Source organism: Convolutriloba macropyga, chromosome 7, assembly GCF_964194025.1.
Source record: "Convolutriloba macropyga chromosome 7, txConMacr16.3, whole genome shotgun sequence".
Classification (NCBI taxonomy): domain Eukaryota; kingdom Metazoa; phylum Xenacoelomorpha; order Acoela; family Convolutidae; genus Convolutriloba; species Convolutriloba macropyga.
The window spans coordinates 21,502,739-21,646,917 of NC_134474.1; the positions used below are offsets into that span (position 1 = coordinate 21,502,739).

At 35.1% G+C, this 144,179-nt stretch overlaps 7 protein-coding genes across 8 annotated transcripts in view; 5 read left to right on the forward strand and 2 right to left on the reverse strand.

The window, feature by feature from the left end:
* The window catches only part of LOC142342692 (germ cell-less protein-like 1), a 295,739-nt gene extending 260,014 nt beyond the window's left edge, over positions 1-35,725 (forward strand). The window contains exons 8-10 of the mRNA XM_075394185.1: positions 13,032-13,606; positions 16,261-16,457; positions 35,105-35,725. Of these exons, the coding sequence (XP_075250300.1) occupies positions 13,032-13,606; positions 16,261-16,457; positions 35,105-35,334 (1,002 nt within the window). The 3' untranslated portion in view covers positions 35,335-35,725. The remainder of the gene's footprint in view (positions 1-13,031; positions 13,607-16,260; positions 16,458-35,104) is intronic.
* Positions 35,726-47,113: 11,388 nt separating this feature from the next.
* Positions 47,114-66,669, forward strand: LOC142342158 (uncharacterized). Its single transcript, XM_075393361.1, has 3 exons — positions 47,114-47,611; positions 56,823-57,303; positions 65,852-66,669. The coding sequence occupies exons 1-3, from the start codon at positions 47,313-47,315 to the stop codon at positions 66,314-66,316; spliced, it is 1,245 nt and encodes a 414-aa protein (XP_075249476.1). The 5' UTR covers positions 47,114-47,312; the 3' UTR covers positions 66,317-66,669.
* A 13,933-nt stretch (positions 66,670-80,602) lies between these two features.
* On the reverse strand, positions 80,603-84,220 carry LOC142342980 (uncharacterized). Its single transcript, XM_075394662.1, has one exon. It carries the CDS (start codon positions 84,218-84,220, stop codon positions 80,603-80,605), a length of 3,618 nt encoding a protein of 1,205 aa, XP_075250777.1.
* A 186-nt stretch (positions 84,221-84,406) lies between these two features.
* LOC142342981 (uncharacterized) lies at positions 84,407-86,872 on the reverse strand. The gene has a single exon (XM_075394663.1). The coding sequence runs from the start codon at positions 86,870-86,872 to the stop codon at positions 84,407-84,409; it is 2,466 nt and encodes an 821-aa protein (XP_075250778.1).
* Positions 86,873-87,909: 1,037 nt separating this feature from the next.
* Positions 87,910-94,829, forward strand: LOC142342698 (EH domain-containing protein 3-like). The gene is made up of 2 exons (XM_075394197.1): positions 87,910-88,059; positions 92,915-94,829. The coding sequence occupies exon 2, from the start codon at positions 92,928-92,930 to the stop codon at positions 94,572-94,574; it is 1,647 nt and encodes a 548-aa protein (XP_075250312.1). The 5' UTR covers positions 87,910-88,059; positions 92,915-92,927; the 3' UTR covers positions 94,575-94,829.
* Positions 94,830-97,157: 2,328 nt separating this feature from the next.
* Positions 97,158-114,590, forward strand: LOC142342699 (uncharacterized). 2 transcript variants are annotated; one of them, XM_075394199.1, is made up of 4 exons: positions 97,158-99,635; positions 108,100-108,354; positions 108,716-108,807; positions 114,179-114,317. In XM_075394199.1, exons 1-3 carry the CDS (start codon positions 97,301-97,303, stop codon positions 108,793-108,795), a joined length of 2,670 nt encoding a protein of 889 aa, XP_075250314.1. In that variant the 5' UTR covers positions 97,158-97,300; the 3' UTR covers positions 108,796-108,807; positions 114,179-114,317. The 2 variants fall into 2 exon arrangements, with proteins under 2 accessions (XP_075250314.1, XP_075250313.1); XM_075394198.1 differs by lacking the exon at positions 108,716-108,807 and having other exon boundaries at positions 97,162-99,635; positions 114,179-114,590.
* A 9,901-nt stretch (positions 114,591-124,491) lies between these two features.
* Positions 124,492-130,431, forward strand: LOC142342700 (poly [ADP-ribose] polymerase 1-like). Its single transcript, XM_075394200.1, has 2 exons — positions 124,492-125,798; positions 128,785-130,431. Exons 1-2 carry the CDS (start codon positions 124,499-124,501, stop codon positions 130,122-130,124), a joined length of 2,640 nt encoding a protein of 879 aa, XP_075250315.1. The 5' UTR covers positions 124,492-124,498; the 3' UTR covers positions 130,125-130,431.
* Positions 130,432-144,179: the final 13,748 nt, after the last annotated feature.

The following is a 144,179-nucleotide window of genomic DNA, read 5'->3' on the forward strand; positions in this document are numbered from 1 at the left end:
AGTCTTCATCTAAAACAGAAAAAGGTATATTAATATTTGATTACTGATTAACACTTTGAAAAAACCTTCTAAAAAGACTCGTCCACGGATCATAAATTGTAACTTTTGCCATACAAGGAATTTAATCACTTAACTTATTCACTTAAGATTCCTAAGAAATACTATCTATGAAATCAATGATCTTGACCTTGTATAAGCTTTTGTGGTTTTTGAATTTTGTGAGCTCACAAGACCTGATTGAAATTCACTAACACAATTAATCTTGGAAACAATAAGTGTACACTTGATTTTAAAAATTCCGAAAAAAAATGAGCCAGTTTTTTTTAGAGATGAAAAGGAAAAGCGAATATATTTAGACGTTTCGCTTGGTATTTTTCTATATTTAAACTGCTGTTGAAAAATTTAGTGAGAAAAATAGAAACTTACACTTCTAATTTGTTTGAAATATTTTGCAAAAAATTAATTTGGAAAACAATTTGCTTGACTCCAATCAAAGCGACTGGTTTGCAGTTGTTGAATGCTTTAAAATGATTTATCTAGCTAAATAACTTGCTTTTATAGTTTTCGTTTGCTTTCTAATTTTTTCCATTAAATATTTACATGTATCAAAATTTTTTGTTACGCGTAAACCTCTTCAATGAAGGGGAAACTTTACCGTTTGAAAACTTTTTCATAGTTTTTTACAGGTGACCCTAAATTCTGGCAAATATTAGTTGGGAATGCAGTTTTGTATGGCAAAAAAAATTACCTTCAAAATACTGGGCTTATACTGATGAGACAATTGGAGATTGAACCACAAAAACATGGTAGTCCTCCGTTTTGTTTTCCGAGGTGGTTTGTTTTAGTTTATGATTTAAGTCGGAAACTCACTATATTGCAACCACTTGCAACAACCAGATTCAAGTATATTATAAGATCAAGCTTACTTCCCTAAGATTTTTTGTTGTTAAGTTTTTTAAAAATCAGTACTAATTCATTGAGAAAAAAAAAGAACGACCGATCTGTAGTTGTTGAAAGCTTCGAAATGAATATTTTTTAAGCAAGGAAAGTTTTTATTGTACTCTTGTCTCTGTAAAATCTGTTTGAATTTTTGTGTGTTGAATTGATTTTTTTGCGTGGACACAGAGAACACTGGATAAAATTAAGATGAAGCCCGAATGTTTTTGACTGACTTGCAACTTGTTTTACTATTAATGAGTTTTATATCTGATTAGAAATTCGGTCTACAGTTGCTTAAAATTTCCAACTGACTTTTTGTTGATGTTTTTTGGGTTCCTTTTAAAACTGTCACACAAATCTTTTATAGACAAATATGTTATCAATAAAGTGTGACAGAATCAAATCGTTGGTAATTTGTGTTGCTTTTTAATGCTTTTGAAGTTCAATAAACAATTTGATAAAAGCAATCTCTAGATGCAATATGACAGAAAAAATGGACTGAATTTTCAAAATTGACGATTGTGACCTCGGTGTTCGAATTTTCTCACAAGTCAACTGAGAACATTTTTGTGGTTGACGAACACAATTAATTCAACAGTCAACCAAAAGTTAAGACTGATGAGCAAATCAAGTTTTACATTGTCTCATTGCACACTAATTTATTATCGTACTTTGCAGGATCACGAATTTTAGCTAAAGTTGACGAACACATTAAGAAAGCGTCGAAATCCATATAGTTGTCTCAATTTATTTTCCAAGAAACCAAATGTTTTGCTTCATTTGGTAAGTTTATCATAAATTTCGAGTAGATTGTAAAAGAGCTGTATAGTTTCCTGAAGGAGAAAGGATTTCTGGATTGTAGTTTTGTGATTTTTCATCGCCGCTTTTTATAGCATGGGAAAAAACTGGCTTTTTTGGTAACGCATAGCATAGTTTACCATGCTTATCTTTGTAATACCAATCAACATTCTGTTTCTGTTCTTTTTGTCAGTTTAACAAAAATTTAGATCCTTGCAGATCCTTGTACTCAGAATGATATAAAGTAAAACAGATGCGCAAATTTTCCGTTGATTACGAAATATGCAACTATTATCTCACTGAATTTCTTTTGGTTCTGTAAATTGGTTGAAAATAATGTTACTACAGATACATATGTAGTACATATCGTTCAAAGTTCATACTGTAATTTTGACAAAATTCATGTTGTTGAATTTCTGTTTTGGTGCTGCCAAACAAATCAGCAAAATAAATGCTTCTTCAACAAAATGGTCTGAACGTTTTTATTTTAGTTTTTCATTCAAACACAAAGTTAAAGAAACTATGTCTTAGTTTATGACATCTAATAAGAACTAGTTTGCTTCTACGGACTGCTGGAAACGTTTATTAACTGCTTAAGGATGGTTTTGAAGAACAACCTCAACAAAGAATCATGAGTAGTTATTTATTGATGAGAAACTTTTGGTTATGTTCACAAATTTTCATCTCAAATTTTCTTTGATCTTAAAATTTAAATAGATGAACTCTTTGGTATGTTTTTGTTCTCATATAAATTTCACAAATGTACAGCCTCTAGGAAGAAGTTTAGTTTTGTTTAAATATAAGTGAAAGTCTCTAGAAAAGCGCATAGCGGTTTTACTGAACTTTGAAAATTTCTGTTAAAATCCTTTGTTGATTAATTAAAAAAAATTACCTACAAGAAATGTTTTTTGGGCTTGAAATTTTGGTTGCAATTAATGTTTGTAAACGGCCAACGATAAATAAATAAGACTATATTAGTGCCAATAGTGCTTTTTGGGACCGTTATTTTAATCAAGTATAATGACAATTAGCCCGCATTTAGCCTGAATACAATGACATTTAGCCTAAATAAGTTTGCCATGGACATTTAGCCTAAATAAGTTTAAGCGAGAAATCTTTGCTATGGTTGAAAAACTTTGATTGAATGACAGGTTTATTTCAATATTTGCTTTATATATCTCAAGTAGGAAAGTTTTGATGTCATTTTTTTTCACAGATTTGAAGTGAGAGAAAATTGAACAAAAGTGCTCTTGGAGAATTTTTTTGGCGAGTTAATTTTTCAACCTAATTTTCAAAACTGCATAATTTTTTACCTAAGGAAAATTCCAATAAATAACCTGTTTTGTATTTCTCGTACACACAATAAAAATGTTCAGTTGACTTTTGATTACTCATATACAATTTGTAAAGACAACATATCTTTTAAAGTAATTTTGCTTCCCTATTGTGATAACTTTTAATTTAGAAATTTTTCTCTAGGACTTGTACATTAAGAGGAAAAAAATGATGTACAATTGACCTTTGATGAGTCATACATATGTTATATGAGCAAAAGTGATGTTTTTTAAAGTATTTTTGTGTTAGTTTTCACTAATGGAACAACTTTTCCTTAAATTTTTCTCTAGGACTTGTACATTAATAGGAAAAAAATGATGTACAATTGACCTTTGATGACTCATACATATGTTATATGAGCAAAAGTGATGTTTTTAAAAGTATATTTGTGTTAGCTTTTACTAATGGAACAACTTTTCCTTAAGAATTTTTCCTCAGGACTTGTACATTAAGAGGAAAAAAATGATGTACAATTGACCTTTGATGACTCATACATATGTTATGTGAGCAAAATTGATATTTTTTAAAGTAGTTTTGTGTTAGTTTTCACTAATGGAACAACTTTTCCTTAAGAAATTTTTCTCTAGGACATGTACATTAATAGGAAAAAATGATGTACAATTGACCTTTGATGACTCAAACATATGTTATGTGAGCAAAATTGATGTTTTTCAAAGTAGTTTTGTGTTAGTTTTCACTAATGCAACAACTTTTCCTTAAGAATTTTTTCTCTAGGACTTGTACATTAAGAGGAAAAAAATGATGTACAATTGACCTTTGATGACTCATACATATGTTATAAAAGCAAAATTGATGTTTTTTAAAGTATTTTTGTGTTAGTTTTCACTAATGGAACAACTTTTCCTTAAGAATTTTTCCTCTAGGACTTGTACATTAAGAGGAAAAAATGATGTACAATTGACCTTTGATGACTCATACATATGTTATGTGAGCAAAATTGATGTTTTTCAAAGTAGTTTTGTGTTAGTTTTCACTAATGGAACAACTTTTCCTTAAGAAATTTTTCTCTAGGACTTGTACATTAAGAGGAAAAAAGTGATATACAATTGACCTTTGATGAGTCATACATATGTTATATGAGCAAAAGTGATGTTTTTTAAAGTATTTTTGTGTTAGTTTTCACTAATGGGACAACTTTTCCTGAAGAATTTTTCCTCTAAGACTTGTACATTAAGAGGAAAAAAATGATATACAATTGACCTTTGATGACTCATACATATGTTATGTAAGCAAAATTGATGTTTTTTAAAGTAATTTTGTGTTAGTTTTCACTAATGGAACAACTTTTCCTTAAGAAGTTTATCTCTAGGACTTGTACAATGAGAGGAAAAAAATGATGTACAATTGACCTTTGATGACTCATACATATGTTATATGACCAAAATTGATGTTTTTTAAAGCATATTTGTGTTAGTTTTCACTAATGGAACAACTTTTCCTTAAGAAATTTTTCTTTAGGACTTGTACATTAAGAGGAAAAAAATGATGTACTATTGACCTTTGATGACTCATACATATGTCATGTGAGCAAAATTGATGTTTTTTAAAGTATATTTGTGTTAGTTTTCAGTGATGGAACAACTTTTCCTTAATAAATTTTTCTCTAGGACTTGTACATTAAGAGGAAAAAAATGATGTACAATTGACTTTTGATGACTCATACATATGTTATGTGAGCAAAATTGATGTTTTTTGAAGCATATTTGTGTTAGTTTTCACTAATGGGACAACTTTTCCTTAAGAAATTTTTCTCTAGGACTTGTACAATGAGAGGAAAAAAATGATGTACAATTGACTTTTGATGACTCATACATATGTTATATGAGCAAAATTGATGTTTTTTAAAGTATATTTGTGTTAGTTTCTACTAATGGGACAACTTTTCCTTAAGAAATTTTTCTCTAGGAATTGTACATTAAGAGGAAAAAAATGATGTACAATTGACTTTTGATGACTCATACATATGTTATATGAGCAAAATTGATGTTTTTTAAAGTACATTTGTGTTAGTTTTCACTAATGGGACAACTTTTCCTTAAGAAATTTTTCTCTAGGAATTGTACATTAAGAGGAAAAAAATGATGTACAATTGACCTTTGATGACTCATACATATGTTATGTGAGCAAAATTGATGTTTTTTAAAGTATATTTGTGTTAGTTTTCACTAATGGGACAACTTTTCCTTAATAAATTTTTCTCTAGGACTTGTACATTAAGAGGAAAAAAATGATGTACAATTGACCTTTGATGACTCATACATATTTTATGTGAGCAAAATTGATGTTTTTTGAAGTATATTTGTGTTAGTTTTCACTAATGGAACAACTTTTCCTTAAGAAATTTTTCTCTAGGACTTGTACAATAAGAGGAAAAAAATGATGTACAATTGACCTTTGATGACTCATACATATGTTATGTGAGCAAAATTGATGTTTTTTAAAGTATATTTGTGTTAGTTTTCACTAATGGAACAACTTTTCCTTAAGAAATTTTTCTCTAGGACTTGTACATTAAGAGGAAAAAAATGATGTACAATTGACTTTTGATGACTCATACATATGTTATGTGAGCAAAATTGATGTTTTTTAAAACATATTTGTGTTAGTTTTCACTAATGGAACAACTTTTCCCTAAGAAATTTTTCTCTAGGACTTGTACAATGAGAGGAAAAAAATGATGTACAATTGACCTTTGATGACTCATACATATGTTATATGACCAAAATTGATGTTTTTTAAAGCATATTTGTGTTAGTTTTCACTAATGGAACAACTTTTCCTTAAGAAATTTTTCTTTAGGACTTGTACATTAAGAGGAAAAAAAATGATGTACTATTGACCTTTGATGACTCATACATATGTTATGTGAGCAAAATTGATGTTTTTTAAAGTATATTTGTGTTAGTTTTCACTAATGGAACAACTTTTCCTTAATAAATTTTTCTCTAAAACTTGTACATTAAGAGGAAAAAAAATGATGTACAATTGACCTTTGATGACTCATACATATGTTATATGAGCAAAATTGATATTTTTTAAAGTATATTTTTGTTAGTTTTCACTAATGGGACAACTTTTCCTTAAGAAATTTTTCTCTAGGACTTGTACATTAAGAGGAAAAAAATGATGTACAATTGACTTTTGATGACTCATACATATGTTATGTGAGCAAAATTGATGTTTTTTAAAGCATATTTGTGTTAGTTTTCACTAATGGGACAACTTTTCCTTAAGAAATTTTTCTCTATGACTTGTACATTAAGAGGAAAAAAAATGATGTACAATTGACCTTTGATGACTCATGCATATGTTATGTGAGCAAAATTGATGTTTTCCGACTACCTTGTTTTGATCCGTGGATGAGTTATATAGGTTGAAATGATGGAGGAGCTACATGAAGACAAAAGAAGTTTTTTAACTTACTTTGCACAAATTTTCTGTTTTGAACCACTCCTCTTGCTTAGGGATTCTTGATGCGCTCTGATGATAGACAAACAAAATGCTGTTCCTCTGGTTTCCAGATGTTCTTTTTTTGCTTCCTGATGCCAATTTGTTTTTGAAGCGCTCGGAATTCAAATAAGGTTTTTTCCGGTCTTTTGTGTCTTTGTATTCTCTGCAACCAAAGTGACAAGATGTTGTTACACCCAACTGTTCTTCTTGACACTACTCGTTTTTCTGATAGATCCTTCAAAACTAAAAAACAAGATGTTCCTATACTTTTCGGATTCCTCAAGGACCTAACTTCTTAGTATAACTTCAAACGATGATTTCTTTTCAAATGATGAATTAACCTGATTTAAATTGCAGAAAGTTACTCTCAACTTGTGTTCTTTCTAATCGAAGATTGTCTTCCCTGTCAATTGGTCTTTGCTGGACAAAACAACAGTTGATGAGGTCAAAGTATCAGTAAATTATTATCTTTCAGAATGCTTTTTGGTTCCTTTTATATATAAATTCTATTGAAGAATCAATTACTTCCTTTTATCGTGTTCGAACTTGTTGTTTTCGGATACGAATTTCGTCAAAACGTAATACTTCTGAATCATATGGCTTATTGTCTAATAAATGAAAGGGAAGTCTATTAACAGTCTGAGCCAGACGAGTTCGAGTTCGAGTTTGAGTTTGTGTTCTAAAAATAGCCCTTAGGTAATAATTTCATCAGAAAGTTGAACGCTTCCTACCCAGACGTTTCACATGTAGTCACATTGTAATTCGCATGTGCAATACCAATATATAGCAATATATAGTTTATTCACATTAGAAGCCCAGATATTTCTACGCAAAAGTTTTTACTGGATTTAAAGCCCTCAGACATTTGTATACAAACAATATTCTCCACAGTGTAAACGCTTGATTATAAACCTATAAATCTGTGTTCTTCAAAATTGCGTAAGCAGGAATTAAGCCTGCATTCGCAATACCAATATATAGTTTATTCACATTAGACGCCCAGATTTCTGCGCAAAAGTGTTCTTGACAAATTTAGACTGGTTTTATAGCCCTTAGGCATTTGTCGGATATACAAATAGTATTCTGCACAGTGTGTTAATTTTCCGTATAAACTTCTACACTGCCACATTCAATTGGATTTCAGGTAAGTGTTTGAAATTCTCAGGCAACAATCCTAAACTAAAAGGGAATAATTGCCAAGAACTTTTCATCCGCGCGCATGATCGAACATGTTTGGGGAAAATCAGCCAAAAAGTGGCCTAGGGTGTATAGGTTTGTTAATACTAATGTTAACATTTTTCATAGTCTTTTTGACTTTAGGTATCCAGTCTATTAGTTTACAAGCCTAAATTTCGGTTTATGGATATTTTTTAATGACTGAGGTAATTTTTTGATGATATTAACATCACAAATTTAAGCAACATTTGAATAATTTTCGCTAATTTTTTTTCAATTCTTTATTGAAACTTTTTATTTTTCTTCAAGCTGTTGTAGTTTAATGGGCAATGGAACTTTTTGAAAGCTAAAGCTACGTCAATGAATAGATGTTAGCATTACAGAAGCTTTTTCGAAAGTTTAAGATTTTTAGAACATTTTGTGCTTGGATTATTTTTCTGTATCGATTAGTTTCTGCCCTCTTTGGCTCGTATATAACCCGATCTTCTTTTTGTACCAGTAGGTTTCCAATTTTGTATTTCTCGGCAAGAAATTGCTGGTTTTGATTTGGTCAATGTAACTAGTAATAATTTTTTTTGAAATTTTAAGGTATTTTTTTGTTTGTTTTTTGGCAGATTTTCAACGTGTTTTCTGTGAAAACTGCCAGTTATACAATGGCCTATCTTGCTGCTGGGTTCTTGAATCTTTTTTAACACAAAAATATTTTGGAGATTAATGACATTTATAGGATTAAAAGATTTTTTTGCTTTACCTAAGTTCACAGCTTGTTCAACATTTTGCATAAAATCTTTTTGAATTCTGTAGTCTAGTTTCATTCTTCGTTAATTCTAGTCAAAGTATTTTTAAACTGCACATGCGCAGCAAAGCTATCTAAATTGAACAGAATTGGTATCGAAAGTCGAAATCAAAATAGAAATGGCATAAACCCATAAAGCTCAATTTTAGATGACCGCTACTTGAACTTTCTTGTAAGTCTTAGCTAACATTTCTAATGCTTTTTAATAGCCGCCCTCATCTTCTCATCCGGCTATTATAGCGCTCCTTTTTTTAAATTTGTCGAATTTTTTCGCTTTACCCATTTTGCCGCTTTTGACATTTTGCGTGAAATCTTTTTGACTTCCCTTGGCTAGTTTCACTCTTCTGTCATTCTGCTCGAAGTCCTTTTAAACAGAAGCTGCTCAATAAAGCAATTCAAAATGAAGAGAGTCAGTATAAAAAATCAAAGTCGGGAAATAGAAATAGACAGAAATAGAAACGGGATAAACCAATAAAGCCCATTTTTAGATGCCCGGTACTTGAACTTTGTTCTCATAAGTTTTAGTTACTATCTATAATGCTTATTGGTATTGATACTAGACCCTGTAGCCTATCACTGAGAGACAGAAGTATGTTCAATTACGAAGTGACATCAAATTAAATCGCACTTTAAAATGTTTTTATACAAAAATATTCAGTTTTTTTTGATATTTTCTTTTCTTTCAATCCCTATAGAGTTATGGGAATCAACGGCGTCTATTTTCCGGCAATCTGCCGGGTATGTTTGGTATTGATACTAAACCCTGCTCTCTTTAAGGAACAGGAGCATGCATAACTGCGAAATTCAATCAAAAGAGTTCACACCTTTTTAAAATATTTTTACAACAATAAATTTTTATCATTGTTGTACTGTTCTTCAATCCCAATCGGTGTTATGGGAATCAGTAGCAGCTATTTTCCGGCAATCTGCCGGGTATGTTTTTTTGAGGAAAATGAGAAATTAGAGCTGAAGCCGTAAAAATTTTTGAGCTAGAAGTATAGGAAGTTTTTGTTATTTTTAATTGGTCTTAAACGAAGTTCATAGCAATTATTGTAAACGTGTGTCTTTTGTTGTGCAAAATTTTTGCTTGACAAGTTTGACTTTTCTAGTGACTTTTACGTCCTTGACTTTTTGCGTTTCACGTGATCTAAAATTCTCTCTCAATCACAATTTCAAGCAGCTGAACCTAATTGGCGGCAATTTAATACTAAAAGTCAAACAAAAAATGCGCCGAAAATATTGCCATTTTCACTTTAAATCTAAATAGTTGTACATGTTAACCTCTAATGTGGTAGTTTGAGGCCCACTATTGATTTTCTTCCATTTACGCTCCCCCTCCCTCCCCCCTCCCCCGACTGAAGCAGGCTGCAATTGATTAGGGCTCCCACTAGTCGTTCGAGAGCAATTCTTCGACGTTTAGTCGGTTATGTTTTTTATTTGTTTCTTTGTTGACAGCTTTTTTGGTCATTCGTGTCGTATATTTTTGGAGCGCACATATAAAAGTGACTTCTACTCTCACACAATAAAATAGTTTCTGTACTCATTATTGATTAAAACTAAATTGAGATTGTAAACTCAATTCAGGGACTTCGACTAAGATATAAGTTAAATTTCATTTGAAAGTAAAGATTGACTTTTAAAATCAGAATTTAGTTTCTGAACTGCACTTTTGTCTTTGTTCTTGGAGGTCTTCCGCAACACTGTCTTTGTTCTGGCAATCGGCTGGCTATGTTTCGTTTTTGATCAGATAGCAAACAGCTAGTGTGATCAGTTCAGACTTATCAAATTTTTGAATCTGTACTGTCTTTTTAAAAAATTTTTGAATTGTATTTAAGCACCGTATCTGTGAACGAAAATTTGAGAAAGTGAAAGATGGCGTCATAGAAAACGATGTGAATCTAATGAAGCATTGCGTATAATGACAAATTAGCACCTTTTCGATTTGTTTTCGACAGAGAATGCGTGAAGATATTGAAAAATTGTATGCAATTGCTGTTCGAAGATCCGAACTCTGTGACTGTTCCAGAAAACCCAGGTTGTTTGCGTTGATTTTTCTTGTTTGGTCGTATTTAATTTCCAAATTTTCTGGAGTTGATAAGACACGATGATTAATATTTGTTTTTGCTTTTGCATGTTTCGTAACAATTTTCACTTAAAAACAACGGAAGAAACCTGACAGGCTGTCCAAATTTTCGAATTCATTCGAAATGAAACAAGGGAAAAGTAACCGATGAAGCGCAGTTGATAACATATAACGATCTGGAGACTTACTAATCAGTTAAAAAGATTATTGCATATCCATAGTCTTATAAGCACTTTTGAGACTTCTGAAACCTCTCGATTTCTTCGATTCCTCAAAACATATGGAGCCATAAATTTTGTTTTATTATAGCTGAGCGGAGCTATATTGCCGTGCTCTTGGTTTTTTACAATTCAAAGAATTCGAATTGTATTGGGGCGCTGTCTTTTTTTAAGATCTGTTCACACATTTTCATGATTTTTGAAGTCAAATTGTTGTAGTGATTTTGGTCACGCGGAAACAGGAAGTCGAGCGAAAAAGCGAGTGGCTCTGTGGCGTGAATTTTGCTCTAATTTTAAAGTAGAGTGAGAAAACGGCGTTTGAACAAAAATTCGATTTCTCGCTTGTGGTTTTTTGTTCACATGCGGCAATTTCACTTTAATTTTTACTGTTTTTCGATTTTTTTAATCGATTTTTTCGTTAATTGCTCTTGAACGAAATTCATAGCAGTTATTGTAAACGTGTGCGTCTTTTGTTGTGCAAAATTTTTGCTTGACGGTTTTGACTTTTCGATTGACTTTCACGCCCTTGACTCTTTGTTTCACCTGATCTAAAATTCTCTCTCAATCACAATTTCAAGCAGCTGAACTCCATTGGCGGCAATTTAATACTAAAAGTCAAACAAAAAAGCGCCGAAAATGTTGCCATTTTTCTTTTTAAATCTTAATAGTTGTATATGTTAACGTCTGTGGTTATTTGAGGCCAACTTTTGATTTTCTTAGCCCCATTTAGACTCCCCCGACTGAAGCAGGCTGCAATTGATTAGATCTCCCACTAGTTGTTCGAGAGCAATTCTTGCGACGTTTAGTCGGTTATGTTTCTAAATGGTTTTCCCAATCCATTCATAGTTCTAGCCCTTGTTTTTGTTTGAACCAAATTTCCATTTCTCTCGCTAGTGGTTTTTTGTTCACATGCGGCATTTTGACATTGATTTCCTATTTTTTTTTTATTTAATCTGATTTTTATTTTTCGGATCGGTTCTTTGTTAAATGTTCTTGAACGAATTTCATAGCAATTATTGTAAACTTGTGTGTCTTTTTTGTGCAAAATTTTTGCTTGACGATTTTGAATTTTCAAGTGACTTCGCCCTTGACTTTTTGCGTTTCACGTGATCTAAATTTCTCTCTCAATCACAATTTCAAGCAGCTGAACTCAATTGGCGGCAATTGAATACTAAAAGTCAAATGAAAAATGCGCCAAAACTGTTGCCATTTTTCACTTTAAATCTAAATAGTTGTACATGTTAACCTCTAATATGGTAATTTGAGGCCCTGTTTTGATTTTCTTGGTCCCATTTAGACTCCCCCGACTGAAGCAGGCTGAAGTTGATTAGATCTCCCTCTAGTCGTTCGAGAGCAATTCTTCCGACGTTTAGTCGGTTATGTTTCTGAATGGTTTTCCCAATCTATTCATAGTTTTAAATCTATTTTTTTAAAAACCAACTTTCCCTTTCTCGCTAGTGGTTTATTTGTTCACATGCGGCATTTTGACATTGAATATCTGTTTTTTTCTATTTTCTGATATTTTTAGAAATGTTTTTCCCAATTCACTCATATTCCGTTCTAGATCTTGTTTGTTGTTTAGTCTATGAAAATTCTTTGAATTGTACGTCATGACTTGTCCTGCTATGTTTTTTGTTTTGGTTTTGCCATCTGACGCTCTTTTTCGTTTTACATTTGTTCAAACCTCAAAGTCTATAAAGCCAATTTTTCTGAATGACTTCTTCCTCTCACTGACTGCTTTTGCCCACGTGACGTCATTTCTCACTCTTTCTGGCAAAAGTTTTTTTTGCGTGATTGGATTTTGATCATAAGTGACTTACCTCACTCAATGAAATGACATTTGCACTTTAAAATTTAAGTTTATTTTGAATTAGTTTAAGGTCAAAGGAGCTCATTTGTGTAATAAGGGTCGCTAATGAAAAGGCTTCTGCGCAATGATTTTTAACAAGCATTATTTAATCGTTTATTTTTTTACATAGCTATTTGAGCGGCGTCGATAACTTTTTCAACTTATATCTGTTTCTGTCTCTATCATACGGCACGCAAGTCTTTTCTTTCGCAGCTATTCCGGCAATCTGCGGGCTATGTTTTTTTTGTGAACAGCAAGACAATTTAATGTGTTTGTGTACAGCAAGACAATATATGAATGGAATAGAACTGAACGAAAATATTTTATTTTAGCTTATTTTGCTTTGACTGTAAATTGAGTTTTTAGGTAGAGCAGGACAACATCATCCCAAAACAGTGGCTGAGAGACATCTGCTGGCTGCAGTGGAAGACCATGTTGGAGTCTGAACATGCATCTCTCTCCAGTAGCCAAGCTGCAGCGTCATCAAATGCAACTCAAAACAACGCGAACAGCCAACTAAGTGGTTCTAATGGTAATGGTGCATCCCTATCGGCTCCAATGACCTCACACGGAATGATAAACGCAACCAACTCTAGTTCCAATCAAACCTTGCATAGCTCATCAATCAATACGTCATCAAGTGGCAGTAGAGGTCTGAATCCGTTGCTGAGCAACCACTTCAGTCATCAGAATACAAACAGTAGCAATAATGGGATCAGTGGTGGTAATGGTAGTACTACTAAACATTGTAATGCGCCCAGTGTCGCACCGGCAATTTTCAACAGGTATTCGATGCGATGTGGAAGAATTTTAGACATCCCAAACAACGATTACTGCTGGCGATGGACTGGGTTCAACTACGGAGTGGATTTGCTAATGCTCTTTTCTAATAATCAACTGATGATTAAGAGAAATGTTAATACTCATCCTACTACACAAAGGTGTGTTTACTGTTCGGCATTAAATATTTTCGGTCAGAGGCTGTCAGAATTTAGAAATCGTCGTACATATCTCAATGCATTGCAGCTTGAAATTGTTAAGATATAGCGTACTCATGAATGATTTTATGCAGTTGGGGTAAGCAGTAAAAAATAATGCTAGTTTTGAACATGAACCAAAGCGTCTGCTCATAAAGAAAGTTGCATTAAAGTTATTAATAGCCGCCCTCATCTTCTCAGCCGGCTATTATTGCGCTCCTATTTTTTTTTACATTTCAAATAATTTGAATTGTATTGGGGCGCTGTCTTTTTTTTAAGATCTGTTCACACATTTTCATGATTTTTGAAGTCAAGTCAAATTGGAGTGGTGATTTTGGTCACGCCGAAACAGGAAATGGAGCGAAAAAGCGAGTGGTTTTGCGGCGTGAATTTTTTTCGCTCTAATTTTAAAGTAGAGAGAAAACGGTGTTTGAACAAAAATTCGGTTTCTCGGTAGTGGTTTTTTGTTCACATGCGGCAATTTCACTTTGATTTTTACTGTTTTTTCGATTTTTTGGATCGGATTTTTTTCTAAATAGTTTTCCCAATCCATTCACAGCTCATTCTGGACCTAGTTTTTTGTTAGAATCAAAATTACATATCTCACTAGTGGTTTTTTGTTTTCCCTAGCAGCATTTTGACATTGATTTTCTGTTTTTTTTTCGTCTGATTTTTTTAAAATGGTTTTCCCAATTCACTCATTGTCCGTTCTAGGTCTGGTTGTTTGTTAAGTCAATGAAAATTCTTTGAATTGTTCGTCAGGACTTGTCCTGCTATGTTTTACTTCGTCGAACTTTTTTTCTCTTTACCATTTTGCCGCTTTTTCGACATTTTGCGTGAAATCTTTTTGACTTCTGTAGGCTAGTTTCTCTCTTCTCTCATTCTGCTAAAAGTGAATTTGAACATCAGTTGCTCAGCAAAGCAATTCAAAATGAACAGAGTCAGTATAGAAAATTGAAGTCAGAAATAGAAACGGGATAAACCCATAAAGCCCAATTTTAGATGCCCGCTATTTGAACGTCGTTCCTATAAGTCTTAGTTACCATATCTGATGCTTATTGGCGTTGATTGTAGCCCCTGTAGCCTCTCTCTAAGAAACAGAAGTATGTTCAACTAAGAAATGCCATCAAAATAAATCGGACTTGACAATTTTTTTTGTACAAAAATCTTTTCAATATATTCTATTCGTTCAATCCCAATCATGCTTTTTGGAATCAACGGCGGCTATTTTCCGGCAATCTGCCGGTTATGTTTGACATTTTTTTCATTATGCACGTCTTTCCAGACGCAGTGGCCAGAAAATGTCCTTAAAGTTCGATAATAATTTACAGAAAAAATTTTATTTGCCATGGAATAGATTTCAGTTTTATAATATGACAATTTTCAGCGATTTTTTTAATATAATTTTGCATTTTTCCAAGTTTTTTGAAAATTTTGTCGGTTTTTAGGTTTCTCCAGCCTCAAGAGCCGAGGAACCTTCCCTAGGGTTTGACAATAGGGCATTGTATAGTTTCTATATTAATGGAATGTTTTTCAAGATTTCAACGCCACGAATTTTAGCATTTTTTTTATAGAACTTGCAATTTTTTTCAATTTTTTTGACATTTATTGTTATTATTCAGGTTTTTCAGCCTAGCAGAAAATCTCCGTTAGAGTTTGATAATAAGTTACTAGAAAATGTTCTTTGGCCATGGATTAGTTTTCAACTTTTATTATAACAAATTTTAGCAGTTTATTATGCAACTTTTCCAAGTTTTTTGTATTTTTTTGTCAATTTTTAGGTTTCTCCAGCCTCAAGAGCCACATAACTTCCTCTAGGGTCTAGTTATAGCTTACTGCACAGCTTGTAGATGTAATGAAATGTTATAATATTAGCAATATTTAAGAATGTTTGCAATGCAATTTTTCAAGTTGAATCTTATTGAATTTTTTCGGGCACCATGGTCCGAGGGATCTCCTCCAAGGTTGTATGATAAGCTGTCGCATAGTTTCTATAGTTAATGGAGCGGTTATCAATATATCAATCACTCCAGCTTTTGCAATTTTTTATACAATATATATTTTTTTCAAATTTTTGAAAAATTATTGTTCGAAGTTTATGGATCTTTATGAGTCAGTGAACTTGTTTATGGCCTGAAATATGGATACTGGATAATCTCTTGAGATAATGAAATGTTTTCAAAGATATTAATATCACAATTTTTAGCAAGTTTTTGTTAATATTTGCGATTGTTTTCAAAATTTTTGCATATTTTTGCCGTTTTCTGAGTTTAACGATCATTGCTGGCCAACGAAGCTTTTCAAGTCTTGCAGATGGGTTACTTTACATAACACCAGAGACAAAAAATAGTTTTTAACATTTTCACTGCGAAATCTGAAACCTTTTCTTTTAATTTTTCAATGTTTTGCAAGTTTTGAAAATATCAGGTTTTCATTTGACTAAAATTTGCGGAGTCGAATCAAGCTAAAGCTAGCCTCAATAAAACGTGGCTAGCTACTGAGGAAGCCAACCGCTCGCCGGTCGGTTGAGAGCAATTCGCCCGACTTTAATTATGTTTGGTTCACTAAAAATTGCATCAGTGCTTGTCTTCAATTCAACTCTATACTAACTGTTTCAGCCTGAGCATGCAAGAGAAACGAGAAATAATGCTGCGAGTGAGTGCCCTGAGTTTCGATGAGAATTACAATGCCGTCTACTTCAAAACGAGTGGAATAGTGTCAAAAGAACTGGGAAAGGACGAGGAGCTGCTAATCATGGATATCGATAGATACGCAATATGTCCCATCTACCTCTCGTTTAACGTCCTAACTACAGGTTAGCAAAGTCACGTATTGCGCTAGTGAAAGTGGCAGACGTACCAGTAGATTTTTCCAGCCAATCAGATGTCAAATATATAGTTCTTCTTAGCAGCCGAAAAGCGATAGCTGTGGCTATTGGCCTTATCGTGGTTTTTGCTATTCAAAGAATATAAATTGTATTGGTGGGCTGCCATTTTATAGCTGCGAAACTAAACTGAGCTTAGCTTTATTGTGGCGATCTTGGTTTTTAATTGCTCTCAAACAAAATTTGTGGCAATTATATTAGTCCTGTGGTCTTTTTAATAGCCGCACAGCGATAGCTGAGGCTATTATTGGCCTTCTCTTGGTTTTTTACAATTCAAAGAATTTGAATTGTATTGGGGCGCTGTGTTTTTTACGACTCGAAGAGGAGTATTGGAGAAGTCCTTTTTTTTTAATCAATTTTATTGGAGTGAATTTTGAAGCGGGAAATGAAACGCGTGAAAAAATTTGGAGTGATTTGGTTGCTGAACAAAAGTGAAGAGCGGAGCGAAAAGAGAGTGGTTTTTTGTTCATACAGCTGTTTTTGAGAGAGCGAGAAATTGATGTGTGAAAAAATTTTCTCTGAGCGAGAGAAATTTTTTTGTTCACGTGCGGCTTTTAAAAGCAGTTTTTTGCAATTTTTCTTGTCTATGAGGTTTGATTATGATATTGTATTGGATTTGGGCTCGTTCTGATAGGAATTGAAGGTTTCAAGTAGTAAATTTGAGTTTTATGCAAATTTGGAGGTTTTTGATCAGTTTTGCTGATTTTTCGACGAAATTTAATGTAGTTTGGTCTTTTGTTTTGTTTTACTGCTTTAAGTGCAATTTGCATAGAAGCTCGTTACTCAAGGGTAACCAGGGATACAAATTGATTACAATTTTGTTGTTATAAAACGTTTTTTCTGAAGAAAAATGGCAGAAAAATTAGGAGTTTTTTAACCACTTTTTTAAAATTTTTGGCTTTTTTCGTTTTTTTTTCATTGGTAGACAATTTCTTTAGCTGATTATGACTTGCCCTTTTTTTGCGAGCATTTCATTGCTCTATTTGCTCAAAGTAACTTTATTTGGCTGTATTTTTTCTTGTAAAATTTAAAAAACACCTTACTTTTTCTCGTTTTTTATTTGTTCAATTTGGTTTTAAATGTCGTTTCTGTTCTTCCTCAACCTTTGATAGCATTTGGGGAGTTTTCTAGTAGAAGTCAAATGTTGTGGCTCTTTTGGATGTCTCTCATTCTGATTGATATTAGTTTCGAGTTGTTTTTGTTAAAGAAAATCGAGTAAATCAGAGCAAATTTTGGCCACTTTTTTTCTTTTTTCTAAGTTTATTGCCTATTTCTTTCATTTTAGTGTTTTTTGTTGGTAATTTTTTCTCAATAAAGAGCATTTTTGTAAGTGTCGATACTATGAATTTGCACTTGAAGGCTTAGCAGGGCAGTTTTCATTTAAACAAATTATACAACTCTCTAATTCGTTAAAGAGTTTTTCTTAGTCTTTTTTTTAGTTTGTTGTTTAACGTTTCTCTGCAAGTACTAGGTGGGCGATTGATCTAGCCAATTATATAACTAATTGATTTCTATAAGTTATGGATGGGAAGCTGCATGTTATCTTTTTGTAGAGAATTTTGTTTGGATTTTTAGAGAATATTATTTTTTGATTCGGTCCTTTGTCAAGTTTCCAGTACTCCAGTCTTTTCTTTGTGAATTGGTTACACTGCCTGTCGATTGATAATATGCTGGTGATGCATCTGATTAGTGAGAATAGTCAGATTTCTACTTCGAGTCGTTTCCGGAATTCTTCCGGCTATGTTTTTTTTAAGATGTGTTCACACATTTTTCAATGACTTTGATCTTTCAAAACGGGATAAACAGGTAAAGCCCAGCGGGCATTAAGTTTCATTAGAGGCCCAAAGTGGACGTTAGTAGTTCTTCAAGTGCTTAGAGTGTTGCAGCTGCTGGGATGGCCTCAATTGAAGGTTAAAAGATCATTTTTAGGAGTTTTTGGGCCCAAAATGGTGCAATTTTTCATGTTTTTTGTGATTTTTTAAAAGTTTTTCGCTTGATTAGTCTTAGGTTGAAGTTTTTAAAAGTTGATGAAGGCCTTTTGCGAGAAAAAGGTACTTGTTATGACCAGTTTATGAGCTCTATGTTCTGGTACTACAAACACAAACACACAAAATGATACTAGTTTTTGCAATTTTTTTCAAGTTTTTTGAAAATTTTTGTTATTTTTTCCGTTTTTCCAGCTTCAGGGGCCAGGGAAACTCCTTTAAGGTTTGATAATAGGGCACTGTATATTTTTTGCGCAACAATGGAGGGGTTTTCAACATTTTAATGTCTCGAATTTTTGCGTTTTTATTTATAAAACCTGCAATTTTTTTGAGGTTTCTTAAAGTTTTTGTCAATTTTTGATATTTGTCCATTCTCAAGTGCCAGAAAACCTATTCCACGGTCTCAAAACGGTTACTGCATAGTTGTTAGTTTTAATGGATTTGTTTTCAACAATTTAACCTTTCGAATTTTGAAAATTTTTTGATAAAACTTTTTTTTAAGTTTTTTTTCAAGACATTTGTCTTTTATTCAGTTTTTCTTGCCTGAGTAGCCAGATAACTTCATACAGGGTTTGATAGTATGTTATTAAATATTTGCTAGGGGTTAATTGGATGGTTTTCAACATTTTAATAGAACGAATTTCTGTTTTTTGAAATATGAAATTTTTAAAAATTATTGCCTATCGATCTTTGAACCAATTATTTTTTAAGACTTGGAATTGGTTTACAGGATAGCCTCTAGAGACACTAGAATCTTTTTTCAAGAAATGATTCTTAAGATATTAATGTCACGATTTTCAGCAAAATTTCATTAAAATTTCCATTGATATTTTTAGTTTTTGAAAATTTTCGAGTTAATCGACCTTCAAGGGCCAATGAATTTTTTCAGACCTTGCAGATATAATACTGCGCCATTTTCAGAAAGAAATTTTGGTTTTTAACTTTTTTTGAAATAGGTATATTTAAAGGGGTTAAATTTTGCCTTGGGGTAAAAGCTTCCAAGTTTTATCAAGGATTATAAATATTTGTTTAGTTTGTTTGATTGTTTGTTTCTTAATTTTTTAAGATGATTTTGTTTGAGTTTTGGCTGGCATCGTTGAATTGATCTGCTATTCAAGTAGAGTAAATCTAAGTTTTTCATTCAATTCTTTGAATTGTATTTCAGGACTTGTCCTGCTATGTTTTTTTATTTCGTCGTCATGATTTTTGTTACGACCATATGACGTCACAGCGACTTTTTGTTCATTCGTTCATGCAATTTCAACTGAATTGCATGTGTGACGTCATTTTTCGCTCTTAGTGGAGCGAGTTTTTTTGTTCATGCGCGTGATTAAATTTTTGGTCACACTTGACTTACCTCACTCTCAAAAATGACTTCCTCACTTTGAAATTGATTTTTATTTACTTTAATTCAAAGAGATAAGGTCAAATGGGTGTGTGTCACTCTAAATGAAGGTTATTTCAGATCAGCTAATAGAGGCAGCAATAACTTATACAGATTTTTAATTAAAATATAGCAGATCAGCCTTCAATGAAAAGACGAATTTTTTTGGTCTTTCTTTTTTACTGCTTTTTTTAAACGGCCGATCTACGAATCTATTGCGGCTATTTTCTGGCAATCTGCCAGCTATGTTTTATTAATAGCCTCCGTCAGCCTCTCAAATGGCTATTATTTAGGCGTTCTCCCTTTTTACAATTCAAAGAATTTGAATTGTATTGGGGCACTGTCTTTTTTTAAGATCTGGCGAGTGGTTTTGCGGCGTGAAATTTTTTCGCTCTAATTTTAAAGTAGAGTGAAAAAACGGTGTTTGAACGAAAATTCGCTTTCTCTCTAGTGGTTTTTTTGGCCACACACGGCAATTTCACTTTGATTTTTACTGCTTTTGCGATTCTTTGGATAGGTTTTTTTTTTTTTCAAAATGGTTTTCCCAATCCATTCATAGTTCATTCTAGGTCTAGTTTTTTGTTTGAACCAAATTTATATATCTCGGTAATGGTTTTTTCTTTTTCTGTTTTTGTGGTTTTTGTTCTTTTTCTATCTCTTTTTTTCTTTTACTGTTTCAATCCCGATGTGCGTCTAGCGCGTCAACGGCGGCTATTTTCCGGCAATCTGTTGGCTATTTTACGGTTTTTCGCCTGACAGATTAGCCGTCTGACCCGTTTGACTTTCCGTCCCCAAGTGGCTCAAAATTTGACCCCATCAGTTGCCCCACACCCACCGCCATCAGCCTCGCATTATCCCCCAACTCTTCCATTGTACACCCTCATCCACCTGTCGATCTGAACCCCCCTCTCGTCTAGCCTTCGCAACTCTACACCCATCGCTTGAAACCACGCCCAACCCCCCCCCCCCCCCCACACACACACACACCGGTCACCCCCACTTGTGCTAGAATCCCTAAGCCCCAGTTGGCAAATACTGAAACCAACCGCTCGCTGGCCGTTTGAATTTCGCCCGCCGTTAGTCGGTTATAATTGTTTTTGTTTCGTCGTCTGACGCTCTTTTTCGTTTCTTTTTTTCACGCTACAAACTTCATCAGATCAATTTTGTCAATATATCACTGGTCTTTTCGTACTTTTATGTGCGTGACATCTTTTCTTAAACTAATTGGAGGTGAATGTTAACCTGATTTGTGTGATGTATTTTAAATCATGCCTGACTTACCTCGCTCTCCAAATTTTATTACGATTGCTGGAGATGACTCTAACTGCTTTAAAGATCAATAGCGGACCCTTTTATAATGATCAATGTTTATTATAAAACATGGCGACTAAATTAAAATAACGAATTTGGAATTTGAATTTTAAAAAAAAAGTTCTTGAAAGTTTTTAGTCTTTAAAAATATTGGCAATTTCATCAAATCAATTCTGTATCTGTTGCTATCTATGATATACATCATGTGAATCTATTTCGCAGCTACTTCGACGAGCTGTCGGCTATGTTTTTAAAGGTCCGCTAAATCTTTTACACTTTTTGTTGTCAATAAGATGTCAAATTAGGGTAGTGATTTTAATTTAGTCAGGCCGGAGAAAGGGAGCGAAAAAGCGAGTATAATAAGATGTTTTTTTTTCAAACTGCTCTTGAGAAAGGAGTAAAAGATAGGTATGAACAGCTTGTCGGTTTTTTTTTCAAACTGCTCTTGAAAAAGGAGTAAAAGATAGGTATGAACAGCTTGTCGGTTTTTGAAAGCGAATTTTTAATTGCTCTCAAAGTTTGTATCAATTATGTTAGACCTGTGGTTTTTATGCGATTTTTCACTTTACCAATTTTTGTCTGATCCTTTTAACTTTACCTCCTCAAAAGTGCTCTTAGAGCGTTGCGCCTTACTATTCTCTAAGTATGCGATTTACCGAAACTGTTTGAGGAGACAATTTAATTGTGTGAAGGGCGGTTCTTAATCTTATGACCCCCTAGTAATCGCCTTACCCCCCCCCCCCCCCCCCGCCAACACTCCAGCCTCCTGTGCACGTGGAGATTTGGATTTGGACCCCCTTCTCGATCAGTCCTCCCAATCCCCCTCAATGCTTGACACACACCCTCCCCTTATCGCTTGACCCCTGCTCCGCTCAACCTTTTTAATGCTGCCATCCTTAAGCCTCAGCTGGCTACCACTGGAGCAAATTTCTCGCAAGTCGTTTGAGTGATTCGCCTGATATTAGTGGGTTGTTTTTTCACGGAAGGCAATTTGGCGTCTATTTTCACTGGTTTTTGTCCTGATTTTCTAACCTAATGGTTTCAACAAGTCATACCTGTGTTTAATTGCTCTTGAACGAAGTTCATAGCAATTATTGTAAACGTGTTGGTATTTTTTATGCAAATTTTTTGCTTGACCATTTTGCGCTTTTCTTCTAAAATATTATTTGACTTCTCTCACGCTTTCGTTCTTTATTTTTGAGTGATCTCTATTGCTCTCACTCTGTAGTTGCTAATATAAATTGGTTGCAGCATAAAAAAGAAGTGTCTGATGACCCAGCGGGCAGTGCATTTGGTTTGGGATCGGGAGGGCAATGGTTCAAATACCGGCATGGTCAAAAAATTTTCTACCCGTCCGTCGTGCGATAGCATTTCTCCGACATTCGTGGGTTTATGGTCTAATTTTTTTTGCAAATATTATTGTGAAATCACCAAAGTACAATTAATGATTTTTATAACTACAAACGTGGGTTTTTATGAAGTGTTATTTATTTTGCATTTTTCAAATTTTGATCTATTTCTTAGTCTCATTAATGGCAGGTCGCACTGGCTCTCTAATGAAATTTAATTGAAGCTTTATAACAGTTCAATTCATATCAAACGTTGTTGCGATATTGAGATATTCATTCTACTTCTTTTCAAAACAATATAGTAATTTGATAGTTTTCTTTTGCCCGGTTTGTTCTATTTGTTGTCTCTTAGTCTTGTTAACGACAGAATTTCCTGTCTCCGAAATGAAGCTTAATCAGAGTTATTTGATAAATTCAATGATATCTAATTGTTTTAATTAATCACTCTGTAACATCTAGTTTTAAGAAATATTAGTGATTTTTTATTCAGTTTGTTGTTGATTGCTCTCAAACGAAGTTTTTAGCAATTTTATTAGTCCTGTCGGTCTTTTTAATGCAATTTTTGCTTGACCGATTTTTCGTCTGACGCTTTTGAGTTTTCGTCCTCAGAAACGGGATAAACAAGTAGCGCCCAGCGGGAATAAAGTGCTCTTAGAGCCTTTCAGCTCTTTCAGCTCAAACTGTTTTGGATACTTATACTTATGGTGTGAATGGCGGTTCTTAGAGGTTGAAGACACCCCCACTGTTGAACGCGCCGCGCTGTTGCCCCCACCCCACTGTTGCCTCCTCCCTTCCCTTTCCATCAGCCCCCCGTGCACCCCCGCGGCTACGTTGGAACAATCGATCGCTAAAAACACGCAATTTTATACAAATTTTCACAATTTTTTTCAAGCGTTTTGAAAATTTTTGTCATTTTTTGTTCATTTAGCCCTAGGTGTCAAGAAACCTTTTCGTGGGTGTTATAATAGGTTACTGCATAGTTTCTAGTGCTAATGGAATGGTTTCATCATTTTAACATCACGAATTTTAGCCTTTTTTTTGACAAAACGTGCATTTTTTAACATTACTTTCATTATCCACGTCTTTCCAGACGCAGGGGACAGAACACGTCCTTAAGGGTTTGATAATAGGTTACTGAAAAAACTTTATTTGCCATGGAATAGCTTTCATTTTTTAATTTTACAAATGTTTGTAATTTTTTTTGAGGAAACTTGCATTTTTTAAAATTGTTTTGAAAATGTTTGTCGTTTTTTTTAGGTTTCTCCAGCCTGAAGAGCCAGGGAACCCTCTCTAGTGTTTGATAGTTGGTTACTGTATAAGTTCTAGATGTAATGTAATGTTTTTCGAGATTAACATTTTGACAAAACTTGGAATTTTTTGATATATATTGTCAATATTTTATAGACCACTGGACAAATTTACAAACTGTGTAATTTCAGATCAAATTGAGCTAGGGACTTAAACAAAGCATATCCGCCGGTTCCAGCATTGGTTCCACAGGATTATATTCCAAAGACCCGTCGTTCCTAGCTTGACGGGCACTTTCTGTTGCTGTTTATTCCCAGATGCGACTTTTGCCGTCGGTGCCAGTATTGGTTCCACAGGCTACTTATTAAATAAAATCATTTGTTAAGCTTGCCGTCGGTGCCAGCATTGTTTCCATAGGCTCTTTAACTCTTGGTTTTTATTTTCCATCACCTCCTTTCCTTTCTTTGTCGTCGGTGCCAGTATTGGTTCCGTAGACTTTCATCTACTTGCAGTGGTTCAGTGACATTTTGTTTCATTAATTAAGTTGCACTGTTACAGTGGTGTTGTGTGTTTATTAGACCTAGGATTAGTTTTTGTTTTGAGAATGCCAACGAGAGGTCAGCTGTCGCTCCATGGAGAAAGATTGCTCCATGGAGAAAGAAATTGCATGTAGTACTGAAGCATGTCCCGTTCTAACTAAAGTTATTCTACCGAAAAAATTCGACTGCATAAAGACTTTCATTTGTGGTTTCTGCTCCAGTAGGCAGCAGAAGGAGCCAAAAAGTTATTCAAGTGTGCTCTTAGACAACCTAACAAAAGAAAACAAGGCGCGGTCATGCATTGCGAGAGAAATACGCCAAGAACAGCATGAACAAGAAAGCAAAAAATCAAACTTAATTATCAAAGGAACTACTCCTATCAGCTCAATCAATGATCATGAAGTTGTTACTAAAATTGCCCGATCTGTCGATGTTGATATTCAGAGCAATCAAATTGAAACGAAGAGAATCGGCAAAGCCAGTAAAATCAATGGTCGGCAGCTTCTCCTGGTCAAATTTAAGTGCCTATTGAAACGAAAAGAATTTCTTCGTAATTCGGCCAAACTGAAAGATACCAGTGACTATTCAACATTATTTGTCGATCTTGATCTTACAAAATCGGAACGTGAAGCTCAATATCAGCTCAGACTTGAGAAACGCTCACTTGAAAATAAATACTCTGACAAAGCTTTCGTAATAAGAAAATGGCGAGTAATTGAAAAACTGGTTTGACTACCGCGTTATCTGACACAGCCTGTCAAAAATATCCTGAAGTGTTTACTTTTCAACGTGCAAAGCATCCTAAGTTTAGAACGACGTCTCAATTTATATCAACTGCTCTCACAAGAATGCCCAGACTTAGTCTGCCTCGTTGAAACGTGGATAGATGATTCAATACCAGATTCAGTCGTATTTTGTGGAATGCCTTACACCGCTGTTACTAGAAGTGATCGAAACCAAGGAAAACACGGAGGTATTTTGCTTGCCGCGCATGATTCTTTTTTGGAGCTCTTCAGAATTACGGGTTTGAAAATTGGTGATTTTTTTCGTTAGCGGCGTGTTTAGTAATTTTTCAAATTGGCCTAGTCCTCGTGTACCTACCCCCTAGGGGTTCAAAGTATTTTACAACATCTTTTGCAGAAAATTGTATTCTCGATCTGTACAATAATTTTAAAGAGACGGTTGCATCGTCTCAAGAGTCGAAATTTGTGGTTATGGTTGATTTTAATCTGCCTAATGTAAATTGGGAAAGTAACACCACCGCGATCTCTGTTGATCAGTCTTTACTTGACTCGATGACACAGGAGTTGCTTTTAGAACAGATTATTAGATCTACGCACAAGAGGGGTAATATACTAGATCTGGTTTTCGTATCTCAACCTGATGCTTTTGACTATGAAGTGCTGCCGTCATCTTTTTCAGATCACTATCCCCTCATTATTAGTTACGATTATTTACCATGCTACGTGGCTCCGTTCTCCTCCCAATTCTCAGCGAGTGGCTTCAACCAAAATATGTTAGAAAGCAAGATCGATTTAATTGACTTTGAGGCAGTATCTAGTCTGCAAAATACTAGTGAGTTCTTATTGAAAACATTAGTAGATGTAATCTCTTCATGTCTTGTTCGAAAACGCAAAAAGCGCAAATTGTTTCCTTTTTATTACAGTTCACTGACGATGCACTCTATTAATAAACTAGAGACCGCTAAACGACAATTGAGTTCGAAGCAGAAATTAGATAAGCTGAAAAAAGAGGTGATGGATTTTGTTGAGCTCGATAAATTGTCTTTTCTTCAGTCAACAAAAACATTCAGCACGAACGATGCTTTTAAAATGTTGAAAAGTCTAAGTGGACGCAGCTCTTTTCCTAACGAAATGATTTATCAGGATCGGCTTGCTGGATCTGATAATGAAAAAGCCAATCTATTCAATCTTTTCTTCCATTCGGTGTATAAGAAATCCTCTCTTTCTCTCTCTCTCTCTCTCTCTCTGTAGCTTCCATCGATACCCCAAGTGCCAATATTCACCTCGGTGATTTAGTTTTTACCATCTTGGAGACCGTCAAACTACTTGAAACATTGCCTATGAGCTCAAATGCCGTAGCGGATAGAATTCCGCCCTTTGTACTGAAGTACTGCTCTGCTTCTCTTGGGCCCTTAATTCACTCATTGTTTTCCCGTTTAATTCTTACCTGCAAATGGCCTCGGCTCTGGAAATGTGCATTTGTGACGCCGATTCATAAAAAAGAGTCCCGAAACAATATCGAAATCTACAGTCCAATATCGTTGTTACCCCGATTATCCCTGGTGTTGGAAAAAGCTTATTTTTGATTTTCTTTACTCGCGACTACGATACAAAGTGAACAGTTGTCAACATGGATTCTGAAGAGGGCATTCAACAATAACTCAATTGATTATGTACTAGGACGAGCTGTATTCCAATTTTGACGATAACGTCGAGCAATTCCTAATTTACCTGGACTTTGCTAAGGCTTTTGACACCGTTAACCATGCTATTTTGCTTGATAAGTTAGCTTTATATGGCCTTGATAACAATTTTTTAAAACTTATTTTTTCCTACTTAAGTGATAGATCGCAACGGTAAGTGTCAATGGGACTTTATCAGATGAAATCGTGGTTTTTAGTGGAGTTCCTCAAGGCAGTGTCTTAGGACCGTTGCTGTTTCTTGTGTATACTGACGACATGCTGTCCGTACCGGAATTCTCAAGCTGTTTCTGCTTTGCAGACGACACAAAGTTGGCATGTGCGGGAGAAGACATGTTTAACAAATGCCAGAAAGAGCTCGATAAGCTATTTACTTGGGCTGCCGATAATGATCTTACCTTCAACGTTGACAAATGTGTGTATCTTCAAGTATCTGAAAAGTGCGATAGTGGTTTGAGTATTGGGTCCAATTTGATACGAAAAGTTGACAAAACAAGTGACTTAGGCATAGAAATCTCAAGTAACTTAAAGTGGAGTATTCATGTTAGGACCAAGCTAGCGAAAGCTCAGAGAAGTTTTAATTATCTTCGACATAATATGCCTTACAGCTAACCGAACAGCGTCAAGTATAATTTATATTCTGCCTGTGTTCTGTCAATTCTGCTTTATGGTTCTCAAGCGTGGTTTGCTGATATCAGCCATCTTAGATTATTAGAAAATTTTTAATTGAAGGCTTTACGCTGGTGCTATGGAAGGAATGACTACAACACACTTCTTCGTGCGTCAAATAATACTCCGATATGCTATCAACTGATTGAACGCGATCTTCGCTTCTTTATTTCCATTGTTTTGGGCAATACGTGCATAAAATTCGAGGACTTTTTCTCTATCAAGACATATTCTAAAATGCTTTGAACTAACTCTCATGATCATATTGTAGTGAGCCCCACGAAAAAGCAGCTGGCAGCTAAATCATTTTTTAAGCGGGTACAAATTTATGTGAATGATTTCAGCGACACTGGTAACTTCAACATCCTGAGGCCACCAGCCAACTACAAAATTTTACTGAAAACTTTTTTCTGCACACTGCGTGACTCAGAGTTTAATCCGGAGGGGACCTGTTGTTGGTCCATTAAATGCCGTTGTGCGTTTTGCCGTTCTTAATTTTTGTAATTAATTTTTTTCCCTAGTTGTAATAGCTATAGATAAATTTTCTTGTTTGTACAATATGCATAGATCTTTCTGATGTGTTGTATTAAAATCCATAAATTGGTCAATTGAAGTCTTTGACTACTACTACTACTACTACTACTACTACTACTACTACTACTACTACTACTACTACTACTAAGTGTAATGAAATGTTTTTCAATGTTTCAACACCACGAATTTTAGCATTTTTTCTTTCAAAACTTTGTTTTTTTTCAATTTTTTTGACATTTATTGTCATTTTTCAGGGTTTTCAGCCTTATTGAAAGTCTCCGATAGGATTAGATAATAAGTTGTTGGAAAAATTTTTTGCCATGGATTAGTTTTAACTTTTTTTATCACAAATTTTGCCATTTTCAAGTTTTTTGTAATTTTTTTGTCATTTTTTTAGGTTTCTCTAGCCCCAAGAGACACTTAACCTCCTGTAGGGTTTGATTATAGATTACTTCGTAGCTTCTAGATGTAAAGGATTGGTTTTCAAGATTTTAATATCAGCGATTTTTAAAAAATATTTGCAATTTTGATGAATTGCAAGTTTTTTCAATCTTTTTGATTTTTGTAATCATTTTTTCCACCACAAGGGTCCTAGAGACCTCCTCCGAGGTTTGATGATAAGCTGTTGCGTAGTTCCTAGAGTTGATGGAATGGTTATCAATACTTTAAAGACTCCAGCTTTAGCAACTTTTTGATAAAATTCAAATTGTTTTTCAAATTTTCGGAAAATTATTACCGTGTTCCAAGTTTATGGATCTTTATGAGCCAGTGAAACTACTTAAAGCTTGAAATAGGGATGCTGGATAGTCTCTTGAGACAATGAAATGGTTTTGATGATTTTTATATCTGAATTTCAGCAAGATTTTGTTAAAATTTGCAAATGTTTTCAAAATTTTTGAATGTTTTTGTCCTTTTCTGAGTTTAACGATCATTACTGGCCAACGAAGCTTTTCAAGGCTTGCCGATGGGTAACTTGACATAACTCCATAGACAAATATTAGTTTTTAACTTTTTCACGGCGAAATCTGGAAGCTTTTCTTCTAAATTTTCCAATATGCAAATTTTTAAAATATCAGTTTTTTATTTGATTTATTTACAAGGCTACAAAACTAAAAGTGGCAGAGTCGAATCAAGCTAAAGCTAGCCTCTCTAAACGAAGCGAACCGCTCGTTAGTCGTTTAAGAGGAATTCGCCCGACGTTAGTCGGTTATGTTTGTTTTTGTTGTTCTGTCACTAAGTCTCATTATCAGGTCTCAATTCTGTCTTTTGAGGTATAATTGAAGCAATTTTTAGTTTGAGTTTACATCCTGCCTTTCAAGATTTCCAGGTTGTTTTGTGTTTTGCCAATATTTATACTTGTTCTGCTGTCCTCTTAGTCTCTTCAATGAAAGATCTTCGCTCTATATTCAGGCGTAGTTCATTCTAGTTAATTTTTTTTTCATCTCAAGTAACAGTTAGTCACTTAGACATAATTTTATTCAAAAGAAAGTGGTTATGTGGTTTAGTTTTGTATGCTTGTTGGTTTCGTTGTACCATTCAATCTCAGTAATGACATGTGCCAAAGACTTTCTGAATTACAAAAAAAACAGAAACAAAACAACGAGCAATTCATGTTTTAAGCTAGTAGCTCATCCATGACAGATCTCACTTTTTCCTTGAGTTCCTTGAGTTGTTTTTTAAACTTTTTGCTGTGAGTTACTATTGTTGATTTATCTCTTGATTTAACATCTGAAACTTTTTGAGCTTTCCAATAAACAGTTACGGTGGCCTAAAGATTGCGTTACGTCATTTTCCACTCATTGTGGAGCGAGTTTTTTGTTCAATTGCGTGGTTAAGTTTTTGGTCCTACGTGAGTTATCTCACTCTTAAAAATGACTTCCTGACTCTGAAATTGACGTTGACTTTTATTTACTTCAATTAGTGATATAAAGTCAGTGAATGGCTTTCTAACCGAGGATTATTTTAGAGCATTTAATATAAGCAGCAATAACTTGTACGGATTCTTAATCAGAATATAACATCTCGACATTTAATAAAAAGAAGTTTCTTCTTTGATCTTTCTTTTTCCATCGTTTTGAGACTTCAGATCTACGAAGCTATTGCGGATTTTTTTCTGGTAATTTGCCAGCTATATTTTGTTTTCTATGAGTGTGGCGTCCGCCGTGTAAAATATTGTCAATTAAGACCTTGCTTGAATTCTTTTAACAGTTTGAAACACTTAATCAACAGTTTTCAAAAAGTTTAAAGCCGTTTGTTTAAATTTTTAAAATTCACTTCAAATTTGCTTTATGTTCATCCAGTCATGCAATTTCAGCTGAATTTCGACACGCTGAATTGCGTATCGTCATTTTTTGCTTTTACTTCTTTCATTTTTTTTGGTTCATTCCCATTTTTTATTCGTGTTGATTATGTCCTTTGTCATACATGACTTGCCTGACTCTCAACAGTGACTTTTGTCACTTTAAAACGGTTTTCACTTATTTTAATTCAAGGAAATAAGGTAAGTCGAGAATGTCTCTCTTATTGAAGGATATTCGAGAGAAGCTAATAAAATTAGCATTTAGTTGAAATGATTCTTAATAAAAATTAAACCTCTCTTAATCAAAATAGAACAAGACATTTCTCTTTTCCAGGTTGTTTTGTATAATATTTATGAGACGGCAGTTCTTTTAAGCTCTAGCCGCATTTTTGGCAATCTTCCAGCTAATTTTTTTTGGTTGGCTAAGCATTGCACACTTCGCACACAACAATATCCATCTTCTAAGATACGATGATCAAGTTACCTCAGTTATGATTAAAAATCACCAAGCCGAAAAGACATAGTTTTTCTTTACTAATAGGACATTGGGCATGAGCAGAAATACCACTTTAGGTTCTGATAAATTGGTATCAAGTGCCATGGGCGCTGCTGATTCGTGATCGTTTAGAGGAGCATGACTCTAAAAGTTCTTAAAAAAGTACCACTGTGTTGAATGTCGGTTAAATGAGCAGACCAAATTGCAAGACTGCTCTTTTTTAATTTAAAAATGAGAAATTCGGTCCGACCCGACTTAGTTGGCGAGGGGAACTATATGCTCTACTGTTTTGTTCAGTCACTTTTGGCTACTTGATCGCAGAGCGTTGTGAGTGGTGTCACAGGAAAGCCCGCCAAGCCTCGAATATTAGTTTAAATTTTTTTAAAGTAGTTTTCGCGATTTAAAGTTTTAGTGAGCATTGACTGATTTTCACTTTTTTGAAATTTCTTGCACAAGTTTTGTTTCATTTTGGTAAATTGAAGTAGATTGTGCTCAATGGCAAAAATGTTTTTGTTTCCTGAAGATGAAACAGGTTTGCTTCATGCTTTAAGTGTGATCTTGTTTTGAAGATTTTGCTGATAATTCTAATGATTTGCCTGCATTTTTCATTAAATCCACCACCAAATCAATTTTTTGAAGTTAAAACTGATAATCTGTCCTCAAACTTACTCAGGAAATATTCATAGATAAGGGCTGTCTAGCGAAACTATTGCAAGCAGAAATTTTGCTTTTCGCTGATATCTACCATCCTAAGGGTTTGGATTATATTTGGCGTTGTCGTTTTCAAGATCTGTTCACATTATTCGACATTTTGATGTCAATTAGAATCAAATTTCGGTCGGGATTTTAATTAGTCTAGATATTTAATTAGTAGCATTAAAGTGAGTACTCCTCAGGCGCAAATTTGTCGAGGTCTTTTGAAATAAAGGCATAATTTGGTGCTTTTTCTCTTGAAGATTTATGTGTCCTAATGTTGCATATTTGCTATTGTTAGAAAATTATTGCTCAGCTTTTGATTTTTTGGTTGACACGTGTTCTCATAAAATATTTCTGAATGTGAGTTTTTCCCGTATTTTTGTTTTTTGATGTCCTTTCATACAGTCTCATCATATAATGGACTGTGGTTTTGGGCTATGTTATTGTGTGTTATGTTTTGTTTTGTGTTGTATCACTTGCGTTTTTGTAGCTTCACTTTTTTTCTTATTGTTGACAGTCTCTTATAGTCTACTATCACAGCCTCATGTTTTTCATGGATTTTTTAAGGAGGCATAAGTTATTGCATACAATGCTCTCAGTTGATAGTTTAAGGTTCTTATGGATGATTGTTTCAAATTTAATGAAATTTTGTGTTTTGCCCCTATTTGTTGTTGTTGTCGACTTTTGTCTTGGCCGAATTGATTACAGGTCCTACAGGCCTTCTCACGAAACGAGATTTGATATGTTCGGTGGTTTCAGTTTTTTTTTACTTTGGTACTTTTGCTTCCCGAAAATCGTTCAAACTTTTGGAATTTTTTTGGTGTCTCATTAAAACAGGTTAGTGAATTGATAATACAATATCCCATCGGTGCCATGATGTGGCAATGTCGCATATTAAATTGATCTAGCACTTTCTGTTTGTAACAAATTTTATTTACTGAGAAATCATTTATTTTCGACTAGTTTCAGAAATTGCCTTCGTTTGTCATTCATTTTTTTGCAATGCTTTTAGTCATTTCGTCGCACAGTGTAATTACGGTGGTTGGTTGCTTTCCTACAGTAAATTTTAATTGATTTTAATATATCGTTTCTTTTTCTATTAAATTTAAGGCCGTTAATTTTCAAAGACACTTGAGTTTTGCAAAATGTCTAATTTTTGTCGTTTTCAATGCTTTGTTCTCAATGTTTTTTTAGGAAGCTTGTATATTGATTTTTGAATGTTACTTGTATTTTGAACTCTGTCAGCGAGATGTTATGTCATTTAATAATCGCCTCAATACTAGTTTTTCTGCCTTTTGCGTCTATGTTGGGGTCATATGCTTTGTTGGCAATCGAAAGCTGTTGTCACTGTGACCGTTTTGCTAGTCAAATTATTAATTTTTGTCACATTTCTGGGTTTCAGTTATGTACCCCTCAAGTTCTTTTATGTATTCTTTATACGTCTTATATGTCGATATATCTTAAAATGAGAGAGCCACTTTTTGATGATTTCTATCTCTCAGCAGATGAATGTTTATTATAGCTGCGAAGCTGTAAGCTGAGCGTAGCTATATTGAGGTGCTCTTGGTTTTTTACAATTCAAAGAATTTGAATTGTATTGGGGCGCTTTTTTTTAAAGATCTGTTCACACATTTTCATGAATTTTGAAGTCAAATTGGAGTAGTGATTTTGGTCACGCCGAAACAGGAAATGGAGCGAAAAAGCGAGTGGATTTGGGGCGTGAAATTTTTCGCTCTAAATTTAAAGTAGAGTGAGAAAACGGTGTTCGAACAAAAATTCGCTGTCTCGCTAGTGTTTTTTTTGTTCACGTGCGGCAATTTCACTTCGATTTTTACTGTTTTTTCGATTTTTTGGATTGGGTTTTTTTCTAAATGGTTTTCCCAATCGATTCATAGTCCGTTCTAGGTATAGTTTTTTTGTTTAGTCAATGAAAATTATTTGACTTGTACGTCAGGATTTTTCCCGCTACGTTTTTTACTTCGTCTTACAGATTTTTGTTTCGTTTTAGCGTGACGTCATTTCTGCTTTTAGGTCAATTGTGTCACTTACCTCACAAAAAAAATAATTTTTGAACTCACTTATGGAACTTTTATTTTTATGGAGCTTTACTAGTTAAAGTTCAATAGTGTGCTTCTAAGTGGTGCCAAAGTTTTATGTCCTAATTCTTGAGTATTAGTCTTGAGTTTTTGATTGATCACTCATGGTCAATTCTAGGTCGAGTTTTTCTGTTTAGTAAATGAAAGTGCTTTGAATTGTGCATCAGGACTTGTCCTGCTATGTTTTTTTGTTTCGTCGTCTGACGCTCTTTTTTCGTTTTACATTTGTTCACACAGCAAAGCTGAAAAAGTCAAATTTTCTAAATGACTTCTTCCTCTCACTTACGGCATTTGCGCGCGTGACGTCATTTCTCACTCGTTTTAGCAAAAGTTTTTAGGTTATTTGCGTGGTTAGATTTTGATCATACGTGACTTACCTCACTCAATAAAATGACTTTTGCACTTTAAAACTTAAGTTTGATTTGAATTAGTTTAAGGTGAAAGGAACTCATATGTTCAGTAAAGGTCCCTAATAAAAGGCTTCTGCGGAATGAATTTCAACTAGCTTAATTAATTTATCGCTGAATGTTTTTTACCTAGTTTTTTGAGCGGCGTCGATTTTTTTTCAATTTAGATCTCTATCTGTTTCTATCTCTATTATATGGCACGCTGGTCTATTCTTTCGCAGCTATTCCGGCAATCTGCCGGCTATGTTGTGAGACGTCAGTTGTTACTCTATTAACATATCGATTTTTGATAGATTTTGCGATGAATTTTTTTGAGCTTTCATGAGTTACTTCTCGCATTGAAATTACTTCTGCACAAAATTTTTAGATCTAAGGTGAGAATGTAACCTTTTGTCAACTTGCAATTTAGTCTGATTAATGGCAAATCTCTTCGTCGTTCTAGCAAACAAATTGAACAGTCTTAGTTTTTTGTGTAACGGTTTTTTGACCACCACAATGTTTGTTACTGAAAGTAGTGATTTTCCAGTATCTCCTTTATTGTTAATTTTTTTTCCTCGATAGATTATTTTGAAGTTTGAAAAATGACAGACCTCATCGGGCCTCTGGTTTTTCATCAGTTCAAATTGTGATTTCAAATGACAGCTAATGTCGATTACAGCGAGAGTGTTTGTTTTCGAACATTTTGTGATTTTTCGGAGTTTGCCCTTTCTTGTTTTCATATGCCTCTGTTTTTTGTTGTTTTTTGTCATTTAGTTGCTTATTGGATCAAAAACGTTGTTTGATGTTTCTCAAAAATGAATGGTATGAAGTGGTCTACGATTTTTGATATATGGTTGTCTTTTTTGAAACGCCACTAATTTTCAAACATATTTTTTGCAGTTGTCCGTTTTGGTAATTTCCCTTGCCTTTTGGCAGTTTTGCGTCGCAAAGTTTGCGTTTAGTGTTCTGAGAAAGCATGTTTTGCTTTTCATTAACAGATTGGTCACTGGTATATACGTCTGCCCAAATTAGAGATTCCATCTAGCATCTAGTAGAATCCATTATTCTGTATTATATTAAAAGATTCCTAATCCTCCCAGTAATTAGCATAAGTGTTTATGATACTTTTGTGTTGTGTTTCAGTTCCTGACATTAGTCTGTACCAGCAGCTCTGCAAGTCGCTGACAATGAACAGTGTTACAAACACGCCTGCAGTTGTGGGATCTGCAAATGAAGACAACAACTCTTCGAATCCTCTAGACCTCGACGAAGACAGCTCTGCGGCAGTAACTTCTACTGCCCCCTCAAATACAATTAATAATGTAGCCGAGACTCAAAACCAGACTTCTGATGCTTCAGATGTAGTTAACTGAATGACGTTCGTACTACCGTCAAAAAGAATCTATCGAGTGTGGTAAACGATTTATGCGAATAGCACGATTATACGATTATGACTTATTGGAACATTAATGATCATTTGATGATGCTAAATAGTTAATTTAATTGTGAAGTGTAGATTGTGGAGCCTAAGAATCTACTTCAAATGAAAGAAACAGATTTACATTCTCGAAGAAATTAAAAACCCTTGTTTGTGTTCGACTGATAACGTGAAAGTAGATGAAAACTTTAGATTTTTTATTAGACATGTATGAACGGATTGATAATGGGAAAAAATCTATTAAATATTATTTCAGTTTGTTGTATGTTTATTGTTAGTTGCTCATGTAGTTTATATGGTCTTTAAAAATTGTTCTCCTGGTGAAAGTATTAGTTTTAGGAGCCGTGTGGATCCTTCCGAAGACGCCGTTTCAATAAGCCCATCTACGTTCAAAATAGGGGCGGGCAATTGATTGCTTTGAAGCGTACCGTGAAGCCAAATATTGTTCTGTTTGAATTTACTTTTTAAAGGGCCGCGAAACAAATTCGATCGGAGTGCTTATTGGTCATGACACAGGAGAGGTAGTGGACGTGGATAAGAAACGAAATTACAGCTTTGAAAGTCCCTCAACCTTTCCTGCCTTTTCTTCCAAATCACATAGAAATCGTTTTTTTTTACTGATATCTCAGAAACCATAGATCGGATGATCATTTTTTCTCTCAAAGGGAAATATTTTACAAAAAGTTTTTATAGCTGTAAGCTGAGCGGAGCTATGTTGTGGTGTTCGTGGTTTTTACAATTCAAACTCTTTGACTGCTCACTTTTTTTGACATTTTTTTCTTGTCATTGAGAAGTCAAATTGGTGTATTGATTTCACTCACGCTGGAGTATTAAGAGGAGCGACAATTGAGTAGTTAAAAGGAGTGACTTTTTCAAAGTTCTTTTTAAAGTGAATTGAGAGAATTGTGTTTAAATAGATTTGCGGTTTTTGAGAGCAAATTTTTTTTTCACCTGCTGCAATTTGACTGCTGTTTTTCCTCCATTTTTATTACGAATGTTTAATGGCCGCCGTCAGCCTCTCAAATGGCTATTATTTAGGGGCTCTCATTTTTTTTTAATTCGCTTTACCTTTTGATCACGTTTTACATAAGTCACGATTTTCACTTTTGACTTCTGACTTACTTCTTTCACTGTTTCAACTGAATGGATTCTAAGTTCTTTCACGCAATGTAGTGTATACGGTCACTGTCAAAAAGCAAAATGAAGAGAAACGGGATAAAGCCCGGTCATTAAGTCAAAGTGCATTAGGTTATCAAATTTCATTAGAGCGATTGCTAGCTGTTATTAGTATTAAACTCAATACCCTTCAGTTTAGAAGCTGAAATAAGTGTAGGTTTAGAAGCTGAAATAAGTATAGGTTTAGAATCTAACTGAAACTGCACACTGAATTAGAACAATTTTTGAAACTCAGGAAAAAATGTTGTGAATTTCAAGCATTTCTTTAAGCAACCGGTATGTTGCAATAATGTATAGTGGCACTTAGTTAAACCCCTCAAAAGGCAATTAATGGTTTTCGAAGTCTCTGACGCTATTTGTCTTCATGAAATAATGATTTTTTTGAATTTTGCCGGTTTGCTTTTATTTTTGTTGTTTTGTTAATTAGTCTTATCGTTGGTAGGTCGCAATGACCGTATTTACGCATGTTTAAACTGTTTTTTTTTTATTTGAAGTTAATGGTTTTAACGAAATAGACATTCGTTGAGATTTTTTGGGGTTTCCCATCTTTCATCGTTTTTGGTTCCGTCGTTTAGCCTTTTTATGAACAGCTCTGAGAAGCTCTCTCAAGGTCGCAATTTTATTAATTTAAAGATTTGGGATCTTTTCCGTTTGTGCCCCCCCAGTACTTTATGCGCCCCCAGTTACAGAGCACGTGCCATTACATAGTTAATCATCGTAGTGAAAATATAGCACGTGCGTCTGGGGGTTGCAAATAATATGCGCCCACTAAGCTGGGGGGCACAAACGGAAAAGATCCAAGATTTGTTTTAAATCAAACAGTTTTCACTACTTTTACACCGCTTGCTTTCGAAAAATTTTAGTTTTCTTCAGTAGTTATTAGTATTCTTCTTAATAGCCGCCGTCAGCCTCTCACGGCTATTATTTAGGCGCTCTCCTCGTTTTTTACAATCCAAGAATTGGATTGTATTGGTGCTCTGTCTTTTTTTTTATTTTTGTAAGATGTTTTCCCACCTGTTTTCATGACTTTGAGCTTTCAAAATGGGATAAACATGTAAAGCTCAGCAGGCATCATATTTCATTAGAGGCCCGCGTTTGGGAGTCCCTCAAGTACTCAGAGTGTTGAAGCTACTGGGAAGGCCGTTATTCAAGGTTAAAAGGTCAATTTTGGGAGTTTTTGAGCCTAACATAATGAAATTTTTAGCACTGTTTTTGTCATTTTTTGGATTTTTTGTTAGACGAGTCTGAAATTGAGGTTCATTAAAGTTGATAAAAGTCTTTTGCAAAACGTAATTGCTTTTTACGGCCACTTTAAGCGCTATATCTATTGTTACTCCAAACATCAACACGGTAATTTATACTATTTTTTTTTTCAAATTTTTAGAAAATTTTTATCATTTTTGTTGTTTCAGACTTTGATGTCAAAAAGGCTCCTCTGGGGTTTAATAATAGGTTATTGCAGAGTTTCTAGTGGTAACGAAGTGGTTTTAAACATTTTAAATTCATGAATTTTACCAATTTATAAATCAAACTTCTGGTTGTTTTCAAATCTTCTGACATTTATTGTCATTATTCAAGTTTTCCAGCCCCAGGGGAAAGAAGTCTAATCTAGGGTTTGCTAACAGTTTACTGAAAATATTTTTGGCCACGGAATGGTTTTCAACATTCTAATATCTATTACCAATTTTTTGATAAAGTTGCAATTTTTTTCTTTAAATTTTGAAATTTTTATTCACTGGCCAGGGAACTTCCCATAGGGTTTGCTAGTATGTTACTTTGTAGTTTCTAGGGACAATAAAATAGTTTCCAATTTTTTAAGTTTGCGATTGGAGGGAATTTTTTAAATAAAGCTCGCAATTTAAAATTTTCGATTGTCCTCAAATTTTTCGATTTTTTTGTCATTCTCTGAGTTAAACTATGTTTACTGGCCAACGAAATTTTTTTAATGTTTGTCCTATTTGTCCAGTTTGTTTACTTTTAGTGGTAGATTCATCTCTTTCAAGGTTTTTGCGTGAGTTAATGAGTATTTTGAAATGAGTCATATATGGCTTTCAAGTTAAAATCTTCAAGGGTTTTAGCAATGATCGTTTTCTTTGGTTAGATTGTTTGATTCTTTAGAGGCCCTTAGACGAGTTTAATAGTCTTTCATTTGCTTAGAGTGGCAAAGCTACTGGGAAGGCCGTAATTCAAGGTTAAAAGGTCATTATTAGGAGTTTTCGAGCCCAAAATGTTCCAATTTTTTGCGTTTTTTCGCCATTTTTCGAATTTTTTGTAGGACCAGTCTAAAATTGAGGTTTGTAAACATTGATAAAGGTTTTTTCCAAGGCATAATTATTTTCTATGACCGTTTTAAGAGCTATATATTTTGGTACTCCAAATATAAACACGCAATTTTATACTAATTTGGACAATTTAAAGTTTTTTAAAAATTTTTTCGTCATTTTTTGAGCTTTTTCAGAGCTAGGTTTCAAGAAACCTGCTTAGTTTCTAGTGTTAATGGAATGGTTTTTGACCATTTTAACGTCACAATTTTTGCAATTTTTGGATAAAACTTGCAAGATTTTTTGCAAGTTTTTGTCATTTTTTAGGTTTCTCAATCATCAAAGGCCACGGAATTTCCTCTACGGTTTAATACTAGGTTACTACATAGTTTCTAGTGGCAATGAATAAGTAACTGCGCATTTTTCTAGAGGTAATGGATTGGTTATCAATTTTTTAATAACATGAGTTTTTGTAATATTTTGATAAAAATTAATTGTTTTTTTCAATATTTCTGAAAATTGTTAGTTTCTAAATTTATTGACCTTTATGAGCCAGTGAAACTATTTAAGGTTTTAAATAAAAATACTTTATTGTTTCTGGAGAAAATGAAACAGTTCTGAAGATGTTAACTCACGAATTTTATCATTATTTTGTTAAAATTTTTAATTGTTTTTTAATTCTAAATTTTTTTGCCATTTCTGGCCAACAAGTCTTTGTAGATCTTGCAGGTGGGTTATATGGCAGAATACCCATGACCAAAAAATGGTTTTGAACATCTTATTGCCGTTTGAAGCGTTTTTTGAAGCGTTGGTCAAATTTCTCAAGTTTATCTACCTTTAGTGGTGTAAATGAGTATATTGAATTGTATCATATTTGGCCTTCATGGTTAAAGCTTCAAGAGTTTTATCCATGATTATTTTCTTGTTTAATTTGTTTGATTATTTTAGTTTCTCAACTTTTGAGATTTTGTCTTTTTGGCTGGGATTGTTCAATTGATCTGCTGGTCAGATTCATTAGGTCTGTCTTTCATTCAATTACTTAAATTGTACTTCAGGACTTGTCCTGCTATGTTTTTTTATTTTTGTAAGATGTTTTCACACTTTTCATGACTTTGAGTTTTCAGAACGGGATAAACAGGTAAAGCTCAGCGGGCATCAACTTTCATTAGAGGCCCTTAGACGAGTTTAATAGTCTTTCAACTGCTTAGAGTGGCAAAGCTACTGGGAAGGCCGTAATTCAAGGTTAAAAGGTCATTTTTAGGAGTTTTCGAGCCCAAAATGTTCCAATTTTTTGCGTTTTTTCGCCATTTTTCGAATTTTTTGTAGGACCAGTCTAAAATTGAGGTTTGTAAACGTTGATAAAGGTTTTTTCCAAGGCATAATTATTTTCTATGACCGTTTTAAGAGCTATATTTTTTGGTTCTCCAAATATAAACACGCAATTTTATACTAATTTTTACAATTTAAAAAGTTTTTTAAAAATTTTTTTGTCATTTTTTGAGCTTTTTCAGAGCTAGGTTTTTAACGTCACAATTTTTGCAATTTTTTGATAAAACTTGCAAGATTTTTTGAAAGTTTTTGTCATTTTTTAGGTTTCTCAATCATCAAAGGCCACGGAATTTCCTCTACGGTTTAATACTAGGTTACTACTTAGTTTCTAGTGGCAATGAATAAGTAACTGCACATTTTTCTAGAGGTAATGGATTGGTTATCAATTTTTTAATAACATGAGTTTTTGTAATTTTTTGATAAAAATTAATTGTTTTTTTTCAATATTTCTGAAAATTGTTAGGTTCCAAATTTGTTGACTTTATGAGCCAGTGAAACTATATAAGGTTTTAAATAAAAATACTTTATTGTATCTGGAGAAAATGAAACAGTTCTGAAGATGTTAATATCACGAGTTTTATCATTATTTTGTTAAAATTTTTAATTGTTTTTTAATTCTAAATTTTTTTGCCATTTCTGAGTTCAACTATCTTTACTGGCCAACAAATCGTTGTAGATCTTGCAGGTGGGTTATATGGCAGAATACCCCAGACCAAAAAATGGTTTTGAACATCTTATTGCCGTTTGAAGCGTTTTTTGAAGCGTTGGTCAAATTTCTCAAGTTTATCTACCTTTAGTGGAGTAAATGAGTATATTGAATTGTATCATATTTGGCCTTCATGATTAAAGCTTCAAGAGTTTTATCCATGATTATTTTCTTGTTTAATTTGTTTGATTATTTTAGTTTCTCAACTTTTGAGATTTTGTCTTTTTGGCTGGGATTGTTCAATTGATCTGCTGGTCACATTCCTTAGGTCTGTCTTTCATTCAATTACTTAAATTGTACTTCAGGACTTGTCCTGCTATGTTTTTTTAATTTTTGTAAGATGTTTTCACACTTTTCATGACTGAGCTTTCAGAACGGGATAAACAGGTAAAGCTCAGCGGGCATCAACTTTCATTAGAGGCCCTTAGACGAGTTTAATAGTCTTTCATTTGCTTAGAGTGGCAAAGCTACTGGGAAGTCCGTAATTCAAGGTTAAAAGGTCATTTTTAGGAGTTTTCGAGCCCAAAATGTTCCAATTTTTTGCGTTTTTTCGCCATTTTTATAATTTTTTGTAGGACCAGTCTAAAATTGTGGTTTGTAAACGTTGATAAAGGTTTTTTCCAAGGCATAATTATTTTCTATGACCGTTTTAAGAGCTATATATTTTGGTACTCCAAATGTAAACACGCAATTTTATACTAATTTTTACAATTTAAAGTTTTTTAAAAATTTTTTGTCATTTTTTGAGCTTTTTCAGAGCTAGGTTTCAAGAAACCTGCTTAGTTTCTAGCGTTAATGGAATGGTTTTTGAACATTTTAACGTCACAATTTTTGCAATTTTTTGATAAAACTTGCAAGATTTTTTGAAAGTTTTTGTCATTTTTTAGGTTTCTCAATCATCAAAGGCCACGGAATTTCCTCTACGGTTTAATACTAGGTTACTACATAGTTTCTAGTGGCAATGAATAAGTAACTGCACATTTTTCTAGAGTTAATGGATTGGTTATCAATTTTTTAATAACATGAGTTTTTGTAATATTTTGATAAAAATTAATCGTTTTTTTCAATATTTCTGAAAATTGTTAGGTTCCAAATTTGTTGACCTTTATGAGCCAGTGAAACTATTTAAGGTTTTAAATAAAAATACTTTTTTGTTTCTGGAGAAAATGAAACAGTTCTGAAGATGTTAATATCGCGAATTTTATCATTATTTTGTTAAAATTTTTGATTGGTTTTTAATTCTAAATTTTTTTGCCATTTATGAGTTGAACTATCTTTACTGGCCAACAAGTCTTTGTAGATCTTGTAGGTGGGTTATATGGCAGAATACCCCAGACCAAAAATGGTTTTGAACATCTTATTGCCGTTTGAAGCGTTTTTTGAAGCGTTGGTCAAATTTCTCAAGTTTATCTACCTTTAGTGGTGTAAATGAGTATATTGAATTGTATCATATTTGGCCTTCATGGTTAAAGCTTCAAGAGTTTTATCCATGATTATTTTCTTGTTTAATTTGTTTGATTATTTTAGTTTCTCAACTTTTGAGATTTTGTCTTTTTGGCTGGGATTGTTCAATTGATCTGCTGGTCAGATTCATTAGGTCTGTCTTTCATTCAATTACTTAAATTGTACTTCAGGACTTGTCCTGCTATGTTTTTTTATTTTTGTAAGATGTTTTCACACTTTTCATGACTTTGAGTTTTCAGAACGGGATAAACAGGTAAAGCTCAGCGGGCATCAACTTTCATTAGAGGCCCTTAGACGAGTTTAATAGTCTTTCAACTGCTTAGAGTGGCAAAGCTACTGGGAAGGCCGTAATTCAAGGTTAAAAGGTCATTTTTAGGAGTTTTCGAGCCCAAAATGTTCCAATTTTTTGCGTTTTTTCGCCATTTTTCGAATTTTTTGTAGGACCAGTCTAAAATTGAGGTTTTTAAACGTTGATAAAGGTTTTTTCCAAGGCATAATTATTTTCTATGACTGTTTTAAGAGCTATATATTTTGGTACTCCAAATATAAACACGCAATTTTATACTAATTTTTACAATTTAAAAAAATTTTTTAAAAATTTTTTTGTCATTTTTTGAGCTTTTTCAGAGCTAGGTGTCAAGAAACCTGCTTAGTTTCTAGTGTTAGTGGAATGGTTTTTAAACATTTTAACATCACGAGTTTTTGCAATTTTTTGATAAAACTTGCAAGTTTTTTGAAAGTTTTTGTCATTTTTTAGGTTTCTCAATCATCAAAGGCCACGGAATTTCCTCTACGGTTTAATACTAGGTTACTACATAGTTTCTAGTGGCAATGAATAAGTAACTGCACATTTTTCTAGAGGTAATGGATTGGTTATCTTTTTTAAATAACATGAGTTTTTGTAATATTTTGATAAAAATTGTTTTTTTTTCAATATTTCTGAAAATTAATAGGTTCCAAATTTTTTGACCTTTATAAGCCAGTGAAACTATTTAGGGTTTTAAATAAAAATACTTTATTGTTTCTGGAGAAAATGAAACAGTTCTGAAGATGCTAATATCACGAGTTTTATCATTATTTTGTTAAAATTTTTAATTGTTTTTTAATTCTAAATTTTTTTGCCATTTCTGAGTTTAACTATCTTTACTGGCCAACAAGTCTTTGTAGATCTTGCAGGTGGGTTATATGGCAGAATACCCCAGACCAAAAAATAGTTTTGAACATCTTATTGCCGTTTGAAGCGTTTTTTGAAGCGTTGGTCAAATTTCTCAAGTTTATCTACCTTTGGTGGAGTAAATGAGTATATTGAATTGTATCATATTTGGCCTTCATGATTAAAGCTTCAAGAGTTTTATCCATGATTATTTTCTTATTCAATTTGTTTTATTTTAGTTTCTCAACTTTGAGATTTTCTTTTTGCTGGGATTGTTCAATTGATCTGCTGATCAGGTTCTCATTAGTTCTCAGTATTTCATTCAATTCTTTGGGTTGTATTTCAGGACTGGTCGGGCTGTTTTTTTTTAATTCTAATTACTTTTTAATCACTTAAGTCACGATTTTCACATTTGGCTTCTGACGCACTTCACTCACTTTTTCAACTAAATGGATTCCAAATTCTTTCTCGCACTGATTTACTCAATGTAGTGAATACGGTCAATGTCAAAGAGCAAAATCAAAAGAAACGGGTTAAACCGATAAAGTTCGGTCATCAAGTCATAGTGCCTTAGGTTATCAAAGTTCATTAGAGCGATTGTTAGCTTCTATTAGTATCAGGCTTATTACCCTTCAGTTTAGAAGCTGAAGTAAGTGTAGATATTAATTTAACTGAAACTGCACCCTCAATTAGAACAATTTTTGAAACTTAGGAAAACTTGGGAAAATTTTGTCAATTTTAATCTCTTCTTTCTTTTTCTGTTCCAATCCCGATGTGCGTCCACTATATGATAATAGTTCACTTTGATCAAGGCGTATTTGGGTTTATATTGTTTTTTGAATTCAAAGCTGCAAGTTTTAACGACTTTGAAACGAGACGAAAAATTGTTCGATTTTTTTGGATTCTGACTGTTTTTATACTTGTTCTTTGACCTGTCGGTTAGTGTCTATTTGATAGGGCTTACTTGTTCTCCAATTAGGCATCATTTGATCTATGTGACGTTTTAAGTTTATAGCTAATTATTCTATTGGCTACGACAGCTTTTGTTTTTCAATAATGATTACTTTTGATATTTGCATTTCTTTGTCGCGCGTTCTCCGAATTGTTTTTTTTTCAAGTTGGTATCTTTTTTGAATTGATAGACAGTGCAATAGCAGTGGAAGATATTCAAGTTTTAGTTGAGTGTCTCATTGACTTTGATGCCACTTTTTTCAATAACATTCGTAAAGATAATGTTTGCTAAATGTCGTTTGTGTTGTCCTTTTATTGTCATCAGTGATTTTCTACATAGTTGGTGTTTGCTGTCAAAACTCTCATTTTGTCAAAGTTTTTTGGCGTGGATGATGTTGGGAATAATAATTTCGAAAACAGTTTTTCTAAAAGAAAAGAAGTGGAATTGTTCGATTTCTTAGCGTTTTGTTTACTATCGTGGACGTCTTGGTATTTGTTTTGTTTGTTACTCGAGGCTGTTCTTTTGGCTGATATTTTTGTGAGAAAAGGGTGTTTGAATTAAAATTCGCTTTCTCGCTATTGGTTTATTGTTCGTATGTGGCAATTTGACTTCGTTGTTACTTTTTTCTACTGTTCTATTTTCTTTAAATGGGTTTTGCAATGCATTCATAGTCCATTCTAGGTCTAATTTTTTGTTTAGTCAATGAAAATTCCTTGAATTGAATGTCAGGACTGGTACTGCTCTTTCTTTTGTTTTCTCGTCTGGCGCTTTTTTTTTAGTAAGTGTTTCAGTCAGTTACGTGATTGGATTTTGATCATACGTGATTTGACTCACTTTATAAAAATGACTTTTGCACTTTAAAATTTAAGTATAATGTGATTTAGATCAAGATCAAAGGAACGATTGTGTGCAGTAAAGGCTCCTAAAAGCTTCGCGGAGTGACTTTCAACAAGCCTGATTAATTCATCGCTGATTGTTTGTGTTTTTGCATATTTTTCTGAGCGGCATCGATAACTTTTTCAACTAATATTTCTCTGTTTTTATCTGTATTATATGGCACGCAAATCTGTTTTGCAGCTATTCCGGCAATCTGCCAGTTATGTTTTTGAATTTGAGGTTTCTTCACTAATCTAGAAAAACAGAAAATTGACAATTTTTGCGAATTAGCCCCTGAACTTTTAAATCCATGTAAAGTAGGAGCCAGCGAGAGCCATTTTTTTGTGAAAACGTAAAAGTTTAAATATTTACGAAATTTGGTTAATTTTTCTGTTGAACTATAGGATAGTGGACTAATAGAAGTAAACTGGTGGCAGTAAAAGTCCCCCATGGTTTTCCATTTTTACCGGTATCTTTTCGTCAAATATTTTTTGTCATTTGAATTTATTTTAAAAATAGGCGCACAGACAAGCTCAAGTTTACCACTTGAATAGCTGATATATTCATGAAATATTACCTTAAACAGCTGCAAAGGCAGGTTATCACAGTTTTCTCAAAATTTTCTAATACTATTAACAATTGAAATTGTTGATTTTTCGATTTGTCAAAAAATTTGAACAGATACGAAATCAATTATTTCAAGGTATGTTTTCATACATTGTTTTATGCGGTTTCCTATCGAGTTTGCTCAACTATGTGATAAAATAAGCTCAAAAAGTGATTATCACAGTTTCCGAAATGAATGTTAACGAAGTATTTTTTTAAAATTTTGTGTTAGGGTTCCAATATTCTTTGCATTTCTTTTTTGAAACCAAATAAGTCGTTTATTTTTCGCCTAACAACGGAAATTTTATGAAACTTTTGATTGAAATTTTTGTTTTTCCAGTTTTTAAAAATTGTTGAATATTTTCTCCTAGTGATTTCCAGAAATACTTGTAATCTGGCAATTATCAAAATTTATTTCTAATTTATCATTAGCGACAGAAAATTACGAAGTTCCAAGTTTTTTTACATAATTTTTCTACTTTCCCTTCAAACAATTGTAATTTAAGATAAGTGAGGATTTCATTGCACCATTGATCAGCGGTCCTGAATCCATACAACTATTTTTTATGCTCTTTGTCCGTGCCCTATTCGATTTTTTCTGGAGGCTTTTTTGGCGTTTAATTTTCCAATTTTTGCATAATTATTGTCGACCTTTTTTCCGAATTTGCAGCAGCTGAACCAAAGTTGCACAGCTAAATGTCATTTTACTACTAAACTCATATCAAAACTAGAGTCTAATATGTAGTATAGCTTTGTATAGCTTTGTTGTATAGCTTCTGATAATCGACAAAAAGCGAAGTGTAGGTTAAAGCTTTCGAGACACTTTATTATTTCGACTGAAATGCCGTCTAATATATTTGAGTTTCCTCCTTGCTCTTCCTAAGTCTTTTTCTCCTTGCGTATAGCAAAAACTGGGCCTGAATCTGGAAATTTAATTTCGAGAGCTGAAGTACGCACAATTTTAAATGGGTTTTAAACTATTTAGGTGTGACTGTGGGATGCAAGTTTTCCTGCTTATTCCTGATCCATTTCCAAATTACATTCTTATTCCTGATCCATTTCCAATCTTTACATTAATTGATTCATTTCCAAATTTTTCAAGTAAACTCGTCCTACATGCGAACATTCTTGATTCCGAGGGAGCAGGCTGTAGTGACATTTCGTCGCGGCTCTTCCTAATATCTGTTTGCTGTTTGAGTAAATCGGTTGCCGTTTTACTATTGTAGTTTTTGCTTCCTGATTCAAAATTTGATTTCAAATTGAACTATATTGTTAACTTTCCGGCTTTTGTTTCAGATTTAGTTTTGACGACACAGTCTATAGTTTCTAGCCTTTCAAACACTTTATTTTGTCATTTAGTATTTATAAGAATAGACATTGTTTCTCAAAAATGCCAATGACCACACGAAGCAAGAAGCGAGCTCTCGAACAAAAAGCAGAGGAAGCAGGGCGGCTAAGTGGTGAATTGAGCCGACATGGAAAGCGAGCCAAGTCGAAAGATCCGATGAGTCTAGTTGACTCGAACCTGACACGAGATTTGAAGTTAGACATGATTTCGAACAGTGTTACGTGTTCAGTGTGTATGCTGTTCTTCAGGAAGCCAATTCAGTTGATACCTTGCTCACACGTCTTCTGTAATAGCTGTATTAGCAAATGGCTCATCAGAAAAAGATCATGTCCATGCTGCAGGTTTGATTTTTCAATGACATCAGTAAAAAAATGACATCAGTTTCGGCGAACTTTTCATTTGACTTTTAGTATTAAATTGCCGCCAATTGAGTTCAGCTGCTTGAAATTGTGATTGAGAGAGAATTTTAGATCACGCGAAACGCAAAAAGTCAAGGACGTAAAAGTCACTAGAAAAGTCAAAATTGTCAAGCGAAAATTTTGCATAAAAAAGACACACGCGTTTACAATAATTGCTATGAACTTCGTTCAAGAGCAATTAAAAAATTTCTTTTTGCAGCTTCCGTTTAAGTTCGGAGACCGCCGATTCTCATAATGAACAATTTAAAAAAACTTTCTCATGTCGTATCAAGGTCTACTATATCTTCAATTCAGTGATTGTAGGTTTTTTCAAAGTTTTGAGACAGAGCAAAGAATTAATGACGCAATATAAATCTTCGAATATGATTTTTGTGCTGAATTAAATCATATTCAAAGATTTGAGTGACTTTTCAAGTGACTTTTACGCCCTTGACTTTTTGCGTTTCGCGTGATCTAAAATTCTCTCAATCACAATTTCAAGCAGCTAAACTCAATTGGCAGCAATTTAATACTAAAAGTCAAAAGAAAAGTGCGCCGAAACTGATGTCATTTTTAACTTTAAATCTTAATAATGGTATATGTTAACCTCTAAAGTGGTTATTTGAAGCCCACTATTGAACGTTTTAGTCCCATTTAGGCTCCCCTCCCCCCATCCCGGTTGAAGCAGGCTGCAATTGATTAGAGCTCCCACTAGTCTTTCAAGAGATATTTTTCCGACGTTTAGTCGGTTATATTTGTAAACCTGTGTCTTTTTAATGCAAAATATTCGCTTGACAGTTTTGACTATTCGAGTGACTTTTACGCCTTTGACTTTTTTCGTTTCTCGTGATCTAAAATTCTCTCTCAATCACAATTTCAAGCAGCTAAACTTAATTGGCAGCAATTTAATACTAAAAGTTAAAAGAAAAGTGCGACGAAACTGATGTCATTTTTAACTTTAAATCTTAATAATGGTATATGTTAACCTCTAAAGTGGTTATTTGAAGCCCACTATTGAACGTTTTAGTCCCATTTAGGCTCCCCTCCCCCCATCCCGGTTGAAGCAGGCTGCAATTGATTAGAGCTCCCACTAGTCGTTCAAGAGATATTTTTCCGACGTTTAGTCGGTTATATTTGTAAACCTGTGTCTTTTTAATGCAAAATATTCGCTTGACAGTTTTGACTCTTCGAGTGACTTTTACGCCTTTGACTTTTTTCGTTTCGCGTGATCTAAAATTCTCTCTCAATCACAATTTCAAGCAGCTAAACTTAATTGGCAGCAATTTAATACTAAAAGTCAAAAGAAAAGTGCACTGAAACTGATGTCATTTTCAACTTTAAATCTTAATAATGGTATATGTTAACCTCTAAAGTGGTTATTTGAAGCCCACTATTGAACGTTTTAGTCCCATTTAGGCTCCCCTCCCCCCACTCCCGACTGAAGCAGGCTGCAATTGATTAGAGCTCCCACTAGTCGTTCAAGAGATATTTTTCCGACGTTTAGTCGGTTATGTTTGTAAACGTGTGTCTTTTTAATGCAAAATATTCGCTCGGCAGTTTTGACTATTCGAGTGACTTTTACGCCTTTGACTTTTTTCGTTTCGCGTGATCTAAAATTCTCTCTCAATCACAATTTCAAGCAACTGAACTCAATTGGCAGTAATTTAATACTAGAAGTCAAATGAAAAGTGCGCCGAAACTGATGTCATTTTTTACTTTAAATCATAATAGTGGTATATGTCAACCTCTAATTTGGTTATTTGAAGCACAATATTGAACTTCTTAGTCCCATTTAGGCTCCCCCTCCCTCCTTCGTCCCCCCCGACTGAAGCAGGCTGCAATTGATTGGAGCTCCCACTAGTCGTTCGAGAGCAATTCTTCCGGCGTTTAGTGCGTTATGTTTGTAAACATGTCTTTTTTATGCAAAATATTCGCTTGACAATTTTGACTTTTCAAAGGACTTTTACGCCTTTGACTTTTTTCGTTTCGCGTGATCTAAAATTCTCTCTCAATCACAATTCCAAGCAGCTAAACCTAATTGGCAGCAATTTAATACTAAAAGTCAAAAGAAAAGTGCACCGAAACTGATGTCATTTTTAACTTTAAATCTTAATAATGGTATATGTTAACCTCTAAAGTGGTTATTTGAAGCCCACTATTGAACGTTTTAGTCCCATTTAGGCTCCCCTCCCCCCACTCCCGACTGAAGCAGGCTGCAATTGATTAGAGCTCCCATTAGTCGTTCAAGAGATATTTTTCCGACGTTTAGTCGGTTATGTTTGTAAACGTGTGTCTTTTTAATGCAAAATATTCGCTTGGCAGTTTTGACTATTCGAGTGACTTTTACGCCTTTGACTTTTTTCGTTTCGCGTGATCTAAAATTCTCTCTCAATCACAATTTCAAGCAACTGAACTCAATTGGCAGTAATTTAATACTAGAAGTCAAATGAAAAGTGCGCCGAAACTGATGTCATTTTTTACTTTAAATCATAATAGTGGTATATGTCAACCTCTAATTTGGTTATTTGAAGCACAATATTGAACTTCTTAGTCCCATTTAGGCTCCCCCTCCCTCCTTCGTCCCCCCCCCGACTGAAGCAGGCTGCAATTGATTGGAGCTCCCACTAGTCGTTCGAGAGCAATTCTTCCGGCGTTTAGTGCGTTATGTTTGTAAACATGTCTTTTTTATGCAAAATATTCGCTTGACAATTTTGACTTTTCAAGGGACTTTTATGTCCTTGACTTTTTGCGTTTTGCGTGATCTAAAATTCTCTCAATCACAATTTCAAGCAACTGAACTCAATTGGCAGTAATTTTCAGTAGAAGTCAAATGAAAAGTGCGCCGAAACTGATGTCATTTTTTACTTTAAATCATAATAGTGGTATATGTCAACCTCTAATTTGGTTATTTGAAGCACAATATTGAACTTCTTAGTCCCATTTAGGCTCCCCCTCCCTCCTTCGTCCCCCCCCCCCCCGACTGAAGCAGGCTGCAATTGATTGGAGCTCCCACTAGTCGTTCGAGAGATATTTTTCCGACGTTTAGTCGGTTATGTTTGTAAACGTGTGTCTTTTTAATGCAAAATATTCGCTTGACAGTTTTGACTATTCGAGTGACTTTTACGCCTTTGACTTTTTTCGTTTCTCGTGATCTAAAATTCTCTCTCAATCACAATTTCAAGCAGCTAAACTTAATTGGCAGCAATTTAATACTAAAAGTTAAAAGAAAAGTGCGACGAAACTGATGTCATTTTTAACTTTAAATCTTAATAATGGTATATGTTAACCTCTAAAGTGGTTATTTGAAGCCCACTATTGAACGTTTTAGTCCCATTTAGGCTCCCCTCCCCCACTCCCAACTGAAGCAGGCTGCAATTGATTAGAGCTCCCACTAGTCGTTCAAGAGATATTTTTCCCACGTTTAGTCGGTTATGTTTGTAAACGTGTGTCTTTTTAATGCAAAATATTCGCTTGACAGTTTTGACTATTCGAGTGACTTTTACGTCTTTGACTTTTTTCGTTTCGCGTGATCTAAAATTCTCTCTCAATCACAATTTCAAGCAACTGAACTCAATTGGCAGTAATTTAATACTAGAAGTCAAATGAAAAGTGCGCCGAAACTGATGTCATTTTTTACTTTAAATCATAATAGTGGTATATGTCAACCTCTAATTTGGTTATTTGAAGCACAATATTGAACTTCTTAGTCCCATTTAGGCTCCCCCTCCCTCCTTCGTCCCCCCCCCCCGACTGAAGCAGGCTGCAATTGATTGGAGCTCCCACTAGTCGTTCGAGAGCAATTCTTCCGGCGTTTAGTGCGTTATGTTTGTAAACATGTCTTTTTTTCTTTTTTATGCAAAATATTCGCTTGACAATTTTCGACTTTTCAAGGGACTTTTATGTCCTTGACTTTTTGCGTTTTGCGTGATCTAAAATTCTCTCTCAATCACAATTTCAAGCAACTGAACTCAATTGGCAGTAATTTAATACTAGAAGTCAAATGAAAAGTGCGCCGAAACTGATGTCAGTTTTTACTTTAAATCATAATAGTGGTATATTTCAACCTCTAATTTGGTTATTTGAAGCACAATATTGAACTTCTTAGTCCCATTTAGGCTCCCCCTCCCTCCTTCGTCCCCCCCCCGACTGAAGCAGGCTGCAATTGATTGGAGCTCCCACTAGTCGTTCGAGAGATATTTTTCCGACCTTTAGTCGGTTATGTTTGTAAACGTGTGTCTTTTTAATGCAAAATATTCGCTTGACAGTTTTGACTATTCGAGTGACTTTTACGCCTTTGACTTTTTTCGTTTCTCGTGATCTAAAATTCTCTCTCAATCACAATTTCAAGCAGCTAAACTTAATTGGCAGCAATTTAATACTAAAAGTTAAAAGAAAAGTGCGCCGAAACTGATGTCATTTTTAACTTTAAATCTTAATAATGGTATATGTTAACCTCTAAAGTGGTTATTTGAAGCCCACTATTGAACGTTTTAGTCCCATTTAGGCTCCCCTCCCCCACTCCCAACTGAAGCAGGCTGCAATTGATTAGAGCTCCCACTAGTCGTTCAAGAGATATTTTTCCCACGTTTAGTCGGTTATGTTTGTAAACGTGTGTCTTTTTAATGCAAAATATTCGCTTGACAGTTTTGACTATTCGAGTGACTTTTACGTCTTTGACTTTTTTCGTTTCGCGTGATCTAAAATTCTCTCTCAATCACAATTTCAAGCAACTGAACTCAATTGGCAGTAATTTAATACTAGAAGTCAAATGAAAAGTGCGCCGAAACTGATGTCATTTTTTACTTTAAATCATAATAGTGGTATATGTCAAATTCTAATTTGGTTATTTGAAGCACAATATTGAACTTAGTCCCGTTTGGGCTCCCGGTCCCTCCTTCGTCCCCCCCCCCCCCGACTGAAGCAGGCTGCAATTGATTGGAGCTCCCACTAGTCGTTCGAGAGCAATTCTTCCGGCGTTTTGTGCGTTATGTTTGTAAACATGTCTTTTTTATGCAAAATGTTCGCTTGACAATTTTGACTTTTCGAGTGACTTTTACGTCCTTGACTTTTTGCATTTTGCGTGATCTAAAATTCTCAATCACAATTTTAAGCAGCTGAACTCAATTGGCGGCAATTTAATACTAGAAGTCAAATAAAAAGTGCGCCGAAACTGATGTCATTTTTTATTTTAAATCATAATAGTGGTATATGTCAACCTCTAATTTGGTTATTTGAAGCACAATATTGAACTTCTTAGTCCCATTTAGGCTCCCCCTCCCTCCTTCGTCCCCCCCCCCCCGACTGAAGCAGGCTGCAATTGATTGGAGCTCCCACTAGTCGTTCGAGAGCAATTCTTCCGGCGTTTAGTGCGTTATGTTTGTAAACATGTCTTTTTTATGCAAATTATTCGCTTGACAATTTTGAATTTTCGAGTGACTTTTACGCCTTTGACTTTTTTCGTTTCGCGTGATCTAAAATTCTCTCTCAATCACAATTTCAAGCAACTGAACTCAATTGGCAGTAATTTAATACTAGAAGTCAAATGAAAAGTGCGCCGAAACTGATGTCATTTTTTACTTTAAATCATAATAGTGGTATATGTCCACCTTTAATTTGGTTATTTGAAGCACAATATTGAACTTCTTAGTCCCATTTAGGCTCCCCCTCCCTCCTTCGTCCCCCCCCCCCCCGACTGAAGCAGGTTGCAATTTATTGGAGCTCCCACTAGTCGTTCTAGAGCAATTCTTCCGGCGTTTAGTGCGTTATGTTTGTAAACATGTCTTTTTTATGCAAAATATTCGCTTGAAAAATTTTGACTTTTCGAGTGACTTTTACGTCCTTGACTTTTTGCGTTTTGTGTGATCTAAAATTCCCTCTCAATCACAATTTTAAGCAGCTGAACTCAATTGGCGGCAATTTAATACTAAAAGTCAAATGAAAAGTGCGCCAAAACTGATATCATTTTTTGCTTTAAATGATAATAGTGGTATATGTCAACCTCTAATTTGGTTATTTGAAGCCCAATATTGAACTTATTAGTCCCATTTAGGCTCCCCCTCCCTCCTTCGTCCCCCCCCCGCGACTGAAGCAGGCTGCAATTGATTGGAGCTCCCACTAGTCGTTCGAGAGCAATTCTTCCGGCGTTTAGTGCGTTATGTTTGTAAACATGTCTTTTTTATGCAAAATATTCGCTTGACAATTTTGACTTTTCGAGTGACTTTTACGCCTTTGACTTTTTTCGTTTCGCGTGAGCTAAAATTCTCTCTCAATCACAATTTCAAGCAACTGAACTCAATTGGCAGTAATTTAATACTAGAAGTCAAATGAAAAGTGCGCCGAAACTGATGTCATTTTTTACTTTAAATCATAATAGTGGTATATGTCAACCTCTAATTTGGTTATTTGAAGCACAATATTGAACTTCTTAGTCCCATTTGGGCTCCCGCTCCCTCCTTCGTCCCCCCCCCCCCCCCCGACTGAAGCAGGCTGCAATTGATTGGAGCTCCCACTAGTCGTTCGAGAGCAATTCTTCCGGCGTTTAGTGCGTTATGTTTGTAAACATGTCTTTTTTATGCAAAATATTCCCTTGACAATTTTGACTTTTCGAGTGACTTTTACGTCCTTGACTTTTTGCGTTTTGTGTGATCTAAAATTCCTTCTCAATCACAATTTTAAGCAGCTGAACTCAATTGGCGGTAATTTAATACTAAAAGTCAAATGAAAATTGCGCCAAAACTGATATCATTTTTTACTTTAAATGATAATAGTGGTATATGTCAACCTCTAATTTGGTTATTTGAAGCCCAATATTGAACTTCTTAGTCCCATTTAGGCTCCCCCTCCCTCCTTCGTCCCCCCCCCCGACTGAAGCAGGCTGCAATTGATTGGAGCTCCCACTAGTCGTTCGAGAGCAATTCTTCCGGCGTTTAGTGCGTTATGTTTGTAAACATGTCTTTTTTATGCAAAATATTCGCTTGACAGTTTTGACTATTCGAGTGACTTTTACGTCTTTGACTTTTTTCGTTTCGCGTGATCTAAAATTCTCTCTCAATCACAATTTCAAGCAACTGAACTCAATTGGCAGTAATTTAATACTAGAAGTCAAATGAAAAGTGCGCCGAAACTGATGTCGTTTTTTACTTTAAATCATAATAGTGGTATATGTCCACCTCTAATTTGGTTATTTGAAGCACAATATTGGACTTCTTAGTCCCATTTAGGCTCCCCCTCCATCCTTCGTCCCCCCCCCGACTGAAGCAGGCTGCAATTGATTGGAACTCCCACTAGTGGTTCGAGAGCAATTCTTCCGGCGTTTAGTGCGTTATGTTTGTAAACATGTCTTTTTTATGCAAAATATTCGCTTGACAATTTTGACTTTTCGAGTGACTTTTACGCCTTTGACTTTTTTCGTTTCGCGTGATCTAAAATTCTCTCTCAATCACAATTTCAAGCAACTGAACTCAATTGGCAGTAATTTAATACTAGAAGTCAAATGAAAAGTGCGCCGAAACTGATGTCATTTTTTACTTTAAATCATAATAGTGGTATATGTCCACCTCTAATTTGGTTATTTGAAGCACAATATTGAACTTCTTAGTCCCATTTAGGCTCCCCCTCCCTCCTTCGTCCCCCCCCCCTGACTGAAGCAGGCTGCAATTGATTGGAGCTCCCACTAGTCGTTCGAGAGCAATTCTTCCGGCGTTTAGTACGTTATGTTTGTAAACATGTCTTTTTTATGCAAAATATTCGCTTGACATTTTTGACTTTTCGAGTGACTTTTACGTCCTTGACTTTTTGCGTTTTGCGTGATCTAAAATTCCCTCTCAATCACAATTTTAAGCAGCTGAACTCAATTGGCGGCAATTTAATACTAAAAGTCAAATGAAAAGTGCGCCAAAACTGATATCATTTTTTACTTTAATTGATAATAGTGGTATATGTCAACCTCTAATTTGGTTATTTGAAGCCCAATATTGAGCTTCTTAGTCCCATTTAGGCTCCCCCTCCCTCCTTCGTCCCCCCCCCCCCCCGACTGAAGCAGGCTGCAATTGATTGGAGCTCCCACTAGTCGTTCGAGAGCAATTCTTCCGGCGTTTAGTGCGTTATGTTTGTAAACATGTCTTTTTTATGCAAAATATTCGCTTGACAATTTTGACTTTTCGAGTGAATTTTACGGCTTTGACTTTTTTCGTTTCGCGTGATCTAAAATTCTCTCTCAATCACAATTTCAAGCAACTAAACTCAATTGGCAGTAATTTAATACTAGAAGTCAAATGAAAAGTGCGCCGAAACTGATGTCATTTTTTACTTTAAATCATAATAGTGGTATATGTCCACCTCTAATTTGGTTATTTGAAGCACAATATTGAACTTCTTAGTCCCATTTAGGCTCCCCCTCCCTCCTTCCTCCTCCCCCCCCCCCCCCCCGACTGAAGCAGGCTGCAATTGATTGGAGCTCCCAGAAGTCGTTCGAGAGCAGTTCTTCCGACGTTTAGTCGGTCATGTTTTTCAACGTGTGTCTTTTTTATGCAAAATATTCGCTTGACAATTTTGACTTTTTGAGTGACTTTTACGCCCTTGACTTTTTTCGTTTCGCGTGATCTAAAATTCTCTCTCAATCACAATTTCAAGCAGCTGAACTCAGTTGGCGTTAATTTAATACTAAAAGTCAAATGAAAAGTGCGCCGAAACTGGTGCCATTTTTTAAATTTACATCATAGTAGTGGTATATGTCAACCTCTAATGTGGTTATTTGAAGCCCAATATTGAACTTCCTAGTCCCATTTAGGCTCCCCTTCCCTCCCCCCCCCCCCCCCCCAGATTGAAGCAGGCTGCAATTGATTTGAGCTCCCACTAGTAGTTTTTCTGAGCTTTTCTTAGCACAACTTTTTCTTAGCACAACTGTGTAAACGGGGAGCTCAATGAATGTTCTGAAATTTTCGTGGAATCATACACAAAATTATTCAGGACGTGAGAGGAAAGGAAACCCACTAAACTTTTCATATTTAGACTTAAATATGAAAAGTTTAGTATTCATATTTAAGTCTAGATAAATACGGTGATCTCCTGAACTGTTACCCACAAGACCAACCTTGATTTTATAAATTAAGTTCCATAATATGTAGTGTATTTCATAATGCTGTTGTCTGTTTAGAAGCGAGCCTAGCAAACTTGTCACCGATGTTGCGTTGCAATCAATTCTGTCTGCCTTTTACGATTGTGCTTCTGCTTCAACACGTGAAGTACTCGAATGCGACCGTGAAGAACTAACATGTGAAATGGTTTCTGGCGAAGAAATGTCCCTGCAAGCATTTGTGGATAAATACAAGAGAATTTTCAGAAAAGTATACAATCAGCGAAACATTGCCCAACGTAATAATTCAAACAGGCAACAGCAAGAAAGGTCGCGAGGATTGAACCCAGAACTGGAACGTACGGGAGGCTTTGCAGCAAATATTAGAGTTGTTTTTGGGCGTGAGGGAGACAATGCAGCAAATACAAACACTGCAGAAAGGGAGGCACAGACACAAACACAACAAAATAATGTCGCAGCAGTTGCAGCTGGGTCTTGGGAGGAGGCTACAGATTTCCTCAGCGAGCTACAGAGGCTGTTTTTGATTCCTCCCACGAACCAGGTAGGTCACAAGGCTTAAAAAATTGATGAAATAGTGATTTTGAGGAGCTTTATTCAAGAGGCATTGTCCAACGATAACTTTTTGTGCTCTTGTAAATCTTTTTATAGCTGCTAAGCTGTAAGCTGAGCAGAGCTATATTGCGGTCATCTTGGTTTTTACAATTCAAAAAATTTGAATTGTATTGGGGCGCTGTCTTTTTTTAAGATCAGTTCACCCATTTTTATGATTTTTGAAGGCAAATTGGAGTAGTGATTTTGGTCACGCCGAAACAGGAAATGGAGCAAAAAAGCGAGTGGTTTTGCGGCGTGAAATTTTTTTGCTCTAATTTTAAAGTAGAGTGAGAAAACGGTGTTCGAACAAAATTCGCTTTCTCGATTGTGGTTTTTTGTTTACAAGCCGCAATTTCACTTTCATTTTTACTGTTTTCTCGATTTTTTTAATCGGATTTTTTTCTAAATGGTTTTCCCAATCCATTCATTGTTTATTCTAGGCCTAGTTTTATGTCTGAACCAAATTCCCATTTTTCGTAGTGGTTTTTTGTTCACATGCGGCATTTTGACATTGATTTTCTGTTTTTTTTCTTTTTTAGAAATGGTTTTTCCAATTCACTCATAGTCTGCTCTAGGTCCAGTTTTTCGTTTAGTCAATGAATTCTACGTCAGGATTTGTCCTGCTATGTTTTTTTTTGTTTCGTCGTCTGACGCTCTTTTTCGTTTTACATTTTCGTTCACAAGGCAAAGCTCAAAATATCAAATTTTCTGAATATAACTTTTTCCTCGAACTAACGGCGTTTGCGCGCGTGACGTCATTTCTCACTCTCTCTAGCAAATGTTTTTGCCTGATTAGATTTTGATCATACGTGACTTACCTCACTCAAAATGACTTTTTAACTTTGAAACTTTGCACTTTTAGTTTTTACTTCGCACTTAAAGTTTAATTTGAGTTAGTGTAAGGAACTCATGTGTAATAAAGGTCCCTAATGAAAAGGTTTCTGTGCACTGAATTTTAACAAGCTTTATATTTAATTTATTGCTAGTTTTGTTTCATAGCTTTTTGAGCGGCGTCGATAACTTTTTCAACTTATATCTGTATCTGTTTCTATCTCTATTATATGGCACGCAAGTCTATTCTTCCGCAGCTATTCCGTCAATTTGCCGGCTGTATTTGTAGTTTTTCTCGATATCAAATTTTTACTACCTAGTGGTTTTTGTATCTAGTGAATTTGTTCTTTTCTCTCTCTTAATAATACGCGAAGCGATAGCGAGGCTATTAATGGTCTCTTCGTGGTTTTCAAAATCCGAAGGATTTGGACTCCTTAGACTCCTTGGACGCCGGGGCTCTATTTAAAATTTATTTACACTTTTTTCTTAGAGTGGAGAAATTAGAGTGGATGATTGTAGTAACATTGAAGTAAAAAAACGTATAGTAAAGCGAGCAAAAAAGCGAGTGTGTTAATGAAAAGCGTCTTTGAGTTTCTGTTGAGACACAATTGAACCTCTTTAATATCTGCTGTTGACAGCTAATAATTGTTATGAATTTGACTGGATTCTTTTTGTAGTCTTGTCACAGTCTCAAAAATTAGAGGTCCCGTTGGTATTGTAATAAAGCATAAGAGAACCTATTTAATGTTTTCAATTGAGTGCTAATGGTATTTGTAACTGTGTGATTGCTTTTGTATGATGTGATTAAAGAATTCAGTATATCTAGTCACGCGTCTTTTTGACTTCCGCGTCAATAAATGGGAAACGAAAACTTTTAATTTTTTCCTGATAGTGATTTTTTGTGTGGCTTCGTGCGCGCTTTAATGATAATTAGATGAGATTTTTTACAAATTGTTGAAAACCATGTTTTTAGATTTTTTTCTGTGGATTGTAGTTGAAGGCTTGTTAATTTCTCTCAAACGAAGTGTGTAGCATTTGTATTAGTCCTGTTGGTCTTTTTTTAATGCGATTTGTCGCTTGACCGATTTTTCGTCTGACCCGTTTGACTTTTCGTCCTTAAAAACGAGATAAACAGGTAGCGCCCAGCGGGCATTAAGTTTCATTAGAGTCCCTTAGCCGTGTTTAAGAGCCCTTTAAGTTCTCAGTGTGTGGAAGCTATTGGAAAGGCCGTAGTTTAAGGTTAAAAGTTCGTTTTTAGGAGTTTTTGAGCCCTAAATGTTGCAATTTTTCGTGTTTTTTCGTGATCTTTTAAAATTTTTTGTTGGACCAGTCTTTGCGGCTGGTTAAAGTTGATAAAGGTCTTTCGCAAGACAAAAGTATTTATTATGACCATTTTAAGAGTTATATGTTTCGGTAATCCAGACAAAAACGCGCAAATGTATACTAATTTAGTACATAATTTTTAAGTTTTTTAAATTTGTCTTTTGAGTTTTTCAAGCCCTAGGTGTCAAGGAAAAAGTTTAGGGGTTAGACTATAGGGTACTACATAGTTTTTAGTGGGAATGGAATGGTTTTCAACATTTTAAGATCACGAGTTTTGTCATTTTTTTCCTACAAAACTTGCTGTTTTATTCAATTTTTTGACATTTAGTGTCATTATTCAGGTTTTTTCAGCCTCAGGGGTCAGAAAAGCTCCTTTATGGTTTGATGATAAAATATTGAAAGATTTTTATTGGCCATTGAATAGTTTTCAATTTTTTAATATCACAAATTTCAGCAATTTTTTATTAAACTTGCAATTTTTTCGAGGTCTTTGCAAAATTTTGTCATTTTTTAGGATTCTCCAGGCTCAAGTGCCCAGGAATCTCCTCTAGGGTTTGATAATAGGTTGCTGTATAGTTCCTAGATGTAATCGAATTTTTCAAGATTTTAACATCGCGAGTTTTAGCATTTTAACATCGCGAATTTTAGCTTTTTTAACATCGGGAAGTTAACTGGAAAATTTTTATCGGCGATGCATTAGTTCTCAACTTTTTAACATTACAATTGATAGCAATTTTTTTTATGAATCTTGCAATTTGTTTCAAGTTTTTTGAAATTTGCTGTCATTTGTTAGGTTTCTTCATCTTCAGAGGAACCAAGGAAACTCCTCTTTATTTTGATAATAGGTTACTGCATAGCTTCTAGATAAAATGGAATGTTCATCAAGATTTTATTACAAATATGATTAATTTTTTCAAGTTTATTGAATTTGTTTTCAATTTTTTTCTGCACCAGGGGCTCAGGACCTCTTCCGAGGTTTGATGATGATCTGCTGCGTAGTTTCTAGAGTTAATTGAATGGTTTCCAATATTTTACTGACTCGAGTTTTAAGAAATTTTCTGATGAGGTTTAAATTTTTTTTTAATTTTTGGAAAATTATGTTCGGAGAATATGGATATTTATGAGCCCGTGAGACTATTTATGGCTTGGAATAGGGATACTGGATAGTCTCTTGAGACAATGAAATGGTTCAGAAGTTATCATTTTCATAAATTTTAGCAAGATTTAAAATTTGCATTTAAAAGTTTTTGATGATTTTTGTTTTTTTTCTGAGTTTAACGATCCTTACTGGCCAACGAAACTTTTAAAGTCTCGCAGATGGGTTTTATGGGAGAGACAAAAAGATGGTTATGACAAAAAAATGGTTTTGAATTTTTTTTCTCTGCAAAATCTAGAGGCTTTTTTTAAATTTTGCACTTTTCAGTTTTCTATATGATTTTCTTACGAACAAGGCTAGAAAACAAGAAACTTGAGAGTCGAATCTCATCATGGAGAATATTCCTAGCTTTCTCTTTATATAATATATATATATATATATATATATATTATATATATATATATATATATATATATATATATATATATATATCTTGATGCCGAACTTAGCTGCTGTTTTGTGGCGTGATATCATCTATTACCCTCACCTCGAGCCCCTTCAATTTAGCTAAAGCTAGCCTCACTAAACCTTGGCTTCCTACTGACGAATCCAACCTCTCGCAGGTCGTTTGAGAGCAATTTGCCCGACGTTAGTCGATTATGTTCCTATTTTTTAAAATCGTCGTCTTCCCTATTTTGCGGCGACAAATTGATCACGCGCCGAGAAGTCAGAATGTAACTTTTGGTTGATTTTACCGCTCTACAGAATTCTTTCGCGCGACGTCATTTGTACCGCAATTGCCATACATAGTTAGTTAAATCGTGTCTGAAATTTTAAAACGTAGATGACTTAACCAAACTCATAATATGGCTTCTGCTTTCACTTTTACTTGAGAATTCAAACTGTTATTGAATTTGATTGCAGATCTTTAAATCGTTATAATTGTAGCTCTAGGTTTTTGAAAGACATTAGTGTCTGAAAATTCATTTAAAAATAGTGATAATTGAAAATCAATCTTTTTTTTCTGTATGGCAGCTATTTGTCTTCTATCTCGATGATGTTTTTTGCACTATTTTCTAGAGATCGGCCGGCTATGTTTGATATATGCAATGTTAATGTTATTTATTCAGTTATTTTAGTGAAATTTTTTGGCTCACCTGGGACTTGAACCAATGTTATGGTTTCTTACTATTGAGCTGTTTTTTTTTTATGGGTCTGAATGTTTTTTTCGCCTTCGAATTTTTTGAGCCTTCTTCCTCTAAGTTGCGATAATCTAATGGATTCCAATCATTATGGAACATATCGTTTTGGGAATTCTGAACTTGAAAATCACCACCGTATTCCATAAATCCAAAAAAAAATCGTTGAAGATGAAAAAACGACAGGAACGCATTTTCTTCGATAAAAAATAGTTGCTGAATTAATTGGATTTTTTTCTGTTCTGCGTTATTTTCTGGGAATGTTTTGATATGACACGAGTTACCTCCGTGCTAATCTTTCGCCGTTTAAAAAAAATGCTGTAAAAGGACTGCGCACAAATGGTTGATACCTGTGAATTAAAGAATAAAAAATTGAAAAAGTAACGGAGGCCTTTATGACCGTTCAATTTTTTCTGCCTTTACCAGTGAAATTTTCCGTCTTATCCTTCTTTTTCCTTTGCTTTGTATTGAGAGACAATCATCTGTTATAATTGAACAAAAGATAATTTTTATTATCTATAACCAAATTTTACCATCAATTAGACAAAATTTCAAAATTTTCTTTTAATCTCAAACCATTTGAAGACTATCTACTGTCAAAGTTTTAAGTGGGAATCTTCATCAACCGATTATTGTTCCTGTTTTTTTGCCAACATAAAAACTCCTTACAAGAGTGGTGTTTTAAAAGGTTGTTTGCCGAGGCTGACTATAAAATTAATGAATTGTTGTATATGCTTTTATGTCGTTTAAAAGCGATATTGAAATGTAATCGAAGCTACGGAGACACAAAACATTTTTTGTTGCTCAAGAAAGCTTTATTGTTTTTATTCAGGGATCTGCGATCTTTAATTGATCATATGCATTTCTTTTGCTGTACGCAAAATGTATCTAAGAATTTGTTCAGAAACTTTTGATCATAATTGTCCGACCGTTAAATAGCACTTTAGGAAAATTAACTAAGTTTCGTAGTAACTTTGAAATATTGAGTATTGTTGAGGAATTTTTGGCGTGGTCGATTTGAAGTGGTTATCTACAAAACAATACATCGATTTGAAAATAATACATTCAGCTTGCTGAGTTCCTGCAAGATGGGCTTAGAACGAAAGCTCTAACTTAACAGGAATGATCTGTTATATTTTTCCAAAAGCATACATAAGGGTGAAAAGCTGCTTTTCATAAAAAAAATAGAATTAGAATACTTCTTTGGCAAAGAACAGTAAAAAAATTGTTTTTATTCGAATAATATTTTAACAAGGTTTCTGAGACTCGCAATTGGGTATAGTTTCAATAGAACAGAAACTGCTTACTTTTCAGCTGACTCTTATTCAGTCTTTCTTCTTCAAATTCACTTTTCGATTATCTCAATGCATTTAAATATTTCAAAACAACTTTATCACTTATAAATCTCAATGAAATGAAAGGTGACGCGAGAAAAAGCATTATGACGCAGATGTATACCCCAAAAATTCCGCCTTAGTAAAATTGGCTCGAAAATTATATGCATACAATGAAAAAAATTAGGAGACATCCTTTGTATCTTACTTTTCGCAAAAGGGAATCCGCCAATTTTGCGAAATAAAAGAACATTCGGAATGAAAAGTAGGTTAGAAGTCTTGTAGCATGTTTCCGCTCAATTTAGGTATCTATTATTCGCGCGCATTTTGAGCATGCAATAAGCACTTTAATAAAGATTTAGTTGAAGCTTTCAAAGCTTTAAAGTGCTTTAAATACATGCAACCACAAAAACTGATTTGTTTCTGAAAAATCCCTCGCACGTCAAAGGCTTTGTATATCAATGTGGGAATGGCCGATTTAATTAAGTAGTAATAAATAAAACTAATAAGTGGTAATAAGTAGTTATAAAGTACTATAAGTAGTAATAAAGTAGTAATAAAGTACTACTAGTAGTGATAAGTTAGGCTTAATTAAATAAGTAGTAATTAAGTTAGGCTTAATTGCGGATTATATGCGAAATCGAGCTACATTGCGTGCGAAAAATGGATACATAAATGGAGCAGATGCGTGATACAAGCCGTGCGAAAAATAGGTTATAAAGTTTGTACTTGTATTTCGCGGCTAGGATTAGGACACTTTTGGGAACACGGGTTGCTAATTTCCCTTCCATTTTGCTGGTTTCTTCTAAAGTAGCTATTTTCCGCACTATTGTTCCATTTTCAATGTATTAACATAGTAAAAACGAACACGAGATACCCCTGACGATTTGGGTATACCTCTGCGTCGTAATGAGGTCAAATGAGAACAGCTCGACTGGAGCGAAATCAAAGAATCTTGCGATATATTACAAGAAAGCACTTCATCTTTCTGAATTTTTTACTACTTGAAGGATAACTGTTTACCTTGCCAAATCTTGTTTTTCCTATGCAGAATTCTGATATTTTGCAAACTAGCCGTCAGGTCTCAACTAGAGTGATTAATTGCTCTCTTACGAAGTTTAAAGAAGTTATTTTAAACGTTTTGGTTTTTGTTGTTTGCAAATTTTTGCTTGACCGCTTGGACTTTTAGAGTGACTTTTGCGCAATTGAGTTTCGTTTTGTGTGATCAAAATTTTCTCTCATTCACAATTTTAACCTGCTGAACTCAAGTGACGGCCGTTCACCACTAAAAGTCAACTAAAAAGCAATGAAATTCGTTTAATTTTTTAGCTTACTCGACGTCTTTTGAAGCCCCAAATAAACTCTAATGACATTTGAAGCCCCCCTTAGTAAATTCAGTTACTCCCCCTCCCTCAATTAAATCAGGCTGCAATGGACTTGATTTTAACCTAGTCCTTTGAGAGCACTTCTTCCGACGCTAATCGGTGACGTTTAATAGCCGCCGTCGGCCTCTCAAGGTCTATTATTTCGCGCTATCCTTCTGTTAGATTTCAAAGTTCGTACTGTTTTGGAGGGCTGTCTTTTTTTTAAGAACTATTGACACATTCTCATGATTTTTGAAATGAAATTGGAGAAGTCGTTTTCGTGACGCCAAAACAGGAAGTTAAGCGAAAAAGCAGTGGTTTTGCGGCGTGAATTTTTTCACTCCAATTTCAAAGTAGAGTGAGAAAAATACGGTACTTGAACAAAATTTGTCGATTTTTGTTCACACGCTGCAATTTGACTCTAATTTTTGCTAATTTGTTTCATTTTTTAATCGAATTGTTTTCTAAGTTGTTTTCCCAATCTACCTATTGCCCATTATATGTCTAGTTTGTTTTTTATTGAATGAAATTTCTTTGGAATGTGTCAGGAGTTGTCCTGATATTTTTTAAAATCGGCTTTAAAATTTGATCATTTTTCATTGTACGTACGTCACGATTTACTCGTGACTTACCTCACTCTCTGTTTCAACTGAATGGGCTTTAAATTGTTTTGCTCATTGAATTACGCAATGTAATGGACACAGTCAAACGAGCGAAATCTAAAGAAGTTGGATATAACCGATAAAGCCCGGTCATTAAGTGATTGCTAGCTGACACAATTATTAGGCTTAATGGCTTTCAGTTTAGAGGCTGAATTAAGTATATTTGTAAAATCTAACCGAATTAACACGCCAAATTCAAACACTTTTTGAAACTTAAAAATTTCTGTCAGATTTTATCGCTGCGTTTTTTTTCTGTTTCAATCCCGATGTGCGTCAAGTCAACGGTGGCTATTTTTCGGCAATTGGCCGGCTAATTTTACAGTATAACCTGCATCTTTTTTAAGGTTTGCACGTTTTTATTCAGAGCGAATTTTAAGTTAGAATTTTTGTATAAGCTTCGAGTGTTGCTATCGTCAATTTAGGTACTAATTATTAAATCAAACATCATGCGTTCCTGATACTCCGGGACTATTTCGCAACAGTTTTGACTGGAGGCACTACTTAGTCACTTAATTTTGAGGCACTGAATATAAAATATGTCCTACTTTTACATCGCTCTAGTGGTAGATCTTTAAGTAAATATATAGTACGACTTTTCTATGGAGGTTTTACTAAAATTGTTTGTTAAGATTGAAGTTTTCGATTCCTAAAATTTTAAATTGGTACAAGAAGTTCTTAGTTTGTTGCAGAATAGACGCCAGAATTCAATCCCGAGCAGTAGTGAGGACACTGCTGAAAATTCCGAAGACAGCATCACAGATTCTCCTGTTAGCAATTCTTCAGATTCAGAGCACACAGATGCCTCTTTTACCTCCCTGAACTCCAGTGCAGTACTTCCTTCCCGCCCTCCGAGACCTTTGAGAGATATTGCGTCGTCTAGTTCCTCTACAAGCAGCCCTGGTGCCTTAAGCAGTAGCGAATCCAGAGGCCAGGTCTCGACAGCATCATCCAGTCGACCAGCTACTGAGTCATTGGCTGGACCCAATGACGTTATAGAGGTGGAGGGTGTTCGGGTTGCTCCCAGTGACATGCCAGATGTCCCGACTGCTGTAATTTTGGGAGGCTTGACCGCTGATGAGAGCTTAGCTGAACTCATTGCCCGTGTTATGTTTCGTGGGGAAACGAATTGGGATGATGTACCACCTGCTGCGTAGTAATGACAGCGATAGTTTAAGCATTAAAACAGTGTAGATTAGTTTTACAAACATTTAACATCAGTTGTGATAACTTCTTAACTTTTTAATGAAAACTTTGCATTGGATCGCTGGTCACTATTAGGACAGGTAGAAGTTCTCAAGGAATCGAAACAAGGGGTTTTCACAATCCATACGGTATGATTTGTTAATGAAGTTATCACACAGACCGACATTACCTTTGACCAACGAGTCATGAAACCTTTTAGAAGGCGTGGTATCATTGGGGAGGGTTACTCAAATTGTGCATCCTAGCGTTTTTTCTCTATCGTTTTTAATTGCTCTCAAACGAAGTTTGTGGCAATTATATTAGTCCTGCCGGTCTTTTTTTATGCGATTTTTCGCTTGACCGATTTTTCGTGTGACGCTTTTGACTTTTCGTCCTCAAAAACGGGATAAACAGGTAGCACCCAGCGGGCATAAAGTGCTCTTAGAGCCTTCAAACTGTTTTGGAGACTTATACTTATGGTGTGAAGGGCGGTTCTTAGAAGTTGAACACACCCCCACTGTTGACCCCCCACCCCCACTATTGGCTCCACCCCCCCCCCCCCACCGCGCTTTTGCCCCCCCCCCAACCCACTGTTGCCCCCATCAGCCCCCGGTGCACCCCCGCTCCCCGTGGCTAGCTACTGACGAAGCCAACCGCTCGCCGGTCGTTTGAGAGCAATTCGCCCGACGTTAGTCGGTTATGTTTTATATTGTTGCGGAGGCGTGCCATTGGCCATTGTTGTTGATATGGTCCAAATTAAGTTCGTTGCATAACTTGAACAGGTAATTACATAGAGAAACTTAATAGGCAAAAGAGATATCATTTCATAGTTTAAGTTGCTGAGGTTGTTTTGGAAAATGTTATTCATCTTTAATAAGACTTGACATAAGCTTTTTGAAAGTGCGCTACTTTCAAGGGTGATGAATGTCAAAAGTTTTCTTGAACTGGCAGCAGGGCTACCCTTTTTGTTTCAACCTTTTTACAGAGATGGGGGGATACAATTTGGAGACTTTCAGTCAAATGTTAACTTTCAGCATTTTGAGAGTCAGAGAAGACGAATTTTTGTAATTCCTGGACTCGGGTTTTAATTGAACATCAAAATTTTGTAGAAACTTGAAAAGGCGGACTTTTTTATTATCTTAAATCAAAAACTGGAATAAGAACTAAGGAGGCTTGCTGACGTGCAATTGCGCATAATGCTGCGACCCCGCTCATTCACAATATTGTCTCAATTGTCCACCACTGAAGCAGAGATAGAGAGGCTCTGAAGAATTAGTTCATTTTTTGTTATTTTAGCTTTGATAGATTCTTTAAAATGGACAGACGTCTGTAAAAAAAGGGGTTCATGACAGCCCAATTTTTCACCCATTTTTTAAAACTGAACAAATAATTTTGCATCTAAAAAAGCCATAAGTGAGACCAGAAGTTAAAAAAAACTGACCTTGCTCTCAGAAATGTAAATTGAGAATGCAAAATCAAATTCAAAATGGTTACCCACGATACACAATCACGAGATAAGTCAGTATTGAAGTATTTCATGTTTGCCCTATAAATTTTAAAAAAGATTTTTTCCTATAAACTGTTATTGTTTTTGAAAACTATTTTAGCAAAATTTAAAACTATGTGCTGTAAAATGCACACATTCAGAAGTTTGAATTATGCTTCTTTGCAAGAAAATTGCCCTTCAAAGCAAGCAGAAAAGTTGAAAGGTCCCAATTTGAGTAAAAAATTTAAACCTATGATAAGATATTAATTGAAAGGAAAACTTATATTCAGTTAGGACTCATTTTGCACTGATGATGACTTTAATAAATGAGTTTGGAGTTCAAGACAAGAAAAAAAACAGTCAGAGATCAAAATTCACTTATGTTTTTGAGAGCATTTAGTGTCCAGTCTCAAAAACCGGAATATATGAACTGTAGCCATTGATAAGTTCTTTTTGTACCACTACTGAAAGCAATGAGACTTTTCATTAGAAAGACTGAAAAAAACTGAAGAGGAAAAAAACATAGTTAAAACTCAAAAATTCATAACATTTTTACTGAAACAAGTAGTTTTAAAGAAACAGATGCCATGATCTCTAAACTGGGAACTTCATTTACGTTCAGTAAGACTTCGTGAGTACACCAGGGAGGCGCGTCAGTATTAGGACTCAATAACAATGCAATACAAGATGTAGAAACAGTTAGAAAAATATATTTTAATGAAAACTTTTATTGTCAGCATATATTCACCAATAAAACGAATGCATCGCTTTTATAATACATCTCCAGAATGTCATGAGAAAAAAAGGCAAACCAGACATTATATATCAGCAAAGGGTAAAAACAAAAAAGGGCTCCAATAACCCAAAAATCTAGATCCAAATCCAAATTTGTTTTCTGAAAAACCCGTTAATATTAGAATGTCAATGTTAAAATAATTGTGCAAAATTTAACAAAAAATTTTTTAGTCGAAAATTGTGGAACAAAATCAGCATAGGATTTGATGTAGTCACAAAAATTTTGTACCCCGATAAGTCCTTGACGAAGTCTAAATTTTGAGAAAAGATTTTTAATTTCACACTCTACGCTGGATGTGCTTTCTAGTCATACCATACCACTCACAGCTCTCGATTGGCCGAAATAACTAAAAAAAGACCATTTAAGCATAAAGTTTGTCCCTCCCAATTGTGGGATGGGAACAAAAAAGGAGTGATTAAGTACCGGTAGATTGAAGGAACTTTGTGCGATGGTTGTGAGATCTTCATTTTCTGTAGCTCTTTTTGAAGCACATTTTAATACTGAATTCAAATTAAATAGATAATTTGAACATAATTTTCAAAAAATGAAAATGGCGGAAATGAAATCAGTTGTTTACCGTTCTGTTTGATCTTGTATCTATAACTTACCTTGAAATCAATGTTTTTTAGTTCTTTTTTTTTCAACTAACAGAACATAGATCTCTAGAAGAACATGACATCAAGAGATTGAGATTGCGTCAAAATAGATGAGAACTTACTTTCTAGAGCAAATTTGAAAAATTAACCAAATGAATAGAGAAAAAATTAACCGGGGGAGGGGTATGTTGTACCTATTTTTGAGTCAAACTTATTTTGTGAGCTGTAAATGGTGGCTCAATCCGATGTCGACGTAATTGCGAGCTCTTGTTGTTTGCGCATTCATTTTGTCAGTTTTTTTTTTCTAATTACAAAATCACAAAAGTTTATTTTTTTCTTTTTCCATAATTTCTACTGGCAACTGGGTTATTATGCATATTATTCAAACTCTGGACACGATGGAGGAAAACTCTTCTCTGAGACGCTTTGGATTTCAGTTTCATAAAGGGGGCTTATGGTTACAAGACTTCGATATCATTTTCATTTGTTGTGTATTCACTATGCATTGGGATTGTGTCTGGGGAAAAAGGAGGAAGGTTTTGCCAGCTTTGCTGAAAGAATCTTTGTGTTCCTCATTAGGTTCTTGGTGTTCTTCATTAGGTATTGCAAAGTTCTTCAAAGAAGTTAAAATTGTATAAAAGCTTCCTAATCAATAAAAAATTATCTCGAAGCTATTGATATAGAAAGGAGTGTCATTAAAATGAGTGTATTTTCGTTTCTAAATTAATGAGGTGGGAGCTGACACGATTCATGTGCTGTATAATGGGTTCGTCATTGAAGTAGTTGATCTAAGCGTTGTTTCAAAGTCAATATTTTCGGTAAAGCTTTGCGAATTTTTTTAAGTTTTCATTGGTTGAGGAAAAAAACTTGCTTTTTGGGTTGTTATATCGATAATTGTTCTATTTTAATCAGCCAATCAGAAGCTGGATTTTTTATGGGTTAAGCTTAATCGTTAGATAAAGCGTTTTATACTGTGAACTGCAACCTAATTATGAATTTGTTTTAAGAATATTGACAATTAATAATTTCTTCTAGTGTTCCTTTTTGTTGCGATCCGTTGCTTGAAAAAAAAAACGAGGGCTTGGTTGGCTGGCAAAAATTTATTTGTAGTCTTTTTTTCTGGAGTCTACAATATTTCGAATTGTTTGTGGGCGTGACGTCAGTTTTCTTTAACAGGGAGGCTTTTTAGAGCGTGATGTTTTTGATGTATTTGAATTTCCGCACTATACAAGTACTTAATTTCTTTGAAAATTCAATGTCGAACGTTTTGATTGCATTTAATTGAAGGGCTTCAGGGAAAAGCGATTGTTTTCATTAACAGTAATGTCAGCGTAGCTTAATACGAATTAATGATTTTTAGTTTTTCCCAGAAAGCGATGTCACTTTTTTTAGTGCTGATGTTGATAAATTGAGGAGCTGCTGACTCAAGATTAAACAGATAAAATTTTGTCATTGGAGCTGTTGTTTGCAAAAACTACGGCTTCCTTTTTATTCCACTTAGCTCTAACGGGGAAAAACATCAAATAAATGCGTTGCTTAAATTGTGGTTAAGAGACCAAAAGGGGAGATTTAAGGTTTAATAGGGTTTATATTGTTCAAATAGCCCTTCCATTGTGTCTGACTGGGGATTTGTCAGAAATTTGAGCATATAGTTGTACTTTGAGAAGATGGTGTCAAACGTATTACCTTTGGGGCTGTAAGGGGTTTCTGGTTTCATATATTCAACAAATATGAATTTAATTCCACCTTGATGAATCTTGAATTCATCAAATGTGGCATTTTATAGTCACCGCAGGTAGGTGGACAATGGTATACGTTAGAAAACACAGGGAAGAAGAGAATAATATACATACAGCTGTCGTTGAGGTCAATCGTGTTTTTTCTTGGTCTATCTTTAAGATTTTTTGACTTCACTATTGCGACGGCAATGAAGGGTAGGCAGCGAACAAGGGTTATAAGCAGTAGCAGTTTAGTGAAGTATGAAACGTAATTAATACAAAATTGATAAATATAAAGGTTGGTAATAAGTTCAATTTTCAAAAACAATTTTATTGGTGAAAGCTGCAAGTAAACATGATGTTTTTATATACGTATTTTACTCCACTTAGCTCTAACGGAGAAAGATCAATTAAATGCATTGCCTAAATTTTGGCTGAAGGGGAGATACGGGATTGAATAAGAATATATTGTTCAAATAGCCCTTCCAATGTATCTGACTGGGGGGTTTGTCAGAATTTTGAGCACTTAGTTGTACTTTGAGAAGTTGCTGTAAAACGTATCACTTTTGGGTCGGTGACGGGTTTCGGTTTCCACTTATTCAACAAATAGGGATATAATTCCATTTTCATGAACGTTGAACTCATCAAATGTGGTCTGCTTATTGTCACCACAGGTAGTGGGAACAATGGTACACGTTAGCCAACATAGGTAAGGGGAGAATAGTGGACATATAGCCGTCGTTCAGGTTGATGGTGTTTTTATCCTGGTCTATCTTGAAGATTGTTTTGACTTCACTAATGCGCTGGCGGGGAGGGCTAGCGGTCAACAAAGGTTTTAAGCAGTTTTGTGAGGAATGATAATAAATTAATACTAAATTGAGAAATATAAAGATCGTTATAAAAATCAAATTTCAAAAATTAATGGTCAAGGCAGCAAGTAATTGAACGTGAGATCTTACTATGTAAGTAATTTTTTCCACTCAGCTCTTGCGGGGGTGGCAAAATATCAATAAATGCTCTGCTTAAGTTGTGGTTTATAGTGACCAAAAAGGGATGTTTCGGGTTTTTTAAAGTTTACTTTGTTCAAACAGCCCTTCCCTTGTTTCTGACTAGGGTTTTTTTTGGAATTTGAGGATATGGTTGTAATCTGAGAAGGTGGTGGCAAACGTATTACGTTTGCCGTGGTAAGTGGTCTCTGTTTCCACGTTTTCACAACAAATAGGGATACGGTAAACATATAGCCATCGCTGAGGTCAGTTGTTTTTTTCTTTGTCTATAATTTAGTTTATTTTGACTTCCAAGAATGCGCTCGCGAGGAAGGCTAAGCAGTAAGCAGTGAACAAGGGTTTTAAGCAGCTGGAGTTTAGTGAAGTATGAAATGAAATTAATACAAAATGGAGAAATATAAAGATTAGTTAGAAGTTCAATTTTGAAGAACAACGTAAATGGTTGAAGCTGAAAGCAAATAAAGATGAGATGTGTATATTTACGTATTTTACTGCACTTAGCTCTAATGGGAAAAGAATTAATTAAATGCGTTACCTAAAATTGTGGTTGTTGGAGACTGAAAAGGGGGATTTGGGATTAAATGAGGATTTTATTGTTCAAATAGCGCCTCCATTGTATCTGACGGGGGTTTGTCAAAAAATTGAGCACATAGTTGTACTATGAGAAGGTGCTGTGTCACTCTTGGGACGGTGACGGGGTTCAGTTCCAACTTATTCAACAAATAGGGATTTAATTCCATCTTCAAGAACGTTGAACTCATCAAATGTGGCCAGCCGAATGTTACCACTTATAGCGGGGACATTGGTACACGTTAGAAAACATAGGGAAGGATAGAATAGTGAACATATAGCCATCGCTGAGGTCAGTTGTTTTTTTTCTTTCTCTATAATTTAGTTTGTTTTGACTTCCAAGAATGCGCTTGCGAGGAAGGCTAAGCAGCGAACAAGGGATTTAAGCAGTAGGAGTTTAGTGAAGTATGAAATGAAAGTAATACAAAATTGAGAAATATAAATATTGGTTAGAATTTCAATTTTCAAAAACAACTTAAATGGTTAAAGCTGCAAGTAAATAAAGATGAGATGTGTGTATTTACATATTTTACTCCAATTAGCTCTAACGGACAAAGAGATCAATTAATTCGTTGTGTATATTGTGGTTGATGGAGACTGAAAGGGGAGATTTGGGAATAAATAAGGATTTTATTGTTCAAATAGCGCCTCCATTGTATCTGACGGGGGTTTGTCAGAAAATTGAGCACATAGTTGTACTATGAGAAGGTGCTATAACACGTATCACTCTTGGGACGGTGACGGGGTTCGGTTCCAACTTATGCAACAAATAGGGATTTAATTCCATCTTCAAGAACGTTGAACTCATCAAATGTGGCCAGTCTAATGTTACCACATATAGCGGGGACATTGGTACACGTTAGAAAACATAGGGAAGGATAGAATAGTGAACATATAGCCATCTCTGAGGTCAGTTGTTTTTTTCTTTGTCTATAATTTAGTTTGTTTTGACTTCCAAGAATGCGCTTGCGAGGAAGGCTAAGCAGCGAACAAGGGACTTAAGCAGTAGGAGTTTAGTGAAATATCAAATGAAAGTAATACGAAATTGACAAATATAAACATTGGTTATAATTTCAATTTTCAAAAACAACTTAAATGGTTAAAGCTGCAAGTAAATAAAGATGAGATGTGTGTATTTAAGTATTTTACTCCACTTAGCTCTAACGGAGAAAGAGATCAATTAATGCGTTGTCTAAATTGTAGTTGATGGAGACTGAAAGGGGCGATTTGGGATTAAATAAGGATTTTATTGTTCAAATAGCGCCTCCATTTTATCTGACTGGGGGTTTGCGAGAAATTTCAGCACATAGTTGTACTTTGAGAAGGTGCTGTAAAACGTATAACTTTTAGGACGGTGACGGGTTTCGGTTTCGACTTATTCAACAAATAGTCATATAATTCCATCTTCAAGAACGTTGAACTCATCAAATGTGGCCAGTTTAATGTCACCACAGTAGGGGGGGCAATGGTACACGTCAGCAAACATAGGGAAGAGTAGACTAGTGAACATATAGTCATCGCTGAGGTCAGTTGTGTTTTTTTCTTTGTCTATAATTTAGTTTGTTTTCCAAGAATGCGCTGTCGAGGGAGGCTAAGCAGCGAACAAGGGTTTTAAGCAGTAGGAGTTTATTGAAGCATGAAACTAAATTAATACAAAATTGAGAAATGTAAAGATTGGTAATAACTCAATTTTCAAAAACAACTGAAATGGTTAAAGCTGCAAGTAAATAACGATGAGATTTGTGTATTTACGTATTTTACTGCACTTAGCTCTAATGGGGAAAGAAATCAATTAAATGCGTTGACTAAATTGTGGTTGATGGAGACTGAAAAGGGAGATTTGGGATTAAATAAGGATTTTATTGTTCAAATAGTGCCTCCATTGTATCTGACGGGGGTTTGTCAGAAAATTGAGCACATAGTTGTACTATGAGAAGGTGCTATAACACGTATCACTCTTGGGACGGTGACGGGGTTCGGTTCCAACTTATTCAACAAATAGGGATATAATTTCATCTTCAGGAACGTTGAACTCATCAAATGTGGCCAGCCTAATGTTACCACATATAGCGGGGACATTGGTACACGTTAGAAAACATAGAGAAGGATAGAATAGTGAACATATAGCCATCGCTGAGGTCAGTTGTTTTTTCTTTGTCTATAATTCAGTTGTTTTTGACTTCCAAGAATGCGCTTGCGAGGAAGGCTAAGCAGCGAACAAGGGATTTAAGCAGCAGGAGTTTAGTGAATTATGAAATGAAAGTAATACAAAATTGACAAATATAAACCTTGGTTAGAATTTCAATTTTCAAAAACAACTTAAATGGTTAAAGCTGCGAGTAAATAAAGATGAGATGTGTGTATTTACGTATTTTACTCCACTTAGCTCTAACGGAGAAAGAGATCAATTAAAGCGTTGTCTAAATTGTAGTTGATGGAGACTGAAAGGGGAGATTTGGGATTAAGTAAGGATTTTGTTGTTCAAATAGTGCCTCGATTGTATCTGACTGGGGGTTTGTGAGAAATTTGAGCACATAGTTGTACTTTGAGCAGGTGCTGTAAAACGTATAACTTTTAGGACGGTGACGGGTTTCGGTTTCGACTTATTCAACAAATAGTGATATAATTCCGTCTTCAAGAACGTTGAAATCATCAAATGTGGCCAGTTTAATGTCACCGCAGTAGGGGGAGGGGGACAATGGTACACGTCAGCAAACATAGGGAAGAGTAGACTAGTGAATATATAGTCATCGCTGAGGTCAGTTGTGTTTTTATCTTTGTCTATATTTTAGTTTATGTTTTCCAAGAATGCGCTGTCGAGGGAGGCTAAGCAGCGAACAAGGGTTTTAAGCAGTAGGAGTTTATTGAAGCATGAAACTAAATTAATACAGAATTGAGAAATATAAAGATTGGTATTAACTCAATTTTCAAAAACAACTGAAATGGTTAAAGCTGCAAGTAAATAAAGATGAGATGTGTGTATTTACGTATTTTACTGCACTTAGCTCTAACGGGGAAAGAAATCAATTAAATGCGTTGTCTAAATTGTGGTTGATGGAGACTGAAAAGGGAGATTTGGGATTAAATAAGGATTTTATTGTTCAAATAGCGCCTCCATTGTATCTGACGGGGGTTTGTCAGAAAATTGAGCACAGTTGTTTTATGAGAAGGTGCTATAACACGTATCACTCTTGGGACGGTGACGGGGTTCGTTTCCAACTTATTCAACAAATAGGGATATAATTCCATCTTCAGGAACGTTGAATTCATCAAATTTGGCCAGCCTAATGTTACCACATATAGCGGGGACATTGGTCTACGTTAGAAAACATAGGGAAGGATAGAACAGTGAACATATAGCCATCGCTGAGGTCAGTTGTTTTTTCTTTGTCTATAATTCAGTTTGTTTTGACTTCCAAGAATGCGCTTGCGAGGAAGGCTAAGCAGCGAACAAGGGATTTAAGCAGCAGGAGTTTAGTGAATTATGAAATGAAAGTAATACAAAATTGACAAATATAAACCTTGGTTAGAATTTCAATTTTCAAAAACAACTTAAATGGTTAAAGCTGCGAGTAAATAAAGATGAGATGTGTGTATTTACTTATTTTACTCCACTTAGCTCTAACGGAGAAAGAGATCATTTAAAGCGTTGTCTAAATTGTAGTTGGAGACTGAAAGGGGAGATTTGGGATTAAATAAGGATTTTATTGTTCAAATAGCGCCTCCATTGTATCTGACTGGGGGTTTGTGAGAAATTTGAGCACATAGTTGTACTTTGAGAAGGTGCTGTAAAACGTATAACTTTTAGGACGGTGACGGGTTTCGGTTTTGACTTATTCAACAAATAGTGATATAATTCCATCTTCAAGAACGTTGAACTCATCAAATGTGGCCAGTTTAATGTCACCACAGTAGGGGGGTGGGACAATGGTACACGTCAGCAAACATTGGGAAGAGTAGACTAGTGAACATATAGTCATCGCTGAGGTCAGTTGTGTTTTTATCTTTGTCTATATTTTAGTTTATGTTTTCCAAGAATGCGCTGTCGAGGGAGGCTAAGCAGCGAACAAGGGTTTTAAGCAGTAGGAGTTTATTGAAGCATGAAACTAAATTAATACAGAATTGAGAAATATAAAGATTGGTAATAACTCAATTTTCAAAAACAACTGAAATGGTTAAAGCTGCAAGTAAATAAAGATGAGATGTGTGTATTTACGTATTTTACCGCACTTAGCTCTAACGGGGAAAGAAATCAATTAAATGCGTTGCCTAAATTGTGGTTGATGGAGACTGAAAAGGGAGATTTGGGATTAAATAAAGATTTTTTTGTTCAAATTGTGCCTCCATTTTATCTGACTGGGGGTTTGTGAGAAATTTGAGCTTATAGTTGTACTTTGAGAAGGTGCTGTAAAACGTTTAACTTTTGGGACGATGACGGGGTTCGGTTTCAACTTATTCAACAAATAAGGATATAATTCCATCTTCATGAACGTTGAACTCATCACATCTGTCCAGCTTTATGTCACCACAGGTAGGGGGGACAATGGTACACGTTAGCAAACGTAGCTAAGGGGAGAATCGTGGACATATAACCGTCGTTGAGGTGGATGGTTTTTATCTTGGTCTATCTTAAACATTGTTGTGACTTCACTAATGCGCTAGCGAGGAATGCTGGCGGTGAACAAGTTTTTAAAGCAGTTTAGTGAGAAATGATAATAAATTAATACCATTAATACCATAAAAGATCGTTATTAAATTCAATGTTTAAAAAATTATGGTCAAGGCAGCAAGTAATTGAACGTGAGATCTTAGTATTTAAGTAATTTATTCCACTTAGCTCTAGCGCGGGTGTGAAGACATCAATAAATGCTCTGCTCAAATTGTGGTTAATAGTAACCAAAAAGTGATGTTTCGAGTTTATTAGAGGTTACTTTGTTCAATCAGCCCTTCCCTTGTGTCTGACTAAGGGTTTTTCCGGAGTTTGAGCATTTTTTTTGTATCGCGTTTGTGGCGGTAAGGGGTTTCTGTTTCCACATAATCATAAATAGGGATACAGTTCCATCTTGCTGAATGATGAAATCATTAAATGTGGCCAGTTTAAAGTCACCCAAGGTATGGGGACATTGGTACACGTTAGCAAACATAGGGAACGGTAGAATAGTGAACATATAGCCATCGCTGAGGTCAGTTGTTATTATCTTTGTCTATAGTTTAGTTTGTTTTGACTTCAATAATGCGCTGGCGAGGAAGGCTAAGCAGCGAACAAGGGTATTAAGCAGTGGGAATTTAGTGAGGAATGAAAGTAAGTTAATACAAAATTGAGAAATATAAAGATTGGTATTAATTCCAAAATACAGAAACTTTTTTAATGGGTAAGGCAGCGAGTAATATAAAATGAGATATAAGTATTAGACGTGCAGTGAATATATTTGAAAGAATTGAGTAGAAAGAATTGGTTTTAAAGTTCTTTTGAAGGAGATATCTTAATTGCTGCTGATCATCGAAAGAAAGGCGCAAATGATTGATATCGGGGAAATATTATTATAATTTAAGAGTTGAAGTGAACCAGTTGTGGAATTAATTTTTAGGCAAATAAGTGCGGGTCTCTTATTGCCAATAAAGAAGGGTTAAAATCTAAACTGAATTTATGAGAAAATGGAAGTAATACTAAGTGGGAAAGGCCGATTATGATGTTTTTAAAAGATATTAGTTTGCGTTCTCATTTTGTCAATTGTTTCTTTTTAAATTACAAAATCACAAATATTTATCTTTTCCTTTATTTTGAATTTCTATTTCAATTGCTTTTTAAAATAACCAAAGTTCATCTTTTTTAATTTTTTTTGACTGGCAATTGGGTTATTAGGCATATTATTCAACCTCTGGAGTCGAGGGAGGAAAGTTCTTCTCTGAGACGCTTGGGATATCATAAATTCTCTGAGAGACCCGTTTCATAAATGGGGCTGGGCGGTGGAAAGACTTCGATATCACGTTCAATTGGTGTTCTCACTATGAATTAGGATTCTATATGGGCTGAAAGAATCATAATCGTGGAAGGTTTTCTTCTGCAGTAATAGTTTTGCAGATTCTGCCATGCAAATGAAAATTCAGTTTAAGTTATTGGGGATAATTGTGGTAGATGATTTTTCGCTGAAAAGTTGGGTGAAGAAGTTGCAGTTGTATAAATGCTTCTTGATCAATTAAATTGTTATATATAGGCAAAAATGATGCTTCTGATATAGACAAAAATAAGTTTTTTTCAAAATCATTTATCAAAGTGAGTTTTTTTCGGTTCCAAATTAATGAAGTGAGAGCTGAAAAGATTCGTCTGTTTTATAAGGCGTTCGTAACTGAAGTAGTTGATATTAGAGTTGTAATTCGAAATTCAAGATTCCCTATAAAGCTTTGCGATTGTTTTTTTATTTGTTCTTATATCTTGTGTTCCATTGCTTGAAAAGGAACGATGACTTGGTTGGCTGACATAAAATTGTATGTAGTCTTTTTTTCTGGAGTCTGCAATTTTTCGAATTGTTTTTGTGTGTGTGACGTCATTTTTTCCTTTTGATGTGAGTCTTTATTTTTGCGCGTGATTTTTTGATTCACATGTGACTTACATCTTTCGAAGATAACCTTCCCTACCATCAAAATGACCTTAATTTTCGACAAGTCAATGTCGAACGATTGATTGGATCTAATTGAAGGTCATTTGAGCTTCTAAAAGAAGACTTAAGTCTCAATGATCAAGTTGAGACATTGCAGTTTGTTGTATTTTCTTAGTTTTTATTGGTGTTTTTGAGCAATCGGTCTACGAAGCTAGGTCTTTTGTAAAAACATTTTTTATTTAATTTTGAGATCTCCGCTGCAAGTTTTTTTCTGATTAATCAATTAGATTCATGTTACCTCATTTTTGAACACCAAAATGTTAGGATCACAGTCTGTTGTTGAAAACAATTAAACAGTCACAAGCTGTTGTACAAATATTTTAGGCTTTTTTCCATATAGCTAATTTCTGAAACACTATTTCTGCTAACATTTTAATTCCTTATTTCCCTTTTTTGTACCATACCGCGAAGTCAACATTTGTGATTTACAAGTTACTTCTTTGTTTCTGGCAATTAGTTCTAACGAAATAATATGCTGTACGAATCGTATCCTGCAGTTTTGTGCTCTTTTGCAGCCAATTGGTGTGAATAAAAATATTGTTAGTGACAATTGACCTGTGAAACGAGAGCTTTTCCCATCTAGTGCTTTATGATTCTCCCATGTGTCGTGATGTAATAAATCTAATGGTGCAGTCGTTGTATGATAATTTATGTTTATAGTTCCTCAATTTATCTCTATTTTCGTAACATTGTACAAAGTGTTGATTCCCTCAAGTAGCTAGAGCTAACTGTGTGTGGTACTGGTTCCTTTGAATTTCAGTGTTCGTTTGGCTTAGAAAGATAAGTTTCTCTATCAGCTCGAATGAAGACCTATTCGGAGAACTATAAATATTGCTATCTCAGTAGAACGCAAAGAAAAAGCGCCGCGCAGAGTTTGCAAAACGTTCCGAGTTGGAAAAAGCAAACTGCCCAGTGTTACAAAAAGAACAACCAAACAGAAGATAACGAACCAAAGATTTTTTGAGATGCAATCTATCGGAATTATTAAACCTATTTGTTGCGGTGCAACATTAATTGAATCACTTGCTTAGAAATGCTTTATTATAACGCTTTATGCTTAAGAATCTCAAGCTCGAAAAGACCAAGTGATTGTGATAATATCGTTTGAAATTATGAATATTTGGTTTCAGCACGTGGTTAATTATCATTGTTTTCCTCATCTTGCTCGGATTGCATTGAAGGTCATTGTATCAAAGGCTATTGTAAATCGTAACATACCGGCCTCCTTGAACTGGTTCAACTTTATTAATATATCATTGAACCTGGCTTTCTAGCTAAGTGGTCAATTTCTGTAAATAGTTTTTCTCGGCAACCCATTACAAGTTTGTTGATACCTTCTTTAATTCAATCAGTTCTTGTTTGTCAGTTTTGTACAGTTGTAATTTACATTTCCTTGATGTCATTCCTCGTCTGCATCCTCTGTTGTTCATTCTTCATCTGTGTCATTTTCTTTGTCAGATCTTAATGACGGCATGTCAATATCTTCTTTCATTAACAAGACAAGCTTGTTGACTGATCGTATAAATAGTCCAGATGATGTCTTCAGTTCAACAACTCGAACTATTTTATCATTTCCATCAAAGACCTTTGTTATTCGTCCCATTGGCCACAGAGTGGGTGGTGTGTTCTCTTCCTTGATTATTACTACATCATTGATGTCAATATTTGGTTGTCCCGTTTGCCATTTTTTCCGTTGTTGTAAATTTGACAAATATTCTGTTGACCACTTCTTCCAAAAGTCTCTGATAAGATTGTCCATCCTCTTCTTCTGTCGTGTCAATGAAATTGTTTCTTTTCCTGTTGTTTTTGGTTCAGGCAATGCTGTGATTGGTCGTCCTATCAAAAAGTGTCCTGGTGTAAGTGCTAAGGCATCATTGGGATCATTTGAAACGGACGTAATAGGCCTTGAATTCAAGATTGCTTCAATTTGTGTCAACAGTGTTGTGAAGTCTTCTAAAAACAATTTTGTTCTTCCAATGCTGCGGTACATGTGGCGTTTCAAAGATTTGACAGCGGCCTCCCATAGTCCTCCAAAATTTGGTGTTCTCGGCGGTATAGTAAGCCAAGTAATATTGTTCTCCTTGCCGAACGTTGATATCAAATCTTCAAAATCGTGCGTAGCTAAGGCTTGTCGAAACTCCAACTCTCCCTTGGTCCCAATGAAAGTTGTTGAGTTGTCGCTGTATATTTCATCAGGAATACCTCGACGAGACACAAATCTTTGAATGGCTGCAAGGCAGTCGTCCTTGGTCAGAGACATAACTGGCTCTATGTGAACTGCCTTCGTACTGAAGCAAATGAAAATTGCAACGTATGTTTTCAAAAGCGTTCGAGTTCCATTTTTCGTGTAGAACGGTCCACAATAGTCGAGTCCGCAGTGACTGAACGCAAAGGACGGCACTACTCGCTCTCGAGGTAGATCTCCCATCTGAGGCTGTAACAATTTGGCATCAAAACGGATACATGGTTTGCATCTGTATAAGACACCTTTCACTACAGAAAGCCCTCCAGGTATCCAAATATTTCGTCGAAGCGTGTATAACGTCAGTTGAGGTCCTCCGTGAAGATTTTTCTCGTGTGCTTCTCGAATAAGCATTTCAGTGATTGGCGATTTTCTTGGAATAAGAACTGGAAATTTTCGGTCTATTGTGTAGGGTGAATTAGGTAGGCGTCCTCCAACTCGAATCACCTTGTTTTCTTCATCAAAAAATGGTAAAGGGCTGTTGAGACTGCTGCTTCTAGGAAATTTTCGTCTTCTGTGTCTCCCTTTAGTGGCTGCTGCATAGGCGTTAACGAAACATTTTATTTCTCTGGTGTCATCTTTGTTGAATTGATGTACTGTTTCGCTAGAATTGTCTGTATTCCCGGTAGACACGATGTACAGTTGATCCCCAGGGCCCCCGGCCCAACCTATACCATGTCTGACATCATCCCTTGAAGCCCCGACAGCATCTACGCTGTCAAGACATCCTGGGCCCCCGGCCCTCCCTATACCTAAGGAATTGGTAATAGAAACTGAGCTGGCATTTTCACCTGCGTCCCCGGCGCTGACAAGACTACCTGGGCCCCCGACCCTACCTATACCTAAGGAATTGGTAGTAGAAACATTATCATCTGCGCCCCCGGCGCTGAAAAGATTACCAGGGCCCCCGGCCCTACCTGTACCTAAGGAATTAGTAGAAACTGAGCTCGCATTTTCACCTGCGCCCCCGGCGCTGACAAGACTATCTGGGCCCCCGGCCCTACCTATACCTAGTGAACTAGTAGAAAAAGAGCTCGAACTTTCATCTGCGCTCCCAGCGCTGACAAGACTAAGACTACCTGGGCCCCCGGCCCTACCTATAACCCCAGGAGTACCGGCTGAACTTGAGCTCCAATTTTCGTCCGCGCCCTTGGCGCTGACAAGACATCCCGGGCCTCCGGTCCCACCTAAGTGTTGAGGACCATTGGTAACTAAAGAGATCCCCGTGCCCTTGCCAATCCTGGTGTTGATGTAAGCACCTGGGCCCCCGGCCCTGCCTGTACCACCAACCCCCTCTGGTCCAGTGGATTTGATCCGTTGCTGAACGTATTGTTTTGTCGCATCTCTGCTGCTGTTGTTTGCATCTTCAGTGGGCTGATTCATGATGATCTTGTATTCATGAAGAAAGTTTCGCTGTATGAAGCTGTACAGTTGAAGTCGTCCTTCGTATAAATCTTTCCCTTGTAAAGAGACTGAATTATAAGTCCAGATCATTGGTTGAGACGTAGACTCATTACTATCAGTCCTTTCGTTTGGCGTTGAAGAGCATGCTTTTATGCTGTTCGACATTTTTGTTGTCCGTTGTTTTGCTTTTGAAGATTGAATTCTTCTCCTGATACTGCTGATGAACTTTTGGACATAGGTAAATATCCTTGTAACTTTATGTATTGACGAATGCCGATTTGTCATCAAAACAATTGCGTTATCTTCTTTTGATGAAATCATTGTCACGTTTTCAGATTGCACCTTTACTTCTTTTTTGGTCTCTTCTCTTGTAGGTGACAAAATGTCAAGTGAAGGCCAGGCGTTTTCAGGTTGCCGCAACCACTCTGGTCCATCCCACCAAAGCTTATGGTTCATCAAATCAGCTGCTGCTAATCCTCTGGAAGCACAATCCGCTGGATTATCTTCTGTTGGAACATATTTCCAACTACTGGCTGGAATAATTTCTTGTATTTTCGCTACTCGGTTGGCGAAAAATGTTTTCCATTTCCTCGGATAATCTTGTAGCCAGGCAATTGTAACTGTAGAATCTGACCAAGCAAAAACCTTCGGAGTTGGAAACCGTTCATCGCTAATAGCATTTGTCACTGCCTCAACAAGCTTAGCTCCTAGCAGAGCAGCACAAAGTTCCAACCTTGGCACACAAACTGATTTGATTGGTGCAACTCTTGTCTTTGCTGTAAGCATTTTTGTTTCAATGAAATTGTCTGTCTCCTGTCTGATGAAAACGACAGCAGCATAAGCTGTAGTAGAAGCGTCGCAAAAGACGTGTAACTGCAAATCTGATTTCGTGGCTGGCTTGAGAACCTTCCGTTGAAGACTAATTTTTTCAAGATCCTTCAGTTGTGCTCGAAGTCGCAGGTACTGCTGTAGAATTGGGTCCGATAAAGGTTGATCCCAGCTAAGTTTGTCCATCCCCAACAGTTGAACAAAGGATTTATGTTGAATAGTCGTTGGTGATAGCCATCCCAGTGGGTCAAATAAACGTGAAACTTCTGAGAGGATTTGCCGTTTTGTAAATGGAGTTCCCTTGTCAAGTTTTACTGTGAAACCAAAGTGATCAGGATTTGGATTCCACCTTATCCCAAGCGTCTTAATGGCATAGTCTTCGCTTTCAATTATCTTCTCGTCCTCCGTTTCTCTGAAAGTGGCAGCTAGTCTTGATACAAGTTTTGAGTCGCTAGATACCCATTTTCGTATATCAAAACCTGCTGAAGCAAGAAGCGTAATAATGGCGTCCTGAAGCTTCTCTGCGGCTTCTGAATCTTCGCATTCTGTAAGTAGGTCATCCACATACATATCAGTTGTTAGTGACAAACGAAGTTTAGTGTTTGTTGTTTCTTCGGCAAGAACTTGTAGTGGTCGAATTGAATGAAAAGACGAAGACGCAATGCCGTATGTTACCCGAGTCATACGATAAGTTTCAATCGCCTCTGAATTTGGATCTTTCCACAATAATCGGTGATAATCTTTGTCTTCCTTGTCCTATTCCACTTGCCTATACATTTTTGCAATATCAGCAGAAAGTGCTACTTGGTGTAGTCGAAATCGAACAAGAATGCTGAAAAGGTCTTTCTGAATTTTTGGTCCGACCATGAGTCTGTCGTTGAGAGATACTCCTGTTGTTGTCTTTGCGGATCCGTCAAAAACGACCCTCAGCTTGGTGGTAGTGCTTGACTCCTTGAACACACAATGATGACAAAGATAGTAGCAGTTTTCGACAGGCTTGACAAGTTCTGATGTTGGAACTTTCTCCATGTGTCCGAGATGAAAAAACTCTCCAATGAATTCTGCGTATCTCTTATAAAGGTCGGGTTGTCTTTCCAATCTGAATAGAAGACTGCGGAGTCGTTTTTTGGCTTGTTGAAGTGAATCTCCCAATGCTTTTGTCTCTTTCTTGAAGGGAAGTTTCACTATGAAGCGACCTTCAGGGCTTCTTCTAGTTGTTTCCTTGAAGTGATCATCGCAACGTTTTTCTTCGGCTGTCCAAAGCTGCGCTGCTGGAACTTCTTCTATTTCCCAAAAACGCTGCAAATTTTCTGGCTCTGAAGAAACAAAGAAAGTCTGCAGATCGTTTGTATAGGTTTTGTCTGTCTGTTCCCTTCCAATTACGACCCAACCGAACATTGATAGCCTATATGTTATTCCACAGTTAGGCTCCTTTAGTCGATTGTCACCAATCATTATATCTTCATAATGAGATGCTCCGATCAAGAGGTCAATTGATGACGGCTTGTTGAAGTCTGGGTCAGCAAGCTCCAACTCCTTTACTGTTTCCCATTGGCTGGTGTCAATGAACCGTGATGGCAGATTATCAGTCATTTTTGTCAAAACTGACGCACTAATATTGACAGTGGACGATCTGTTCCTTGATGAGATAAGAAGGTCCACGCGACCTTTGTTGTCTTGAACCGTCCCACCTAGTCCAAAAACTTTTGTGTTGCTGCTTTTCTTCTTCAATTGTAACCTTTGTACTGCTGATTCAGTTATAAGGTTGTTTTGTGAAGCTGAGTCTAGAAGTGCCCTAAGTAGAATTGTCTCGCCGTGAATATTAACGGCAACAATTGCGGTTTGAAGAAAGACTTCTTCTGAAGTTCGTTGAGTCATAGCTCCTGTGAACTTGTTTTCATCCTTAGCTTTTGCGACTGCTGTTGTTGTTATAGCGTTGTTCTTCTGTTTGTCATTTGCTTGAGTGCTGGTTGTTCCGCTAGTTGTTTGCTGATTGGTGTTTTTGTTGTGAATGTTTTCACGATGAAGAAGAGTATGATGCTTTCTACCACATTGCTTGCATTTCGATCCATCACAATCTTCTGATCTGTGTCCCGGTCGCAGACAATTGAAACAGAGTCTTCTAACCTTTATCAGCTCTGCACGTTTATTTACTGAAAGTTTCTTGAACTTTCCGCATTTGAAAATTCTGTGCTTTTCTTCACAACATTCGCATTGTTGCTCGGAAGTCGCCAAATGTGTGTGTAAATGTCGTTGGTTCCCGTTCATTTGAGTTTTTGTCGCTCCTACTCCATTTGGCGCTGTTGCCTCGAGTGCTTGTGCGCGTTCTTCTAAGAAAAGTCTGAGCTCTGCATACCTTTGAGGTTCCTTGCCTTTTGAAGACAGCTCCCATTGTTTTCTTGTCTCTGTAGGCAGCTTCTCACTGATCAAGTAAACAAAAAAGATGTCTTGACTATTGACTGGTTCTCCCAAATTCTGCAAGGCAAGTCGATGTTCGTCCATTGCTTCAATTAAATTTCTTAAGTCTCTGGAATTATCGGTTGTCAGTGATCGATACGAAACAATTGAATGCAGGTGTGTGCGAATGATGATCCTCTTGTTCTCGTATCTGTTTATCAGAGTATTCATAGCAATGTCGAAATTGTGATCGGTAACTGGTATCGAGGCAAGCAGTTTGGCGGCATCACCTTTTACAGATGCTTTCAGATACTGCAACTTCTGACTTCCTTGAAGAGAACTGTTGTCGATGACTGCTCCTTTGAACAAATCAAAGAACGAAGTCCATTCCATATAATTACCCGAAAAAACTGGCAGATTGAGTTTTGGTAACTTGATATTGGCTGAGCTCCTCATAGCATCGGAGAGCGTTGAAGTAGATGGTGTTGAAGTATCTGCTGCTGTTGAGGGTCCCTCAAAACGTTTCGTGAAGCGTTTGATTGCATCAATGTTCTGTGTCAACTTGTCATCAACTTCCTCGGACTCCAGAATGTCATTGTCCAGTGCTTCCGCCTCCGTCAAGTTCTGTTGAAGTTCTTGGTTCAAAGTTACCAGAAAATTCTGCTTTCGGGTGAGAAGTGTCGCTACCTGATTTAGCCTGTTGATGTCTGCTTCTGAAATGGTGTCTACATCTTTTGACATGATTATTTCAGCCTCATTGTTAAACCTTGTAGCAACGCTGCGGTGTGATCCCCGCGACTGTTTCTGCATTTCAAGATTGGACATTTTGACTTGCTGTTGCCTTTGAGGGCGTTTTTTTTGTGTCTTTGATGCTGGTCTTTATTCGTATTAGTTTCGTTTGACTTTTTCGTGGACTTTGCTGTGCTGAAAGCTAAAAACACACTAAAAGAACGCAAAAGATGGGAAATCGGGTTTCACTTAATCCCCCCTTCAAAAGATGCGGCCAATTTTTGCGCGCGAACTTAGTGCTATTACTTCGGGGGAGCAAACCTAAACTAAAAATTTCGAGTTCGCCGCGAGAACTGAGAAAGAGATTGTTTTCCCCGAAGTTTCACAAAAAAGTTTTTGTAACCCTTGAGATATAGTTCTCCCACTAGATAACTTTACCGGGTCTCAGAATTAGGTTAATCAACCTTGTTATACAAGTTAATCAACTTGTATAACATGAGGGGGGATGTGTTATCTAGTGGGGGGTCCGCTTTTAACTTCCCCTTTAAGTTTCCCCTTTTAGATTTTTTGCTAAATTTTTTGAGAGAGTTAATGCTTTTGGTGCCTAATGCTTTGACTATTTTATCCTTAACCTATTTGTCGGCGGACCAAATGTTGCGGTGCAACATTAATTGAATCACTTGCTTAGAAATGCTTTATTATAACGCTTTATGCTTAAGAATCTCAAGCTCGAAAAGACCAAGTGATTGTGATAATATCGTTTGAAATTATGAATATTTGGTTTCAGCACGTGGTTAATTATCATTGTTTTCCTCATCTTGCTCGGATTGCATTGAAGGTCATTGTATCAAAGGCTATTGTAAATCGTAACACTATTTATCATTGAAAAACATAGTTAGAAAGCTCATCATTAACTGTTGAGTAAGATTTTCCTTCCCAGGATGGATATAACTTGTTTCATTATGTCAAAATTGTAAAAAGCGTTTTCTCCCATTATGTACTTGACCTGAAAAGAATTCAATCAAAAGCAGCTGAGTTCAGGTTAAGTAAAACCTGTCATTTTTCGTTTGGGGCTGCTCTATGCAATATAGATATAGCTTACGCAATAGTAAGTTCATGCATGCATGCAGTTAGCAAACATTTTATGACGCAGTCAACGAACCCAAAGAATTAGTGCCAAGTTCAGTGGCCTGTGAACAAATTTACAAAATATTTACTGTTCGTAATAATTTGAAGTTTTCAGGACTTCCAGAAAAATAGCATATATGGTTGCAACCAATATTGTAAGTGTGTTTCTATACTGATGTTCCTACCCTCCAAATTTATTTGTGTTTAGGCGTTTTATACCAGCTCGACTTTTTTATTGAGCCGATTGGTGTTTTACGGAGAGGTAACAAAAGCTGTGTCATTGAAAAGCTCTCGAAAAACTGTATCAATCGTCGAAGAGACAGTCTGATTTTTCGTCTCTTGCTGAAAAATTGGTTGCCTAAAAATTTCTCAGTTTCGGCTTTTTCAAACATCAAATACAAATTCTATCTCTCGAATGAAGCAATTATTGTAAACGTGTTGGTCTTTTTTTACGCAAACTTTTTGCTCGACCGTTTTTGCGCTTTTGTTCTAGAACATTTTTTGACTTCTGAAGTTACTTTTTCACGCTTCACTTCATTTTTTGAGTGATCTCAATCGCTCTCATTGTTTGTTGCTAATATAAAAGCGATTGTGAGTGGTTGAAGATCAAAGCCTTTGTAGCTTAGTGGATAAAATATCAGACTGCTTTCACGTAGATCGAGGGTTCGAAACCCTGTGGAGTCTTAGATTTTGCACCCATGAAAAATTTTTTGCACCCTAAATAAGTTGACCCCCGCCTGTCGTTCGAGAGCAATTCGTTTGACGTTTGCCGGTTTATGTTGCATATATAAATTTTGTCTCGTTATAATGATCATCAGATCTATATGAAATTGATACCATAGAAGTCTCAGATAAACAATATCCTCGTCGTTTTTCGTTTCAAATTCATTTTCATCAATGGCGTCTAAATGTTTGTTCCATTACGCTGCTATTGGTTGCTCCGATTTTGAAACTGAGGACAAGAAAAGAGTATCTTTTGAGACTTCTGCGATTACTTATTTTATTTAACAGAAGAACTCATCGCAAAATTTCATAAGCGTTCTATTTTTAAGCATAGTTTGCGAAGCCATAGCGGCTATTATTGGGGTCATCGTGGTTTTTTTTACAATTTAAAGAATTTGGTTTGTATTGGGGCGCTGTCTTTTTTTAAGAATTGTTCACACATTTTTTTGATTTTTGAAGTCAAATTGAGGTAGTGATTTTGGTCGCGCCGAAAGAGAAAATGGAGCGAAAAAGCGAGTGGTTTTGCGGCGTGAAATTTTTTCGCTCTAATTTTAAAGTAGAGTGAGAAAACGGTGTTTGAACAAAAATTCGCTTTCTTGATATGCGGAAATTTTACTTCAATTGTTTTTCGATTTTTTGGATAGGATTTTTTCAAAATGGTTTTGCAATCCATTCATAGTTCATTCTAGGTCTAGTTTTTGTCTGAACCAAATTTCTTTTTCTTGCTAGTGGTTTTTGTTCACATGCGGCACTTTCACATTGATTTTCTTTTTTGTACTTTTTTGGGCTGATTTTTTTTAGAAATGGTTTTCCCAATTTAATCATAGTCCGTTCTAGGTCTAGTTTATTGTTTGGCCACTAATTTTTTTTGTTTGTACTTCAGGACTTGTCCTGCTATGTTTTTTAATTCGTCGCCTCCAAGATTTGTTATGGAAAGTTGGTCTAACTTGAACATAAGTTGGGTTTTGTTCTACGTTGTCACGAGTTGAACCGCCAGAAGCGGGGAAGGTGCTGCTGAGTTGAAGCTCAAGTAATTAGCAGGAACAGGACACTGTCCCGAATAATTCACTGCTCAACAGTATTTTACAATTCAAGACACATGTACAATGTACTGCTCAAGATTTTTTATGTACAAGACACAGTAACACGTTATTTGCTGCTCAAGTCAGTTTTTCAGCAATAGTTTTACTGAGTTAGAAGGAAAGCCGTTTTCTGCAGAATTTGTCGTTAATGAGTGCCTAATGTGCTGCTGTTCAAGTCTCTTTTCATTTCACTTTTTGCCTGACTATAAATTTGACTGATGTAAATTTTTGCTTTAGCAACAGAAAGTGCATAAATATGAACAAATCTAATGAAAACGAGGTTTAGACCTCCTATGCAAGCTCAGCTTTAACACCCAATCCCCCCTCTTGAAAATTAACGGGTTATATTTCTGCATTTGTCTGCTTCCTGCAACCGTATTGTATTTTTTTTAGAAAGTGTATATCAGTGTATACACCCCTATACCAGTAAGCTCAAATGTTCGTTTCAAAAATATCAGTGTGTGGCATTTACAATTTTTATAGAGATGACGCACACTTTAATGAAGATTTTTGGACAGTTTTTTTCCCCTCAAAATCCATAATCTGTCTCGCTTATTTGTCTTATTTTATTTAAAAAATGGAAGGAAATAAACAGCTCTATTATGAAATCTTTACATGTAATCATATTTCTAATGTTTTTTTAAAACCAGAATTGAGTTTTGTAACAAGTACGAAGCTTTTTTTCATTATTCATCGCCGCCCTCAACTCAGCCGGTTGTTGTAGTGGGCCCATTTTTATACATTTCAAGGTATTAAAATGGTGCTGGGACACTGCTTCTAATAGCTGCGAAGCGATAGTGGCTATTGTTGGGGACATTGTGGTTTTTTTATAACTCGTCGTCTCCATCGATGATTCTTAAGACCTGCGTTCCTGGAATTGATCTTTTCAATAACTTCAGTGACTTCTACTTCTTTCAGTTAAAGTTTGTGCGTGACGTCATTTCTGCATTTACTAGTTAGAGATCAATAGTGTGCATCTAAGTAGTGCCAAACTTATATACCCTAATTCTTGAATATTAGTCTTTGCTCTTTTATGGCTTTTTCCTTATAGAGCATATGTGTCTCATAAAAATGACAGTCCGAATCTGACCCAAAAAGTCTAGTGGTCTTTTAGTGGACTGGTAGTCAATCTGTCTATCTTATTTCTTCAGTTGTTTCAATTGATGGAAGGCCACAAGCGTCTATCGCGGCTATTTTCTGGCAATCTGCCGGCTATGTTTTAATCTTTAAGACCTGTTAACACATTTTGAATTCGACGTGAAGTGGTGATTTTGTTGACGCCAAAACAGGAATTGGAGCTAAAATGCAAGCGGTTGTGTGGCGTAATTTTTTTCTCTAATTTTTAAGGGGGAGAAAACGTTTTTGATTCAAAATTTTGGTCTCTCGCTGGTGGTTTTTTGTGCACCTGCGGTACTTTGACTTGGATGTTTACTGTTGTTTTTGAATTTTGTGATAGTTTTATATGGTTTTTCACAATCCTTTCATAGTCCATTCTATGTCTAGCTTTTTGTTTAGTCAATGAAAATCTTTTGAACAATATGTTTCAATAATGTTTTATTTGTTTGGCTTTATTTTTAGTTCATAGCTTTTTCACCATTTTGCGTCTCTTTTACATCTCTTGTACGTCTCTTTTACATCTCTTTTCGACTTCTCTACGCTAGTTTTACTCTTCTATCACTCTGCTCAAAATGTTTTTAAAAAGCTGATGCTCGGCAGAGCAATCTTAACTGCATAGAGTCAATACCTATAGCAAAATAGAGACTGGATAAAACCATAAAGCACAATTTTAAATGCCCGCTTCTTGAACAATGTTTTTTTAAGTCTTAGTTACCCTCTCTAATGCTTTTTAGGTTTTGATACTGCCCCTGTATCCCATCATTATGAAGCAGGAGTATGTCTAACTACAAAATGAAAAAAGTTCGCACTTAAAAAAAATTATTTTTTTTTGCACAACAATCAATATTTCCATCTTCTCTTTTCTTTCAATCACAATCGGGGTTATGGGAATCATTGGTGGTGGTTTTCCGACTCTTTAGGTATGTTTAAATCTTTTCAAATCCACTGGTAAGATGTTGACAGTATCGTAAAATTGTTAGTAAACAATGGGTACGTTTTTCACAGTTCTTTTTTTAAGAACTGGACTGTACCAGCAGTTTTTCAAGACAGTTTGCTAGTCAAAACCAGCTGATGTCGCAGAGTCTTGAATATTTTCAATACTTAACTGAGTTAAATATGTCGAGGATAAATGTTTAAGCGTACTCATTCATTATTTCGTGAGGTGGAACATTGTGCGATATGTAATTGCCGATTATTCTTCCTAACTTTGAATCCTGCGTTCCGGGATGAAATAAGTTTGAGTAGTAGTTGGGTTTTACATAGAAAGCAAAAATTGAACTCCATCGAGGGTTTTTGTGCCGAGACTTCAGTTGTTTGAGTAAAAGTTGCTTGGAGCAAAAGCGTCTGGTTGTCCTGAGAGGGGTATTGACATTCATTACTAATCTTGACACTAATTTTTATTGGTTGAAGATAGTTGAAGCCTTGATCGTTGAACTTTATTCATGTTTTCTAGCGTGTCAAAAAGTACACTAACTTGCGCTAGTTCTTGACAGTCTATTTTAAGAAGCCCTAAAATGGGAAATTGTGTAAGTAGCAAAGCCGATGAGGCTGTTATCTTTGATGACAATATATGCCTGAATCATGATTCAAGGTGCGTTGAATTCATGCGTTGATAGTGATAAACCCTTGCGACAGTTGGAGCGCAAACTTTTCTAGCTATGCGATTTGGGGACCTGTAAGAGACCTAATATAGCCATCACGTACATATCCAGTTGATCAGACCTGAATTTAATGTTTGCTCATGGTACATAAGTGACATTTCACTGATAGGATTCTTAGCTTGGCAAACTGAGATTAAGTTATGCATTAAGTCAAAGTTCTCCGTCAGATTTGGACATTTATAGTTGTGAAGTTGTGCCTCATTTTGAGAGTATTATAACTGGTGCATATTTGAATTTTATCATCTGAAGAAACTACTTTAATTTCTGAAATTAACTCATTTTTATTCCTCCTTTTATAACCCAATTTTTAAGCTTTACCAAATTAATTTGCAGCAATTTTGAGCGATTGGATATCATTGATTACTATTGTTGCGATTGTTTATTTTGGTCAGTGCAGGTGTTCCAAACAATGTTCTTCTCACTTTCAGTTGTTTGTGAAACATGTTGAACTGGATGAAGCGCCAACCGACTCAAGACGACTCTGTTTACAGTATCCCCCACAATTTGGCCCGTCTTTACAAGACTAAATTGTTCCCTCTTGAAGAGTACACAAGGTTCCAGGAATTCCACTCCCCGCTTCTTGACGATGCTCACTTCACTTCCAGACCTATGGTACTTCTTATTGGCCAGTACTCGACTGGTAAAACGACGTTCCTCCGGTACCTGGTAGAAAGAGATTTCCCAGGAATGAGAATTGGACCGGAACCGACAACTGATGGCTTTATGGTTTTGGAACATAACGAAATTGATGCTCTTATACCAGGAAATGCCCTGGTTGTGGATCCTTCAAAACCTTACGGAGGCCTGTCCAAATTTGGAGTAAATTTCTTGAATAGATTCCAAGGAGCAAGTGTTAATTCCGAAGTGCTGAAGCATGTGACATTGGTTGATACACCTGGAATTTTGTCCGGATCCAAGCAACTGACGAGAGGATATGACTTCATTGGGGTCTTGGAGTGGTTTGCCGAACGTGTTGACAGAATCATAATCCTATTTGATGCTCACAAACTTGACATATCAGACGAACTAAGAATGTCGATTCAAGCGCTGCGGGGCAATCATGAAAAAATTAGAATTGTGCTAAACAAAGCTGATCAAGTTAATACCCAGCAGTTGATGCGTGTATACGGTGCGTTGCTGTGGTCACTTGCAAAAGTATTTGATACTCCCGAGGTTGTCAGGGTCTACACTGGCTCGTTTTGGAGCAACAGTTTGAAAAATGAAGAAAACAGGAAACTTTTTGAGCTTGAAAAAGCTGATCTCTTTTCCGATTTGCAGACGCTGCCCAGATCTTATGCAGTGAGATTACTGAACGATTTGGTCAAACGAGCACGTTTGGCTCTCGTTCATGCGTATATTTTACAAGCAGTTCGTGGCGAAACAGGAATGTTTACTGGTTCGAGTACTAAAAAGAAAATTGTTGACAGGCTAGCAGAAATCTACAATCAAATCCATAAACAGCATAATATCTCTCTAGGAGACTTTCCAGATTTGGAACAAATGAAACACGCCTTGGCTACCCGTGACATTGGTAAGTTGCCAAAGTTCAAAAAAGACCTGGTTGAAACCGTAATGTATTTGCTAACTAGAGATATTCCTCCGTTAATGGCAAGGATTAATCAAGAGGAACTCAAATCTGACGATAATGTGCTACGAGGAGGAGTGTTTGATGCTGGTGCGTCCCCATTCAATGAAGGTTTCGATGAAGGTGTCGACAAAGGTCAAGGTGAAGAAAAATGGATCGTTGACGAGGAACGAGAACGTTGGGAAAAGGAATTCGAGGCTTTGATTCCAAATGAAAACGGGAAAATTGAGGGTCGAAAAGCAAAACCACACTTTGTACGCACAAAGTTACCGAACTCAACTTTGGGTAAAATCTGGCAGCTTTCGGACATTGACAGAGACGGATGTCTGGATTACGAGGAATTTGCATTGATGATGCACCTAATATACAATGTAGCTCTGGAAGATTATCCGTTGCCTGATAAACTTCCAGATCACTTAATTCCGCCAACAAAAAGAAAGCCAGTCTTGTCTAAAGCATCCAGTGTTGATGAAGATGGAGAACTGTATCCTAAGCTAAATTAACTAATCAATTGCATACCCTGAAGCAAATATAATAAATTTTACTGTAAGAATCAACACAAAATTCGTGCTTTAAGTAGTTTTTAGTACTCTATGCCCGTAAGCAACGTTCAGATAAAATATGCATCCATTTTTCACTATGTGAAAACAGCTTTGATGAAATAAATTATTGGTAAGCAGTGCCTAATGCTTAAGAATATCTTAAAATAATTTCTTTTCACGTCATCAAAAGGTTGAATTCAGATTTTGTTCATCCTATTTATGTTGTTTTTGCGCCTAGATATCTGTAAGCTTTACTCCAAGACTAAATTAGCTTTACTCCAAGACTAACTGTCAACTTTTTTAGTAACCATGTAATCGATTACTCCCTTTTCATCAGTTGCTGATGACTAAAATAGTGCTCACACGTAACTCGGCGTTGAAAATCTCCCACATTATATGAAAATCCCTTTGCCGTTATGTTGATAGCAATTTTTTGAACTCTTTTTTTTATAGTAAAGGGTTTATTAATTGCTCTGAAATCAAGTTTGAGGCAATTATTGCAATCGTCTGTTTTTTGTTAAAACTTTTTTTTTATTTGACCGTTTCTGTTCTGGGATGTTCTTTCGCTTTCTTGAGTGATTTAAGTTTTCGCTAAACGAAACGGGATAAACTCTTAAAGCCCGAGGCTGTTGAGCAGCTCTCTTGGAGTTTTACTAAGCTCTAATTTTACCCTTCAGCAAAGCTGCTGATTTAAGCTTGAGGATGCAGAAAAATGGGGGTGTAAAGGGTGATTTTGGAATGTTTGGATGAACCCCTTTGCCTCACCGCTTTTACCATTGCCCATTTCCGCTAGCCTCAAAAGTTTAAGCACACTAAAGCTAATGTCAACCCCTTGCTTGTCGCTCGAGAAAAAGTCGTCAGACGATAGTTTCTTAGTTAGTGCAGGCGAAATATCAAAAATTCTCACCAATGTTGGCTTCTTATAGGCTGGCTCATGCTTGCGCTAGTCTCGGAATCGGATCATTTGTTTCGTGCTTGCAGGAGATTTATTGTCAAATGGGTTTTCAGTTATTTTGTATTGTACTTCATTTTCCTGCGATGTTATGGATTAGCTGCCGTACATAGCTGTGCATCATGAGTAAAGGCAGTGGGTCTTCGATTCTTCAAATACCATTTTCAGCTTAACCCTAATTGCAGTTTCAATATTAATTAGGATAGGTTTAGTTAACGTGACTGCCTGTCCAGAAGCTGCATGTGCTGTAACGACCTTTCTGCGTCTAAGCTGGGGTAGGTTACAAACCGGCATGGGGATTTCTCAATAGTCTTTCTCAAAGTAGAGGTGGGCATTGGGGTGCTGGTTGACCGATGGAAAAAAGTTCTGTTTTCAAGCATAGCTCTGCTGGTCGCTCCGATTGGTCTTTCTTTTTAATGATTTGCCGAGGCCGTTTCATCAATTTTCCATACGATGAAAACGATTTTGGCGATTCTTCTGACACCAAACATTGTTTTAATTCGACATCATTACAGGGTCATTCTGATTGATCTACCCTGGCTTGTAGCCTCTCAACAAAATTGACTTTTTGTAGCTACATTTTATTACTTATAATAGACGGAGTTTGAGGATTGACTAGTGTACACAGAGTGTTTTTAATAGGAAAGTCAAGTACTCAATTAGAAAAAGTTTGAATTTATACAGGAAATGGGAGCACGAGAAAAATCCGAGCCAATTGTTTGGTTCAGTTTTATGGGAAAATATGACACTTGGCGACTACAGCAATAGCTCAGAATTGATGAGTCCCTAAAAATTTATGCCTTTTTCAAAAATTATAAAGAATTTTAAAATTTTAGAGAAATGCCAGTTCCTTTTTCTCAGTCAGATCTTTTTAACCAAACTGCAGGGTTGCGGAATTGTGACTGTAAACGTATACCTGAAGTGTGGCAATTTCTATCCAAATAGCTCACAGTCCATATTAGCTCAATTATCTGAAAGCGATAATTTTTTTGTTTCTAGAGGGAAATTTTGGTGTTTGTAGGGTAAAAGATAAAGGGATTCTGTGTCTCTAGGTTAAGAATACTCAAGCGAAAACTTGGGTTCATTGTATTGGTATGAGATAAACAGAAAATTGTTTTTTTTTAGTGTCGGCTGATACTTTCCTCAATTATTATACCAAATCGCTGCTCAATGCTATCACAGCGTGCCAGTGTAGTTCATTAGTAGTTCATTTTAAATTTTATTCAGTCTTTTAGAAACATAAATTTCTCAAAAGTAATTCTCTAAACAAGTAATTTTCTAAATAGAAAAAAGCATTGTTTTTAGTGTGGCTACGCATTAAGGCGCAAAGCGTACATTTTACTCGGCTAAATTTACCGGTGTTTTTTTTACTGTTTTGCTAGTTATGAAGAAATTACTAAATAGATGGAGATGAAAGGAAGATTAGTTGATTAATAATTGTATAAAATACCTGTATTTCAAATTGCGGATTGGGAAAGAAGTTAAGCATTTCGGGAAATCATTTTTTAGGCTAATTGAAGCAATTTCGTGGAGAAGGGTTGGTTCTATTAGTCGAAATTTGTACTATTTGCAGTGTAACCATAGAAACGGTTATGCCCGCAGTTGAAAAAGGTTTTATCATTTCCGAGGAAAATGCAAAATCTACTATTTGAAATTTAGCTAAAAAGATCTCATAAACGTCTCATTGTTTTTATACCAACACAATTTTAGTAGCTCGTGTCGGACTCCTTCAGTTATGTTAACAATGAATAGCAGGAGTGTTACTATTGAGTTGCTTCAGGTTTATGTTACCAAGATGAGCCGCGTTCTAACTTTATCACCCACAAAGCGCAGTACAGTCAAATTGGAGTACCATTTTCCAGGCTATGCCGGAGCCAAGCTCGCCAGCGCACACTTATCATTGCCCGCAAATTCTTCACTAGCATCATGTGCCCAAGTCGAATACGGGTTGTATTTTGTTCTGGACAACGGCGACCAGTGTTTACTGGGGAAGTTCTCTCAGAACAACTGTACGACTAAGTTAGAATTTTCAAGCTATAGTGATTTTTCGTTGAAGTTGCTTCCTATCGATACTTCTAATGGGAATGAAGTGGAGCATGATAGCGAGTTGAGCAAAGATCTATCTGATCTAAATGCTAAAAGTGTCTCAATGACTATTTTGTGCCATCCTATTGAAAAATTGTCTCATAATGTCCAAATGTTTACGTATATGGAAACGTACAAGCTGTCATCGCATGCAAATGCGGTAACAGTTGATTCGCAATTACAAAACTATGAAGTTTATCTTGAAAAAATTTTTCTATCTCAAATTGGAAATTATTCTCAAAATTTGAGCGCTTTTTTGTACGTGTTGCTACCCGATATGCAGGAAAAATTTTGTGTCGGAGAAATTAAGAGCGGACTTTTGAGCTCTAATATTGGAGTTTTGGTTCCGAAAGGAGCTACAATTGAAGTCAAGGTTCAAAACCCAGAAAATTTACGACAGGAAATATCCGGAAATCATTATGATTCGGAGTCAAATATTAGCTCGAGTGGAGCCCTGTCGGATTCTGAAACTTCTTTTGCCGAAACAGAAATCAAGCTTTTGTTTATTGTTTCAAACAACTCTGGAAATGTTTCCTCTAATCGTTATTTGATTTTGAAGAATTACCAATCAAATGCAATCGATTTCTGCCCAGAAACTGAAGAATCCTTTCGAGTCACAAAGTTGGCTTTAGCTTTTCAAGAAAACGAGAGCTTGAATGCCAAATGCTACCTTAAAGCTACTTTGAATGCTAAATTTGGAACAATTTTAACGGAAGTCAGGAAAGCCAAGCCATTTGCATTCATAGACGAAGAATTTTGTTCTTCTATATCGTTGGGCTTATGTTGTCCTGAAGATTTTGAACTTTCGGATATGCGCGAACCAATAAATGGTATAGTGTTTTACGAAGTGAAGCCTACTAAAACGACAGAAACTTTTGAGTCTTGTTTGACTTGTAAAGACGTTGACAAGCTGTTTTCGACTTTCCTAAAGATAAGAGACAAATTTTCTGCAGATGTTGCTTACATGAGAGAAAATTGTCTGTTTGGCTGTGATACTTTAATTATCGGTGATTCCATACTGCGATACGTCGACCCTTCACTTCTTAATGGAAATGTCTACGTCCAATCGTTAGGAGGCTGTACAATTGAACAACTCGATTACATAATCACAGTTTTGTCTCTTGAGAACCTGAAAAGGTTGATTGTTCATATCGGTGTTAATAACACACACGGGTTCAACAACATATGCAATGTTAGCGAACAGGCTGAGAAATACAGAGCGTTAGTTAAAAAGTGCAAGCTCAGGGCGCCAAATGCTAAATTGTACCTATCAGGAATTGTCGCTAGATTTGATAAAACGTACTGCAATCAATGGGTTTCGAACCTCAACAATGAAATTGTAAGGCTGTGTAACGAGGATCCTTCTTTAACCTTCATAAATAACAGATCGGTGGCCTACGATTTTCAGGGTCAGAAAATCGGCCCAAATTATACTCACGACAATCTTCATATTTCGGAGAAGGGAACCAGAGTGCTGTTGTGTAGCATAAATTCAGTGACAAAGATATCAGATTTCTTGCCTGACTTAGTCGAAACTGCATCGTCAAATGACTCGTATGTTACAGCTATTGATGATTCAATTTCGTCCACTACGTCACGGAACAATTCCTCTGCTGTTTTCCAGCAAACTTATTTCTACCAAATGGGTGATAATAAAAACAAAAATGCGTCAGCCAAAACTTTTGAATCCGGAAACAAAACTACTTCAACTCCTGGCAATCATAACCAGATGTCGAAGAAAAATAGGAAGAAAAACAAGCAGAAGCAAAGGTTGGGGTGGGGTGAATTGGACGTTCTTGGATCAGGTTGGTCTAATTCGACTTCAGCGATATCAAGTGCTGCAGAGGATGAGCCAAAACTAAGTTGCGAAGGAGTTGCTGCAAGCACAGGTGTTGTACATTCTGCAGGTGATAGCGTGGTTGTTTCAACTGTTGCAGAGCCAGTAGTTAATGATATTGAAGAGACTGAAACTAAAAATATTCAAGGTGAGTTTCAATTCAATTTGATGACCAGCGTAGAAGCTTAAAGTTTCGTAATTCTCGTTTTCTTGGTCTTTACCACGAGGCCGCATCAACCATGATTAATCTCGGAGAAAACATGGAACGTAGTAGTAAATTCTTTTAAATAGACTTACCTCTTCATCCTTCTAGTTGTAATCGGGTCAAGATTGATCCAAATTAAGTGTTTCTATTGCATATGGTTCGAAATATGACAGTGCGGTTCGGAAAACACGGATACATAAACCTATTTGAAGATCGTTTTTTTTCAACGTTGCATCATGAGGGTTGAAAACATTGTGCTACGCGTCCTGAATTTTTTGGTTAAGTCAATTTTAGCCGAACGATATCTTCTGCGGAGCGACCCAACAGTGATATTATTGAGAAGCATACGCAACCAGCATGGGCAACCCCATCGAGCCGACCCCCACATTCCGCGCCTCCCCCTCCAGTACACCCCATCCACCCACTGTTATAAGTTAAGTTGTAATTTGAAATTACAACAAATGGCAGCAAGTGCTTGCTAGAAGAAACTATCAGAACTAGGAACATCAAGGCTGTTTGGCTCCTTTTGGGGCCCCCGCTCATCTACATTTTTCACTTAATTGTCTACCAAATGAGGAAATGATAAAAAAAATTAACATATCAACATATCGTTCAACAAACTACTAAAAGAATAAAACAATCTACCCTAGAGGGCTCATGAGACCTGTGGCTACAATAATATGACTACCAGAAAAGACGGCAATAAAAATCAAATAGCTACAAATATTAATTACGACCAAAACTCCATGTCCATTTTTTGAAAACAACTAATAACCAAATCAAAATGGCATCAGATAAAATTTATACTAAGAGGATTAACCGGTACTTTTTTGGAACAATATATGGGACTTTTCCTCAATGCGACTTGGCAACAAGTCGACTAGAACTGTGAAAAAGGGGCAAAGTTTATTAAAACATTGCTTTTTTTCTAAAAAAGAATTAAATTCGAACTGATCAGAAACATTACGCATCAAATGAAATCATTGAGAGAGTCTTTTAAACCTCAATAGAGAGCGACTGAGGCCTTTCATCATCCAGGATATGTCATACGACTACAAAAAGAACGACAAATACAGGCAAAAACGAAAAATTTGCACGAAAAATTATGCACGAAAACGATGTCCCCCCAATCAATTAAATATTAAGCTGATCACTGAAAACAATAAAAATCTTCTTTTGCATTTTTTGCAGGTGACAACAATTGTAAATCAAATGACGCCCATTATTGTGATACTGTGAAAATAAAACAAAAACCTACAAAAATGGGGCAAATATACGCAAAAATCACGAAAATTGGTTTTATGAAAACTGGTTGTTCCAAGAAGAAAGATCTTTTGAGGAAAATAAAACCTTTTTGAAAAGCACACTGTATTTCAATAGTTAAATGATGTGAATTGTATATAGAGATGCGTAGCTACTATTTAACAGAAATAAAATTGGCAGATCTCAAAAATCTATCACTTTTTAATTTCAAAACAAATATTTTCAAAATTCATAGCCAACAAAAGTTTTCAACTAAAAGAGTAGACAGTTTGTCTTGCAACTACTTGGAAAACTAACGCGACTGTTTTTAATGAGACTATATAATAAGACTATAAAATAACATTAAATACAAGCTCAACTGATAAGTTTCACAAACAACTTTATCAAACCACAGTTTTGAAGCCATTAAATTTATAAGATATTAACCGCGAGAATATAACATCTTCATTTGCGTCTTCTTTGATCATCATAACGTCTTTTTGTTAAACGACTATCACAAAATGACAACAAAAAGAACCACAAAAACTGAAAAGTGACTAAACTTCACAATAGTCTGCTGAAACAAATTGTGTAAGCCCTGAAGACATCATTTAAACGTTTAAACAACAGAAAATTTATTGTTTGATTCAACAAAACATTAAAAACTAAACAATGAGGCTAATTTACGAAAATGATACAGTATAGTAAAATACGAAGAAAAAAACGCAAACCAGAACAAAAAGTGATCTATTATTCTTTTTTTAGAAATTTTATTCGAAAGTCAAAATAATCATTAGCTATCTACCGATATCAAATATTAAGTTCATTTGTTTATCTTTAGTTGGCCACTGAGACCTTTAATTACACAATATTTGGCATATGACAACAAAAATTAACAAATAAAGGGCAAAAATAAAAATTTCTAACCAATTTCTGCAAGAGAACGGTGTCGCAGCCCTTTGAACCGTATGTTATGAAAACAAAAAATATGTTCAGTTTCAAATCATGTAAAGTTTTTTTCAGTTAGATTGTTAAATAATGTGACAATTTACAAAAGAAACAAAAACAACAGCAAAAATGGGCAATTATGCACAAAAATCAGAAAATTTTGAATGAAAACTCGTAGTACCAAAGGCAAGAAAATCTTCTGCTAAAACAATCGGCCACAAAATTAGTTTTTATTCAATAAGGAGGAAAGGGTGACCTTTACTTCCTGAAAATAAGCAAAATCTTGACTAAAATAATACAAAAAATTGACAAGTTCAAAAAATCACAGAAATTTCCTTAAAACAAATACTTTCAATAACATAAGAGACATTAGGTAACAACCGAATGAATAGAAATGGTTCACCTGCAAATGTTGAGGAAGAAATGTAGATCATTGAGTGGTTAAACTTAAAAATCACACTGCCAAAAAAATAACAATTGAAGGCAAATATAAGAATTCAGTTAAATTTTACTAAAACTCTTCCTCAAAGCCTTAAAAACCCTTTGGTTCTCTGAAAACAAACTGTATCTACATTTAGCCTCAAATTTACGTAAATTGTAGCTATCATTAACGGAGCCGTGAATAAAAAGTATTGTCGGTAATTAACATTAAAAAAACAAAAGCAAAATATTTTGAAAAAAGGCAGCATCAAAATAAAAACCAAAAAGTCTCTGATTCTAAGAATCCATGATATTATCGAACCTCTTCCTGGTTTTGTCGCGCGCCCAGAAAACCGACCAAGTTTTCCAAGTTTTTGCGAATTAGACCAATTGTTGAGTGGTGTTCTTCAAATATTAAAAAAAACAAATGAAATCATTGAGTCTTTTAAACCTCAATAGAGAGCGATTGAGGCCTTTCATCATCCAGGATATGTCATACGACTACAAAAAGAACGACAAATACAGGCAAAAACGAAAAATTTGCACGAAAAATTATGCACGAAAACGATGTCCCCCCAATCAATTAAATATTAAGCTGATCACTGAAAACAATAAAAATCTTCTTTTGCATTTTTTGCAGGTGACAACAATTGTAAATCAAATGACGCCCATTATTGTGATACTGTGAAAATAAAACAAAAACCTACAAAAATGGGGCAAATATACGCAAAAATCACGAAAATTGGTTTGATGAAAACTGGTTGTTCCAAGAAGAAAGATCTTTTGAGGAAAATAAAACCTTTATCAAAAGCACACTGTATTTCACTAGTTAAATGATGTGAATTGTATATAGAGATGCGTAGCTACTATTTAACAGAAATAAAAATGGCAGATCTCAAAAATCTATCACTTTTTTTTCAAAACAAATATTTTCAAAATTCATAGCCAACAAAAGCTTTCAACTAAAAGAGTAGACAGTTTGTCTTGCAACTACTTGGAAAACTAACGCGACTGTTTTTAATGAGACTATATAATAAGACTATAAAATAACATTAAATACAAGCTGAACTAATAAGTTTCACAAACAACTTTATCAAACCACAGTTTTGAAGCCATTAAATTTATAAGATATTAACCGCGAGAATATAACATCTTCATTTGCGTCTTCTTTGATCATCATAACGTCTTTTTGTTAAACGACTATCACAAAATGACAACAAAAAGAACCACAAAAACTGAAAAGTGACTAAACTTCACAATAGTCTGCTGAAACAAATTGTCTAAGCCCTGAAGACATCATTTAAACGTTTAAACAACAGAAAATTTATTGTTTGATTCAACAAAACATTAAAAAGAGCTCTAAACAATGAGGCTAATTTACGAAAATGATACAGTATAGTAAAATACGAAGGAAAAAACGCAAACCAGAACTAAAAGTGATCGATTACTCTTTTTTAGAAATTTTATTCGAAAGTCAAAATAACCATTAGCTATCTACCGATATCAGATATTAAGTTTATTTGTTTATCTTTAGTTGGCCACTGAGACCTTTAATTACACAATATTTGGCATATGACAACAAAAATTAACAACAAATAAAGGGCAAAAATAAAAAACTCTAACCAATTTCTGCAAAAGAACGGTGTCGCAGCCCTTCGAACCGTATGTTATGAAAACAAAAAATATGTTCAGTTTCAAATGATGTAAAGTTTTTTTCAGTTAGATTGTTAAATAATGTGACAATTTACAAAAGAAACAAAAACAACAGCAAAAATGGGCAATTATGCACAAAAATCAGAACTTTGAATGAAAACTCGTAGTACCAAAGGCAAGAAAATCTGCTAAGACAATCGGCCACAAAATTAGTTTTTTTTTCAATAAGGAGGAACGGGTGACCTTTACTTCCTGAAAATAAGCAAAATGTTGACTAAAATAATACAAAAAATTGACAATTTCAAAAAATCACAAGAAATTTCCTTAAAACAAATACTTTCAATAACATAGACATTAGGTTACAACCGAATGAATAGAAAAGGTTCACCTGCAACTGTTGAGGAAGAAATGTAGATCATTGAGTGGTTAAACTTAAAAATCACACTGCCAAAAAAATAACAATTGAAAGCAAAGATAAGAATTCAGTTAAATTTCACTAAAACTCTTCCTCAAAGCCATAAAAACCCTTTGGTTCTCTGAAAACAAACTGTATCTACATTCAGCCTCAAATTTACGTAAATTATAGCTGTCATTAACGGAGCCGTGAATAAAAAGTATTGTCGGTAATTAACATTAAAAAAACAAAAGCAAAATATTTTGAAAAAAGGCAGCATCAAAATAAAAACCAAAAAATCTCTGATTCTAAGAATCCATGATATTATCGAACCTCTTCCTGGTTTTGTCGCGCGCCCAGCAAACCGACCAAGTGTTCCAAGTGTTTGCAAATTAGACCAATTGGTGAGTGGAGTTCTTCAAATAAAAAAAATGACATCATTGAGTCTTTTAAACCTCAATAGAGAGCGATTGAGGCCTTTCATCATCCAGGATATGTCATACGATTACAAAAAGAACGACAAATACAGGCAAAAACGAAAAATTTGCACGAAAAATTATGCACGAAAACGATGTCCCCCAATCAATTAAATATTAAGCTGATCACTGAAAACAATAAAAATCTTCTTTTGCATTTTTTGCTGGTGACAACAATTGTAAATCAAATGACGCCCATTATTGTGATACTGTGAAAATAAAACAAAAACCTACAAAAATGGGGCAAATATACGCAAAAATCACGAAAATTGGTTTTATGAAAACTGGTTGTTCCAAGAAGAAAGATCTTTTGAGGAAAATAAAACCTTTTTGAAAAGCACACTGTATTTCAATAGTTAAATGATGTGAATTGTATATAGAGATGCGTAGCTACTATTTAACAGAAATAAAATTGGCAGATCTCAAAAATCTATCACTTTTTTTTCAAAACAAATATTTTCAAAATTCATAGCCAACAAAAGCTTTCAACTAAAAGAGTAGACAGTTTGTCTTGCATTTACTTGGCAAACTAACGCGACTATTTTTAATGAGACTATATAATAAGACTATAAAATAACATTAAATACAAGCTGAACTAATAAGTTTCACAAACAACTTTATCAAACCACAGTTTTGAAGCCATTAAATTTATAAGATTTTAACCGCAAGAATATAACGTCTTCATTTGCGTCTTCTTTGATCATCATAACGTCTTTTTGTTAAACGACTATCACAAAATGACAACAAAAAGAACCACAAAAACTGAAAATTGACTAAACTTCACAATAGTCTGCTGAAACAAATTGTCTAAGCCCTGAAGACATCATTTAAGCGTTTAAACAACAGAAAATTTTTTGTTTGATTCAACAAAACATTAAAAACAGCTCTAAACAATGAGGCTAATTTACGAAAATGATACAATATAGTAAAATACGAAGAAAAAAACGCAAACCAGAACTAAAAGTGATCGATTACTCTTTTTTAGAAATTTTATTCGAAAGTCAAAATAACCATTAGCTATCTACCGATATCAGATATTAAGTTTATTTGTTTATCTTTAGTTGGCCACTGAGACCTTTAATTACACAATATTTGGCATATGACAACAAAAATTAACAACAAATAAAGGGCAAAAATAAAAATTTCTAACCAATTTCTGCAAGAGAACGGTGTCGCAGCCCTTCGAACCGTACGTTATGAAAACAAAAAATATGTTCAGTTTCAAATGATGTAAAGTTTTTTTCAGTTAGATTGTTAAATAATGTGACAATTTACAAAAGAAACAAAAACAACAGCAAAAAATTGGGCAATTATGCACAAAAATCAGAACTTTGAATGAAAACTCGTAGTACCAAAGGCAAGAAAATCTTCTGCTAAAACAATCGGCCACAAAATTAGTTTTTATTCAATAAGGACGAAAGGGTGACCTTTACTTCCTGAAAATAAGCAAAATGTTGACTAAAATAATTCAAAAAATTGTTAAGTTCAAAAAATCAAAAGAAATTTCCTTAAAACAAATACTTCCAATAACATAAGAGACATTAGGTAACAACCGAATGAATAGAAAAGGTTCACCTGCAACTGTTGAGGAAGAAATGTAGATCATTGAGTGGTTAAACTTAAAAATCACACTGCCAAAAAAGTAACAATTGAAAGCAAAGATAAGAATTCAGTTAAATTTCACTAAAACTCTTCCTCAAAGCCATAAAAACCCTTTGGTTCTCTGAAAACAAACTGTATCTACATTCAGCCTCAAATTTACGTAAATTATAGCTGTCATTAACGGAGCCGTGAATAAAAAGTATTGTCGGTAATTAACATTAAAAGAACAAAAGCAAAATATTTTGAAAAAAGGCAGCATCAAAATAAAAACCAAAAAATCTCTGATTCTAAGAATCCATGATATTATCGAACCTCTTCCTGGTTTTGTCGCGCGCCCAGCAAACCGACCAAGTGTTCCAAGTGTTTGCGAATTAGACCAATTGTTGAGTGGAATTCTTCAAATATTAAAAAAAAACAACGATGCATTTTGTATAATTGTCAAGTTAAATCTGCAAAAAATGGCCATGTTTTAGTTCCAGAAGATTGTCATACGGCCCTAATTGCAACCAGCGCCGCTCTTTTGCAGAATAGGGGGTTTGTTTTGAATTTTCTAGGTCACTAAGTCTGGCAAACTTTAACAAAGTGGACCAAAAAAAGCAAATTTTGTTCCATTTTTGATGAAAAAAAGTTTGAATTTTGAAAATTTATCAAAAATTTTAGCCAAAAAAATTCAATCAAACAATTCAGCAACGCTCTTCTATCTCTAACGGTAACAAAAACAATCGGTGTTAAAAATTTTAACTTATTTTGAATTATATTAGCGAAATCGTGCCAAATTTTAGCAAAAATTACTGAAAATGTGAACAAAAACAGTCGAATGTTCACAAAACTTTAAACCTCGATAACTCCCTGTTAAAAACGAAATCGAAAAAATCTTTTTAATTCCGTATTCTACGCTGGACGGGCTTTTTAATGATACCACTCACAATTCTCTACGATGAATATATCGATCGGCCAAAATTGACTGAACAAAAAAAACCCAGTTGAGTATATAGTTCCTCCCTCCCCACTAAAGTGGGGGTCGGAACAATAAAAATGGCGCTGGAAAATCGTTCAAATATCCGTGGTTTTTGGCAGAAAAGTTTGATGTAACTATCCGAACTTTAAAAGCCCATTTAACTTTCTACACAGTTTTGGATATTTCTTGGCTGTTAAATTTTAAAGAAGACGGCTCCAAACGTTGTGAATCAGGAAATACGCAAAATTTTTGTTCTTCCCTTCCTTAAAAATTCGCAGTCGAGATCTTACGTCTCTATATAGAGAATTGGAATTAAAAGTTATTGTTTTGAATACAAAATCATCTTGTGGTTGTAAAATGCTGACTGATTGCTTGAATCATACTAGAGAAATTAAGTTTGAAAGAATGAAATTTTTGTAAAACAAAATCAAAAATGCAAAAGCTTTATTAGCTGGAATGTGATTTATCTAACAGTCCCGGTAGCTCGAGTATGGAGGCAATTATCTGTTTTTTAAAGAAAAGTTACAAGTAGAACAATTTTGTTTGATTGCACTGGACAGAAAATGCATTTCATAAACTATAAGTTTGGAAACTTTAAGAGCTACAGAGTGTGTTTTTGAACTAGGAAGCCGCAAAACCATGAATTGAAGAAACAGTTGTAACAATTCTATTTTGTGGCTCGCCCACATTCCTGATTCTCCTTGTTATGCTTAGAACCCATAGCTGACTTGCTGAGCTTTGAAGAGGCCACTACACCCGTGCAACCTATGACGGAGTCAGTAGAAAATCTGAGTCTGTCTCAAGAAGATTTGTTGGACTCGGAGGACAAATCGGAAGTTTCCTCTGTGGCTAACGACACCGAGACTGGTAGTGAAATCATGCCAACTGGTGGATCTGAGAAAGGTGCGAAAAAGAAAGGAGGCAAGAGAAGTGCTACTAAAAGGAGCAACAGTGATCTGGGGCAAAATGGTAAGTGCTGCATTGATTCATTGTTCAGACGAAGGTAAGTTAGATAACCTCTTTAGAAAAGGGTAAAATTAAAAGGAAAGAAATTTGGCTAAAATGTGTTCCATAAATCTGTTTCAAATCATCTTAAAATGACCACTGTTTAATGTCGAACAATATCATCTTAAGAACATCATTGAGCACTTAGCACCGAAAAATGATTATCGAAAATTATAGCAAATAGTGAATTCAACATGTTTTTTTATGGAACATTTTAATGGACTTTTTAAAGTGAGTGCCTAGAAATGTACTCTTGACACTGTTACCACAGGAGTAGTTGTAATGATTTGTTTGATTATGGTGAGAGGTTGATGATTGCTTTTAGGCATGCGAATCGCGGGGACTTTTTTGGACTGGTATTGGTTGAATAATTCGGGTGGCGCCTCCTCCAACACCACTATCTAAATTTACACTTAGGTAAGCATAAAAAGTATATCTTTAAAATGACTTGTCTCTTTAGAAGCTCTCAGGATTCGTAGCTTTAATCTATTAAAAGAGATGCCTTTGAGCTAATTTTTTTATCAAGTGCAAACAACTGATTGAGTTGCGCAATTGGTATAAAAAAGAAAATGTATGGCTAATTTTCATTAATAGCGGAACCATTTGTAGTTTGAACTCGATTATCAGTGACCATTTGTCGTTCTGACCAGAAACAACTTCAAAAAACAAATTATAGGTTAATATTCTCGAGGTAGCCGTTTTTAGGTTAGAATGCTTCGGTTTTTAATAGCTGCGTTAGCAATTCAGGCGGCTATTATTGCGTTTTTTCATGTTTTTTTTTATAGCTGCGAAGCTGTAAGCTGAGCGAAGTTATATTGCGGTGCTCTTGGTTTTTTACAATTCAAAGAATTTGAATTGTATTGGGGCGCTGTCTTTTTACGACTCGAAGAGGAGTATTGGAGAAGTCCTTTTTCTATTTAATCAATTTTTGGAGTGAATTTTGAAGCGGGAAATGAAACGCCTGAAAAAATTTGGAGTGATTTTGTTGCTGACTAAAAGTGAAGAGCGGAGCGAAAAGAGAGCGGTTTTTGTTCATACCGCTGTTTTTGAGAGAGCGAGAAATTGATGTGTGAAAAAATTTTTTCTAAGCGAGTGAAATTTTTTGTTCACGTGCGGCTTTTAAACTCAGTTTTTTGCAACTTTTGATAGTTATGAGGTTTGATTATGATATTGTATTAGTTTTAGTTTGTTTTGATAGGAATTGAAGGTTTCAAGTAGTTAATTTGATTTTTAATGCTAATTTGGAGGTTTTTGATCAGTTTTGCTGATTTTTAGACGAAATTTAACGGTTTTTTACCTGTTTTTTGTTTTACTGCTTTAGGTGGGATTTGAATAGAAGCTTGTTACTCAAGGAATTGTCAGACACCAATTGACTAAGGTTTTGTGTGTATAAATCATTTTTTTCTACGGAAAAATGACAAAAAAAATTGAGAAATTTTAAACCATTTTTCTCAATTTTAGCAGTTTTTCTTTTTTGTCTTACCCACCCTTTTATAACTTGCCCATTGTTTTGCGAGTTTTTCTTTGCTCTAATTGCAAAGGAACCTTATTCGGCTTTATGTTTCCTTGTGCTATTAAAAAACTCATTTAGTTTTTATAGTTTTTTTTTGTTGAATTTGTTTTTGAATGCCGTTTCTCTTCCTTAATTTTTTATGGCATTTGTGGAGGTTTAGGGTTCATAATAGTTGTTATAGTTATTTAGTAATAAGTATGGGCAATTTTAGATATAAATCATTTTTTGTTGAGAAATAGGACAAAAAATGGCGAAAATTGGAACTAGTTTTCTTAATTTTTTTTGCAGTTTTTCGGGTTTTTTGTTTTTTTAAACAATTATCTTCAACTATTATGACTTGTCTATTGTTTTTGCGAGCATCTGGATGCCCTATTGTCTGAAAAGAATTTTCTTTGGATTTATATGCTTTTGTAATATTAAGAAATTTACTAACTTTTTCCAGTTTTTTAGTGCAAGTTGTTTTTAAGAGCTTTTTTCATAATTTGGCCTCAAGTATTTTAGAACATTCACTTGAGTGGTTTTAGTAAGTACTAGTAGTTTTGATGAAATAATTTTGGCAGAGATAGTTATTTCATGATCTCAAGTTATGACAAAATTTGATCAGATTTTTTATCATATTTTAACAGATTTGATTTTTTTGTTTTTAGTTTTTTGTTTCGTGGTTTGCTTTCGAGAAAATCATAAATTAGTGGAGGCAAGTTTTTTGCAATCTCATAAGTGGTTTTATTAGTTACTATTTGTATTGATGAAGTAATTGTGGCAGACATAATTTTTTGGGGTATCAATTTATGACAGAATTTGATCAGATTTTTAATCATATTTTAATAGATATGATTTTTTTTTACTTTTTCTTTTTTGTATTTCAAGATAAGCGAAAATTAGTGGAGGCACGTTTTGTCTGATGAGTAGTTGGATGGCGGTTAAATAGATTTTCACTTTGAGTCGTTTCCAGAATTCTTCCGGCTATGTTTTTTTTAAGATCTGTTCACACATTTTCATGATTTTTGAAGTCAAATTGATTTATATGCTTTTGTAATATTAAGAAATTTACTAACTTTTTCCAGTTTTTTAGTGCAAGTTGTTTTTAAGAGCTTTTTTCATAATTTGGCCTCAAGTATTTTAGAACATTCACTTGAGTGGTTTTAGTAAGTACTAGTAGTTTTGATGAAATAATTTTGGCAGAGATAGTTATTTCATGATCTCAAGTTATGACAAAATTTGATCAGATTTTTTATCATATTTTAACAGATTTGATTTTTTTGTTTTTAGTTTTTTGTTTCGTGGTTTGCTTTCGAGAAAATCATAAATTAGTGGAGGCAAGTTTTTTGTAATCTCATAAGTGGTTTTATTAGTTACTATTTGTATTGATGAATTAATTGTGGCAGACATAATTTTTTGGGGTATCAATTTATGACAGAATTTGATCAGATTTTTAATCATATTTTAATAGATATGATTTTTTTTACTTTTTCTTTTTTGTATTTCATGATAAGCGAAAATTAGTGGAGGCACGTTTTGTCTGATGAGTAGTTGGATGGCGGTTAAATAGATTTTCACTTTGAGTCGTTTCCAGAGTTCTTCCGGCTATGTTTTTTTTAAGATCTGTTCACACATTTTCATGATTTTTGAAGTCAGTAGTGATTTTGGTCACGCCAAAACAGGAAATGGAGTGAAAAAGCGAGTGGTTTTGCGGCGTGAATTTTTTTCACTCTAATTTTAAAGTAGAGTGAGAAAACGGTGTTTGAACAAAAATTCGGTTTCTCGGTAGGGGTTTTTTGTTCACGTGCGGCAGTTTCACTTTGATTTTTACTGTTTTTTTTTTATTTTTTGGATCGGATTCTTTTTCTAAATGGTTTTCCCAATCCATTCACAGCTGATTCTGGGCCTAGTTTTTTGTTTGAATTAATTTTTCGTTTCGCGCTAGTGGTTTTTTTGTTCACATGCGGCATTTAGACATTGATTGTCTGTTTTTTTATTTTTTCATCTGATTTATTTAAAAATAATTTTCTCAATTCACTCATAGTCCATTTTAGGTCTAGTTTTTCTGTTTAGTCAATGAAAATTCTTTGAATTGTACTTCAGGGCTTGTCCTGCTATGTTTTTTGTTTCGTCGTCTGACGCTCTTTTTTCGTTTTACATTTGTTCACACAGCAAAGCTAAAAAAGTCAAATTTTCTGAATGACTTCTTCCTCTCACTAACGGCATTTGCGCGCGTGACGTCATTTTTCACTCGCTTTAGCAAAAGTTTTTAGGTTATTTGCGTGATTAGATTTTGATCATACGTGACTTACCTCACTCAATAAAATGACTTTTGCACTTTAAAACTTAAGTTTAAATTGAATTTGTTTAAGGTCAAAGGAACTCATTTGTGCAGTAAAGGTCTCTAATAAGAGGCTTTTGCGGAATGAATTTTAACAAGCTTTATTAATTTATTGTTGATTGTTTTCCACCTAGTGTTTTGAGCGGCGTCATTTTTTTCAATTTAGATATTTATCTGTTTCTATCTCTATTATATGGCACGCAGGTCTATTCTTTCGCAGCTATTCCGGCAATCTGCTGGCTATGTTTGTGATTTTTTGAGTTTTTTGTTTGATCCATCTTAGGTTGAAGTTTTTAAAAATTGATGAAGGCCTTTTGCGAGACAAAATTACTTGTTATGACCTTTTTATGGGCTATATGTTTTGGTTCTACAAACACAAACACGCAAAATGATAATAATTTTTGCAATTTTTTTCAGTTTTTTGAAAATTTTTGTTATTTTTGAATTTTTACAGCTTCAGGGGCCAGAATCTTCTTTAAGGTTTGATAATAGGGCAGTGCATAGTTTCGAGTAACAATGGATCGGTTTTCAACATTTTAATGTCTCGAATTTTAGCATTTTTTTGAGAAAATCTGCCATTTAAGGTTTTCTAAGTTTTTGTCAATTTTTGATATTTGTCCAATCTCAAGTGCCGGAAAATCTATTCCACGGCCTCATGAAAAGTAACTGCTTGGTTGTTACTTTCAATGGATTTAATTTCAACAATTGAACCTTTCGAATTTTATTAAAAAAATTTTGATAAGTTTTGCAATTTTTTTCAAGTTTTTTCAAAACATTTGTCTTTTTCTTGGTTCCTCTTGACTCAGTAGCCAGGTAACCTCATCCAGGATTTGATAGTATTTTATTAAATAGTTGCTAGAGGCAGTTGACTGGTCTTGAACTTTTTAATCGAACAAAATTTTAATTTTTTGAAATCTGAAATTTCTATCTGAAAATTATTTCCTATCGACCTTTGAGCCAATGAATTTTTTAAGGCTTGGAATTGGGTTGCTGCTAGAGACACAGAAATGATTTTGAAGATATTTAAATTACGATTTTCAGGAACTTCTCATTAAAATTTACAATTGATTTCAAAAATTTTTTGGTCATTTTCGAGTTAGTCGATCTTCAAGGGCCAATGAATTATTTTCAGGTTTTGCAGAAATAATACTGGACCGATTTCAGAAAGAAAAATTGGTTATGAACATTTTTTTTGAAATAGGTTTATTTAAAGGGATCAAATTTTGCCTTCGGGTAAAAGTTTCAAGAGTTTTAGCAATGAGTGTTTTTGTTTATTTTGTTTGATTGTTTGTTTCTCAAATTTGAGAGGATTTTGTTTACGTTTTGGCTCGCATTGCTCAATTGATCTGCTGGTCAGGTAGATTACTTCCAAGTTTTTCATTCAATTCTTTCAATTGTATTTCAGGACTTGTCCTTCTATGTTTTTGTTTACTTCGTCTAACAGATTTTCGTTTCTTACCCTGACTTCTTGGAATTGACTTTTTCAATGACTTCAGTAACTTCTACTGCTTTGCAGTTAAGATTTGTGTTCGTGACGTCATTTCTGGTTTTAGGTCAATTGCGTGACTTACCTCATTCAAAAAATGACTTCTGAACTTTAAATTTTATGAACATTTAGTAAATAAAGGTCAATAGTGTGCATCTAAGTAGTGCCAAACTTATATGCCCTAATTCCCGAGTATTAGTCTTGAGTTTTAATATCGAATATTAATTTTGAAAAAGCTCCATTAGAGCTTTCTCCTTGTAGAGCAAATGTGTCTCATAAAATGACAGTCTGAATCTAACCCAAAAAGTCTAGTGGTCTTTTAAAAAGCTGGTGGTCGATCTGTCAATCTTATTTCTTTAGTTGTTTCAATTCATGGTAGGCCACAAGCGTCTATCGCGGCTATTTTCCGGCAATCTGTCGGCTACGTTGCACCATTTTTGATCTCCGAATTTGTCCTTTTCCTTTTAAGACTGTGTTGAGAGTGCTGAAGAGAAGTTATCCTCCGAAGAGAGCGGAGAGCAAAGTTTGAAAAGCAAAACTAAAACTGACAAAAAGCGGCGACGAGTGTCCATGAACGACGAAGTCACTGTTTATCCTATCCCAATTATTCCCAAGAAGATTCCGAACCAGTTGCCTCCGAGAGTGAGTAACAGATGGAGGAACTTGCAGCCACAATTGACAGCCACAATTGACAATATCGAAGAGTTTGTTGAACTTGTAAATGGTAGTGCTCCGGCTTCAAAGAAGAAAAGAGTTGCGGCGAAGGGAGTTAATAAGAAGAAAAACGGAGGAAAGAAGGGGCGATAGACAGTGAACTATGTGTCATTTGTTTCTATCAGACTTTCATGTTGAAAAAGATGATAATATATTTTGTGTCCTTGTCTTTTTTTTGCTAAAATGTAAGAAGGCCAGCTTAATATACATAGTAGAGCAAAGAAACGTAGCTTGATTGAAGACGAAAGATGTTCCGGGGGCAGAAAAAAATTTGATATGTTCCATGAGCTTGCGTGTTAAATATGGCGGAAAAGTTTGGAGGCATAATAGAGAAAACAAGGAATATACGATTTTAATCGCACTGTCTAAATACTGTAGTTCCGTAAGTTCTGAGCATCTTTTAGCCGTTTTTTGGTAAACTAATGATCTATTTTATTTTTGAAAATATTGCTCAGCTTAAACTAATCAGCAGTAATGTTGTAGGGTGCAATTTAACTCCCGCCAGTCGTCGCTTGACAGATACTCAATACATAGTTACTCACTCAGTTTTAATGGAAAAACTTTCATAGGAAAGGAAGCAATTCTTATGGCAATAAAGTTTTGGGTTTTTTGGTGCTCGTTGCTTTTTACTGTTTTGAAATTATTCTAGTTTTTCAGTTTACTGAGATATACTGTGTTTTTTACTGGTTTTTAATTTCAGTAAAACAACGTTTCTATTCTAGCAATTATTTGGTGCTGTTTTTCTTTTTTTTAGTCGATTTTTCGTTGTACCACATGACTTTCCATGAGATTCGGCTTTTTGTGTAATTGCAATTTCTTTCATTCAAATGTCAGGCCACGGTTTATTTCTCGGCAATTAACTCTTCAAATAAAAAGTGTAACAAAATTTGTTCCTTCTGAACTTTATTAGTGTTCTATATTAAGCTCTAACCTTTTAAGCCCCTCAGTGACCTCATGGTGGTCCGCAGCTGGAATAGGGTAGTAGTTGAGCCTCCTTATTTTGCTCTGACCTGAAATAGGTTGTTTTTTATAGCCGCCGTCAGCCTCTCAAAGGCTATTACTTAGGCGGTCTCCCTTTTTAAAATTAGATTTACTTTTTGTTCACGTGTTTTGTTCAATTTAAGTCACGACCTTCACGTTTAACTCATGACTTTCGTCACTCAATAGCCGGCGTCAGCCTCTCCACGGCTATTACTTAGGCGCTCTCCCTTTTTAAAATTAAATTTACTCTTCGTTCACGTGTTATGTTCAATTTTAGTCACGACCATAGTTACTCACTCAGTTTTAATGGAAGAACTTTCATAGGAAAGGAAGCAATTCTTATGGCAATGAAGTTTTGGGTTTTTTGGTGCTCGTTGCTTTTTACTGTTTTGAAATTATTCTAGTTTTTCAGTTTACTGAGATATACTGTGTTTTTTACTGGTTTTTAATTTCAGTAAAACAACGTTTCTAGCAATTATTTGGTGCTGTTTTTCTTTTTTTTAGTCGATTTTTCGTTGTACCACATGACTTTCCATGAGATTCGGCTTTTTGTGTAATTGCAATATCTTTCATTCAAATGTCAGGCCACGGTTTATTTCTTGGCAATTAATTCTTCAAATAAAAAGTGTAACAAAATTTGTTCCTTCTGGACTTTATTAGTGTTCTATATTAAGCTCTAACCTTTTAAGCCCCTCAGTGACCTCATGGTGGTCCGCAGCTGGAATAGGGTAGTAGTTGAGCCTCCTTAATTTGCTCTGACCTGAAATGAGTTGTTTTTTATAGCCGCCGTCAGCCTCTCAAAGGCTATTACTTAGGCGGTCTCCCTTTTTAAAATTAGATTTACTTTTTGTTCACGTGTTTTGTTCAATTTGAGTCACGACCTTCACGTTTGACTCATGACTTTCGTCACTCAATAGCCGGCGTCAGCCTCTCCTCCACAGCTATTACTTAGGCGCTCTCCCTTTTTAAAATTATAATTACTCTTCGTTCACATGTTATGTTCAATTTTAGTCACGACCATAGTTACTCACTCAGTTTTAATGGAAGAACTTTCATAGGAAAGGAAGCAATTCTTATGGCAATGAAGTTTTGGGTTTTTTGGTGCTCGTTGCTTTTTACTGTTTTGAAATTATTCTAGTTTTTCAGTTTACTGAGATATACTGTGTTTTTTACTGGTTTTTAATTTCAGTAAAACAACGTCTCTAGCAATTATTTGGTGCTGTTTTTCTTTTTTATAGTCGATTTTTCGTTGTACCACATGACTTTCCATGAGATTCGGCATTTTGTGTAATTGCAATATCTTTCATTCAAATGTCAGGCCACGGTTTATTTCTCGGCAATTAACTCTTCAAATAAAAAGTGTAACAAAATTTGTTCCTTCTGAACTTTATTAGTGTTCTATATTAAGCTCTAACCTTTTAAGCCCCTCAGTGACCTCATGGTGGTCCGCAGCTGGAATAGGGTAGTAGTTGAGCCTCCTTAAATTGCTCTGACCTGAAATAGGCTGTTTTTTATAGCCGCCGTCAGCCTCTCAAAAGCTATTACTTAGGCGGTCTCGCTTTTAAAATTAGATTTACTTTTTGTTCACGTGTTTTGTTCAATTTAAGTCACGACCTTCACGTTTGACTCATGACTTTCGTCACTCAATAGCCGGCGTCATCCTCTCCACGGCTATTACTTAGGCGCTCCCCCTTTTTAAAAATAAATTTACTCTTCGTTCACGTGTTATGTTCAATTTTAGTCACGACCATAGTTACTCACTCAGTTTTAATGGAAAAACTTTCATAGGAAAGGAAGCAATTCTTATGGCAATGAAGTTTTGGGTTTTTGGTGCTCGTTGCTTTTTACTGTTTTAAAATTATTCTAGTTTTTCAGTTTTCTGAGATATACTGTGTTTTTTACTGGTTTTAATTTCAGTAAAACAACGTTTCTAGCAATTATTTGGTGCTGTTTTTCTTTTTTTAGTCGATTTTTCGTTTTACCACATGACTTCCCATGAGACTCGGCTTTTTGTGTAATTGCAATTTCTTTCATTCAAATGTCAGGCCACGGTTTATTTCTCGGCAATTAACTCTTCAAATAAAAAGTGTAACAAAATTTGTTCCTTCTGGAGTTTATTAGTGTTCTATATTAAGCTCTAACCTTTTAAGCCCCTCAGTGACCTCATGGTGGTCCGCAGCTGGAATAGGGTAGTAGTTGAGCCTCCTTAATTTGCTCTGACCTGAAATGAGTTGTTTTTTATAGCCGCCGTCAGCCTCTCAAAGGCTATTACTTAGGCGGTCTCCCTTTTTAAAATTAGATTTACTTTTTGTTCACGTGTTTTGTTCAATTTAAGTCACGACCTTCACGTTTAACTCATGACTTTCGTCACTCAATAGCCGGCGTCATCCTCTCCACGGCTATTACTTAGGCGCTCTCCCTTTTTAAAAATAAATTTACTCTTCGTTCACGTGTTATGTTCAATTTTAGTCACGACCACAGTTACTCACTCAGTTTTAATGGAAGAACTTTCATAGGAAAGGAAGCAATTCTTATGGCAATGAAGTTTTGGGTTTTTTGGTGCTCGTTGCTTTTTTACTGTTTTGAAATTATTCTAGTTTTTCAGTTTACTGAGATATACTGTGTTTTTTACTGGTTTTTAATTTCAGTAAAACAACGTTTCTAGCAATTATTTGGTGCTGTTTTTCTTTTTTATAGTCGATTTTTCGTTGTACCACATGACTTTCCATGAGATTCGGCTTTTTGTGTAATTGCAATTTCTTTCATTCAAATGTCAGGCCACGGTTTATTTCTCGGCAATTAACTCTTCAAATAAAAAGTGTAACAAAATTTGTTCCTTCTGAACTTTATTAGTGTTCTATATTAAGCTCTAACCTTTTAAGCCCCTCGGTGACCTCATGGTGTTCCGCAGCTGGAATAGGGTAGTAGTTGAGCCTCCTTAATTTGCTCTGACCTGAAATAGGTTGTTTTTTATAGCCGCCGTCAGCCTCTCAAAAGCTATTACTTAGGCGGTCTCCCTTTTTAAAATTAGATTTACTTTTTGTTCACGTGTTTTGTCCAATTTAAGTCACGAACTTCACGTTTGATTCATGACTTTCGTCACTCAATAGCCGCCGTCAGCCTCTCAACAGCTATTACTTAGGCGCTCTCCCTTTTTAAAAATAAATTTACTCTTCGTTCACGTGTTATGTTCAATTTTAGTCACGACCACAGTTACTCACTCAGTTTTAATGGAAGAACTTTCATAGGAAAGGAAGCAATTCTTATGGCAATGAAGTTTTGGGTTTTTGGTGCTCGTTGCTTTTTACTGTTTTAAAATTATTCTAGTTTTTCAGTTTTCTGAGATATACTGTGTTTTTTACTGGTTTTTAATTTCAGTAGAACAACGTTTCTAGCAATTATTTGGTGCTGTTTTTCTTTTTTATAGTCGATTTTTCGTTGTACCACATGACTTTCCATGAGATTCGGCTTTTTGTTTAATTGCAATTTCTTTCATTCAAATGTCAGGCCACGGTTTATTTCTCGGCAATTAGCTCTTCAAATAAAAAGTGTAACAAAATTTGTTCCTTCTGAACTTTATTAGTGTTCTATATTAAGCTCTAACCTTTTAAGCCCCTCGGTGACCTCATGGTGTTCCGCAGCTGGAATAGGGTAGTAGTTGAGCCTCCTTAATTTGCTTTGACCTGAAATAGGTTGTTTTTTATAGCCGCCGTCAGCCTCTCAAAAGCTATTACTTAGGCGGTCTCCCTTTTTAAAATTAGATTTACTTTTTGTTCACGTGTTTTGTTCAACTTAAGTCACGACCTTCACGTTTGATTCATGACTTTCGTCACTCAATAGCCGCCGTCAGCCTCTCAACAGCTATTGCTTAGGCGCTCTCCATTTTAAAATTAGATTTACTTTTCGTTCACGTGTTTTGTTCAATTCAAGTCACAACCTTCATGTTTGTCTCCTGACCTGCGTCACTCAATAGCCAGTGTCAGCCTCTCCACGGCTATTACTTAGGCGCTCTCCCTTTTTAAAATTAAATTTACTCTTCGTTCACGTGTTATGTTCAATTTTAGTCACGACCATAGTTACTCACTCAGTTTTAATGGAAAAACTTTCATAGGAAAGGAAGCAATTCTTATGGCAATGAAGTTTTGGGTTTTTGGTGCTCGTTGCTTTTTACTGTTTTAAAATTATTCTAGTTTTTCAGTTTTCTGAGATATACTGTGTTTTTTACTGGTTTTTAATTTCAGTAGAACAACGTTTCTAGCAATTATTTGGTGCTGTTTTTCTTTTTTATAGTCGATTTTTCGTTGTACCACATGACTTTCCATGAGATTCGGCTTTTTGTTTAATTGCAATTTCTTTCATTCAAATGTCAGGCCACGGTTTATTTCTCGGCAATTAGCTCTTCAAATAAAAAGTGTAACAAAATTTGTTCCTTCTGAACTTTATTAGTGTTCTATATTAAGCTCTAACCTTTTAAGCCCCTCGGTGACCTCATGGTGTTCCGCAGCTGGAATAGGGTAGTAGTTGAGCCTCCTTAATTTGCTCTGACCTGAAATAGGTTGTTTTTTATAGCCGCCGTCAGCCTCTCAAAAGCTATTACTTAGGCGGTCTCCCTTTTTTAAATTAGATTTACTTTTTGTTCACGTGTTTTGTTCAATTTAAGTCACGACCTTCACGTTTGATTCATGACTTTCGTCACTCAATAGCCGCCGTCAGCCTCTCAACAGCTATTGCTTAGGCGCTCTCCATTTTAAAATTAGATTTACTTTTCGTTCACGTGTTTTGTTCAATTCAAGTCACAACCTTCATGTTTGTCTCCTGACCTGCGTCACTCAATAGCCAGTGTCAGCCTCTCCACGGCTATTACTTAGGCGCTCTCCCTTTTTAAAATTAAATTAACTCTTCGGTCACGTGTTATGTTCAATTTTAGTCACGACCTTCATGTATGACTCCTGATACAAGTCACTCAATGGTTCAACTGAATTGATTCAAAATTCTTTCACGCAACGAATTAGGCAAGGCAGTGAATACGGTCAAAGAGAAAACTCAAAAGAAACAAAGAAACGGGATACACCGATAAAGCCCAGTCATTAGGTCATAGTGCATTAGGTTATCAACGTTCATAAGAGATTGCTAGCTGACCTTAGTATTAAGTTGAGTAGCTTTCCAATTATAAGCCGAATATAGTAAAGTTTTTGAAGCTCACTGAAACAGCACAGCAAATTAGAACACTTTTTGACACTTAAAAACACATTGTGTCAATTTTTATTGCTTTATTTCTGTTTCATTCCCGATGATGCCCTTTTCTTAAAATTTGCCAGCCATGTTTGATTAATAGCGGACCAGCGGTAGCGGCTATTAATGGGGTTATCGTGTTTTTTTTCGAATTCGTCTTCTGCATCGTTGATTCTTGAATTGTAATTTCTATTGTAATTGACTTTTTCAATGACTTCAGTGAGCTCTACTGCTTTGCGGTTAAAATGTGTGTAGGTGACGTCATTTCTGCTTTTAGGTCAATTGCTTGACTTACCTCATTCAAAAAAACTAATTTCCGATCTCACTTACGGAACTTTAAATTTTTTTTCATGAAATTTTACTAGTGAAATATCAATGTTGTTCATCTAAGTAATGCCAAGCTTATATGCCCTAATTTTTGAGTATTAGTCTAGTTTTGATTTCGAATATCGCTTCAAAAAAAATCTCGTTTAGGGCCTTTTCATTTTAGACTGTGTGTGTCATAAAATTGACAGTCCGAATCTAACCCAAAAATTCCAGTGCTCGATTAAAGGAATGGCAGTGCTCTATCTTAATTCATTAGTTGTTTCAATTCATGGAATGCCACAAGGGTCTCTCGCAGCTATTTTCTGGCAATCTGCCAGCTATGTTTTTCTTGCTGCTCTAAAGCATATTTAATGGCTCTGAAACCAGCGTAATGACCTTGAAACCAGAAAATAAAAACTGAATTAAAGCCTTCTTTAAAAAATTTAGTTTTTTGCCAATCCCAAAACATAATTACTCACTCAGTTTTAATGGACAAAGGTTTTGATGGGAAAGGAATTTATTCTTATTGCAATGACGTTTTGGACTTTTTTGGTGCTCATTGCTTTTGACTTTTTTGAGATTATTTTACTTTTCAGTGTACTGAGATAAACCGCGTTTTTACTTGTTTTTAATTTCACTAAAACAACGTGTCTAGCAATTATTTGGTGTTGTTTTTCTTTTTCAGGCAATTATTCGATTTTTCGTCCGACCATATGACTTTCCCAGTGACTCAGTTTTTTGAATAATTGCAATTTCTTTCATTCAAATCTCAGGCCACGGTTTGTTTCTTGGAATTTAACTCTTCAAATAAATAGTTTAACAAAATTTGTATCTTCTGAATCTCATTAGTGTTCTATGTTAAGCTCTAACATTTTAACCCCCTCAGTGATCTCATAGCGGTTTACAGCTAGAATTGGGTAGTAGTTGAGCCCCCTTAATTTACTCTGACCTGATTGGGTTTTGTTTTTTATAGCCGCCGTCAGCCTCTCAAGGGCTATTACTATGGCGCTCTTTTTTAAAAAAAAATAGATTTACTTTTTGTTCACGTGTTTTGTTCAATTTTAATCACGACCTTCATGTTTGAATCCTGATATAAGTCACTCAATGGTTCAACTGAATTGATTTAAAATTCTTGCACGCAACGAATTAGGCAGGGTAGTGAATACGGTCAATGTCAAAAGAGAAAACTCAAAAGAAACTAAGAAACAAGATGAACAATAAAGCCCGGTCATTAAGTCATATTGCATTAGGTTATCAACGTTCATTAGATATTGCTCTATGACATTAGCATTCAGCTTTGTAGCTTTCCATTTGGAAGCTGAATCTAAGGTTTTAGAATCTTGCGTAAACAGCCTAGCAAATGAGAACACTCAGAAACAAATTTTGTCAATTTTTATCGTTTTGTTTTCTGTTTCAATCCCGATGAGGCTCTTTTCTGAAATTTTGCCTGCCCTGTTTGATTATTGGCCGCGACTCGATAGCGGCTGTTAATGGGGGCATTGTTGTTTTTTAATTCGCCGTCTGCATCGATGATTCTTACGACTTGACTTCTGGAATTGACTTTTTCAATGACTTCAGTGACCTCTACTGCTTTGCAGTTAAAATTTGTGTGCCTGACCTCATTTCTGATTTCAGGTCAATTGCGTGACTTAACTCACTCAAAAATAGTAATTTCTGAACTCACTTATGGAACTTTAAATTTTCTGAACCTTTACTATGTAAAGATCAATATTGTGCATCTAAGTAGTGCCAAATTTATATGCCCTAATTCTTGAGTATTAGTCTTGTTTTTGATTTCGAGTATCAATTTTGAAAGAGCTTTTTTAAGGGTTTTTCCCTCATAGACCGTATGTGTCATAAAATTGACAGTCCGAATTTAACCCAAAAAGTCCAGTGGTCTATTAAAGGACTGGTGGTCGATATCTCTATCTTAATTCATTAGTTGTTCGAATTCATGGAAGGCCACAAGTGTCTATCGCGGCAATTTTCCGGCAATCTGCCGGCTATGTTTTTCTTGCTGCTCCAAAGAATACCTAGTGTTGGTATAATGACTTTAAAAGCAGAGATTAAAATCTGAACAAAAGTCTTAATAGAAGCCTTCTTCAAAAAATTTAATTTTTGAGCCAAACTCAATATATAATTACTCACTCAGTTTTAATGGAAAAGGGTCACCAGTGTTTGATCTATTCTTTGAAAACAGTTTAACTGGGATTGATTTTTTATGTTACCGATTCGTTTGTTTGCAATAGAAATTATGAAAAGAATGATGTTTTGTCATACACATCTCACGGAACGGCAATTACTTGCGAAGCATTTGGTTTGGAATCGTTTTCGTTGTACTCGTTTTCATTTTTTGAATCGTTTTCTTTGTTATCGAATCGTTTTCGATTTGTTTTTGGTTGTTTTTGTCATGCTCGTCTCCAGGAATTGCAATTACTTGCCAAACATTTGTTTGGAATTGTTTTGTAATTTGAATGGAGTTTGTTTTGTTAAAGTTATTCTATTTTTAAGTGTTATGTTCTTGCTGTTTTGTCTCAAAAACTTTGAACGCTAATATTTCGATATACCCATACTGGTGTTAGATTAATTCTCAAAATGATCTATAAAAAGCATATGTAGTTAAAAAACAGGATCAAGTTTGGAGTTGAAAAATTTTGCTGGAGAGCGAAACTTTACGACTTGCACGGAGGATATAGGCAATCTGTATTTTGTCTACCAAGTACAAGAACAGTCGAGATCTAATTAAGCGTCATATAGTTAATGAAGTTTTTTGTACTCTCGAAATTTGTAGGAGTTTTGACGTTGCTTCGCAGCCTGTTTAAGAAACTTTTGGTTGCTCACTCTCAGCGTCTAATAAATTTGAGATACCGAAGTTGAGATACCAAAATAAATCAATTTGAGATACCAAATTTATTTGTTTTCATTGTACGAAAGCTCATTTATCTTTGACAATTTGTTGGAGCCTTGAGGTGCAAATGAATTTGATGTTTGCATCCATCTACATGTTTTGTGATGTGTATAGGTAATTCGAGGGTCTTTATTCATGACCAACTATTTAAGGGGTTTTGTATGTTAAACTCCTTGAGAAAAAAATTCAAGCATACAAGTGCTGCTCCGTCACAACTACTTTTTGAATAGTTTTCGCATTGAAACACCGTAAAATTTACCCTTTTTTGTGTAATCAGCTGGAATCACTCTTAGAACCAGGAGTCTGCAAGATTTATCGAAAAATTTATATAAATCAGGTATCAAGTTTCAGAGGCCAATCATAAGAAAATCTTTCTTTTTTGTTTCGAAACTTCTGAAAAAACTCTTGCAATTCACAGAGCTGTCGGGGTGAGTTACTAATGAACGCGACATTTTCATTTTAGGGAAAGCTCATTTATCTTTGACATTTTATTGGAGCAAATGTAATCGGAAATGTAGATTGTGCCTCTCAAAGGTGGAGTCCGGACAAGAGGTTTGAAAGTTTAATCTTCAATTTTTGTACAGAAGTTAGCTGTGACAGCCAGAATTAGTTTTTGTTGTATCTATTCCCTCTTTATAGATAGTAAAAATGGCCGATTCTGAGAGTTTGCCATATAAGGCGGACTACGCCAAAAGTGCTCGTGCCGCGTGTAAACAGTGTAACAATACTATTTCCAAAGAAGTGTTGCGGATTGCAGCTGTAACTCAAAGCACAACGTTTGATGGCAAAATGGTGCGATGGTTCCATTACAGCTGCTTTTTTGAACGGAATAGACCCAAAACCGTTCTTGACATCGAAGGGTTCAATGAACTACGCTGGGATGATCAGGAAAAAATCAAGAAAAAGCTGGGTGATAAAGGCGATGGTTCAACTGCTACGACGAAAATAAGTGATTTTCTGGTCGAGTATGCGGCCTCTGGACGTGCAAGCTGCAGAACTTGTGAGGAGAAACTTCTAAGAGGCGAGATTCGGATTTCGGTTATGGGACACGACGAACGCTATGGAGCAGTGAAGCGATGGAGGCACCCGAATTGTTTCCAGGAAAGTATGGAAGAGGTTGGGTTTGCTCATGACGTAAAGAAAGTCCCAGGTTTCTCAAGTTTGAAAAGTGAAGATCAGAAAATGCTGGCTGAGTTATTGAAAATTGAGAAGTCAAGAAAAAAGCCGAGAGAGGAATCGACTGAAGATACAAAACAGGAAGCTAAGAAAGCAAAAGTGGAGAACGAAGAGCTTGCGAAGCAAAATAAAAAGATTTGGAAACTTATTGACAAATTGAAATCTTTGGACAAGAAAGAAGTGAGGTCCTTTGTAGAAGAGAATGTATCGACAATGCCTAGAGGTGATTCTGATTTGTATCAATGCGCTGCAGATATTCTGCTTTTCGGCGCTTTACCCCCTTGTCCGGAATGTAAGGGTCAGATTTTTGCTAAATCGGATGCTTACCACTGCTCAGGCCAAGTGTCGGCTTATACTTCGTGTCTGTACACGACTAAAGAGTATAAAAGAAAAGCATTTAAAGTTCCCGGTGAACTTCTAAGTGACCCAGATTCTTTGTTTAAAGATGTAACCTACAAGCCTAGAACTCGCGTTTTCCCCGAAGTTGCAGCGGTTAAAGCACAAACTGTGTTCAATGCCGAGAGTTCAAAGTTGAGTGAGAAAGAGCAAAAGAAAAGAGATGATAAATGGAAGAGTGAATTGAAGTCTATGAAGGTGAAGGTCAAAGGAGGTGCGGCAGTTGACCCTCAATCGGGGTTGGATGATAACAACCATGTGCTCATGTGTACTGATTCGCAGCCGAGTCATCCTTATAGTTGTATTCTGAATTATGTGGATATTGCACGAGGATCGAATTCGTATTACAAGCTACAGGTCCTGGAGTCTGATGAGGGTAAATAGCATTTTATAATAATTTGTTTACGGAACCGCTTAATCATTTTATTACACATAATCATATAAATTACTTAAATATTTAATGCAGTATACCAAATGCGCTCCGAAAGAACACCATTGACCCTTATAGATCGATCGTTGTCAGGTGCCTTTGCGGGGAAAATAATTAACGTTAGAATTGTTTATAGCTGCGAAGCTGTAAGCTGAGCGTAGCTATATTGCGGTGCTCTTGGTTTTTTACGACTCGAAGAGGAGTATTGGTTTTCTTTAGGTTTTTTTTTTACCGGAAGTACTATTCGTTCAGACGCTGTTTTGACCTAAAAGCGAAAGTGAAAAAATTGCCATGTGAAGTAATTTTTCCTGAGCGAGAGAAGATTTTTGATCATGCGCTTCGATCGTTGAATGACTTTTTAACTTTGAAAAGTGGTTTTTGTCTGAATGGCACATATAGATAACCGTTTTCAGCCGTTTTTTCCTCCAAGTGGCCCAGTTTTTTTGCTTTTATTTTCGTTTTTTTTGTAGAATTGTTTTTTATTCTATGCTATGTTGAAATATTAACCTCGGAAATTGATACCAAAGTGTTTTGCAGAGCCCGAAAATGCGTTGCAAGTTCAAAACTGGCACATATTTTTTGATTTTTTTTTAGTATATTTTTGGCTTTTTTCTATTAATTTCTTCATTTTTTGGATCCTTCAGCCGTCTTTTTGTCAAAAATCAGTTAATATTGCAACTTCTTTTTGATAATAAATATAGTCAACGTCTCTCTACATCGATATGTTTTTTAAATAAAATTATACATATGCTAATCCAATTTTAGTATTTTTTTCAGTTTTTCTGTTTTTTGTCTGTAATTTGGTTTTAATTCCTAGAAATAGTCTTTTTGTGCAACATGGGAGACCTTAATTTTGTTTCAATAGAAATTCAATCTTTTTTATCGTTAAGTTTTTGAAAAACATTTTTTAATTTTTTTTATCATAAATGCAGTTCATTTTTCATAAAGTTTTTTAGCATTGTTTTGCAAATTGTTTCAATGTTTGTTTGAAATCTGATTTTTTTTGTTCTGTTCAGGAGGATGGATCTTTGTCTCATTTGAGTCCATGTATTTTCTATGTATCGAATGCTGAACAAGGAAATGTTTTCGTTTTTCTTGATTTTTTGAATTTGATTTTCAACTTTAAAAAATAAAAAATTAGCCTTTGTTACGGTGTTCATTACATTGTGTCCATATGCTTAACATTCTAATTTGTGTCGTTCAAGCATTGTCTTGGCACCTACGTTTATATTGGTTATGTTTTTATTTTTTCATTTTGAAATTTTAAATGATTTCAGCTTTTTCTTAGGTTTTAGTCATTTCTTTGGTTTGCAATTGGTTTCATTCTACATAAGGCAGTACTGAGAGTTTTCGATTAACGCTGTTCCACAATTTGCTCTTGTTGCTGTTTGTTCTAATTTTTTCCAGGCTTTGCTATTGTTTTTAAACAATTTTTTTGCCGTTGAATATTATTCTGTTGCTTATGTCTTTTCTATGATTATTTTATTTTTTAATTTAATATGGAATCATGTTGTCTAGCATATATACAACAAGGAAGAAGTATATGTTGTTTTAATTGCAGTGATTACAAACCTAATTGTAGTGGTTTTCTGTTTCTTAAATTTCTAAGTTATTATTATCTGCCGTTTGCTTTTGCTATCTTTTTGAGATAAGAATCATGAATTGTTTGAGGGCAGTTGATAACCTTGTCATCTTTCCAGCCTATCAGTATTTTGACCCTCCTAATTACTCAAACTTTTTAACGTTACCGAACAATATCAATGACATGAATTGTTTGAGGGCGATTGATAACCTTGTCATTTTTTTCAGCCTATCAGTATTTTGATCCTCGTAATTACTCAAACTTTTTTAACATTACCGAACAATATCAATGATATAAAATTTTGCTGCGTTTTTTTTTCTCTTGGTGACAGTCGTTTAAATTTCACCAATTTTTTTTTATCAGACCTGAGGAGTTAACGGTTTAATGCAAAAGTTATTGGCTTCAGCTTGAATTACGGTTTTTTCGTGAAGCTTTGACGCTGCGAGTCGCTTCCGGAGTCCTTCCGGCTATGTTTTTTGTTTCGTCGTCTGACGCTCTTTTTTCGTTTTACATTTGTTCTCACCTCAAAGCTGAAAAGTCAAATTTTCTGAATGAGTTCTTCCCCTCACTAACTGCTTTTGCGCCCGTGACGTCATTTCTTCTCTAGCAAAAGTTTTTTAGCGTGATTAGATTTTGATCCTAAGTGACTTACCTCATTCAATAAAAATGACTTTTGCACTTTAAAATTTAAGTTTGTTTTGAATTAGTTTAAGGTCAAAGGAACTTATGTGTAATAAGGGTCCGAAATGAAAAGGCTTCTGCGCAATGAATTTTAACAAGCTTTACTAATTTATCGTTTAATTTTTTTACATAGCTTTTTGAGCGGCGTCGATAACTTTTTCAACTTATATCTGTATCTGTTTCTATCTCTATAACACGGCACGCAAGTCTATTCTTTCGCAGCTATTCCGGCAATCTGCCGGCTATGTTTTTAAAATTTCAATGAGGGTGTTTAATATGGAAGAAATTGTTTAGAAAAAGAATTTTGGGGCCAAGTTTTTGTGAGCCGAAAAATGGACTTGAGTGGCTGATTCTGAGAGTCTTTATCGGTAACCACCAGACGGACCAATTTTGGTCAGCACTATTTTTTTAATTTTTTTGGAGCTAGAGCGAGCAATTTTGGCGGTAGCTACAGGAACTAAACATTTAATTTTGAAAGTCCCGAAATTTCTGTCGCCTTTTATAGAAAAATATCAAATTTTACGTCCTTATGATTTGCGAATAGTCGTCAATTCCCAATTATGTATATTTTTCTTACATTTGCCAAAATACTGTTCTGTGGTTAATTACATTTTTCGTTTTTCTTTTATTTGAGTTATATTAGTGCTTATTCATATTAAAGTTTTACAGGTTTGAAGAAAGTCTATCACCTCTTCAGAGCCTGGGGTCGACTTGGGACCACAATTGGCGACTACAAGGTCGAGAAATTCATGTCAAAGTCATCAGCTGTCGGATTATTCGAGGAACTGTATCTAGATAAAACAGGAAACGATTGGAGTGAAAGACAGAGCTTTGAAAAGAAACCCGGGAAATTTGCACCTGTTGAGGTGAATTATGACGATAATTCGAGTGCTATTGAGAAACAAGATTTAGAGAAAGGGGAGTCGAAGTTACCACTGGCATTGCAGAAGCTGATCAAGTTAATTGCAAATTTTGAAAACCTGAAGCGCGACATGTTAGAATACGAAATAGACATGGAAAAAATGCCGCTGGGCCGATTGAGCAAAAATCAAATTAACGAAGGCTATAAAGTTTTATCCGAGGCAGCACAATACGCAAATTCTGAAGATAAAGAAAATAACAAAATGAAAATTTTGGATGTTTCGAATAGATTTTTCACGATCATACCACACGATTTTGGCATGAGACGTGCGCCTTTGCTGGACAATATTGACATCATTAATGAGAAATGTAAAATGTTGGATAACTTGTCGGAGATTGAGAGTGCTTATAAGTTGCTATCAGCAGTTTCGGCTGATGCAGAAAGTGAATCGGAATCAATGTTGGATTCGTACTACGAGAAACTCAAGTGCAAAATTGAACCAGTCGATAAAGAAGAGGAAATTTTTGCAGACATTCAGCAATATGTCAAAAATACACATGCATCTACGCATAGCCATTACACCTTGGAAATTGTCGATTTGTTCAAACTGAAACGAAAAGAAGAAACAATTAAGTTCACGCCGTTCACGAACTGGCCTGAAAGAAAATTGCTATGGCACGGATCGAGGTTATCAAACTTTGCGAGTATTTTGAGCAAGGGTCTCAAAATTGCACCCCCGGAAGCCCCCGTGACTGGTTACATGTTCGGTAAAGGAGTATATTTTGCGGACATGGTTTCTAAATCGGCCAATTATTGCCATGCTTCACCTGATAAGAACGAAGGATTGCTTTTGCTGTGCGACGTTGCATTGGGAAAAAGTCACTGTTTGACTTCAGCCAACAGTAGCATTTCGAAGCCTCCAACTTCAACATACAGCGTTATGGGTATGGGTAAAACGTGTCCGGAGCCGACGGAGTTCAAGACTACTGAAACGGGTTGTATTATTCCCTATGGAAAGCCGACAGAAAGCGACGTGAAGAGATCTGATTTGCTGTACAACGAGTTTATTGTTTATGATACCTCTCAGATCAAAATGCAGTACTTGGTGAAAGTGAAGTTCAATTTCTCATACAGTGATATGATTTGAGCAAATCTCTGCAAAACGTTTCGATCTACGTTCAAACTTTTACAGAGCTTAAGATGTTTTGGAAATTGTTGTTCACTATTTGTGGCGGCTTTTGGAAAATGAACTCCGCATGAAATCACTAATTCCCAAACTTTTTCTGATGCTTTGTTGAGGGTCATTGTTACTCGGAGTGTATAAATTGAGCTTTTCATTTCAACTAACCTGCTTGAGAGTTTCATTATCTTCATTTCCTGCAATGATATATTGTGATTTGTTTTTATCCTTGTGTAGAATCAAAATGTGTGAATTCAGTTTTTGGTTTTCGTTACTTTCGATTCAACGCAATTGATCGATAAGAGTGCAATGCAGTGTGCTAGCTAATATTTTTGACAGACAAGAGAAAATAGGAGGATCTTTTACCAAATAAATGCATCGGAACAAATTTTTGATGTTCACAGCTTACAAGAGCTATGTTGATTTCAACAAGTTTTTGATTGTTTTCGGTATCAGGCGTCAGTTTCACCGAAAAATTTTACTTACAATAAAATGTTTTTTAATATTTTTAATTAATTGTATAACGAAGAAATTATTGAGTGTAACTTATAAAGCATCCTCTTCAGGAGAGCTCTCATCTCAGTCTCACCTCTAGGGACAGATTAAAAATCAGTTGGATCTTTTGTGACTGCTATGTTTCAAATTAAAAAAACTGAAATTACTAATAGCAGAGTCTCAAATAGTGCAGCTATCAAAATGCCTAAGTCCCCCTGGTTTATAGAAAAAGTCAAAAGTGTGAGTCGAGCATAATTTTTGGTCCTTTTAGTCAGGGATACGCCAAAATATTAATGCTATTCAGCTATTGGTCTTGCGTACCAAGACTAATTTTACGGAATATTTAAATTGGCCAAATCAGATTAGCAAATCAGTCATGTGATATTTGCGCCATTTTATGGAATATGGTGAAGAAAGATATAAATGGTGAAACATTCGCGCAGCTACGTGATAATTGGTGGTTAAAAATTTTGACCTCCGAAGCTTTTTTAATAGCACGAGTTGTAGAACAGCTCATGTCCAATCATCATCCAATCAACAGTCCAATCATTATCATCGTCATTTGAAGCAATAGTGAGAACTAACGATTATGAAGAACGTGTTCTAATTGCAATTTATTGGACATGTTTTGAAGAAGTTTGCGATTTGCGCCTGCATGCTGACTTCATTCTGTCCAGCAACAAGCTTTCATATCATATGTTCATTATTCAATACAGCTGAGTCCTCGTTAAATCTTTTCTGTTAGCGGAACATTAACATAACCTGCAGCTACCGAAAAATGCTACTCAATGCCCTGTCTGCATGCATAATTTAATCCTCGGTGAGCCACATTTCCCTGGTTGACCTGTCTGCATGCATAATTTAATCCTCGGTTAGCCACATTTCCCTGGTTGAGAGGTCGACTTATGAAAAGAGCGTGGTCGACCGATATTGGGTATGAAAAGAGTTTATCGACTTAAATGGTCGGGGTTGACCATGGGTTGACCGATACTTGTTATTGTCGATCATGCGTTCATCAACAAAGGAGCGGAGCCCAATTTGTCGACCAATAAAATTCGGAATCGACCATATGTTGGGCAAAATTTTTGCCATAGAAAAGACCCATGTGAAGATTTATGACTGGGCATACGGATGAACTATATATTTGAAGTGAACGGATTCACTATTGATGTTCAGCGGTCTGCTGGTTTGGTAATGACTCAGTCCTAAAATAAGGTTGTGATGACTCCAGGTTGTTAATCAATTATAGTAATGATGATGCTTTGAAATTTGCGTATCGGAGTTAGCCTCATTGCAAGATAAACAGAACTCTTAATGCAAAACTACTTTTTACCTTATTTTCGGTTGATATGTAGACTGTGTACAGTATAAAAGGCAACTGACTGGCCCTCAACATCACATATCTCGACCGAATAGCTCCTATGACTATTTATAAAATAAGTTTTGGTCCCACGGTTTCCCACTAGCCCCACTACCAAGTAGCTCAAAATGCGCAAATCGGGGAAACCATAATTGAGTAAAAACGCTCTGCTAATCCCTTCTAAACACGCTTTCCAACTACAAGATAGAATTTTTGGGAAACCATATGACAAAAATTGGCATTTTGAGGGGAATTCTTATTAAACATGGTATTTTGACCACAAGTTAAAAATAACACAAAATTTTGGGTTATAAATTGCTGGTTGTTTTCCTTGTTGAATTGTTGAAAATGAAACCGCTTATTTTTTTAGCGTGTCTAATAGTTTTCAATTGATCCTTTCTTGACTTTTTTAATGACAGTTTCAGGTTTTGGAGCATAGAGTGATTATCGGAATGTCATAAAAGCAGTAATATTTAAAATAAGAAAAGTACCACTCCCAAGCTAAAACTATGGCACGGAAAAATGTGTTCAATAATCACCAAGGAAGGATTAAGTGATAATTTGTTATTCAGAATCAGAAAAGTACCTTTCCCTACTAGTCCCTACCACCTAACCCTATTGGCAATGCATATTATATTGACAACTTCTGTCCCCGTACTTTTTTCGTGTTTGTTTGTAACTCCAACAGATTCGTCAGTTTAAGTAATGCCGCAGACTCATCAACTGCCTTGATACAACTGTCAACTCAGGCGGAGTTGCGCAGAACTAATGAATACAAAGGGGCAGTAGTATAATGACAGTACATTTTAATACTGTTATTATTGAAATTGCCAATTATCAACATGATCAGCCGTTGGAAAATAAGCGAGAAGTCCCGTGCTACTTAAACTTATTACCACCAGCTCTTCTATACATAATGAGGGAATTTGCGACTCGTTCAGGATAATAGTGAGGGGTTAATTGATTGAAATTATTTGGGGAACACATTACATTTCGGAAGAAGTAAGTTCAATGAGTTTTGCGCTGTTCGGATGAAATTTTGAATAGATTTGAAAGAAGATCAACTAAATTTCTTGAACAGGGACTTCCAAACTGCATCTACTAGATCGACGAAAACATTTGCAAAATTTATTTTGACAAATATATGTATATATGAATACAACAGGTTTTAAACGCATAGAAATCAAGTTTTAATTGATAGGTGAAATTCAAAATTTAACTCGACATGACAATATTAGTTAGCGATAGAATGAACAAAGCTAGTCAAACCGGAAATCTAAAAATATTATTTGGGAACATAGTTGCAATAAAACTATGATTCTGCTCAAGATTCAGCTCAGAACAAAGACTAATTTTTGTATATTCTCCAAACCCGCAATTTTTTGACATGAATAAGCGGTCGATAAGCGTTTTCTCGAACTGTTTGCAAGTAGAGCTGCCAAGAAAATTCAATGTTTATGTAATCATCACCCGTGATAATTTCCGCAATAGAAGTAGGTGTATGTTCCATCCGACTTGTTGAGGTATCTTGAAATTCAAAAAGTACACAGCCATGAACAGCCTGTAGAGTCACTGATACAACCCTTGTTTTGACCATCTCAACCTTGAATACCTTTGTTGGAGAACAACTACTGCTCCAGGATATATCAGGCAACAAGTAAAAATCAACAGCGTTGTTGACATACAGCACTGGTGTAGTATTAAGATTTGTCATTCGACTTCCGCTTAAGTTATTTACCCTAAATTTCATCACAACGGGGCCGGTTGTTATCGATTGAGAATATCCAGTCTACCTGAAAGGTTAGTTCGTCGAAGTGGCGAGCGTTTTCCGGTGAGTTGCCGCACCCATCGAAAAGCGACAGGGAAACAAACAGAAAATGATCAGCTTCAGCTGGTGCTAGAGAAATGAGCGGACCAATTCTCGTTTAGGAATTACTATGTCCTATGACTTGATCAGCTGATATTAAGTCAACGCTAGTTGTGAGACTTGATAACTAGGTGGAACAGTTTCCTGACAGAGGATCATCACGATCTGAGTTAAACAAAGTAGGGCTGCAAGACGTCTCATTTTCAGGCAACAATCCTAACATACAGGGAATAATTGCAAAGAACTTTTCATCCGCGCGCATGATCGAACATGTTTGGGTAAAATGTGCTAAAAAGTGAGTTCAGGTGTACACATTTCTTACTACTTGCAGCAATGAATAGCAGTCCAATTGCGAAACATTAGGAAAACTGCCAAAAGGCTTAAGACTTTTTGCTATTATTAAGATAATGCAGTTATCGCAGCTGAACAATATTGTCACATTAGTTGATTGAATGAAACTGGGTAGTTGAATTGTAGTGGTCTTCTTTCCTATGTGGCTTTATTCACTTTTTTCCCTTCCAAATTTATAAATTATTATCTAAGAAAACGATGCAGATTTTTTATGGATTGTTAGTTCTTCTAATTTGCAAAAAATGAAGGACTATATAAGCTACAATAGTTAGCAATTAAATTGCACGTAAAATATTTTTTGTTCCAGGACACGTTTCATTGTCCAGCCAAATACCAGGACACGTTTCATTGTCCAGCCAAATACCAGGACACGTTTTATTTTCGAGCCAAGTTCGCGGGCGGTTGTTTTAGTTCCAGCTAAATTCGAGGACATCACTTAAAATCCAGACTAAATCTTTTCATACCAAAAACTATTCAGGACAGTCTTTCATTCCTTATATCGGTCGAGGGCGTTCTTTTCATAATTCCATGTGTAGATTAGTTAGGGTAATCAGCATTTGGAGTCGTTTAACTAGCTTTAAGTCGTGCCTTGACCAATATCCCAGATCCGAAACAATTTATGAATTCACTCTTTTGGGATGCAAAACCATCTGTGTTGCTCAAACTTTATCATATGTTCCCACACATGCAAATTGTAGCACGACGCTATCAAATGCAGTGGCGATAATCAGCAGCATCCTAGTGGAATGAACCAGATCAGTGCGGCTTTTAGTCTTTGCTGATGAAAAAAAAGTTGCTTTAAAATAAAAGTATCGCTTGCCATTAACAAATAATGAACCCCGAAGCTAACACTGAAAAACTATAATGAGAAAAATAAACTATACAGAGACGTCGAAACGACAAACAAAATGGGGAGATTTTTAGTAGAAGCAAAAACAAATAATGCTTGGAAGTATCCAGCAAAATTAAACTAAACTAACAAGTTCCAATGCACCTGTTACATCAATTTCAAATTTACCAGACTCTAACTGTTTTTAAAACTTAGTGGCAATTAGTGGGTAGTATATATGAAAGGATTCGATATAGTTCTTTGTGATTGATTGAATCTCTTAATTGGTAATTACTTTGTCTTTTCGTCTCATAGTTTTATAGTTGCCCAACGAACTTAGATTTCGATAGCGTTGTTGAGACAAATCCTTTTTAATGGCTGATAAAAAAACCTAAAAAGAGCTTTCAATATGGAAAGAAATAATTGTTGTCTCAAAACATCCAACAACATTAAAATAAACAAACATGGTACAATGCATCTTCAATATTGATTTTGATTTCATTAGACAAAACCCCTTTGGAAATAATGAAAAAAATACGTTTTTTTTTCTTTGCTGTGCAATCAGCTTAGTGGGTGCATGTCATTTGCACTATCTCAAGTGTCATATCCGTACATAGTCATTTACTATGTAGTGACAGGTGCTCTGTAGCTCGTGGTGCATAACGTACTGAAAAAAGTTTCCACCAAAACAAAATCCTATTAACATTTGATGAAAATTTTATGCATAGCGGATTGTTTATTTGCCAATTCCGTTTCAGGATGGCCAATTCTGTTGGTTTATTTTTTGTTTTCGCTTCCTCACTTTATCATTTTGTAATTGAAAAGATAAGTGGAGTAGTGGTAATGTTTTTGGTTGGGGGTTCTTTTTATATTTTGGAATAAACCCCTACTTTTCTCTAAAGCTTTGTCTAAAGTTTTAAATTTGTATAAAGAATGCAAGACATACTTTAATTTTTTTGAAAAGACTACAATAACCTGGTTTCGGAAGTGCAACAGATGGGTGCAGAGAACTGAATCAATTTCTATATAGTTTCAGGGACACATTTTGGTGGACAATATAGAAATTTTTGTTCTGTTTTTTTTTCACACATTAATTTAGCTTTCAAAAAACATATAAACTACGTTTTGACGTTTCCACTGTTATCCTGTGCTATGAGTCACTTATTTTACACCACGGCATTGTACTGATACTGGTCGTCACTTGACTAGGACCCCTGTGACATACTGATGACCTGTCGAGTGAATATCAAATTATGCTACAAGATTCATGCCATACGAGGTGCAAACAAACGTCTAGTCTACATTTTTTTTATCTACAGCTTTTTTTAATCCACAATTATAATCTCGGCGATAGAATGCATCCAAATATCTTGATTATCTCGCCTTTACTTTCTCCTCGTTTTTAGAGGATCATGTTGAATTTGAAAATAATATTGAGGGCTATTGTGAAAACTGCTCTCGAAACATTTATTGAGGAGAAAAATCAATGTTACTTGTGGGAAATGAGGAATATATTAAAAAGGTTATGAGCTTTGTGGAAGAAATTAACACTCTAGTAACGGGATAAGTTGAGTTCTAACGTGGACTTGACGGGTTCTGCAGATGAGATTGGTGAATGCGTGGACACAAGTGCAAGCAAAGTTTATTGCAAAAACGCTAGAGGGTTTTAGTGCTGGAAACAGACGTTAGCCCTGCAAGATTTTTGTTAAACTTACAAAAAATTTTGCGAGCATCAACGATATTTTGATGCCTTACCGGATGAATTCCTTTATCTGTCTCCAAAACAGACATAAGACATGTTGCTGGCAATGTATGCGTCTCTTACTTTACTTCTCCGTCTGTTTTAAGAAGGGGCTCAAATTTGGACGCTATATATGCACAACGCTATCAAGACAGACACTAATTTACTGCAGAAGCCAGATGAAAGAAGGTTAATTACGGGGGAAAATAAGTATTGATAATAGTATACTAAATAGTTAAAATAGTATGAATAGTTATGAATAGTTATAAGTAGTCTGAATAGTTATACAGTTAGAATAGTAGCAAAGTTAGAAAAAAATTTACAAAAGCTAAAACTCAGAAACGCAGCAGTGTCTCACCCACTCTGGTCGTCGTTTTTTTTTTTAAATGTTTGGGGACAACACGATCAGCCGCCTTAAAGAAATACTTTCCAATAATGAATAAGTCAAACCAAGACTTTCACGATAGTAAAATATATGTTTGAGTCTCTCTAAAGACATGCCTTGTCTGCTTTTTGAAGAGGCCGAGTTTCATCTATTTACAGGTTTCATTTAATAGTTGTAGGCTTTTGTCTATTTACAAGTTTAATTAATGTTTTTTTTAAATTTCTTGTACTCTCTGAATTTTGTCCTCATCTATTGTCCTCCATTTTTTGTTCCTTCGCCCAGTTCATAAACTATTTCTTAACCTTTTTCAAATAGCTCCAGCAGTACTTTTATTTATCCCGTTTACCGTCGTATATTTCTTGTACTTCGTCTAAAAGCAAAATAATCGAAAGATCTCAAGTGTTTATTGTTATTGTATATCTCCTTCGTTTTGAACATTCTTGAACACAATATAACGTACAAGTACCGAGGGTTCCACCAAGTTGCGAGAAAATTTCATACAAAATAATCGACAATCTTTGGAGACAAACAATGCACTTTGGCTCGGTGACTGAACTTTCAAAATATATCCAATCAATTTTTAACAACTATGCACCGTTCATAATCAAATTGGAGGTTTTTTCTATCTTGTATATATGCTCTACTTAACAACAAAAGAGAGCTTTGGCAACCCACTGGTTGGATTCTTGCATGAGCTCATTGTGTAGTTTCACCAGACATTTTAGTTCCTGGTTGGAAAAAACGCTGATAAGCATTTTCGAAGGGCCATATCCAGCAAGTCAGAAAAAGGACTGTTCTTTTTCTGTTCATGTTATTTCATGAAAACAACTTGCCTTGACAATGCGAGTGATTCGTCGACGATGAGAATGATTCCAGCCTCAGTTTTTCCCTGAGCCAATCCTCCAATCCTGTAATTGAGGACATAGAAGTTGTCTGTGAATTATTTTATATGGACCTATAATCGCTGCAGCTGAAAAGTGAGCATGTTTCATACTTTTTGAAGACGAACGTCCGAAATGAAAAAATCCCCGGAACAGCAGAGTCCCAATATACTCTACCAATTTGGAATGAAAAAATGCAGCTGAAGGCTTAGCAAGGACTACAAATGCAGAGGATTGGTCTGATTTGGGTTGTCAGTCTCCGATTCGTCTTATTTCTTTTTTTTATTTTGTGTAGACCGGTTAAAATGATACAAAAGGCGTGTTACCCTGTGCTCTCCTGTAAGGAATTTCAAGAAAAGTGAATTTTAAGATCAATTTTGGCAGTTTTTTTGAAAATTTCTTTGTTAGCCGGCCGTATTTTCAAAACTGTGCTAGGAAACTCTGGTTCACGGAGTTTTCCAATGGTATCAATACTTTTTCGTAGTTTGTCATATCAGAAAAATTCACCACTAGTTGTTTTTGTATATACGTTAATAGCAAAAAATATAGATGCGAAATCCAAAAACCTCATATATGCAGCACCTAAGGTTTACTTGCATAGAAAAAAAAACAAAAATAAATTTTCGTTCCTTCGATAGGCTCTAGGCTGGTCTAATTGATAGAACAGGCGTACGTTAGGCTAATTATATACATGTTATCAAACAATTTACAATAAAAGATATTTTGTAAGGTTTTTCATTACGTCAAATGCTTTGCAAAATAAAGTCGCATTTCAAAAATACGTTTTGAGCGACTGCTCAATAAGTTTCTCAATATTACCCATAATGTTTTTGTGGTGTCTCTTGTTCAAAGCGATTGTAAAATGCAAGAGGTTTTTTTTAGTTCAAAAAAATTGTATGTCGGAATCACAAACGTTTTCCAAAACGTTTCTTATTTCTCTACCTTTGGGTCTACACTGGTGAAAGTGTTAAAATTTATCAAAAAAATCGTATTTTCCGTTAAAAAATATTTGAACCACTGGGTCAATGAGTTGAACAATGTAGCTGATAAAACTTTTTTTAAAATCTTCTATACAAGAGGATAGTCAGAACCCTTAAAAATCGTTTGGGCCAACGCTTTGAGAGTTGGTACAAGAAGACTTGTAGGTAGAAAATGCAAACACTTTGACTCTTCTTTCCCTAAAAGATTGTCTTTGCTTTATTTTTGATCTAGGATAATTGCAGTGATAAAATGTGATTGGTTGTAGTGATAACAAGCTCGTCTTACGTTAAAATTTGTTATGTTACGGAAAAATTTACGATATGAGGTATATAGGTTCAGGTTTTGCAATTTCGTCGGATGTTTCTATAAAAGCCGTTTTTCTTTTAAGAACATGTTGTGACCCTCTGGGTCAAGAAGTTATTCTTTTTTACAAATACTTTTTTGGTAGTATTTTATGTGCAAAAAGAATGGAAAACGCCAAGAGATTTCTATTTTACTTCAGTACATTAAATGTAAGTACAACCAAGAAGTACAGGTAGGAAAAGCAAAAATTTGACTATTTTTTATATAAAATTTAGCCTGATTTCTGTCCAATCGTGTGTAGGCTGGTTAAAATATTAAAATTCGATTTTTTGGGTGAAAAAATGGCTTGATGTGGTTATTAATTTTGTTAGTATCTTCTATCCACGAGGATTGTCAGACACCTGAAGATTTTTTTTATGAGCCAATGTTAGAGCTTGTACAGAAATAAAAATGTAGGTGACTAACGGTGTTAAGTTGTAGTTAGGTTAAAGTTTGCAATGTTATAGAGAAATTTACTAAAGGTGATATATAAACTCAAGTTTTCGAAATTTCGTCAAAAGTGCCCCTAGAAACCAGTGATTTATCAAAAGTATGTTGATAACCTCTGAATTAAAGGGTTGATCGCTGATAATCATACCATTTTTGTAATATTTGATAGCCCTAAGGACGGTAGGAATGGATTATTCTTTTCAGTTTGGTACTTTAGAAAATGTTACATGACAAAATGTTACAGATAAAGAAGATACAACTAGCGCGTGTTTGGCTTACATTAGTATTGTTTTAGAGATTTTTTGGATGTGTGATGTTTTCTTTCACGTTTTGCAATTTCGTCTATTTTTTCTCGAAAAATCATTTTTTTTAAATATGTTGTGAAACTCTCGGTCAAGGCGTTGTTCAATATGGCTAATACTAATTTCTTAGTATCTTGTCCATTAGGATTATGAAACACAAGGTTGGCTTAACATTTTCGGCTAAATATTGGTGAGAAGAATGTCTTACAGTGATTTTCTCCCAAGTGCTTTATATTTATTGTGCTTCTTCTCTGCTTCTGTTTTGTGTCTTCCGTCTTCGCCTATCCAAGATTTTATTTTAGAACTAGCTGCTTCTTATGTCTGGTGAATAGACCCAGCATTTTGTAATGAATATAGAGGTCTGAAGGAAAAACCAAGACCCGTTAAATATCTCCGTAAACTATGAAAAAGTTGTAGTCAAAGAGTTATCATTTCTGAAAAAGCTGTAATCATAGAACTCCTATTATGGAAAAGCCATGTTCATAAATTTTTTTTATTACAATTGGCAGTTCTACTAATTTCTTTCGACTTTTTGAATGTATGAAGTTGATGCACCATAATATGAGAATTCAATGATAACTTTTTGTCAAACAGATTAATTTCTAGCCCCTCTTGTATTATCTTTCTTAAAGATTCACTTGCCATAAAGCAAAGCCTGAGTTCACAATTGAAATATGAATAGCTCTTAAGTAAAACAAAAGCATTCAAGATGTTCGTATAAAAAGTCTTCAATGAATTGTTGTGTTTCCGCTCCGTTTTTTAATAAACTATTTCTTGACAACAAAAACAATGAGAAAATTCAACTTGTTATTCATTCGTATTTAATTCGCGAAAAGAGGTGTGTCATACGAATTTTTCCTTACCATTTTGAAAGCGTCTAAAAATCAGTTATTGATAATAAGGAGGAGTTGATCGGGAGGAGAGGAGGAAAAAATTCCCATCGTTTCATCTGTTTCAACAAAAAATGAGAGAAGCAGAGCAGTGTGTTTTAAGAAATTCCAGACTTTAACATCCGAGTATTCTGTATTAATTGCTCTTTTTGCACGCATTCACCGTGTAATTTAAGTTCAGAAATGATTCTTGCAGCATATTTCGTTTTTAACGTTGACAAAAATGCCTTGGGGCATTTTTCATTACACGCGTCTACCACTCCCAAAATAAATTTGTTTAAACAAATTGTCTGTTGCAACTTAGAGACTAAATACGAAGATTGAGTATAAGTAATAGTTGTCCTTGATTTACATTGTTTTAAGGTTGTCAAGACAGAAGCCAATGTTGAAATACCCAGTGCGAAAAAATAAAAAAATGGATTAGCTGGGTGAATTGCCTTGTTACTTTAAGGGTGTGAGGACAAAATACTCACTACATCAAAACCCAATGAGACATAAAGCCCAAGATATGCTCAGTAATTGTTCCGACACCTCTTGAGGGGGAAGGAACTATATATTCAAACGGGTTTTTTTTTGTTCAGTCAATTTTGGCCGATTGATATATTCATCGTAGAGAGTTGACACTGGTATCATTAAAAAGCTTGTCCAGCGTAGAATATGGAATTTAAAAAATTTTTAATTTTCGTTTTTTAAAGGGAGTTATCGAGGAGAAAATAGTGTGAATTCCGGCGAGATTTCACTTTTTCCGGAATTTTTGAATAAAACTTCGCCAATTTTGCTAAAATTTGTTAATTTTTTTTGAAAGTTTTGTTGATTTTTATTTGTAAAAACAAAAAAAATACAAGAATATTGTAGGCTATTTTTGTTTTTTTTGTCAAAAATTCTGGCTAAATATTTCAAAATTAAGACTTTTTCATCAAAAACAGCACGAAATAAGTTTCTTTAGTCCATTTTGATTAAATTTACAGGAAGTACAGACCCAAACACGACTAACACAATTTTTGCAGACTCAAAAAGGGGCCTTTTTTACTTCAAATTTCGTTGAGAGTGCTCTGTAATTAAAACTTAGCCGTTTTTTGCTAAATTTTTTCGTTGATTATCAAACGCAGCACCTATTTTTGATTTTTTAGTTAACAAAAAATCAATATCTATAACATTCGAATAACTAAGTGTTCTTAAAGAAGAAACAGCATTAGCAGGGCTAGTTTTGGACCAATCTTTGACTGGTATAATCCAGAAATAATTCTGATTGTAAACAGTCGGTCTTTTTTATAAAAAAAATTCGGTCTCTTCTACAATAATTAAATAACAGAACATTTCAAAAAGAGCTCACTAATGATAGTTCCAATTAGATTCCTAATTAGCTCCACATTATTGTATCTAGTTGATTACTTGAAAGCTTTTGCTCGTTTTGACTTTTAAAAGTATTTGATTTTTAAAAAAATAATGACTTATTTAACTTTTGCCTCTAATTTTCTCCTTCTTTGGTCAACTTGCAGCTTATTGTTCACAATGAAAGAATGCTTCTTCTTTCTATTGAAATCAATTTCAATCTTTTTTAGGGTTTTACGCCTTAAGTTATGTCTACTGGCTTTGATACAGCTAGATTTCAAATTTTCTTAATTTTTAGGTATTTGCCCATTTTTCACTTGTTCTAGTTTTGTCACATTATTACGTTATTGACAGCTCAAATATCACGTTACTGGCTTTCAGAATAAAGCACAATTGATATTATTAATATGCTTGAAGATATAGATTATGATTTTAACGGCTTCAACACTACTTTCTCGAAAAATTTAATTGATTTTTTTAAATTGTCTTTAACTGCCGTTTTTACTTTGTCTTTTTAGTCGTATGAAGTTTTACTGTACTATGACCCAGTTTCATTGGTTTTTCATGGAAGAATAGATGAGACGATATTCTGATTTTAGTAGATAGCTGATAGCTTTCATGACCCTGAAAACAATTGTTTTCCAAATTAAAAAAAAACACTTTTTAACATCGCAATTTTGTTCCTTTCATTGTCTGGTTTTTATCTAGTCTCGTTAGTTACAGGCCAATTATAACAATATTGTTGTCAAAGGAAGGTTTCAAAAGGGGATTAGTGTCACACAATCTAACGTTTTTAAAGAATTCGTTGACTTTACTGGCTTCGACACGAAAAAAAAGTAAATAATTTTTGATTATTGTCATGATTGACGTTCTTTATGTAGACATAAGACATATTCTGGATAATTGAAATTATCATGGGCTTCTGCTGGAAGAATATATGAACCTAATTAATTTTTTATTCTGTAATTATTGGCGTTCATGTCTTTGGAAAGATTCTTTTTCGAAAAAAAATAATGTGTTACTCATTTTTGCATTTGGTTTTCCATTTTTGTCTACTTGTTGTCTCGCTTCATTAAAGAGAAGTCACATAATAAATGATCGGTGGTTGCAGAAAGTGCAATTGAACACATCTTGATGGCCATAGTATGGCTTTACGGTTTCGAAAGCGTTTTCTGCCAAGTTTTATTTGATTTTTGGTTTATTGTCTATATGTTCTTTTTGTAACCGCGTAAAAAATTGAATACCGGCAGCTCTTAGTTCCTTCTATGGAAGCATTAGTAATTGTACATCCATGGGATATTTTATTTGATTTCTGTACTTGTTATTCTCTACTTTTACATATTAAGAATATATTAAGGGTGTCGAAATATAATACCCAATATGTGAATTGAGTTAATTGTCATGTAATTAATAAGATAACATAAGATACATATGAATAGACATATATTATAACATACATTAAAATAAATTATATATTATATACATATATTAAAAGTGAATGAAATTACTCCAATATTCGGTATCGGTAGACGCATGTTACACACACCTCTTTGATACTTTTGCATTCAACCTCTCCCAAATTGTTTCAGAAACCACATTTTGAGAGAGAGGAGTGGATCCTGGAATGGTTTTATGAGCAGAACGAGCAGAATGCAGTTGAGAAAACCGTAACTCATCTTCAGAGAGCGCAAAATAGCGTCGATTTGAGATTGAGTAAATTGATTTCTGTGTACCTCCAGCCATTCCTGCTCTGATTGAAAGCCTAGAGATCTCCGGAACTAAATAACAAATAAAAATTGAGCACCTTTCCTCTTAG

Excerpts from the sequence above, each read along its gene's own strand:
- LOC142342158 (XM_075393361.1), top strand. The coding sequence starts at position 47,313 with ATGCCAATGACCACACGAAGCAAGAAGCGAGCTCTCGAACAAAAAGCA. Across the intron at positions 47,612-56,822 it reads AGATCATGTCCATGCTGCAG|AAGCGAGCCTAGCAAACTTG; the intron begins GTTTGATTTTTC and ends TTGTCTGTTTAG. Across the intron at positions 57,304-65,851 it reads TGATTCCTCCCACGAACCAG|AATAGACGCCAGAATTCAAT; the intron begins GTAGGTCACAAG and ends AGTTTGTTGCAG.
- LOC142342980 (XM_075394662.1), bottom strand. The coding sequence starts at position 84,220 with ATGTATGTGGATGACCTACTTACAGAATGCGAAGATTCAGAAGCCGCA.
- LOC142342981 (XM_075394663.1), bottom strand. The coding sequence starts at position 86,872 with ATGTCCAATCTTGAAATGCAGAAACAGTCGCGGGGATCACACCGCAGC.
- LOC142342698 (XM_075394197.1), top strand. The coding sequence starts at position 92,928 with ATGTTGAACTGGATGAAGCGCCAACCGACTCAAGACGACTCTGTTTAC.
- LOC142342699 (XM_075394198.1), top strand. The coding sequence starts at position 97,301 with ATGTTAACAATGAATAGCAGGAGTGTTACTATTGAGTTGCTTCAGGTT. Across the intron at positions 99,636-108,099 it reads TGAAACTAAAAATATTCAAG|AACCCATAGCTGACTTGCTG; the intron begins GTGAGTTTCAAT and ends TGTTATGCTTAG. Across the intron at positions 108,355-114,178 it reads CAGTGATCTGGGGCAAAATG|ACTGTGTTGAGAGTGCTGAA; the intron begins GTAAGTGCTGCA and ends TTTCCTTTTAAG.
- LOC142342700 (XM_075394200.1), top strand. The coding sequence starts at position 124,499 with ATGGCCGATTCTGAGAGTTTGCCATATAAGGCGGACTACGCCAAAAGT. Across the intron at positions 125,799-128,784 it reads GGTCCTGGAGTCTGATGAGG|GTTTGAAGAAAGTCTATCAC; the intron begins GTAAATAGCATT and ends AAAGTTTTACAG.